The following is a 143,791-nucleotide window of genomic DNA, read 5'->3' on the forward strand; positions in this document are numbered from 1 at the left end:
TATTTAAATTATACGTGTGTGTGTGTGTGTGTGTGTGTGTGTGTGTATATCCTGATATAAAAAGGACTGTACATTACACATTATATATGCATAATACAGATTTTTAGGTGTGTCTTTATGATTTTTTTCTTTAATGGTACTGTTCAGGATGAGTACCTAATGAAGCATATTGTCATTATTAGATATGATTCATATAAAATTCATTCTTGGGGGCTGGGGTTGTGGCTCAGTGGTAGCACGCTCGACTAACACATGCGAGGCCCTGGGTTCGATCCTCAGCACCACATAAAAATAAAATGAAGATAAAAAATTCATTCTTTATATTCACAAAGTTGTTCAACCATCATTATCTAATTAATTCCAGAACATTTTCATCATCTCAAACTATATTATTAATACCTATTAATAGTCACTGCCTGCCTCCTTCCCAGTCCCTGGCAAACACTAGTCTACTATCCTATGGATTTTCCTATTCTAGTATTTTATATAAATTGAATTATATAACATGTGATCATTTGTCTGGCTTCTTTCACTTAGCATGTTTCCAAGTTTAATCCATATTGTATGACTTCATGTCTTTTCATGGTTCAATAGTATTTCATGACATGGATATACCATATTTTGTTTATACATTCATCAGTTAATGAATATTTACCTTGTTTACATTTTTGGCTGTTATAGATAATGCTGCTATGAATATTCATATATAAATTTTTGCAAGGACTACTGTTTTCCATTCTTTTAGGTGTGTACATAAGAGTCAAATTACTGGCTCAGAGAGTAAGTGTGCATGTAAATTTTGGGGGGGAGAGGAGGTAACAGGACTAAACCCAGTGGCACTTAAACACTGAGCCATTCTGTCTCCCTAAGTTGCTTAGGGCCTCGCTAATTTTCTGAGGCTGGCTTTGAACCTGCAATCCTCCTGTCTCAGCCTCCCAAGCCACAGGGATTACATGCATGTGCCACAGTGCCTGTCTACATGTAAATTTTTGAGAAACTACTAGAGGGTTTTTTTTTTAAAGAGAGAGTGAGAGAGGAGAGAGAAAGAGAGAGAGAGAGAGAGAGAGAGAGAGAGAGAGAGAATTTTTTTAATATTTATTTGTTAGCTCTCGTTGGACACAACATCTTTGTTGGTATGTGGTGCTGAGGATCGAACCCGGGCCGCACGCATGCCAGGCGAGCGCGCTACTGCTTGAGCCACATCCCCAGCCCCCTAGAGGGTTTTTAAAAGCAACCGCACGGTTTTACTTCCCTACCAGCAAAGTATGAAAGTTCTAATTTCTCCGTATCTTTGCCAATAATTTTTACCATCTTTGTTATTATAGCTATCTTAATATTTCTTTTTTTAATATTTTTTAGTTATTGAGAGACCTTTTCATTTATTTTTATGTGATACTGAGAATTGAACCCACTGCCTCACACATGCCAGGCAAGTGTGCTGCTGCTGAGCCACAGCCACAGCCCACTATCTTGGTATTAATTTGCAGCTTTGATTTTCACTTACCTGATGGCTAATGATGTTGAGCATCTTTTCATGGGCTTATTGAGCATCTATATGTCATCTTTGGGAGAATATCCATTCAAATCCTTGACACATTTTAATTGGGTTGTCAGTTTATTGTTGAGATGTAGGAGTTATTTATATATTGTGTATACTAGACCCTAAGCATGTAAATTATTTGAAAGTAGAGGAATCTTAACAGTCCTATTTGCCCCCAGGTAAAAGGGAACATCATCCACCCTTTCTTCTCCAACCCAGAAACTCTTCCCTGAATTCCTTTTGTGGATAACAGGAACCTGGGGGATATTCCAGTATAAGTAAATTCAGACAATCTATGTTGGATAACTTCAATAATCCAAGTGATGGCACCAGAATAGTGGATTTTTAAGACAGATATTACTAAAGACAGCAGGAATTTGTGGCTAGAAAGACAGAAGATGTAAACCAATGGAAATTTAAAACTCTTGAATAAACATAAGAGAAACCCATTTAAGCCTTAGAGAATCACAGTGTTTTCTACTTGGGTTTTAGTCCAGGTTCATCCTTATGATTATATTATTGAATATTATTGATCTTCTACTATGTATCAGGTACTGTGCTTTACACTGGTTGTAAGTGATAAATAACACATAGTCTTACCTGTGGCTTAGTCTAGTGCAGGGTGGGCAAACTTTTCCTGAAAAGGGACTACCCCTTGGTATGAGAGCCAAGAAACAAAATAATTTCCACAAGTGTTTTATTGACAGAATTAAAAATACAATGTTAGCGCTTGTTAACAATTTAATTAACAATGTTAATTTTTTTTTGTAATAAAGATCTACTAGTGAGAAGAGGGGAATAATCTTTCACCTACTGTTCAAAGTGAGTGTTCTCAATCATTAAATCCTTCTGATGACAGAAGCCCAGTCTGGAGTGATGCAGTCACCAGCCAAGGACATAATAGATTATGACAGTAGAAGTTGGCAGAGGCAAAAAATAGATTTTCCTCTGGAGTCAGTTGCAAATATTAATCTGTTAAAGTTTATTTGTAACAACATTTCTGTATTTCATCTTTGAATTTTTTTCACACAAATAAATACTGCCCTATACTGATATCAGTTTCCAAGTCTATGATTTCGAGCATATTCATCTCATAGAAGGCATTTATAGAATTCTATTAGAGTATTCTCTTGACCAAAATTGCCTTTTATTATGTCCTTGCATTGAAGATTAATCACTTCCAATTGAAGTTTAGGTAAAAGATCTTCAGTTGAAGTTAAATTGATTTTGAAATACAGAATTTCCTTTGCACTTGCACCAAGTCTGAAAAACACTGTTGGAACTTTAATTCGAGCTCAGGAAATATACTTACTGTAAATTTCTGTAGGAATAAAAAATCTTGATTGTTGTTTTTTAACTTTTGACAGCACAAGAATCAATAAAAGCAAATGATGTTTCTTGTGATTCAATGTTAGTTGTCATTGAATAACTTCTGCAATATAAGTGTCACATATAAGCACTGTTTTGCCTTATAATTTTAGGTTAAATCCATTAAGAAACATCATTAAGTCTATAGCAAAAGCTAATTTCAAAAAACTGTTCAATAATAGTGTCAGGGGTGGTTTTTCTCATCCTGAATTTTTTTTCACATATTTTTTAGTTGTAGATGGACACAATATCTTTATTTTATTTATTTACTTTTTATGTGGTGCTCAGGATTGAATCCTGTGCCTCATACTTGCTAGGCAAGCATTCTACCACTGAGCCACACAGCCCCAGCTCCTCATCCTGAAAATGTTTAATCTGAGGTCTTAGTTCCTATAAATCTCAATAGAACTTTACCACTATTAAGCTATTGAAATGCTATGGGGAGGGCAATTCAGAAATATTCAACGTCTAGCCAGGCACGGGCATGCATTCCAGCAATTTGGGAGGTTGAGGCAGGAGGACTGCAAGTTCAAAGCTAGCCTCAGCAATTTAGCAAGGACCTAAGCAACTTAACAAGACCCTGTCTCAGAATAAAAAATAAAAAGGGCTGGAGGTGTCGCTCAGTGTTTAAGTGGTTAGGTTCAATCCCCAGTACCAAGAAAAAGAGGGTAGGGGAGAGAAATATTCAAGTTTTCAAGTTCTAGTTGTGGGTAAATTAAGAATCAGGAGATAGGGAAAATATCCCAGATTAAGTGGGTGGGCCTGATGCAGCAACACTGATCCTTGCAAGAGGGATGAAGTTAGTCAGGGTTCACAGAAAAAGCCATGTGATGACAGAAGCCCAGTCTGGAGTGATGCAGTCACCAGCCAAGGACATAATAGATTATGATAGCAGAAGCTGGCAGAGGCAAAAAATAGATTTTCCTCTGGAGTCTCTAGAAGCAACCAGGCCAGTCAATGAGTTTGGTTTTAGACTTCTGAGGTCCAAAACTCCAAGAGAATAAATTTGTATCATCTCAAGCCACTAAATTTGTGATAATTTGTTATAGCACTATAACAAATATAAAACTATATCTACAAAAGCTACAGTGTTGTGCATTGGAATTCTATCAAACCAGCCACAGACCAGGGAACTACAACTATTATAGTCTGTTATAAGATACTGTTTTAAATTTTCTGATTCTTTTAGTCTTTTTTTCTTTTTTCCTTTTCCTTAATTTGTAGTTTTTCTAACCATTGCTCTGTTATGAATTTGGAATATTGTGACAAGTGTGTAGTCCCGTAATATCAATGCACATTGTGATATGTTTAGCAATGCTACAGTATCATTGTGTATCTAATTAACATCTAATTCCATAACCAATTAATCCACATCCCAGCGTACCTCAAAAATGTGACATTCAAGGGCTGGGGTTGTGGCTCAGTGGTAAAGTGCTTTCCTAGCATGTGTGAGGCACTGGGTTCAATTCTCAGCACCACATAAAAATAAAAAATAAAATTTCATCTACAACTAATATATGGCATTCAAAGTCCACTTTTATCTCCTTGTGTTTTATTGATTGATTGATTGATTGCAGCACTGGTGATTGAACATGATGCACTTTACCACTGAGCTACATCTCCATCCCTTTTTAGTTTGAGACAGGGTCTTGCTACATTGCTGAGGATGGTCTCAAACTTGAGATCCTTCTGCCTTAGCCTTCCAAATTGCTGGTATTAGAGGTGTGCGCCACTGCATCCAGCTTAATCTTCTCGTGTTAATGGGATATGCATGCACTTGTAACTTAAAAAAATGCAGTGATGTGACAATAAATGTGACACTCAAAATGCCCTCGAGTTTTACTACATCACTGCAGTTTGTAGTGCATTGGGCAATACATGGTCACAACTACTCAGCTCTGCTATTATAGCACAAAAGCAGCCACAGACAGAATATCAATGAACAAGCATGGCTGCATCCCAGTGAAACTTTCTTAATGTACATTGATATTTGAATTTTATGTAATTTTCATGTATCATGAAATATTATTAAATACTATTCTTCATTTGATTTGTTTCAACCATTTCTTAGCTTGCAGACCATAGTAAAAGGTGGATTTGGTTGGTTGGTTTGAATTGATTTCCAATGCACAACACTGTAGCTTTTGTAGATATAGTTTTATATTTGTTACAGTGCTATAACAAATTATCACAAATTTAGTGGCTTGAGAGAACACAAATTTATTCTCTTGGAGTTTTGGACCTCAGAAGTCTAAAACCAAACTCATTGACTGGCCTGGTTGCTTCTAGAGACTCCAGAGGAAAATCTATTTTTTGCCTCTGCCAGCTTCTACTATCATAATCTATTATGTCCTTGGCTGGTGACTGCATCACTCCAGACTGGGCTTCTGTCATCACATGGCTTTTTCTGTGAACCCTGACTAACTTCATCCCTCTTGCAAGGATCAGTGTTGCTGCATCAGGCCCACCCACTTAATCTGGGATATTTTCCCTATCTCCTGATTCTTAATTTACCCACATCTGAAAAGTCCCTTTTGCCACATAAGGTAACATATTCACAGGTTCCAGAGATTGATTAGGACATGGAGATGGGGGATCATCTCATTCAGCCTGCCACACCATATTTTTGTGCTCTTGATTCAGCAATTCAACAGCTACATTCTAAATTCTGATAATCCAAGAGGCACACTGTAATAAGTGTTGCTTCTTATAAGTGGTTCTCTGGACTTATCTTGTAATATTGGAGTCAAGAAAGAATTTTTGATTATATTTTCTTTTGTTTCATTGTTTCATTCTTTCTTTTTCTTGGTACTGGGAGTTGAAACTAGGGGTGCTTTCTACTGAGCTACATCCTCAGTCTTTTTTAAAATTTTTTATTTTGAAACAGTGCCTTGCTAAATTGCTGAGGCTGGCCTTGAACTTTTGATCATCCTGCCTCAGCCTCCTGAGTTGCTGGGATTATAGGGAATGTGCCACCATATCAGGCTCTATTGTTTCTGAGTTGCTATTTAGACTAAATATTATCATTAGAAGTGGAAGTCAGCTAGGCACAGTGGTGCACACCAATAATCTCAGTGACTCAGGAGGCTAAGGCAGGAAGATAGCAAATTTGAAGCCAGCCTCAGTAATTTAGCAACGCTCTAAGCAACTTAGTGAGACCCTGTCTCAAAATTTAAAAATAAAAAGGGCTGGGGATGTGGCTCCATGGTTAAGTTCAAAGCCAGCTTCAGGAATTTAACAAGGCCCTAAGCAACTCAGGGAGATCCTATCTCAAAAGAAAAAAATAAAGCCAGGTATGGTGGTGTATGCCTGTAATATCAGCTACTCAGGAGGCTGAGGCAGGAGGATTGCAAGTTCAGACCAGCCTCAGCAAAAAGCAAGGCACTAAGCAACTCAGTGAGACCCTGTTTCTAAATAAAAATACAAAAAAAAAAAAAAAACAGGGCTGGGGATGTGGCTCAGTGGTAGAGTGCCCCTGAGTTCAATCCCCAGTACCAAAAAAAAAAAAAAAAAAGAAAAAAGAAAAAAGGAAAGGGCTGGGGATGTGGCTTAGTGATTCAGTGCCCCTGGGTTCAATCCCTGGTACAAAAAAAAAAAAAAAGGAAGTGGCAGTCATAGGAAAATAAAAGTCTATTGCCTTCATTAAATACTAGAAATATAAACCTTAAAATATAGCCTTATAATTCAATAAGTGATTGTTATTCCATATCTTCCCTAATCCAAAATTCTGACTTCAGGAAAGTCAGAATCCTTTCTGCATGATGAAATCTTCATGAATGAAACTTCACAATTTTCCTAGGCATACAATATATTCCCACAACTCACAGTTGTCCCTTTTAGGAAAAATTTCAAATCCTTGCCTGTGGACAATCTGGAATCTCTTATCTTCCCGAGGGTTGAAAGACCTGTGAAAACCCACAGATTAATTACCAATACACTTTTTATTTAAATTAAAAGGGCTTCTCATTTCTTGGCCCAGTCTCTTGAGTGGAGGCGGGGGTGAGGCTTGGCTGTAAAGAGGGTATTTCTTCAAGATGTCAAGGTGAGAGGGGGTGGAAGGAATGCTTGGCCAACAGTGCTATAGTTAGTATGTTCTAGCCTGATAATCGTCTGTGCTGGGAAACAATCTTCTGTGTTACTGCTTGCTATGACAACCCTGCCTCTGATGAGGAATGTGGGGGCACAGTGTTCCTGTGATGTAATTCCATTCTACAGTCAGAAAAAGCTATTCCCAGGCAGATGCCATGGGGCTTCCAAACTGCTTTGGTTCATGCTCTTGAGTTGTCATGATTATACAGTCCAAGGAAGGAAGAGAAAGGGAGTTTCCAAAAAAAGGAGAAGCCCACAACAAATTCAAATACTTTTTTTTCCCCACAGTGCTTGGAATCTCACCCAGGGCCTCACGCATGCTAGGCAAGCACTTTACCACTGAGCTACATCCTCAGCCCCCAAATACATTCATGTCTTGCAATGAATCTCAAACATTTATATTTAGTATCGGAGCTTCCAAGTCCCTTTCATACTCTTCAGGACAGTGTGTGCTGCTTCTCAATAGGATTTATTCAATATATCTCTCTCATGTTCAACTCTTAGAAGTGCTGCCCATCAAACCTAAACTACTGAGCTGGGGTTGTAGCTCAGTGGTAGAGCACTTACCTAGCACATGTGAGGCACTGGGCTGCCAATCTCTCAGCAACAGAGAATTTCTCTTCCATCAAATCCTTCTCACACTTTGAATCTTTCTTCAGGGAGAACCCAGTCCACTTTGAGGGCTTACCTGATTAGGCCAGGCCCACCATGGATAATCTCCCTATCTTAAAATCATCTAATTTGGGACCTCAACACCACACAAAAATAAATAAAATAAAGGTATTTTTAAAAATTCTAAATTCCACTTTAAAAATACTAAATTACCTATCCATGCATTTGAAGGTATTTAGTCAACTTCCATCACTGTCATTTTTCCAGGCTGAAGAACCTCTCCATTAGCCATGCTAATTTGCTTGCTTTGAACTAAAGATCCTCCTGTCTGAGCCTCCTGAGCTGCTGGGATTACAGGCATGTGCCACCACGCCCAGCTTTTGCAGATTTTATTTACTTATTTGTTTGTTTTGCAGTGCTGTGATAGAACCCAGGACCTTGTCAGTGCTGGCAAGTGCTTTACCACTTAGCTATTTAGAAGATTTAATTAAGGTCCCAAATTAGATGACTTTAAGATAGGGAGATTATCCAGGGTGGGCCTGGCCTAATCAGGTAAGCCCTCAAAGTGGACTGGGTTCTCCCTGGAGAAAGATTCAAAGTGTGAGAAGGATTTGATGGAAGAGAAATTCTCTGTTGCTGAGAGATTGGCATAGCTCTAATGATTTCAATTCCTTGCTCAAGTAGTAGACCATGTGGTAAGGATTGCAAGTAGCCTCTAGGAGTTGAGAGTGGTCCCCATTTGTGAGCTGGGAAGGAAATAGGGACCTTAGTCCTATAACTGCAAGAAACTGGAGTTGACCTACAATTTGTGGTAATCTGTGATAGAAAACAAATTCCTTTGCTTTTGCACATCTTGATTTTGTTGATTTCATATGTGTGTGTTTAGTAGATTGCAAATTCCTACATGCAAGGAAAAGGATTTTTAAATTTATTTTGGCATCCACTTCCCACCACAGCTATATGATGCTATTAGAGAGACTTGCCTTAACTGATAAATTGGAGTTAATGGGAAATACAAATCCTTGACCATGAAGATACCTGGTGTTAAGCAGCAGCTACAATCATTACCATTGTCAAGTGGCTCCTTACTCCCATATTAAAATCTAATTCCTGCATGTCTGATTCCTCCTGGACATCTTCATGTAGATGTCTCATCAGTCCCATGAACTCCATAAATCCTACTCAAAATTCCCTCTTCCAAACTTGACCCCTCCCCCTCTATATGCTAATCCTGATAATGGAACCTTGGAATTCCCACTTATCTTGGGACTTAGCATATTGTTGATTTCTGCTACTCTCTTAGCCTCCACAGTCAATCTGTTGCCAAGTTCTCTCCATTCATCCCATCCACTCCTTTATTGGCATTGCCTGGTTCAGTATCTCTCACCTAAAATGCTGCGAGAGTAGGCTAGCTGCTCTCCTGGGGCCAATCTCTGATTAGCACAGCTCTAATGATGTCATTTTCCTGTTCAACCACCTTCTAAGGAATCCATTAGCTTGAAATTCAAAACTGTCCATGACTTAAGCCTACCTTTCTCATATTTTCTATAATTCTTAAATGAGCATTTCCCTACCTTCTAAATTATTTTGAATTGACCTTTAAAAACTCTTCTTTAAAAATGTTATTGCTTTTGCAGGTCCACGTACTAACTGTGACTCCTCCCTGAAACCTGCAGCTTTTCCACGCACATCTTACTGTTATTTTCACTCCAGATCCACTATCCTTCCAATTCTCTGCAGTCGGATACCTTGGACTCTTCTGAACATATACTAGCCGCTTGGTTTGTTGAACTGCCAAGGGGGAAATGTGGTTCCAGAGCCAAATTGTGAGTGCCCAGAACTAAAACAAACAAACAAAACAAACAAACAAAAAACAGATTGTACTTGCCTTAAGCTCCCATTCTGTCCCTGAGGACACAAAATGGCATTTTATTCGGCTTTGGGGTAATCACTGACCCCTAAATGTTAGGATCACAATCCTGAACATTCATTCTATATAAAAGGGACCCTGGGCCTCCTTTCATAGTCAAGGCGGATTTATTCTTTTGCTTTTCCACGATCTTAACCAATTCCCCACCCCACCCCATCTCACCCCCCCAGCACCCCCCACTGCCACCCCACCCCCCGCACCCCCGCACCCCCCACTGCCACCCCACCCCCCGCACCCCCCACTGCCACCCCACCCCCCGCACCCCCCACTGCCACCCCACCCCCCGCACCCCCCACTGCCACCCCACCCCCCGCACCCCCCACTGCCACCCCACCCCCCGCACCCCCCACTGCCACCCCACCCCCCGCACCCCCCACTGCCACCCCACCCCCCGCACCCCCCACACACATCCCCCCCCCCGCCCCCGCGCACACTCCCATCCGGGTCTCCTATGTCTGCCTGGGATTGTACCCTAGAGTTCCCGCTTTTTGAGAACCGGTTTTGCCTTCGCCCACTGCTACTTCCACTAGTTTGGGATTTGGTGATCTTCTCCTCTCCTCTACTCCTTTCCCCACCCCAGCCAGAGTGTGCACTTTAATAAATGATATGGTCTTAAAAGAAAAAGGAAGAAAAAAAGCAGAAAACTTCCCAGGGTTCGTCTTCGAATTGGCAAGTAGAGACAGACCCGTTCCACCACTAAATCCTTGTGAATTGTAGGCTTCGTTTGTCCCGAAGCTTGCCTCTCACCCTTGACCATCCGGGAACCACTCCCTGCTTCCTAGCTGGGATTTAATGACATAAGCAACTTTCGCTCTTCCCCCGCCCCCGGCTCGTGTTGGTATGGCCTGTCCGGCGTAAGGCGTTCCACCCCCCCTTTCCTTTCAGGTTGGTTCAGCCCCCGTCTACTCCGGGGTGGTGCTTAGCCGGCGCCAGACCGACCCTCGACTTCGGAGAGGCAGTGCTGTTCCTCTGGGTGCTTCCTCCACATCTTCTTCAGCTTCTTCGGTCTCCTTGGCCTCCTTACCTACCGCGGGGACCCGAGACTCTGGTGTATGCCCCACCCCTGACCCTGCTAGAGATATGTCCACCCCGGCTCGGCGGCGCCTCATGCGGGACTTCAAGAGGTAAGCCGTCGGGGACAGCGGAGGCCGGGGTCTGCCCGCCGGGGCACAGGGCGGGTCCCGAGGCGGACCGGGTGGGGTGGGGTAAAGGTAGCGGAGGGCGCGCGCGAGTGCCGCACTCGGGGGCCCCCGTCTGTGTCTCTAAAGGTTGCAGGAGGATCCTCCGGCTGGAGTCAGTGGGGCTCCGTCCGAGAACAACATAATGGTTTGGAACGCGGTCATTTTTGGGTGAGTCTGCGTTCCCGGTGCTGGCGAGGGATTGGGGAAACCAACCATCTCAGTGTGCTTTCCCGGTCAGGCCCCTTAAGAAGGCGGAGGGTGAAAGGGAAAATGTTTGGGTTTGGTCGGGCCTAGGCGCCACCCCGGAGCCTGTGCCTCGATTAGTTTGGTTCCCGCTGCTGGGGGAACCGTTTGGAGTTCTAGGGGGGCGGGGTGGGGAGTGGTGGAGGTTAGGCGCGGCGGCCTGCACTGTTTCTTAGCCCAAAATGTGTACTTGTAGTGGTTTTCAACCTAGGCAGCCGGTGGTTGACCAGAGGTAGGGATGGCAGACCTTGGATGGCCATCCCCTTAAAATGAACCGGGAGAAGGGAATCCTTTAAGCGGGAATTGACTAGTTTTCTCTGTGTTGCAGGCCTGAAGGGACCCCATTTGAGGATGGTAAGAGAGTTTCTTTACCCACCTTTCAGGAGCTTGATCAGCTGGGGAAGGGGTTTCCAGTCATCCTGCAAGTGCCTCCTACTTAGGAATCTGCTTCTGCCTACTAAAGGCTTGAGTGGAATCCAATGTGTGGCAGGTTGTTTTGGAACTTGTCTGCTTAACTAGAATTGCACCTTTTCTCTTGCTTTCTTTTAAAAACAATCTGAGTGTTAAAAGGAGTATCATAGCACTGGTACTAAGAATTTTGAGATTTGGGCTGTGATCCTGCCAAATTCAGCTCTTCATTAGAAATACTGAATTAATATGAAGCCAACCAGTTGCTGACAATCAGCAGAGACTGCCAAAGATCATCTAGTTCAGGATTCTATCCCAAGGGCAGGAATTGTATTCAGGAGGTGCTTAATATGTGTGTGTTGGATGCTGACTGGATTCAAGAATCCCTTACACATAATTATCTGTCTCTACAATCTTAGGTTGAATGCCTGCCAGCCTCACTACTCTAAGACGGCCTTAAATGCCTAATTTCAGTATAATATTGTTTCTTGATTTTAAATGAATTTGTAATGTGTGCTTTTCATCAAGACTTTATGATCACTACTCAAGGCAGCTTCAGAATTGTGGTTAGCTTTAATTGTACCCTCTTGACCAGTGTCCAACTTATTTGAAGGTACTACATATACCAATAGGCACATTTTTTTAAAAGTTATTTAGGTTTAATGTTTAAAAACACAAATGTTAATTGCTCTTTAAAAACTCTATTTTGAGGGCTGTGGATGTGGCTTAGTGGTAGATTACTTGCCTGGTATGTGTGAGGCCCTTGGTTTGATCTCCAGCACTGCAAAAAATTAAAAACTTTCTATTTTGAGATAATTTACATATGCAGTTGGAAGAACTACTAGTAGAGACCCTGTATATCTTTCACTTATCTCCCCAATAAACCCTTGTTTGGTAACATCTTGGTAACATCTTGAATGACTATACTACAATATCACAATCAGGAAATTGATAAAAAAGAAAAGAATCTTTTATTTTCTCAATGATTTATCTTCCTTTGGTCACATAGCATGCATGCACATACACACACACACACACACACACACACATACACACACACACACACACACCCTTCAGTTTGAAGATGGGAACAAAAACATTTCTGCAAACTACATAAAATAAACTTATGGAGTGGATTGCTTTTTGATGCTGCCAGTCCCCAAAATGCTGTGAGGTTAAGTCGAGATCAACCAGTTTGATAATTTGCCTCAAATACTCAGATTTCCTTAGGAAACTGGACAGTCACCTGAATACTTTTAGCTTATGTTCTACTTTACCCCCTGGGTAAATAGCACTGTTCTTCAGTGCTTTGATAAAAAGATATGATAGGAGGGAGGGAGGGAGCCTAAGGACATATTACTTTGGTGCAGTTAATCATTTGAACTGATTGGTACAAGAACTAGCTAGATTTAATTTTTCTCTACTAGATTAGTGCTAGTTTTGTTTTGCACTGAGGATTGAATCCGGGGATGCTTAACCACTGAACTACATCCCTTTTTATTTTTTGAGACAGGGTCTTGCTAGGTTGTTTAGGACCTCACTGAGTTGCTGAGGCTGGTCTTGAAGTTGTGATCCTCCTGCCCTAGCCTCTGGAGTCACTGGGATTACAGATATGTGCCACCACTCCTGACTGGTGCTAATTTTTTTACACTTAAGCTTTGCATGCAGATTAACTGTTTTTGCTTCAGGTCTAGTAGGCTGTGTTTTCATTGTCTTTTTCCCTCATTTTATTCAGACTGTTTTATGCTAGGCACAGTTTATTAATAGTACATTTGCTGGAGGTTGGCTACTTAAAATTTCAAGGGTGCTTCTCTTGTTTTAAGTGGTATGAATTGAAAAGGTACTTATGGAATCCATTATCTACCTGGACCGTCCCTTTTGACATTACTGACTCTATTTTTGATGATGTGTATCTCCATTCTGGCATTACTGAAAGGAATTACTCGGGCTAAATGACAGTAGCCTTCTTAGATTCATTCTGTCAAAGAGTCTGATCTCCACAGATGCCTAGAACTTGCTGTAAAAATATGTTTGACTATTTTATGAATACCCCTATTTATAGTTGGGGAATTTATAGTTAAGGAAAAGACTGATATGGATAAGTAAACATAGTTGACTTTATTATTTCCAATGTGTTTATACATATTAAGAACCCTCAAACTACTTTTGCTTCTTCCTGTAAACCATTCACACATGGTAGAAGTTTCTGGGACAGCCAGGCCCTAAATAGAGGAAATCTTAAGGAATTCTTAAAGGTAGTTTGACTTGACTTCATGTAATTAAAGTATGTTCTGAAGAACTTATACTACCAAAACATTGGGTTGAAATACTTCCTCATCAAATGTCTTGGTATATATTAGTGAATACAAATTATAGAATATAATATTCATTATATCATCTAAAAATTGTTAATAGACATGGTAAGGTACTGTATTTGCTTTCATAATACATGTGTTCTTAAGAAGTCAAATGTAAATCTATTTTTTTTAATGAAATCAGAGTCAACTCAGGGTGTTCTTCAAATAAATCCTGTGATGAAAGAGTTTAGGATATTATCTTAAAAATCATAATTTTCAGTCATCAAAAAAATTTTAAATTACATGTGCTTTACTTTGCCCTTGGGCAAAGTCACAGAGTACTAGCCGAATGGCAGAAAACACCTGCAGGGGGGTTTTCTTTGGCCAAACATGTATTTTCAAAAATTTGGATTTGTGTATGTTTTTATGCAAAAGATACAACCTCTAGTTCAATCCTGTTAGTCTTTATTGCCATATACTAGCCATTTAACACATTCATACAATTTTCCTGTTCTTTTTATTTTTATGTGGTGCTGAGAATCAAACCTAGTGCCTCACACATTCTAGGCGAGCGCGCTACCACTTGAGCCACATTCCCAGCCCTTTTTTTTAATATATTTTTTTTTAGTTTTAGGTTCCTGTTCTTTATGTATAGATGGATTGTTACTTTCCCTACAATGTTTTGGCTTCCTCAAAACATTGAATAATAATGAACAGAACCAGTAGAAATTGGGTACAACAGTGATGAGGCCCAAGTTTTCAGTTATTTTAAAGCCTTCTAAATACTTTGAGAGTAAGCAATAATTTCAAATTGTATACTATTAATTCTGAGAGTTTTGAATTTCATAACATTTGTCTAGGTCTTAGGAATTGCACTGAGGGTTGTACTAAAGAGGGTGTGACATTAAATAATGTGGCTAAAAGTATGAAATACCCCCTTTCTAATGTGTACATTCAATAAGAATTTGGTTTTAACTTATGTACAGGTAGACATAAACAGGTTGCTTTACTTCTCAATATTAAAAGCTGCTTTAAAAGGTGTTTGATATACTTCTTATTGAACTTCTAGGCAAGTGTTAGGCAGAAAGCTCAAGTCAAGGAATTTGTGAGCCAACAACATGTATATTCAACTTGCATTTAACCATGAGAGTTTGCTGTATGCCAGAAAGCAAGCACTATTTGATATCTGAATTCATTAACTGTATATTTCTTACTGAGATTTAAGACTTTAGAATTATAGTTAAAATAATTTCCTATGTTTATGGAGCACTTATTTTGTGGCACTATGCATATTTACCTTGTTTAAAGTAAAGCTCAATAATGCTGTGGTGAGTGGTGACTGCTACTATTAACCTCACTTTACATATGAAGACTTTCCAGTTTATTCTTATTTACTTTGGTGGTGCTGGAGATGAACCCAGGGCTTTGTACATGCTAGGCAAGCACTCTACCTCTGAGCTCCATCCCCAGCCCAAGGAACTTGAGGTTTAGTCAAGTAGAACACCGTCCCTGAGGTTTCACAGCTAGTTAGTAGCAAAGCAAGGATTTGTGCCCAGGTCTGACTACAAATTTTGTACTTTTACAAACGCTGTGCTCTTCTGATTTTGCTTATGCTTTCCTAATGTTAGGTTTTACCACCTTTAGAGATCATATTTAATGATGGTCTTGATTTAAGGTATGCTGTGAAGTCTGCCCAACTTTAGAGCAATTTCTTGGTTATCAGTCACTTACCTATACTTTAACCAGATTTCAGCATTGATCTTGATGTCTTTTTTTTTTTTTTTAAGAGAGAGTGATAGAGGGAGAGAGAGAGAGAGAGAATTTTTTAATATTTATTTTTTAGTTATCGGCAGGCACAACATCGTTGTTTGTATGTGGTGCTGAGGATCGAACCCGGGCCGCACGCATGCCAGACGAGCGCGCTACCGCTTGAGCCACATCCCCAGCCCCTGATCTTGATGTCTTTACACTTGAGATACAAAAGCTGAAAGTTTTGACTCTTTACCACTTCCACTTTTTCCTGCATGTTATATGTACTACTGAAAAGGAAGGACTGTGCTTTCTTCCTTAAAAGGAGGAAGATTTAATGACCAGGTGGTGATAAAGGTGGAGTATGTTCTGATGGACTATGGTATGTTTGTCCATTCCATAATATTTTACTTTTTGTCCTTAGTTATAATACATAGTATCCTCATATATGGCTTCCAAAATCAAATGGTTTTTGGAGTGACAATAATTTGGGGGATATAACATGTCCCTAATATGTTGCATTTATTTTGCAGCACTGAGGATGGAACTCAGGGCATTGCACAGACGGCAAGCACTGTTCCACTGAGTTTACCCATCCCCCAACACTATGTTTCAGTTTAAAGTATTCTGAATTTTGGGACACATGTTCATACCAAGGGCAACTTTGTTAGCAAATTGTTTCCTATGAGCTTTGTAATAGAAAACAAACTTTTTGGGATTGTTATGTAATAGATACAGCAGTAGAATGGCGATAGTATTCTTTTTTTCTTAAGCAGTAGAAAACTTATTAATGAGAACAAGGAGAAAATAAATTGCTGATTCTGAAGGAGCCAGTAATAAATTATGCTGTCTAAACTAGGTCCATTGTATTATAATAATTTATTAAATGGACTAGATTAACATTAGTAGAACATGTATTATACCAGATGATAACTTCAGTCTTTCGGAAGTTTACTTGGAAGAGATTTTAGTCAGGTTGTCCAATTGTGTTCTTGAAATTATTTAACAAACACAATTTAACATTTGAAGGAGATGATCTCCCTAGATCAAAATATCATACAATTCTTGAGTAAGATCCAGTTTGTCTATAACTTAGTATATTTTAGGATCTCCTTTGGGACTTTAGGGTAACACATATTCAAGACAAGTAATTTATTTTCAATAGTAGTAAACCAAACAAACATCATGAGAAAAAATAGGTTTGTAGAAGTTATGAGTGTGATATAAAGCAAATGTAATTTTTAAATGGTTTCTGCCATTAATTCCCTACATTAGTGTGAATAATTAACTTGATTTTATAGTGAAGTACTATATGAGTCATACTGAAGAGTTTTGGAGAGGGGCTATGAAGTCTGTTCTTAGATTCAATTAAATTTTCATTATATAGTCACTATTAAATGAAAAGGGACCAGTGAACACTTTTATACTTATATTCCCCTAATTTTAAAAACAACTTGATTTTAGACTTGTATTTCTAGCATTGGTTTTTGACTCTTTGTGCTTTTATTCTTCCTAGTACATTTAAAATCACTGGAGAATTAAAGATGGCAGCTGAATTTGAAGTCTTTCAGTCTTCTAAAGGAAAAAGGCAAAATTTGGGGGCCAGCTTTTTATCATTTTATTTTAAGCATATTTCCAAAATGCAGTGACCAAAGTTATCCTGCAGACAGTAATTTTGAATTCATGATGGAGGTATTTTAGTTTGGGAGAGAATAATGGTAAAACAAAACAAAAAAAATCACCTTTGGGTGGTGGTTTTTAGAATATCTGTCCTTCTTTAGAGCAATTAATAGAGATGTATTTCTTACCTGATCTGTCTTTCCTCTTTACATCTTTGCATTATTTCAATTAATACTTGAAAAAACTTACATTGTATTAAATAAAGTACTGTTTAACAAAGTGATAAATACATTTTCTTAATCCTTTCTTTTCTAACTACAGGAACATTTAAACTTACAATAGAATTCACTGAAGAATATCCGAATAAACCACCTACTGTTAGATTTGTCTCTAAGATGTTTCATCCAAATGGCAAGTATCACTTTTGATAGTGTTTTAAATGATTGCAATGTTTATTGTGGTGGTATTCAACATTTTCTGTTTATTTATCTATAGTATTTGGGTATTTGCTTAGGCATCTTGCTGTTTCCTGAAATTTGAACTCGGTCCCTTGCCATCTTGATCTGTAGTCATAGAATTGAAGCAGTGAAGGTACTTTCCCTTGGTTAGAGGTTAAGCACCTCATAATTTTAACAATTTGTCATTAACTTATTAAACAAAAATAAGGATGCTATTGAAGTTTCCTTTTAATGCTAGGCCACATTGGGATAACCATGTGTTGTAATTATCATTCCTAGCATGTAGAACAATAATTTTCAACTTTTGGATGCATGTCAGAATTACCACAAAGTATGAAAAATACAGATGCCCAAACCCACTCCAACTTACTGAATATTAGATCCTATTGTTGAAATATTGATGGAAAAGTGCTATAGTTCTGTAAGATTCCAACTTTTTTGCTTTTTTTTCCCCCTAGTAGTAAGTTTAGAATAGCTTGCCTTTTTATTTAGACTATTAAAGTATTTTTCATGGTATCAGATGTTTTTTACCTTTGAGACAAGATGAAATCTTGTGAACTCTGAGCTACCTTTTACCATTCACACAGGAGATGTAGTTTACTCTCATCGGGAAGTTAAAGATGACAGCAGATTGAAATAGGACTTTGAGGAATGAATGAATAGAATGAATTTCTCACAATTGTATGGCTATATAGAGACGCTGTTAGAAAATGTGTATGATTTTCTGGATAATAGGGCAGTCTTCAGAAGAAGGAACATGAAGTTTCTTTCCGTTTTGTACCAGTCATTTTTGATATCCCCGGATCATCCTGATTATTTCACTAGTAATGATTATGATTCATCTTTTTAGGCAGTTAGCTGGGAAGCAGCCTTGGAATATTTTTAAGCTTCAAAAGCAAACTATTGCTTTTGACTATTTCTGTCTTGACTATAACGTTAAAACTTTCATGGTCTTATGTTTAACATTCTTGTTTCTATGCTTAGTCTATGCAGATGGTAGTATATGTCTGGATATACTTCAGAACCGTTGGAGTCCAACCTATGATGTGTCTTCCATTTTAACATCCATACAGGTGAATTTTTCCTTAATGTGACTGTGACCTTTGAAGTGTTTACACTACAAGTTGTTTTTCGAAAGTCATGACTTAAGACCTTTTTATTTATATTTGGTTAAAGCTTATTTTACAGATAAAAGGTAGGCCTTTAAGACCCAAAATCAACAGAAAGCCCTGCCACATGTTTATTTGCCTAGCTACTCATGTATTTGCTTAACTACTCACAATTAATGTAACTCTAGGTTAGTACAGTTATGTTAAAAAGACAGCAAATTTAGTAGTTCCTTGGGACAATTCCATTGTTATTACCTGAAAAAATAGCTGTTTGTCCTGAACACATAACTTTTTGCAAGAAGGAACTAATATTTAATTTTTTTCTCCATAGTCTCTATTGGATGAACCCAATCCCAATAGTCCTGCAAACAGCCAAGCTGCTCAGCTGTACCAGGAGAACAAGCGGGAATATGAAAAGCGTGTTTCTGCCATAGTAGAACAGAGCTGGCGTGACTGTTGACTGAAGGTGGAACAAAGGAAGAGGCTGGGCATAAGAAAAATATATATTGATGTGTTTATCATGTTCTTATTCTTCAATGTCATTACATTTACTTTATTAAAAGCAAAATAGCTGTTCTGCTGTTTCCATCTTCCCTTGCCAAGCTTTTCCTACCCCTTCTACTCTCTTGTTGAATATCAGAAAACACGCTCTATGAAATCAAATGTACTGTACCTGGGTTACTTGCAAAAATTACTAATGCTTAACTCTTTTTTCGTTGTATCTCATCTCCAGCCTTCGGGCATTTATTTGTGTTACTGTACTTTACACTAAGCTTTTAAGATGCATTGTTATACAAATGGTTCTTATGTATAGTTTGAAGACCAGGATGTTATTTTTAACAGAATGATTACCAAAGTGTTTCATACTGGCTGGTCCTTCCCTTGTGTTGGGACTTAGATGTGAATGTGTTTAGAATACAGCCAGCCTGTTTGAGGACAGGGAAACAAATCCACTGTAAACAGTTCTTTGATGCTAATGTCTTGTAATATGAATTACAAGATGGTATTTACCGGTAGAAAATGTTGGAAGGCTTCAGCCAAGGGAGCACAGCAGGAACTGACATCTACTCCTAGCAAGATACCAACAGCTCACACATGTTAGGTTTCAGAATATTGGTCTTCTAAGGTTTCTTTTGTTTTTTTTCTTAAAGAGGTGTAGGAGCAAAGGAATGGAAACAATCAACAGTTTTTGAGCTAGGGAAAGGTGAAAATCCTTTCATATTTTTAAAGGAGAAGTGTTGCCCTAGAAAAACAAACTTACAATCCTCCATCTTGTTTTTTAGTTTTAATTCAAGGGCACATATATGTGGCAAACTATTTTCTACTGAAATCTTGAGTTATTGCTGCATGCTTTAGTTTCTTCTCATTCAGTGTTATGAGAACCTTAAAGCCTATGTCTACAATCTTTGGATATTTACACTTTTAGATATACAAAGCTTATAAGTGAGTTGTCTTATGTTTCATTGTTACCTTTTTGGATTTATTGCTGTTTGAAGTCTAATGTTGCACAAGTAACCCATGTAAAAAATGTACATTTTTCAAAACTTGTAAATAAAAATAACCTTAAAATTTTGTTGTTGAGGTGTATTTTAGCTTAATATGAACTTCTGGCATTAATTTCTTTTGGGATCTCATATATAGCCATTCCCCCTTTTAAAATAATTATTATGGTATTACAGTATACTATTTCTGGGGGTAGGTAAAAAGTAGACACTGTTGGAGAAAACCATATTAACGTTTTTTTTAAAAAAAATTTCACAGAATAGAAAATTATCAAAAAGTTCCTCCAGTGTATATTATGGCCAACCAAAGGGAAGAGAATACAAAAACCTGGGCATTTACCAAGAGACTAAGGTCTAACTTGTTGATCCTGACATTCTACCTCTTAAAAAGCCCTAGCTTAAAAAGAAATAGTACCAAACTATTATTTAAAATGGTGTTTTAAAGCTCATGTAAAGTTTGGGGGTATAGGTGTCCTCTCTCATATTTTAACATAATTGCTTTCTTCTGAGGAGCAACTCATCTCATTTTAAAGAGATGAGGACAATGACTTCCTGAAAACTACAGTGTCTTAGTATTTGTTGGGGAGGTAAATGAAATTAAGTCCTTATGTACATAGCCCATTCATCATTTTAGACAATGCATATTTAAAAAAGCTTAGTGTAGGGCAGCTCCATCTGCACTGAACACACTAATTGAATTGTCTAGGAGCAATGTCCTTAGATGTGCTTAATATTTTCCCTCAGGTTCATTTCTGAGGCCTAATCCCATTAGTCTTTTATTTGGTGGATAGTTCAACATTTAATTAATTTGGTATCCTACTGTGGCTGGGTAGCCTAAATATTACAGTTAGTCATATTAGAAAAAAAATTAGGATGAGACTGGGAATGGGCAGACTTGGTAGCATTTTATTTCGTATATCTCCTGAAAAACACTATTCTCAATCTAATTCATGGGATAATCCTTTTAAAACCTTATAACAGAGCCAACAACCTGACCTCTCAAAACATATCTGTGGTCAAAGACACCATTACTACCCATTTGAATAATGTTAATTGCCTTTTTTTCCTCTTCAATTGTTAACACCACAGGCTGCCTGCATGTGAGAATTATAACAAAGTTAACTAAAAAACAGACTTGCAAGATCCCTTTATCAAACTGCAGTCATATTTAAACTTGTATTCCATTCTGCACCTGCTGGTGTGGGGAAGTAAATATAATGAAGAACCAAAGTTGTAATTAGAGTCCTTTATTTAGGACTCATTTCAAGCTTCAGGGGTTACTCATGGTGAAGTGAATGCATTGTATATACTACTAAAAAAAGAACCCCAATGAAATGCATGATATTTCCATTCATTTTGCAATCAAAGGGGAGGGAGAAAAAAAAGTAGATGTGAGACAGTGCTAAATATATAAAATGGAAAACAGTTCTTCAGTATAACATATTTAAGCTATCCAAATAAAACTGCTCATATACTGTACAGGCTTTATCAGCAAGGTTAGTGGGTTAAAAGTGACTGCTATTTCAACTAAAGGGATAAAATGGAACAGCAAGGTTGTCAGCAGCCCATTCTTGCCAACCCCATTTCTCAACATTTTATTCTCAAGCACAATTAAGTGACTTTGTTCTAATTTTGCACCAGTACCAAGGGTGATCTCAAAGTTAGGAAATCTGGCCCCTCTAAACCAGGAATGAAATTCATATATATTTGGCCTCATTACTTGGAAGGCTTAACTGTAACTGCATTAATCTTCTGATCTGTTAAGGCTCATCTAAAGAAATTTGATATATAACATTTCCCTACCTTTTTTCTCTAAAAAAATCATTTCTAGGAAGAAAAAAAGAGAAATCAAGTTTTCACATTTTTAAATGTCTTTTAGTTGGATACAATATTGTTAATTAATTAATTTATTTTTATGCGGTGCTGAGGATAGAGCCCAGGGCCTTGCCCATGCTAAGCAAGCACTCTACCACTGAGCCACAACCCCAGTCCCAAGTTTTCACATCTTGTAATTTACAAAGCTTCTCTTACTCAGAGAATCAAATACAGGTTTTTCTAACTCACTAACTGAACTACAGCTTCCCAAGGTTGGCAAGAATCTTTTAGGTAAAAAAAAAAAAAAAAATCTACCAAGATTTTTAGCTTTTAGTTCCCTTTGCCACTGTTAAAATGTTAAATACCAAAATAAAATGCACACATCATTTCTCCTATCAACATTATGAAAGGAAGACAGTGAAGAAGCAAACATCATACACTGTTAGTTACTGTGGGTACCTACAATTTAGATCCAGGTGTAAGTCTAATTCCTTTATATTTGATAATAGTCATTTAACTGAAGTCTCTTAGTGCAAAAAGTAAAAAATGGGAAAGCAAATTACTGTTTATTGTAGGCCAAATACATGTCAAGCACAGTGCTAAGTTTTAAGACTCTGTAAACAACCTAATCATCCTCAGTATCATCTCACTGGAGGTGTTTTTAACCACCAATATTCATCTGTGTTGTTATAGGTGAGGTTATAGTTGATGTATCTGAGATGCGAACACAAAAATCTCATAAAAAAGTGAACAGCTTATAATCTGGATGAAGCCAGCATGTCAATACATAGGAACGTGATGAGTGACTGATTCCTATCAGTTCCCATCTACTAAGTCATTACTTAGTTCATCCACAGGTGCTCTGGGGTTGAAATATTTTGTGCAAACACCACCTCCCTTCTCCAAAGACCCAAGGTGTCGTATTAGGCTGCTGCCCAGAAATAAGTGCACCACCATTTCGACCAACTTTGGCTCCTTTTTATTCAGGAAGCATACACTAATTCTTTTTATACATTTTTTTTTTACATTCCAGAAATAAGCGAAAATAGCAGTTTTAAATATGTTACAAAGTTGGCTTTGGGGGCTTAATAAGCATTTTGAGAGAGGGACCAGCCAACTGACCTTTCCATCAAAGCACCACTGTATCTTCAGTCGTTTACCAAGCTCTACCACAGATGTGGCTGCTTTGGATGTGTGGTACATCCAAACCGTGTGAAAGCTACAATGGAGAGTTGCTGTGAGTCTCTCTGCAAGGCACCAAGAACAAACAGTTCAAGCTTCCTTTCTTCAGTCTGGATCAAGGTTTTTGAACCTTTTTAAACTGCTCTCTCAAGTAGGGCTCTCTCAGCATGAAGACTAGAATTTGTTAAAACCCATATATCACAAGATACAGTAAATCACTTCCAATATTTTGGAAATCACATGATAGAAGTTATAAATAAATGAACACTAAAATTACTTTAAGAAAGTTTTACATCATTTAGTTGATAAGGACATTTACACATACAGCACAATTTACTATTAAACATTCTATAACTGGCTTCACACAAAGATGAAAATAGATAATACAAAATGATCTGACATTTCCAGTGTGTCTGGAATTAAACCTGTACTTTTACTGGAGTCAATATCGACTTTACATATTGTTGCAGATTGCTATGCTATGCCCATTAAAATGTGAATTTCTTTCTCAGGGTGAAATTCCATTTGGATGTGTGTTCTTGCTTGTATAAACTACTAAAATCCAAGGGACACAGCAATATCAAAGACACAAACAGTAACTGCACAACATCATCAGCTGGATTAAGCTACTACAAGTGGACAGAATTCTTCAGATTGCAATATCTAGTAAAGCACTATATGAACGAGATGAAACGTGTTAAGAATGAATACTCTGCAACAAGAACAAGTAGCATTTCTTTAATTCATAAAGCAGCCTCATTTGGCATTTAAAAAATGAGTAAGATGTTAATTTGCCTGAGGCATAACAAGCTCATAATGCCCCACTTGGCCTTCCTGTTTGAGCTGGTCTAGTAGGTCTTCCTTCCGTCTTTTTCTACCTACCACCAGGTACCTATCATGGCCCACCCCATGAGACTTACTCTTCAGGCCATACTTCTGAGCAATCTGATGTATTTGCTTCCGCTCATCATTAGTCAGCTCCGTCGAGAAGGTCAAGTCTGTGTGGCTCTCCGATCGAGCGTAGTTTCTGATGATCTGTTCGATATCTCTCTTGGCAATTTTATTGACCCTCTCTACATCAAGACCAAGCCCTTCCCGCTTATGCTGCTCTTTGACTGAAATAGGCTCCCTGATGCCCTCACCAGATTTACCTAAACCACCACCCGTCCAGCCCATCTTTCTCAGCAGCTGATTCCCTATGTTATCTTCTCGGATTTGTTGTTTGTAAGCCTCTTCTGCTGAGCGGCCCTGAATTTCATTTCTTGAAATCACGTCTTCCACAGTTCCTTTCTTCAAGTTGTTAATGACAGTTGGCTGGGTCTTTTTGAGGATTTTCACAGCTTCCCCAGCAGCTTCATATTTGACAGTTTTCTTCACCCCAACGGCTTCTGCAATGACTTCACTCTCCAGGATCACCTTGCATTTCCAGCGGAGGCCTGTCATCCTTTCATAGACGTATTCGACTGTCATTCGGTTAAACTGCGCCGTGTCGTTCAATGTGCACACGGGATTTGAAGAATTCTCATAAACCACAAGATCCTTTATATCTTTCTTCTTTCCAGATCCTCTGGGTGAAGAGCCTGAATGGCACTGGGAACTTTTGACAGATGGGTAAGTGGGCTGTGTTTTTTGAAGAATTTTTAGAGCCTCATCAGCAGCTGCATGTTTACTTGTTTTCTTGGTTCCATAACCTTCAGCTAAGCAGTGGTCTTGCAAAAACACTCGACAACGCCATGTGCGATTTGGCATCATCTCATATTTGTACTCAATTGACATCTTGTTGAATGAGGCAGAATTGTTAAGGATGCCAATGGCATCGTTTGCATTTTCTGTAATGACAAAATTGGTCCAGTGTTTGGCAGAATTAAAAATGGGCTGCCCGGAAGCATCTTTACCTAGCACCACCAGGTCTTCTGGTGGTTTCAGAGCTGGAGGAAATTCATATGAAAGCATGCCAATCTGACACACCACAAGGTCCTCTCCAATTGTGTGCTTGAATTTCCTCCTGACAACTCTAACCTCAATACGCTTCTGCAGGAGTTTTACAGCTAGCTCAGTAGCTCGATCCCTGGACCCATTCTTGCTGCCAGCATAACCTGTGGTTAGGTAGATATTTTGGCACCTAACTTCACATGCATAACCATCTGTTAGAAGTTTTTTATTTTTGGGGATATCAGCAGGAGGGATTTCTTTTAGAGGAGCATATATATACTCAGGATTTGTCTTACATGCTTGAATACAACGAGTTAACATGTATGTATAATTAATTTTATCAGATCCAGAAGTCATCTCTGGATTAGAAAGGTTCTTCCAGATAGTTGCTGTTAATTTTTCAATAAAATACTGCTTCTCAGCTACCACTGACTCAGGATATGTCTGGGAAGGTGAAGGTGAAGGCTCGGGAGCTGACTGAGAGTTTGCCTGCTGTGGTGTGCTGCTTGGGGCAGGGTTCCCACTGTCAAAATACATGTTGGTTGTTACAGGTTGGTCTTTTGTGAAAATAAATCCTGATGAATCACAATACTGAGAATTCCCATCTTGTACACTGAAAGAGTCTTGAGTATAATCTTGGTAGCTGTTTCTTGGCATGCTGGCAAAACGTGTTTGCTCATTTGCCTCTTTTGTTTGAGGGCCATAATGATCTTCCTGTCTTTCATCTTTTGAACTACTAGCTACAAAATGGACAGGCTCAAAACGAGGTCTCGCATGGAATTTGGAAGCGGCTTGCTTTTTAGGAGGATTTTGACCTATAGAATGAGTGAAATTTACAATTCATTAAAATGGGAATATTTCAAAAGAACAAAGCAGGAATATAGTACCAACCATTAATATGGTTGCAAGCTGCATTGTTGGTACAAGATATGTCCCATTATAAAAACTTCAAGTCATTTGGGTGAAGGGACTTCTATCAATGTAAGATTCCACTGTAAGGAGGGATGCTCCCTGTCCTTCCATGTGTAAGGGAGGACTCTTGATAGGAAATATACCATTGAATCAAGTATGCAAGTCACCACCATGCATGACTGGTAGATGATTTTGCATCAAATGAGCTAAAAGTGAGATGTACTCCTCACCTCTACTAAAAAGTGAAGGGTTCTAGAAGGATGTTCTAGTACAACCTCTTACCACCCTGTGCCGAAAATCTCACTGAGGGACTGCAAATGGAACAGACAGCTCTAATGCAACAGAGATGATGACCAGAGGCATTTATAAAACCTTTCTCTTTTGTATCAGAGGTGAGTGAGTCTGTGATGGTGCCTTTTAAAATTGTAACCAAAAATCAGAGGAAAAAAATTATCAAAAATTTCCAAAGGTTTTCAACATCAAAACTTTAGTTTTGCTGGGTGCAGTGGTGCATGCCTGTAATCCCAGCAGCTCAGGAAGTTGAAGCAGGAGGATTGCAAGTTCAAAGCAAGCCTCAGCAACTTAGTGAGGCCCTAAGCAACTTTGCAAGATCCTGTCTCAAAATTAAAAAAATAAAAAGGCCTGAGGATGTGGCTCAATGGTAAAGTCCCTCTGGGTTCAATACCCAGTACAAAACAAAACAAAATTTTAGTTCTGACCTGTCTGCTCAACCATGTTTGCTGTATTTTATTTCTAGAACAAACAACAGCTAGAAACTAATGATTTATTGGGACCACCAAACTAAAAGCTATGGAAGAACTCTATTGAGGCCACATCAGACACCAGTACTTCCTCCTATAACAATGCTCAGTAGAGAGAGGGTCTCTCCTGGACCCATCCAAGAGGATTCAGTTACTGAGATGCTTAAATGATCACAGTATAAGGTTGTTCTATTTAGAGGGAGGTTCCATGGCATAGACTTCAAGGATAGCATTATAGCATAACTTTAGTATGCTTAATTTTCAGTTCTCTTTAGCATCCTTAAAAATTATACATAACTAAGTTGAAAATATTTTACCTATATGTCACAAACAATGTCATTTAAAACCTTATACCACACTTATATCATTTAAAAAAAAGCCACATTCTTTCTTCAAATCCCACCTTTCAGAAACGGTATACTCACCATCATATGTTGAGAGGTGGCGTTTCTGACCTTTGGAAGGTTTGGACAGCATCAGATCATAGGAAGGCATCTCTCCAATATCAATACCTTCGGCCATTTGGAGAATTTTTTCCATCAAGCGTGGGCTGTACCTATTTAAGTTAATATACCCTAGAGTTAAAACAGGTAAGGATGTAGTTTCTAAAACTTTTTAAAAATATTTTTACTAGTGAATTATAATTATACATAATAGTGGGATTCATTCTGATATATACACAGAATACAATTTGTTCCATTTCAGTCCCTAGTACTTCCACTTCCCTCCCCTATTTCCTCCCCCTGTGCCCTTTCCTCTACTCTACTGGTCTTCTATTTATTTGTCATTTTAAAAATTGGTGCTTTATACATATACATAAAGGTGGAATTCACTGTGGTATATGGATGTAGTTTTTTTAAAAGCTTGTAAATGAGCCAGTCTTATCATTGCTCCCACAAAATTTTACTAATGGGGTATGTTGGCTATAAAACCAAAGAATCTTGTGCACAACCAGATATATGAAAAATTGTGCTCTATATGTGTAATACGAATTGTAATGCATTCTGCTGTCATATATAACAAATTACAATATTTTTTTTTAAATCCTGATATAATGTAATTTCAGTGAAAATCAGAGAATGCTTTAAATGAAATAAAAAAAATTTACTGTTAGGAAAAAGAAAACAAAGAATCAGCTCTAAAATATTTACCTATCAAATGTAATGTTACTCATTAGGAATTAAGATTTTTCAGCATAAGACATATAAACATTAAACGGAGAAAGCTTACTCAAGATTTTTATCTGTAATTTGAATTGGACATATCAGTATAAACTCATGATTTACTTTCCATTTCTTAAATGTATTATATGTAAGTTAATTATATTTATATATTTATAGAAGTATTAGGAGTGTTAAGAGATTGTGGTCATTGTTATTTCTCACTGAAAGAATCAGGGTTCTTAGAGAAATGGCTATTTCCAAGTCTGGGGCAGGAAATATCTAAGATGAGCCTGGGAGATCTTCTTGTACTTCGAAACAAGGAAGCTATAAGAGACCACAGAGAGTTGTGTCAAATGAACCCAGAAGCCAATATGAATAGATTCCTGCTGGCAATGTGAGCCAACTTGAGTATCATAAGAACAATAACTGGGGCTGGGGATGTGGCTCAAGCGGTAGCACGCTCGCCTGGCATGCGTGGGGCGGGCACTGGGTTTGATCCTCAGCACCACATAAAAGTAAAATAAAGATGTTGTGCCCACCGAAAACAAAAATAAATAAATATTAGAAAATTCTCTCTCTTAAAAAAAAAAAAAAGAACAATAACTGACCAGGCACAGTGGGGCACACCTGTAATCCCAGCGATTCGGGAGGCTGAGGCAGGAGGATCGCAAGTTTGAGGCCAGCCTCAGCAACTTAGCAAGACCCTCAGCAACTTAGTGAGACCCTGTCTCAAAATAAAAAATTAAAAGAGCTGGGGATGAAGCTCAGTGGTAAAGTACCCTTGGGTTCAATCCTCAATTCAAGGGGAAAAAGTAACAATAATTGGAATGAATTAAAATACATCAGATACACTGGAAATCTACTAAGTTCATAATACTTACAAACCCATTATTGGTCACCTTTTGAGGATGGAAGGAATCAAGTCATTATTCTGCAAACAAGTAAATATTAAAGGAAGAAAGCAAGCATTTATCCTGCATTTTCCTATACAAACCATATCTCAAAACAACCAAAGAGTTGAGGAAAATCTCTTTTATAGAAGTATTCCAGCTAATAAACAAAGGGAATGACAAACTACTACCATTTTGCAAGTCATAATAAAATAATAAATGATCATCAATGGCTACTAAATGTATTGATGAAAAGTTGATGAGGAAGAACCCAGAAAAAGACCCACACAAACATTCTAAAACTAATGACTGACAAAGGTACCAAAGCAATTTAATGGAGGAAGGATAGCCTTAGCCACTTATGATGCTGGAACGAGTGGGTATCTGTAGGCAAAAACAAAACAAAATAAACAAACCCTCACATCTTATGCAAAGTTAACTTAAAATGCACCAAGGACTTACATGTGAACTATAAAACTTTTATAAAACATAAGAGAAAATCTTCATATCTATGGCTAGGCAAGCAGTTCTTAGAGCTGACTCTAAAAGCATTATTTATACAAAGGAAATGGTGGTAAAATGGATCTTAACAGAACTTAAAACCTTTGCTCTCTTTCTGACAGGCTCTGTAAAAAGACTAACTACAAACTGGGAGAAAATATTTGTAAACCACACACTTGACAGCAATCTGGTTTCCTCAAAACTTGACAAAAATAAATATTGAAATGAACAAAAGACATTAACAGAACATTTCAACCAAAGAGTATAGACAGATTGAAAACAAACATAGGAAACAATGTTGAACATGATTAGCCACTGGAAAAATGCAATTGAGAACCATAATATCAATTGGAATGATCAAAATGAAAGTGACAACACCAAATGCTGGCAAAGATGCAGAGAAATCAGATCCCTCAGATAACTGCCAGTAGAAATGTAAAATGGATAGTCACTCTGGAAAATAATTTAGAAGTTTCATATAAAATTAAACATCAATTACCACACCACCCAGGAATTGCACTGTTGGACATTTATTTCATAGAAATAAAAACATACATTCACACAGAAACCTGTATATGAATGTTCACAATAGCTTTATTAGTAACCAGTCTAACTGCAAGATGCAGATGTCCTTCAACAGGTAAATGGTTACACTTTAATAAAGACACGCAGTGGAACACTACTCAGCAACAACAAAAATATATATATATATATAATATATGCAACAGGGTATATATGGAGAGGGAGATGGATGTGGTTATAACAGGACAACTCTGGAGATCCTTGTGGTATTGGGAATATTCAGTATCTTGACTGTAGAGGTGGATACAAAAGCCTACACATGAGTTAGGGGTGTAGTTCAGTGGTAGAGCACTTGCCTAGTATGCACAAGACCCTGGGTTCCATCCCCAGCATCACACACACACACACACACACACACACACACACAAAATCAACAACAAAGAACACACCTAAAACTTACACATGATAAATTGAATAGAACTAAATACATGCATATACTAATAAATCTCAGGGAGTGTGAGTAGGATCAGTTAATTATGACAATGTCATTATCCTAGTTGTGATATTACACAACAATTTTGCAAAAGGTTATCACTGGGGGAAACTGGGTAAACAGTACTTGGCATTACACAGCCAGTATGATTCTACATCATGTACAACCAAAAGAATGAGAAGTCATACTCCATGTATGTATGATGTGTCAAAATGCATTCTACTGTCATGTATAACTAATTAGAACAAATTTTTAAATTTCTAAAAAAAGTACTGGGTATCTCTATATTATTTCTTATAATTGCATACAAATCTACAATTATGTCAATAAAAATTTCAATTAAAAATTTGATGTTGGAAAGTTGGAAAAAATCATTTTAATATCACTAATAGGGGGCTGGGGTTGTGGCTCAGTGGTAGAGCATTTGCCTAGTATGTGTGAGGCACTGGATTTGATTCTCAGCATTGCATACAAATAAATAAATAAAATAAAGGTCCATCAGCAACTGAAAAAAATATACATATATATCACTAATGGGACAATCAAAAATGTGCTCCCTGATATGAAACTCTGTGTGTGTGTGTAGTACTAGGGATTGAATACAGGGGCTCTCTATCAGTTTAGCTGTACCCCCAGCCCTTTTAAAAATTGTATTTGGAGACAGGATCTCATTAAGTTGTCCATGTTGGCCTCCAACTTACCATCCTCCTGCCTCAGCCACCCAAGTAAATGGAATTATAGGCATGTGTCATTACACCTGCCTCCTAGCACTATTTATAAAGTACTCTTGCCCTTCAAATAATTGAAACTAAACTTAATCAGATCCCTAACTCCCAGAAAAATGTTTACCACCACCATCAATATAACTAGCAAAATCCAGAATGAGGGAACACTTCATAACAACCTAAATTCTTCAAGTAAATAGTATAAAAATAAACTGAGGGAGGAATGATTATAGGTTAAGAAAATACATGAATCAAATACACCAGTAGTCCTTAGTTGGATCATGAATCAAACTGTAAAAGATATTTGAAATAAATGAACTGAACACAAACTAGGCATTAGATGATTTTAAAGAAATTACTGTTAATTCTGGTGAGTATGAATAATGGTACTTTGATTCTATATTTAAAAAGCTTATCTAATACAGATACATACTGAAATATTTACAGGTGAAATGATATCAGGACTTTTGAGATATACTTCAGATTATCGCCCACAAAAAAGTAGGGGGAAGATAGATGAAATAAGAAGGATAGAATGAATGACAAAGCAGTTCATCATGGCTCACTGATGGGTATGTGGGGATTCATTAAAGTCTTCTCTACTTTTATATGTGTCTCAAATTTACCATAATAAAAAAGTTTTAAATATACAATTCTAAAGACAGTTCCTTGTGAAGTAGCTTGGTTTTCTGACAATATCATTTTAGAGCAGAGAAACACAACCATGGGCTCAAGTGAAATTTTTGTTATCATGGGTACCAAAAAAGAGATTCCTGGCAGCATTTGAGAAGAAAGTTCTGAAAATTAATAACTGTCATAGCTTTAGATGGGCAAGTAACATTTGTTGAGGTAGAGGTTTTTTTTGTTTGTCTGTTGGTGCTGGGAATCTAACTCAGGGCCTTGAGAATTCTAGGCAAGAACTCTACACTGAGACACATCCCCAATCAAAGAGTGGTGTTTTTGAAAGAGTGTAACACTTTCCATTTTCAGCACAATAGTTCCAAACCCATCAGTTGTCTTTCCCCACAAAGTACAAGTCAAGATATGGTGGCCTTTGTGGACAGATTACTAGAAATTAGTTGAATTATAACTGTACTTCCTACTGATAACTGCTGCTGGTAACATCAGTATTTAATTATCAACAGCAATTTTATTTTTATTTCTTATTATCTGAACATCGTAAAGTATAGTCTAAAACACCATACATTCCCATTCAGATGTGGGAGTCCAATTGCCAAGGTATGCAATGAAAATAAGACTTTGAAAATGTGATGAAGACTGCAACTCTTAAAACCGATAATCTCATACTGCTACCAAAACTGGTAGTACATCCAAGCCACTCACCTTGAATTCCAGTTAAAATTCTCCAGGCCTTCAATTAGAACTTGAATATCCAAGTATGGTGTGTAACTGAAAATGGTATCCTTGTCATACAGTGCACATGAGCAATGCATTTGGGGATCACTCTATTCACACTTTTCTCTCAAGCTTCTTCCAGCACTGGTAATTATTCTACCTACTTATTATTCCCTATTCATTAAAATTACCACAAAATTCAACATTTCTCGTAGGCTATAAAAAAAAAAATAAGACTTCACGTAGGTTGCCAACTCAGTCAGATTCTCTGTTCTTTACTAGGAAATGATGATACCAAAGAAGCCTGGATAGCTTGAATAAGAATGAAAAGATCATACAGTATCTAACACGTGACTATTCAAAGAATAACACAAATATTAAGTTAGATTCTTTAAGACGACCACTAGGATTTCATAGTATATTAGAAATTACATCTTTATTCCAAAAATTTTAGAAAATCCTCCAAGAAAAGTACCTATGATCCCAACCCTAATACCTTTGATAACATTTGGGGGTTTATTTTTGTTTCTTTTCTGTATTTTCCATACCCTTTCCAATCACTAACTGATCATCATCTATGTTGATTTGCAATCTGGTGGGGGTTTTTTGTTCTTAATCTACTATATCATAAGCTGCTTCTTCATATCACTACCATGTGAATTTATTTTGTTTTTGCAGTGTTGGAGATTCAACTCAAGGACTTGGGCATGCTATGCAAGTGCTCCACCACGGAGATACAACCCCACCCCACTACCACACGAGTTTTAAAGGCTATAGGGTATTCTATATTATGAAATATGATGTAAATTGGGGCTGGAGTTGTAGCTCAGTGATAAAGTGCTTGCCTAGCATGTGCAAGGCACTGGGTTTGCTTCTCAGCACTGCATATAAATAAGTAAAAGAAAGGTCCATCAACAACTTAAAAAAAAAAGAAAGAAATATATAATGTAAATAATCATTAAGAAAAGTTTAATGAAAGGCTGGGGTTGTGGCTCACTGATAGAGTGCTTGCCTAGCACGTGTAAGGCCTGAGTTTGATTCTCAGCACCGCATATGAATAAATAAATAAAATAAAGGTCTATTGACAACTAAAAAAGAAAAACAATTTTAAAACAAGAAAAGTTTTAATGTAGTAATTCTAAGACTCATGCATATTGTGTATTTATATATGTTAGATTACCCATTTGGTTGTAAGAACCTCAAAAAAAATCAAAGAACCTCAATAGGTTTTATGGTTCTCACAGGAAGCTTATAATATACCAAAGTTTTGGAAGTCAGGATGCTATTTAATTGTCTAGCATACAAAAAGATGATTTCTAGTGGACAGAAACACCTGTCTTCATGAATCTTACATTCTTGTTCAAGATATATATATATATATATATATATATATATATATACACACATATATGTACACATGGCTACAAGAACTAAACCATTATAATTTATACAATGACACCTGTAATTTAATATTCAGTAACAGATACTTATAAAATATTTAAGTACATTAAACTGCTCTACTTAATCTAAACTAAAAAGATGAGGCCTGAAAATTAAGCAAAGATTAGGGTTTCAAAGTATAAAGCTATTTATTCTAAACTATTTATAAGACTCCTAATGTTATATGTTAATAACATACAATCAGATGACTGATAAATCTTTCAAGTGCTTCCATTCCCGCTTCATTTGCTGGCGATTTACGTATTCTACCTTCTATGTGCAAAGTTAGTTTTATAACATAAGTCCAGCTGATATCTACCTTCCAAAAACCAGTCTCATTCTATATCAATGATGAAAAAAAAGAAACAAATAATCAAGGGAGCAAATTTGGTTTCATTCTAAGACATATTTATTAATTAATGTTTCATCAAAGATGAACAGGCCAGGATTCTGCTTCTAGTCCTATTGATCAAGAAAGGTTGGAAAACTGAATGTTCCAGGTAACCAAGCATTCTGCTCTATTAAATATACATATATAAAGCTGAGAGTGTGGCTCAGTGGTAGAACACTTGCCTAGCATACATGAGGCCCTGGGCTGGATCCCCAGCGCTGTGAAATAAACAAACAAACAAATAAATATTATCTATAATTTATAAATAAAAATTACACAGATTTGTAGGCATTTATATGAAAATTATTCAAGGGTTGTATATGTAATTAATTAGAAGACTGTACCAATTTTTCATTAGCCACAAGACATTATCTTAAATATTGCTTGCAGAAAAAAATCTTAATGTAATATGTATAAAATTATCTTTTTACTTTGTACTTAATTCAGTTCAGTCAGTAGAAGGACTGCCATAACATTATCAATCAGTTTAATTGAAAAGTAATGTTTGCATTACCTGATAATTAAAATATAGAAGAAAGGAAAGGGCACCTACAATCTCAACTACTGATACCTTTGACACAGATTTTGAGTTTGATTTTTTAAATTCCTTTTGTGTTGTTTGCTTTCATGAAGCAGACAAACAAGAAAAGAGAAAAAATTTCAGCTATTTGAGCTTCCTGGTTGCCTAGACAACAAGGGAAAAATGTTTAAAAGCAGACTGGAAAACACTGCTTTATTTTATCCTATAAAGCAGCAGTTCTAAGTGTTGCTGGGTCTCAGCTTCACCTCTGGGGACTTGTTAGAAATGCAAATTCTTGGGTCCCCTCCTCAACCCTATTGAATCCCTGGGGTAAGCCCCAGCAACCTGTGGTTTAACCACCCTAACAGGTGATTTTGACATACTTAAATGTGAAAAGCACAATTACAGAGTCAAGAAGATATTCAAACTTATTCCATGGAAACTGCCACTATCACCAAAAGGAATGAAATATGGGCTGCCTCCCTGCACATCTGTGCTTCTCCTCTCTTGGTCTTATGATAAAGGATTTTTCAAAGATATCCTTAAATTATAATAATTTCAATCCCAATTCAAATGAACACAAATAGTTCTGCCAAAGGAGAAAAAGGGCAAAGGGTTCCTATTTTGCTACTCTTCGTCATCTCTTCTAGATGTTAAATCACGAGCCTTGAATAACAAATTAACAACTGAAGCTTAGAAAGGATTATGTCACCATGTATTCTGCAGTCAGTTCATTTGAGAGAAAAGAAGAGTATTCTGTCGCAGAAAATAGGAGCTTCACCTACATCAACAAGTACTAGAATATATATTTTACCCACCTGAAGACAAGATCTAATATAAAGCCTGGCTATTGCACTGGGTCCTTGGCTTCCAAGATTCTCTATTGGCCCTTCCCTTTCATCTATATCTAAAGTTATCAGATACAATGCAAATATTGCTTTTCAATTAAGCTATTTGATAATGCTATGGTAATTATTCTACTATAACTACAACCTAACATGAGTTTATATATATACTATATGCAGATGCACACACAAAACATCCTTGGATGTTTGAGCTTTTGATGCCAACAACCATTGGCTTGGTTTGTTAATGCCCAGGTTATGTATAAGGCTGCTGTTCTTGGAATAAAATCCTGAAATAAATGATATGGCTTATGTCAGTTACTTGGTTTCATCTCTGGTCCATCGTTCCCAAATACGACAGCTGTTTCCCAGTGGAAAGAGTATCATACTGGACATCAGAATATTACCAACTGTGGGACCTTAGAAAAGTCACTTTACTTCTTGGCCTCCATCAATTGAGCTGTAAAAATGAGACAACACCTAACTCCCAAAGTAGTTGTTAAATGAAATAAATATTTAAAATGTGTTGTACATTACAAAGCTGTATACATCCATTCACTCCTCACACAATTATTGAACACCTATTATGTAGCAGGCATTTTTCTAGGAATATTCTCATTTGTATAAGATGAAATTGTGAATAAGAAAGCAAAAGCTCTTTCCCCTCAAAAGCTTACCTTCCAGTGGGAAAGTAAGCTTTATAATTAACCCAAAGAATGATTATTCTCCTTCCCTACTTAAATTTTTTTTAAGGATCCAAATTACCCAAGTCTTCTGTGATATTGAGGATTATATAGTAATTATATGATTATAAGAAAACTTTTCAAATGCAAGAACAACACTGTTCAAGGGTTCAAGGTGAAGGTCAATTGGGTTTATCTTACTTGCTTAATTACCAAGGTTTCCCAGTAGTAACCAGTTCCTCCAGTGAATAATTATTATTTCTGGAGGTAGAAATTGAGATGGAAAACATAAATTTCTGTGATAAGAGCAAGGTATCATATGTCATGTTCAACAATCTTATTTTCAGTATATTTTATAGTCATTCCTAGAACTGAATTGGCTCTAATCATTTTCCAGAATTTCTCATCCTTCCTAATAAAAAATTGATTTTTAGGAAAGAATGTCAAAATAAGCATATTCCCAAGTCTATCAAAGGAATGGTTAGTCAAGTATAAGGCTAATTTGGGGGTTCTGAAGGACAGAGGTCGAAATAGCCTGTTTCCAAGGAAGAAAAAAAAAACTGCGTTGTAACCATACTGCAGTCTCCATTGAATGCAAAGAGCTATCAAAGAGGCCTGTTCAGAAGCCACCAGGTACTGCGCAGGGAGAAATACATAGACACGCAAACAGCCCTAAAACCTCATCCAGAAGCCAAATATTAATCCTTCTTATCATACCTAAAGTAAAAGAGGGCAATCAATTTTTACAGCAGATATATCCATTTCTTTGTTTGAGTCCAGACACATTATGCGCAAATCTACAAGCAAGGCTGACACTGCGTCTCAGAGACCTAACACATACCGCCTCCCCAGAAGACAGTAAAACCCAGGTGGGGGACTGCAAGTGGAGGGGGGTATCTAATGGAGATGGAATAAGAGAGTGGTCAGGAGGAGACCAGGATTAGAACCGCAGGGTCTCCTACCCTCCCCCCGCCCCCCCCCGCAGACCCATCGAATATTCTCTGCGGATACCGCATCCTTGGAAGGTCCTACGCAGGTCCTAGGTTCTGCTATTCATCACTTCCCACGTCCTCCAAAACCATCATCAACCAAAACGACCACTTCTCAATAATATTCCTCTAGACGCAGCATTATCTTCATGCCATCCCTGATCCTGGAGGGGTTGCTGATCTCTGCACCCCCTGTTAGGTCATTCCCTGCCACCACAGTAGCCCACCCCACCCCCAGACCAATAATTAAGCCTCTGATATCCTCCCGCACCTCTCTCCAACCTCCAAACCATCAACCGCATCCCGCCCTCGTCCCTATCTCACCATCACCGATTCTCCACCACCACCGCTGACCCTAACCCAACCTCCATCACCAATCTCACCTCGTCCTTAATCCAACCCTCATCACCCACTTCGTACTCGTTCTAGTCCCTAACCCAATCTCCCACACCTTTCTCACCTGCAGCCCAAGAAAACGTGGTTGGTCCAGGCAGCAGAAAGCGCGAGGAGCTGGTCGAGGGCAGCCCCAGGATAGCTATGCAGGTGCCGACAGATGAAGCTACGCCGCAGAGCCCACTGCCAGTCACTTTCGTGGCTATAGCGCCACTGCTCTAGCACTGGCTCAGGCGGGGGCGGCGGGAGGGGCGGCAGCGGCGGCGGCGGGAGGGGGGGCAGCGGCGGCGGCGACAGGAAGTCGCCCCCCAACAGCAGACGTCCTCCAGCCATCTTCTCCGCCTCCAAGCAGAGACCCTAGGGACGCACCCGCTCACTGTTCGCGAGCTAGCTAGCCCGCAGGAACGGGGGGTTGGTGGGAGGGGCGGGTGAGAAGGGGTGCGTTCAGGCAGGAAGACCAACTCTATGGGGACTGGAATGTGTGCGTGGGGGGTAACGTTAAAAAGAAAAGGGGAGCACGAGCTCACGTCCCGACGCCGGGCGCACGCCAGCTGCACTCCAACTCGTGGAGCAGGAGAATTACCTCCGCACTCACACGCGCACTGTGGAGGCCAAGTCAGTCCGAGTGCTCCGCACCTTCTTGGACCCCCGCACTAAGCGAGGAGTGGAAAAATAATAAAAAAGACACCAGCACGTTCTGCTCCCCCTCCTCTGAGTTCTAGCCTACCTACCCGCGTGCCGCCCCGGGGTTGTGAGGCCAGTGCGCAGGCGCTGCGGCTGTTCCCCAACTTCGAGATCTCGCCGCAGAATCTCGCGCGACGTACTTTTTTACCCTTCCTATGACGACTATGGGCCTTTGACGCACCCTGGTGACTAGAGGGCGGGGACTCCTGAATGGGAGTTAAGAAGGTTCTCTGAGGTTGGAGAATCTAGTTCCGTTAAGTCCCTGGAAGGTGCCCTCAGGTAATTGTTGGTAATAATAGCTCATCTGACGCTTTCCCCCTGGATTTCTAGCGTTAATTTAGGCTTGGAATGGATTTTACACTTTGTTTAACGTTAGCGCTCCAAAGGGCCTTTTCTTTAGGTGACAGCGTAAAAAATCTCTGTGCGTCATACATCATTAACTTTGTGAAAAGGTAGTAAAAATGAAACACTTGCAAAGAAAATCACTCATATACCACTTCTCTGGCCAATCCTTTTCTCTCTCCACTCCATTCCAATAGTTAGAGTTCTAATCATGATTAGATAATTATGTATGTGTCCATTTAAAACCTGGGAGCTGGGGAGGTAGCTTAGTGGTAGAGCACTTGCTTAGTGGGCCCAAGGCCCTGGGTTCCATCCCCAAAACCACACAAAAAAGTGTAAAATATTACAAAGGAGAAAGGTGGCTCAAAGATGAGTTTTAAAAGCTGCACAGCAGTAAATAGCTAAATCACTGTGCAGATTACAATCTTGGTGGGAAAAGTAGTTTGGCCTAAAATTAAATGTAACACCAGCAGTAGGACTAGCAGATGAGGCAGTTTTGCCCATTATCTTCTTAAACTCTTTAATGACATATTTCTTGGACTGAGAAAAGCTGAAGACTTTTCACACCATTTCATAATTATTTCCATGTCTGTTTCTCTATGGTAAACATTCATGTTTATTGATGTAATGGACAGCTCTTGAATCATCAAGTCAAGAATACCATACTAGGAAGCAAGTTTAGATATAAATTCAAGTCCTCTTGTATGAATGGGGAAAATAAAGCCAGAGAGGTAACAACAATGAGATCATAGTTCAGATCACCTGAATTCTTGTCATTGTGTTGGCCTGTTTTGTTTCTTCAGAGCAGGTGTCATCTTCTGGATTTATTTGAAAACAGTATGGCTGTCTTTCCTACAATAGAATGTCAACTCTAGGAGAGCAGGGAACTCACTTGTATTTGCTGTTATCATCTACACCTGGCTCCTGTAGGCACTCCATAGATATTTGTTGAATTGAATGAATGTTTCCTCCATTATCCCAATCTGATGAAATACATTTTCTTGGAGTACACATTTTCAAGGTGACTTGTTGTTTTATTTTATTTTATTTTAAAGAGAGAGTGAGAGAGGAGAGAGAGAGAGAATTTTCCAACATTTTTTTTCTAGTTCTCGGCGGACACAACATCTTTGTTGGTATGTGGTGCTGAGGATTGAACTCGGGCAGCACGCATGCCAGGCGAGAGCGCTACTGCTTGAGCCACATCCCCAGCCCTGACTTGTTGTTTTATAACTGGATTAATTTCATTCTGCTATGGTTATGTTCCCTGCAAAACCGAGGTGTTGAAACTTAATGGCTAAGGTAATGGCAGTAAGGGGTAGGGCCTTTAGCTAGGCATAGTGGCATATGCCTGTAATCCCAGCAACTCAGGAGGCTTGAAGGAGGAGGCTCCCAAGTTCAAGGCCAGCCTCCATAATTTAGGAAGGCCTTAAGCAATCTAGCAAGACCCTGTGTCAAAATAAAAAGGGCTGGGGACTTAGCTCAGTGGTTAAGCACTCCTGCATTCAATCCCTGGAACAAAAAAAAGAACGAGAGGTAGGGCCTTTAAGAGGTGATTAGTCTTTGAGGGCTACTCCCCCATAAATGGAATTAAGGGACTTGTAAAACATGTTTTATGCAGCATTTGGTCAATTGCCAAATGACCACATGAGGACACAATGTTCCTCTCCTCCAAAGTATGCAGCAACAAGAAATCATCTTGGGTTTAGACAGCAGTCCATACCAGATAAACCTGTTGGTGCCTTGATCTTGGACTTCCCAACCTCTAGAACTCTGAGAAATAAAATTCTGATTTGGGTTTTTCCCCCAGGGCCAAAAATTGAACTCAGGGCCTTGCACTTGCTAGGCAAGTGCTCTGCCACTGAGCTAAATCCTCAACCCCAAATTCTGTTTTTTATGTTATCTAGACTCAGGTATGCATAAAGTACAAATGGGCTGAAACACAGACTAAGCTGCCAATCTTCATCAAAGCCAGAATGGTAATTAAAACACATCTGGGCTGGGGATATAGCTCAGTGGGTAGAGCGCTTGCCCTGCATGCACAAGGCCCTGGTTCAATCCCCAGCACCACAAAAACAAAATAACATCTTTCTGCTGGGTGTGGTGACGAACACCTTTAATCCCAGCAACTTGGGAGGCTGAGGCAAGAGGATCGAGAGTTCAAAAGCCAGCCTCAGCAATTTAGCTATGCCTTAAGCAACTCAGCGATAACCTGTCTCTACATGACCTTCTCTCCCTGATAATCCTTCCGATAAAAAAAAAAAAAAATCTTCAGCTAAGTTATTTCAGCCTATTCCTTTCTCACAAGCCACTGATGATTTCTCAGTGAGCAGGAGTTAAGGACACTCCCCACACAAACAGAAATGGAGCATCTGAATAAAGATTAAAGAGATGTTGAGGACAAAGAGATGACAAAGGCAGTCACTGCAATCCTAGACCAACACAGAAAACTGTCATCATTCAACTTCCTCCCCATCCATCCTCCTCCTCTAACACAGGATCCTGCCACTGTCTTTATACTACACACACAACGCCACTGACTGCCCCCAGCTTCCTTCCCTGCCATTTCCTGTGGGGGATTCAGTAAGTAATAAAGAGAGGGAAACATGTAGCCTGACCACGCACCACTCCCACAAACTATCCCAGAAATTAGATCATCCAGAGTTCTTGACTACTCTGCACCACAAATGCTCTTGAGGAATGTTTACTTATGGATTAAAAACACTAACCAGGAGCTCCCACTGGCCAAACCTGGGTAACCTGTGTGCCCAAATAATTAAGGACAGTAATGAATTAGAAATCACTGAAAAAATAGGAAGCCTTAAGTCCACAGTGATCTCACGTAGATCAAGGTGTGAGAGTGGAGCGTTGTGACATGCTTGTAATCCCAGGGACTTGGGAGGCTAAGATAGGATCGCAAGTTCAAAGCCAACCTCAGCAACTTAGAAGACCTCTCTCAAGAGAGAAAATTTTAAAAAGAGCTAGGGATATGGTTAAGTGCCCCGGGCTTCAATCCCCAGTACAAAATAAATAAATGAGAGAGGGCTAGAGATATGGGTCAGTGGTAGTCTGCTTGTCTGGCATGCAGGAGTCCCTGAGTTCTATTCCCAGCAATGCAAAAATAAATAAATAAGTGAGAGACAGGGAGGATCTTGTGGTAGATACGGAAGGAGGGCTAGAGTTGGAAAATCATCACTTTGCAGATGAATTCAGGCAAGAATTATCAATAGATGCTAAATCCAGGGGGAAATTTTTGATGAGTAGAAAAATATTTGCATGGATTTATAATTATCCCCACAGGTTGTTCATTAGTAATAAGGAAGTAGAAGAAAGGCTAGTAACTATATAATGGAGAAACTGAGCAACAAATTGGCTCAAAATAAGAAGATTGTATTTTTAAAATAGGACTGCAAAAAGATCAACATCATAAAAGGCAAAGAAAGTGATCCTAGGCTAGATCCTGTACTGCAAGGGAAAATGCCCACATAGAATGTTATCAACACATTAAAAAATATTGTAACAATGTGAAATTTACCAAAGTTGATAACTAGCTGTGGTTATGTAAAAGAAAATCCTTTTTATCTGTATGTATGGTGGGCACAAACAAATGATAAATGAATTGGGGCCAAATGTTATCAATTGGTGAATCTGGGTGGAGAGTATGGAGTAAACTTTGTACTATTCTTGTAATTTAATTTCAAATAAATCATTTGAAAATACAAAAGTTCCCTGTGCTGGTCAAGAACATAAATCAAGCTGCCTCTTAATCACTTTTTATTCAGCCATTTACTGGGACCTCTGGAAGGCTATAAATGATGCCTTTACTCTTAGGAAGTTTAACATCTCTCAAGGAGGGAAGTCCCTCAAACAAGAAGCAGAGGAGGCTATACAAGATCAACTAGGAATTTTGAAAATGGAGAAGAAATCAGGATAGGTGGATGAGATTAAGAAAGGTTGCATGGAGAAGCAGGGCATAAGCCTCAAAGGGAGGATTTTAAATCAGTAGAGGATATTACATACAGAGACAGCAATTTGAATAATTATGGGAGAGGCTTGTGCAGAGACTATATGGCCTGGAATGGAGAATAGGGGTTAGGAACTATTGGAAAATATGATTGAGTAGACAAGAGGAGGCCAGTCTGTAATATTCCTTAAGGGCAGTGTCTAACTAGATCTCATACCAAAGATTTTATTGAGCCCCAAACCAAGGTAAAAAATTTGACTCCAGTTCTGTCATAGTTGCCATGATTTTCTGTAGGTATTGTGCCTAGGGCAAGAACTGCCCCCCCCACCCCTGTACTGGGGATTGAACCCAGGGTTGCTCAACCACTGAGCCACATCCCCAGCTCTTTTTAAAAAATTTTTGAGACAGGGTCTGGCTAAGTTTCTTAGGACCTCGATAAGTTGCTGAGGCTGGCTTTGAACTTGTGATCCTCCTGCCTCAGCCTCCCAAGCCACTGGGATTACAGGTGTGCACCAGCACACCCAAATAGGCCAAGGACTTTCTAAAGTTCAAGTCAAACAAGCATAGAGGTAGTTCAAGTCTTAGATGGATACTGATGGAAGGTGCCAAAAATCACTTGAGATACTATTGTCCTAATGTGTAACTATTTCAAGGAATGCCCACATTAAAAAACAATGGCCTTGCAAGAAAGCTGTCCTTTTAGCAAAGGCAAATCTTCCTAAGTGGGGAATTTCCAATAGGAAAGGACATTGCCTACTGGAGCATTTACTACCGGAGCCCTGATAGGCCTTTTTGAGGGTATTTGAGATTTAGTTTCTCTCCTTAGAAATGAATGATGGCATTTGCAGCTGCTCAGCAACTTTCCACCTCAGGAGCAGGCTCTGGTCACCACAACAGGCCCATGCCCCACATCTATGCTCCAGCAAAATTTTAGTAAATTCAAACCAATTTTCCCCACTACCTTGTATTAAAACTCATCATTTGTCTTTTTCTTTTTTAATATTTATTTTTTAGTTTTCGGCGGACACATCATTGTTTGTATGTGGTGCTGAGGATCGAACCCAGGATGCACGAATGACAGGTGAGCGCACTACCGCTTGAGCCACATCCCCAGCCCTCATCATTTGTCTTCATTTCCAATTTCTTTTGAGAGGCCAGTTGCTTCTAGCACTTTTAGGTTTAATGATGCACAAAATACGCCCCAAAGGTGGAATATGGCCCCATTTTCTGTATTTGTATGACTCGTATGCTTACAACGTTTTTTACATTTTTAAAGGTTGAAAAAAAATTAATTCATGCTATGTGAAAAATATATGAAATCCAAATTTCAGCATCTAAAGTAATGTTTTACTGGCACACAGCCAAATTCATCATTTTACACCGTATCTATGGCTGTTTTCCTGCTATAGTGACAGGAGAATGGTTGTGGAGATCATATGGTCTACAAAGCCCAAAGTATTTGCCAACTGGCCCTTTACAGAAAAAGTTTGCTGACCCTCAGACTAAAGTAATGATTCTCAACACGGGATGACTCTTGGAAGCATTCTTGGTTGTCACAACTGTGTGTGTGTGTGTGTGTGTGTGTGTGTGTGTATGGGTAGATGCTACCTACATCTAGTGGGTAGAGGCCAGGGATACTGCTAAATACTCTACAATGCACCGGGGAGCCCCACACAATTAACTGGTCCCAGATTTCCATAGTGCTGTGATTGAGAAACCTGGGATTAGAGGACCCTAAGGTAAATACTTTCTAGTGCAGGGAAAACTCCATCCTTAATAAGGGATCCCCTTTATTGAATAACCAAGTCTATAACTTACGTTAGCACAGGTAGTCTTCATAACGCCTGTACGAGGGAATCAATGATATACCCCATTTCTAGAGAATCTGTGAAAACAACTTGCTTCTGAGGACACAGCAAGTCCTTCTGGCTCAAGTCTGTATTTTTCCACACCTCAGAACATGCCTCTGCTCTGTGACGTCACAGGCGATTATGGCCTCACTCGGCTGCCCCCTAGTGTTCGAAAAGCGCAGAAACAGGCCAATGTTGTTTCTTAAGGTATCCTGCAGAGGCCTCCAGGCTTCCTTACAAAGGATGAGAACAGCTAGTCCAGTCTTCATTCAGCACCTGGCTATTAGGGGAAAAAAGCCTGAAGGAAATAAGCCTCACCTTTGCAACCAAATTCTGTAAAGTGATCACTCTCCCTCTTGCCCACTTTAATTCCTGGGGGAATGGGAGGCTTCCCTCTCTGGTAGACCTAAAATACAGCCTACTATCTACAGAATGCTTTCTGGGTCATAAAGAACAGTCATATTCATGAATTTGGGGGAACGTTTGTATCACGAGATTAAATGAAAGAAGACATGCAGAGTTATTTTCCTTCTAGAATTAAAACTCACCTGAATCTTGTTCCATAGGATGGGGCACTCCACTTTCTTCATCTGTTATCCCGATGATAATTAGGTCAACTGATTAGTTAAACCCATGCTAATAAAGTAGAAAACTTCCTGTTCATATCCACCCAGCCCCAGTGGGAATTTGAGGCTCAAATGGAGGAAAGATGGTGTTGTGGTAGCCCACCAAGGAAGATTTCGTGGGCTCCTGGCTCCCGAGTTTCTCAAATTATCCATTTGGGAAGCAGCCACTCACTCTTCCTAAGGCAAACTGTGGTGAGCCACATGACCTAATAATTTAGGATCAGATCACAGAGCCATTTAGCATTTCTTTGAATTTTATTGAAAATTGACATGGACATTAGAAAGGTATCAAGCTAAACAGTGCTGGTTCTGGGATGTTTCTCTTGGAAAATGAAAGCCCCCAGAGGGGTAGTGACTGGTCACACCTTTGAGCAAAAAGAACAAAGAAGAAAGGAAAAACACAGATTCTGAAAAACATGCAAAGAGGCTCTCTCAAGAGACACTGGACAGTGGACCGGTAGTGATGGTGGTAGGGATATATGGGAATGAGCACACTCACATGGTATTTTGATGCAAATTAAACCAATGAATTCAAGGCAGATTTATCCTCTCTTTCCAGATCCCAGGTTGAACAGAAACCTCTTGCAAAGCCCCCAATGGCCTTGGAAGTTTGAATGGAATAATTCTGCCCTCACTAAGCTTAAATCCCCTCTCCTCTCTCCTTTCTCCGCCTGAATATTAGATAGTGGATCCATTTTTCCCCCTTGCTGGGGTCTGCAGAAGGCCTGTGAATGCTGGAGAAGATGCAAATGTCACTCAACTCTCTCTTCCATGTTCAAAAATGTTTAATAATAGCCAGAGACAGTTAACCCATTGAACCAGAGAATTGTTGCAAAAGAAAAACATAAAAACTCGAAACCTTGTGAACAGCACTTCCGCACCCACAGCTGGGGTCTCCTACCCCAGTCACTTACACTTGGGTGAGTGGTCCTGTAGTTGTCTCTCTGAGGTTACATTTGGTCCATTTTCCAGCTCTGATGAGTCTTTTCCTGCCTTGTTAGTTTAGGACAAGACACTTCCAATTTAAAATACCATGTAAGTCAAAAGAGAGCTTCTTGCCTGGACACAGGGACACATGGACACTTGTTGAGTGGTATGTGTGTGTGTGCATGTGTGCACATGTGAGTGCACACAGTTTAGGGGAGAGGGAATTGGTCGATTTCTGGTTTGAGACAATATGGAACCCTAACTCTTCTATAATGGCAGTCTTCTCCTTTAGACTTAGTGCAGCTGCTGAAGACAAGATTAAAAAAAGCTGGAGAGGGAGAGAGAAAGAGAAAGAAAACATGAAATTAGCCAAAGAAAAAGGACATTCAAAGTAAGATGGGGAGGGGAGTGGGCAGTGTTGAGGTAGCACAGACTACACTTGGAGAAGACAGGTTAGAAATGGGGTCAGTGAGGGGCCATCACCATGGGAAAATCTGTGGAGAAGGTTTGAAGAACACCACACACCAGTTTAAAGCTTCTTGTTTTAATTAAAAACAAGCACATATTAACAGCCACATGTGAATGCTAAATGATAAAAACAAACAACAACAACAACAAAGCAAAAACCGTGATCCAACCTGCAGCTGGGGAAAGCAACCTTCTTGGCTTAAAAGAAATGAAGGGTGTGTGTGTGTGTGTGTGTGTGTGTGTGTGTGTGTGTGTGTTTCAGGAAAGCCATTCCATTCCAGTCTGGGAAAAGAAAAGCACAGGCCATTTCTAATGACTGGTTTAGTTTCACCAGAAGTAAACAGAGAACTTAGGGTATTTTTTTAAAAATAGTTACAATGGTACTAATTAACAAGCCTTTTCAGTGGAGAGGGGGAAAATGTCTACGTGAGAAAAACTACCCAAGGAAACAAGCATTTGGATGCTTTTAAAAGGCTTGACTGACTATTTTTAAGGAGCTGGCCTGGAGCTTCTTCCTTCGCAGCCCCCACCTGCCCCATCCTCATGCTTTTCTATGGAGGAAAAACACACTCTAGGGTCCTCTAACACTGACGATTTGGTTTCTCTGAACATCAAAAGACCTTGTCTCCAGGAATATATATAAACAGACTGAATCCCTTGGTGAAACAGATGACAAGAAATCTAGCCTGATTTTTGCCAAGAAACAGCAGCAGGACTTTGGGCAATTCCCTTTGCTTCTCTGTGTCTCAATTTCCTCTTTGGGTTATATCTATCTTACCCAAATTTCTCCCTTTTATATAAAATACCTGCTTACTTTCTGAAGGTCTCCCAAAGGCAATGTGGCTTTAATACTTTTGAAGTATTTTGAGATCCTCAAGCCTCAAGTGGTCAATCTGTAAACAAATGCAAATGAGGGGGCCTCCTGTTTGTAATGCCCAGAATTACCCAGAAGGATGGTGATTGCTGGTTGGTAACCTCAAAGGTGGATTTAGGAACATCAAAGCTGTAAATAAGGAGTCTTTCTCAAGGAGACCTGACAGCCCTAACTCTGAGCTACTGCTGAGGATTTCTTTGGTTTTTGTTTATGAGGGTTTTGATGGTGGTGGTTCATTTTTACCAACAAGTATTGTGTCTCCTAAAATGCTCCACTGTGACTTGAATTTTCCCAAGAAACTAGTATGTGCTTTGGCAGCATCACCATCTTGCTGGCCTCTGACCACGAACCAATCCTTGACTCACCAACCAATACATAACAGAACTGAGTTCTTGCATTATCAACAAGAGAAAAGCCTATGCATGTCTGCTTTTCAGTTTTTCTACTTTCTTCTGCTGTTTTTTTCCTTCCTACTATTTAGTAATATTTTATTGAATAAAGAAATTCCTTCCTCTTTTTTGACACTTCAAAAAGGCCTAGAAATTTGGCATAGCCTTCTTGACTCTGTGATCACAAAACAACCCCCCCCCAAAAAAAAAGAAAAAACAAGAAAAAAGTAAAAGGTCATTGTCGGTGTCAGTGGGACTGGGAGGCAGGAGCAAGTTGAAGAAATAAAAAAAAGGGGGGGGGGCTTGAAGTACACAGCAGGGGTGGAATGCCCGGTTGCCTGGCACCCCAAAGGAAAGCTGTCAATTAAAATAGGAACCTTCGCTTAAAAGGCTAAGTGGAGTCCAGTCCAGCTGTAGCAGGGGATACTATTCAGTACACAGCCATGGATTACTGCAAAGGAAGGGCAGAGAGACGGCATATTAGCCACAGATCATTGCTAGGTCGCCTCCAGCTCTCACTCTGTCACTGCCCAAACACCAAAGGTCATTGTGCCTCATGACCCTGACAAGAGAGGGCTCTCTATTTCAGAGGGATTCCCAAAGCCACTATTAGATGGGACCTATTATAAAAATTAGGGCAAATTTTTTTAAACATCAAATTATTAGACTTAAAGGTAAGGACCTTCTAAGGCACAACACCTATTTTCTTCCCTCCAACTGATAAGCTTGCATGTTCTTACTGGGGACATGCACAAAACACACATTACGATCATCCTCATATTCACCAAAGAGACTAGAAGACTTATTCAAGCTCTTGAGTCTTCGACCAGTTGGCTTTCCAGTTTATGAAATGGGATTATTATCCCTGCTACTTGCCCTGCCTTATTAGGATGGCATGGAGTTCCCTGGGAAATGACCAAGGAGATGCGAACATTCCTTAGAAGAATCTTATAAGTCTATCCTTCAAGATTCTAGTCTGGTAATAATATTCAGGTTTATTCCCCCTTCTGCATTTGTCAGGTACCCAGAGTTAGAGAGGGGAAATTTATGCTATTTATTTCAGAAATTGTGTTTTATGCTTCCGGGTTTGGTATAAATAAACTCATGGCTTTTAAGATAGTTTGACTGCAGTTACTTTGAATAAAAACTGCAAAGGGCTGGACTCCTTTTGGAGCTCTCTAAAAAGGGGCTGTGGCTTCTCAGGTTAGTGAAGGGGGCAGGGAAGACCTCGACTGGGACACAGGAGACTAAGGGGACAGCTTTGCTGACTGGTGCTTACTCAGCCATGGTGGATGCAAATACCTAAGGGAAACAAGGAGCAATGAGAGTTTGAACAGGGAAACTGTGGCAAAGAGTAGCAGATGGGACCTCTGAATGTCTGGCAAGAAGGAATGTGAAGGGGATAGTGGGAAGAATGGATGACTGGAGGTCCTAGGAGAAGGAACTGAGATGCATTTCTGAGTCACGTGACTGCTGACTTTTGGACCAGAGGCCAGAAACCATCCTCTGACTCTCAGGCTTCTATAAACTCTCACAGAAGAGAGGGAAGGGCATGGTGCATATGTCCCCCGAGACATGTTAAAGGGAAATTAGAGAAAGGGAGGCTCAGTTGTGTTGCACGGGAAAGGGTGCATCTACGGGAAGCCCAAACTAAAAATGAAAAGAGAAGCGGGGTTAATGAATGGGTGGATTAATAAACCCAAAAAGGGAGTGATCAGAAGAAAATTGTTTGCCATGATGACTAGTGGATAACTTAGAATATATAGCTATGTTACAGTGCCTTGAGCTCATACTGAACTGGCTCCTGGGAACATGCTTTCTCTCTCCTATACCGACATAACCCAGTTTGACAGCAGTAGTGGCATCAGATAGCAAAATAAAGATCAACAACCTGAAAAATATTTTTAAAAATCTCTTCTTAATTAGGTCCTAACCTAGTAATTATGAGCTCCCCACCACCCAGATACCTTCAGCCCTCAGACACTTTGCTAGGCACAAATGGGGAGTTGCTGTTTAATTCTGGTCAACTAGCATGAGCTCTGAGACTTGCCGTTAAGATAGACAGTAAATAATTTCATTGTTTTTGTTGTTGTTCCTTTTAGATATACATGACATATTTCATTGTTTTTTTAGGATCATTATGTTTGGCCCGATTTCATAGGCCTTACGTTTCAGAAGCCTCTATGATGGACTGTCTCTTTGGGATTTGCTTGAAAGTAGGATGTTTTGCCAGCTGCTTGAAGTTGCCAGTGGAATAGCTACAGCAATCAGTTTGGTGACTAACAGCAGGCTCTCCATCTAAAATCATAAACTGCATGGGTGAGCAGGGAGAAGTCTTCTCAATATTTTATATTCTCCAGTCCAAGCAGACAAAATGTAAAAAAGGCCTTTGCGAGACAACCAGGGTATTTCAAACACTAAATAGACATTTTATGTTAGCAAATTATTGTTAATTTTGTAGGTGTGATAATGGTGGGAGTGTGGCTATTATTATTATTATTTTGGAGTCATTATCTTTTAGAAATACATACTAGAGCATGTACACATAAAATGACAGAGGTTTTGCCTTACAATAATTCAGCAGGTCTGGGGTAATTGATGAAATATAATTGGCCCTATGTTGATGGTTTATTTGGTGACTAGATTGTGGGTACACAAGGCTGCAGTGAACTATTCTCTCTCTTTTTGCTCACGCTTGGAAGTTTCCATGGCAAGATTTTTTAAATAATAAGAAGCCTAATTATGTTAAATGAAAAATATTTATATTCCTGTTCCTCCATTACCTGAACCTAGCAAAGTAGATAGAAGGTGCTTAATCACTGCTTTCAGCCTCCCCGTGACCTACTTGACACCAGGGACAGCTTTATTTACTTCTCTAGATATAACACCTAGCTCTCAGGAATCCTTACCAAAGGATACCCCTTCCTTAGCAGAGGTTTTCATGAAGATGGTACTTGTAGAATTAAATGTAAGACCACCTCTATAATATCTATGTTTCTTCATTTTCTTCCTCTTTGATTACGGTTTGGGAGGAAAGCCAAAAGGAAAACGGAGAACTTGAACTCCTCAGATAAGAAACAGCCACCAGAGGGAAACAGAATCAAGTTTACATCAGCTTTTTACATTTCCAAATCTGGGATTAATGCTGACTATGCCACTGTAGGACAGTTTCTTGTATCACCAGTTAATTTTGAAAGTAATGATTATGTATCTTTAAGAAAAAAAAAAAACGGCCTGTAATCCCAGCGGCTCAGGAGGCTGAAACAAGAGGATCACAAGTTCAAAGCCAGCCTCAGCAATTTAGCGAGGCCCTGAGCAATTTAGCAAGACCCTATTTCAAAATAAAAGATAAAAAAGAAAGGGCTGGGGATATGGCTCAGTAGTTAAATGTCCCTGGTTTCAATCCCCAGTATCAAAAAAAAAAAAAAAAAAAAAAAAAAAAGAAGAAGAAGAAGAAAAAAGAAAGAAAGAAGTCCACAATTGAAACCTCAAATACTGATCACATCTATGCTACCCAGCTGTTCTATCAGCAAAAGTCTGCAAAAGCCCCCTTTTCATCAGGCAGGCAGGCAGACATTCCACTTATATGCTTGAAACCACCCCAGGCTATTTCTTCGTATCATAAGACATAAGAGGAAACCAGCTAATCTAATGAAGTAGTTTCTTTTATGATTAGATATGTGTGTTAGGGTTGTGGGGTTTGGGGAGATATGTTCTAGGAGCCACTGCCAGTTCTACTTAGAGTTAATAAAGCTTACCAGGACCCTGGGTCTCATGCAGCATGCAGCAAACAGCAGAGTTAACTGTAAAACAGTAAGAGCTAATGAAGGTGGGGTGAGCACGAAGAGAAATCAACTATTATGAGTTGACACAATGAAGAGTTAGAGATCAAAAGAGATTAGGAGTGCAGGGAGGGGCAAAGGGAAGGGTGGACTGGTAGGCACCCCTCAAACACTGGTACTCTTTCTTGATCTTTCTAATAGCAGCCAAAGGATCTCCTAAATATAAGACTCTACTAGATCCACCTGCCCACTCTTGAGAAGAAATCTACTACCACCATTTCTATCCTCAAAACTTGCCGCCACCATCATGATGGGAGCAGAGTGGCACAGGTCTAATGGTGGGTCTTCCAGAAGTTAATTAATTGTTCATGGAATTATATAAGGAGCCCAGACCTGGGTTTACTTATACATTTTGGAGTGTGGAAGAGGACTGGCTATTTTTTTAGGCCATTATTGCTCATACGAGGTACCACGTCCCAGCAAGGTTTTCACCCATCTCAGAACTGGAAATGGGTACCATTACCAACCCCAGATATTTCTGGAGACTGGAGAGGTATTTCCCTATACAGGGTCTTTTGTTTGGATTGGGGGAAAGTCAGATAATCTGAGGCAATAAGAAGAAAGCCTGGTCTGAGGAGAGTTCTCACAAAACATTTTGAAAGGGGAATATTTATTATTTATTATTATTTATTTAGTGTCAGTGTCCTCTGAGCAAAATACATTATCTGCCAATTCCTGCAAGTGGGCAACTGCCCCAGGGATACAGTTAACAAATACCACGGGATTACAAAGGCAGAAGATTAGAGCCCCAAAGGTAATTTTTCTGATCTTAAAAACTGGAAATGGGGGGGCTGGGGATGTGGCTCAAGCGGTAGCGCGCTCGCCTGGCATGCGTGCGACCCGGGTTTGATCCTCAGCACCACATACCAACAAAGATGTTGTGTCCGCCGAGAACTAAGAAATAAATATTAAAAAATTCTCTCTCTCTCTCTCTCTCTCTCTCTCCTCTCTTTAAAAAAATAAATAAAGTCTTTCTTATCCAGGAATATCCCCCCCTTTTAAAAAAAAAAAAAAAAACTGGAAATGGGGGGCTGGGGCTGTGGCCAGTGGTAGAGCACTTGTCTTGCAAGTGTGAGGCCCTGGGTTCGATCCTCAGCACCACATAAATAAAAAATAAAGGTATTATGTCTAACTACAACTAAAAAAAATATTTTAAAAAAAACTGGAAATGGGCTAGAGTTGTGGCTCAGTGGTAGAGTGCTTGCCTAGCATATGTGAGGCACTGGGTTTAATTCTCAGCACCACATATAAAAACAAAGATCCATCAACAACTAATACAAAAATTTTAAAAATACTGGAAATGCCTGTAATCCCAGCTACTCAGGAGGCTAAGGCAGGAGGAGTTCAAATTTAAGGCCAGCCTCAGCAACTTAGTAAGACCCTGTCTCAAAATAAAATTTAAAAATGGGCTGGGAGTGTAGCTCAGGGCTATAGAGCACTTTCCTAGCATGTGTGAGGCCCTGGGTTCAATCCCCAGCACCACATACACATACACACACAAAAAGAAGGCATCCATTTCTGCTGGTACAACTAATATAACCATGACAGGTAATACCAAAAAGTTCATTAATCAGTGAATTTTGACATATAGTATTAAGATTCAACAACCAGGGGCTGGAGTTGTAGCTCAGTGGCAGAGAACTTGCCTCGCACATGTGAGGCCCCGGGTTCGATCCTCAGCACCACATAAAAATAAATAAATAAAGATATTGTGTCCTTGTATAACTAAAAAATATTTTTTAAAAAAGATTCAGTAATGAAAATCTCTAGATTTCAAATGACACATTTGTTAGTCCAGTGTGAAAAAATTAGATTGCAAAAGCGAGTGCCTTCAAATATGAAATGTTTTACAATTGAACGAAGTTATTCAAAGTCACAGTTATGCAAAGTTGTACACTGTGTTATTCCTAAGTAATAAGCCAGGCACAGAGGAAAGGAAGATGTTTCTTCCTTTTGGCAAGTATCCAATAGACAAGTCCAGGAATGGGTGGCTAAAAGAAGGCAATGGGGGTTGGGATTGTGGTTCAGCAGAAGAGCACTCGCCTAGCACGGGCGGGGCCTGGGTTGGATCCTCAGCACCGCATAAAAATAAAAAAGGTATTGTGTTGTGTCCATCTACACCTAAAAAATAAATATTTTTTTAAAAAATTAAAAAAAACAAATAAAAAATAACAGAAGGCAATGACCATGGACACCTTGCAAGTCCTATTTAGTAAGGACATTGCTAAACACTCCATCTTGGAGCTCCTTGGGTTGCACTATACAAACAACCAGAGAGCATAAGAGCACTCACTGCTGGATGTTTTCTTGGTGTTATATGGTCTGACTGGAAAAGCTTTTCTCTTCTCTAGTTCTGAGATGAGGAATGGGTAACTTTAGCAAGCATTGACTATTGACCAGGACTATTAGGAAGGGGTGGGGTCAGGACTACTGACACACACTGTAACCTGGAGCACATTTGATCCTGCTTTCCCAAGTACCAGAGGAGACAGATTCGTTTTTCAGTCACTTCCCCAGCTTGAGGATGGGGCACTCAAAGGATGCCAACATCTGAAGGCTCCCCACTAAGTTCTCAGTACCCCAGGCTGGGCACAACTAAGCAGCCAGCAGGAAGGGATAGAAAAGGGTGGGAAATAGGGGCTGGGATGCAGCCTTCAGTGGAAGCAGTTAAATTCTGTTGGCTGCAGCTAGAGAGAACTGAGTCAGGTGAAAGCTGGACTATGGGCATGGAAACGTGGGCAACCTCAGATACAGGACGAGCAAGCAGGCCTGGAAACATCAGGTCCAATCTCCTTGTGGTGGGGAGCGGGGAGGAGGTGTCCAGAGGCATCTGCTAAAAGATTCTCTTTATTCCACCACCCTCTATCCGCCCTTCCTTTTTCTTCCACTCCTTACAACTTACATCTCTCCTTGTTTCCTCCCTTCTACTCTCTCACATTCCCTTTGCTTTTCCTCTCCTTTCCCTTGCTTTTTCATCTCCCTTTTGCAGAGTTTTTCTAAGTAGCCCAAACAGAGGGACTGAACCTCTGGGACCCAACCCTCCCCTACACTCAGTTCTCCAAACAGGGAAACCAAAGATTCCATGGGGACCAGTTATAGGTACTCAAATTAGTCTAAAAGCATGTGGTTCATGCCTGGTCACCAGCCCTTAGCCCCCTCAACCTCTGGGTCCTGCTCTGGGGAGATGAGCAGAAGGAAAAAGGAACCACCACCCTAGATAAGCCTGCTACTTACTTTTTCTTCTCTTTATCTCTTTTCAGAGTCTGTGAGCCTCCAGCCTGGGAACCCTGAGACTGGAGCAACTCAGCTGCCGTCTTTCTCTGTTTGAAAGCATTCACTTCATCATCCAGGGATTTCTTCTTATCCTCCAGCTTCTTCTTCTCATCTTGGTGAAGTTTCTTCAGACGGTCAAATTTCTCATGCAGCTGTCAGGGAGACAGAGATTAAAAAAAAGTCCCTCAAGGTAGCCTCCAACCCAGCAGAGTGAGGACTGGCAAGGCTGCAACTTTGTAGGACCCCTGGACCACAGGACACATTTCTGCCAGGTATTGCCATGATGGTATCAAAAGGCACACTGCTGTAAGCAGTTCTCTCCACCTGGTATTTTATCTCAAAATCTCTGCTTCTGAGATGGTCAAGGAACAGTGTGTTCTGTGTCATCCAACATTATGTTGAAAAGAATCCCCATAGCAAGCATGGTGGTGGACAGCTGCAACGGCAGTGACTCAGAAGGCTGAGGCAGAAGGATCATAAGTTCAAGGCTAGCCTTAGCAACTTAGTGAGGCACTAAGCAACTTATTTTTTTTTTCAGAGTAGAAATTAGAAGTTTATTAAAGGAGAGCAGAAAAGACTTCTCCCGGAGGAAGAAGTGGACCCAAGAGGTGGAATCCCCTAAGCAACTTATTGAGACTCTATATCAAAATAAAAAATAAAAGGCTCAGTGGTAGAGCGCCCCATCCCTTTTTATTTTTTTATTTTGAGACAAGGCCTTGCTAAGTAGTGGAGACTGGCTTTGAAACTGAAATCCTGTTCGGCCTTCCAAGTCGCTGGGAGGATAGGTGTGCACCACCACACTCAGCTAATTATTACAACAATCAGATGAGGTAGGTTCTGCTACTGTATCCAATTTTATAAGGAAACAGGAGGTCTGAGAAATGAAAGCATTTGCCCAGACAAACCAAACTTTAGAGGATTATGTAATAGGACCTCCCATATGTAAGGAGCCCCCACTTTTCTTATCCCTTGCAATCAGGGAGGATCACAGAGAAAACTGCAGCAATGATAAATATGGTCTAAGGAAATACTTGGCTTTGGTTATGAAAGGAGATAAAAAGATCTTATAAAATGGAATGAGTGTGGACACCCTAATCTTAACCAGAGGTGAGGCTCAACTAACCCTGAATAGAACCAGAGACCTAAAGAACCACAAGCATATTCTGCTATGTCACTGTGACAAACAGATCAGGTGCAAGAACCATAGGCTCTGCCTTGCATGCACAAGGCCCTGGGTTCAATCCTCAGCACCACAACAAAACAAAAGAACCATAAGCTATCACAAACTAGAATGTGGAAACTATTCTATAAAGTAAGAGCAGATCAAGCAGAATTTCACCTTATTTGGAGGATTCAGGGGAGAATTTAGGATTCTGTAGCACTTGCCACACATTAAGAAGGTCAGGGGGCTGGGGATGTGGCTCAAGCGGTAGCGCGCTCGCCTGGCATGCGTGCGGCCTGGGTTCAATCCTCAGTACCACATACAAACAAAGATGTTGTGTCCACCAATAACTAAAAAAATAAATATTAAAAATTCTCTCTCTCTCTCTCTCTCTCTCTCTCTCTCTCTCCCCCTCTCTCCCTCTCTCTTAAAAAAAAAAAAGAAGGTCAGTATTCTGGGTCCTGTGGGTATTTGGAATTGTCACTTAGTAAGGTGTGGTAAGTGACAGACTTGTTGTATAAGATGGTTTTTACTAGTCACTTGGAGTAAGGGGGTCACTTGGGCTGCCCATCAGTTTAACCTAGCTTTTGTTTGTTGCAACTTTTATTCATTTATCATTGAGATCCCCTTGCCTCTCCTCCTAAAAGGGCTGGGTGATATTTTTCTTCTTAAAAGTGAAACTGAAATAAAATCAATATCCTTTCCATGGGCTTGGTGATAACCCTTGAGAGTCATAGCAGATTAGACATGGAAGAGACTTGGGAAGTAATTAAATGTTTCTCTTCTTTATGGTAGAGGCTTTTTTATATCATTATTTTATTTATTTATTTTTACATGATGCTGGGGGTCGAACCCAGTGCCTCACGAATGTGAGGCAAGCGCTCTACCACTGAGCTACAACCCCAGCCCCATGGTAGAGGATTTTGAAGCCCAGAGACGCAAAGCAGTAGCTGACATGACCAAACGTACCTGAGGTTAGTTAATCTGTCAGGCAGAGGTGGATTGGTAGGGGAGACCTTTGAGGCCAGGTCATGGCTTAGAGAACTAACTACATGTTTAGGAAGGATTGTCAAACCTTAGTTTAAAAACTTGCTAGGCCTGGACAGATAAACTATAAAATGAAATGGAACAGAATACCCAAGTATACAGGGAAATGCCCCATCTGTCCCTGTGTTAGGTAAAACCTAGGACCACCTGAAACTACCTTTCTCCATAGCCATCAGAGAAAGTAGAATGGCACAGGTCAGCAAGAAAGCCATTAGTTGTCCCTATAGAGTTCTGAACTCCCAGGAAAGGGAAAATAATCAGCCCTAACCTCAAGGGCTGGACTTTATACCTGTATTGCTCAACAGTATTTTCTGTGATACTGAAAATGTTCTGTATCTGTGTTGTTCAATATAATAGTCACTAGCTGCCAGACATGGTGGCACATGCTTATAATCCCAGTGACTCGGGAGGCTGAGGCAGGAGGGTCACAAGTTTGAGGCTACCCTCAGCAACTTAGTGAGGTCCTTAGCAACTTAGTGAGACCCTGTTTCTAAATAAATAAATAGATAGATAGATAGATTAAGAGGGCCAGGGAAGTGGCTCAGTGGTTAAGTAACATTGGGTTGAATCCCAGATATTTTTTTTTAATATTTTTAGTTGTAGTTGGACACAAAACCTGTATTTTATTTATTTTATTTTTATGTGGTGCTGAGGATTGAACCCAGGGCCTTGCATGTGCTAGGTGAGTGCTCTACCACTGAGCCACAACCCCAGCCCTTAATCCCAGATATTTAATAATAGTAATAGCCAATAGTTGCATGAGAACCAAGCATTTGAAATATGGCTAATGAGAGTAATAAACTGAGTTTTAAGTGTTATTGTATATTTCAAATTGCTAAAAAGATTAGGTTTTGGGGCTGGGGATGTGGCTCAATTGGTAGTGCGCTCGTCTGGCATGCGTGCAGCCCGGGTTCAATCCTCAGCACCACATACAAACAATGATGTTGTGTCTGTGGAAAACTAAAAAATAAATATTAAAAAAAATTTTAAAAAAAGATTAGGTTTTAAGTGCTTTCACCACACAAAAAAATGATAAGTATAGCAAATGAGAGATTTGTTAAATAAGTCGATCCAATCATTCCACAATGTACTAAAGCATCACATTGTATCCCATAAATGTATACAATTATCATTTGTCAATTAAAAATGAAATTTCAGCCAGATGCAGTGGCATATGCCTGTAATCCCAGTGGCTTGGGAGGCTGAAGCAAGAGGATCTCAAGTTCAAAGCCAGCCTCAGCAATGTTGAGGAACTAGGCAACTTAATGAGACCCTGTCTCTAAATAAAATACAAAATAGGGCTGGGGATGTGGCTCAGTGGTTGAGTGCCTCTGAGTTCAATCCCCACTACCGTCCCCCACAAAATGAAATTTTAGAAGTTCAAGAAACTTAAGTAACCACATGTAGCTAGTGGCTACCATTATCGAATGCAAGGCTCTGGAGAATTAGGTAACAGAGAGAAAACCTCTCAGCCTCAGGTGAAAGGCAAAAAAGACACAGATCTAGCCGGGCTCAGTGGTGCATGCCTGTAATCCCAGTGGCTTGGGAGAATAAGGCAGGAAGATAGAGTTCAAAGCCCACCTCAGCAAAAAGTCAGGAGCTAAGCAACTCAGTGAGACCCTGTCTCTAAATATAAAATAGGACTGGGCATGTGGCTCAGTGGTCCAGTGTCCCTGAGTTCAATCCCTGGTACAAAAAAAAAAAAAAAAAAAAAAAAAAAGCTCTACCCAGCCAAGGTAGGGTTTCAGAAGCTGTGCTCCATTCCTGCCTAGAGGCCACAAGGCTCTTACCCAGGGTGAAGCCCGTCATGGGCTTCCACGCCCTGATGGACCTCCCTTCCCTTCCTGCTTGGCACCCAGGCTCCCATTTACCTCTTTCTCTGCCTCTTTGAGCTCCGCTTCTTTCTCTTTGACTCTCTGGACGAACATCTGTCTCATCTCCTCTTCCTTTTTCTGCAGCTCTCCTAGGAATTCATTTCTTTTGGCCTCATATGTCTCCTGTAAACTGCGAGCATGGTCAGGTTAATCCTTCTGCCTTCAGAGGGGCTCTTTGATGAAAACTGTCTCCAACCATCCTCCCTGAGTTCCTTCATCCTCCCCCAATTTTAATAGAGATGCAAAAATAGAACCACAAAGCAGCAGGCAGCTGGCTCAGCACATGACGGTGGATCGTATGGCTACTTGAGGAGAAAAAGTCGGCCTTGGCCAACTGAAGAGACTTAGAAAATCTGGTTTTATGCCTTCATATCACACATGAGGAAACTGAGGCCCAGAAAGGTGAAGTTACTCACTGAAGATCACAGGGCTAGTTGGAGACAGAGGTGGGACCAGAAGCTGTATCTCCTGTCTATTCATTTGGGCCCACCCATGGAACTATGCTGCCAAGTCCTGGCTCTAAAACTGACCATGTTAATTCAATGCTTCCACAAATACTTTCTAAGACTCCACCATGTGCTAGACATGGTACTAATTAACACTATGCTAATCACTGAGCATCTGGACACCATTCCTGCCCTCAAGGAACTTGGGGTCTAGTGGGAGATGCCTGGGCTAAGGCCTCTGCCCCTGGACTGAACTTATTTTGAGGTGAGGTTCCTGAGTCTGGTAGAAGAGGACAGGCTTTGGATGCTCCATTCAAGAACTGTACATGTATCTACTGTATGGTTTTAAACAGGAGAACTGACTGGATCCATGAGAAAGACCACTCTGGCTGTATTGTGAAGGAGAGATCTTCCAATGATCCAAGTAAAAAATGGTGGGATCTGCATGTTAAGGGGTGGTAAGGAATGGAGGGAGGTAGAGGAGCAATAAAGGAAGCAGAACTCCCAGGACTTAGGAAAGTCAAAATGATTGTGGTTTTGGGTTTGTGCACCCAGGTGGAAGGTGATTCCATGAACTGCAACAGGGAACACTGGGGAAGGAGTGTGTTTAAGAAGAAAGGAGATGAATTAGATTATGGACAACTCACATTTTTGGTAGGGCCTCTGTGGAATGTCTGAGTGGAAATGTCCAGTATGCAGTTGGATCAAAGGGTTTAGAACTCAAAAGTAAGATTTTAGTTTTTGAGTCATCCACTTTGAGGTGGTAATTAGGAATATGAAAGTAGAAGGAATCAGCCACAAAGAGAATGGAGTGAAAGAAGCAGAAGGAATCCTGGGGGAATACCAATAGTTAAAGGAATAGGCTGAAGAACATGAGCCTGCAAATGTAACTGACAAGGGAGTAGTAAGAGAAAGAGAGGAATAAAACCAGCCAGGTCATTACTGGAAGAGCCAATATCTCAAGAATGAGAAAGTGGGGAATAGCATCAAATGTTAAGCATTGAGATCAAAGAAGATGGGACTCTAAGGCCACAATGAAATTGGCTACCAGTGGGTGACTGCTGGCCTTGGAGAGAAGCACTTCCGTGGGGTGTTGGGAACCTCTTTGACTGCATTGAGTTGAGGAAGTAAATGAGAGAAGAGGAAGAGGAGCCATAAATACAGAATGACTCTCCTTCCTGTAAGAGCCACCCTTTTTTAAAAAAATATATTTTCTTAGTTGTGCATGAACATGATACCTTTATTTTATTTATTTATCTTATGTGGTACTGAGGATCAAACCCAAGGCCCCACACATGCTAGGTAAGTGATTCACCATTGAGGTACAACCCCAGCCCCAGAGCCAACTTTCTTGAGAGAGCAGGAGCTACCTAGGAAGAAGAGCAGGACTAAGAGAGAACTTCTTTAGAGTGGGAATATTTACAGGCAATGTGGAAAGGGGTCAGTGGAAGAGGAGTGAAGAGGATGAAGACACGGAAACAGAACTACTCACAATGAGGCGGGCATGGTAGTGCATGCCTGAAATCCCAGCAGTTTGGGAGGCTGAGGCAGGAGGACCACAAGTTCAAGGCCAGCCTCAGGAACTTACTGAGCCCCTGAGCAACTTAGCAAGACCCTGTTTCTAAATAAAAAGGGGTGAGGAAGTGGCTTAGTAGGTAAGCGCCATTGGGTTCAATCCCTGGTACCAAAAAGAAAAAGAAAGAAAAGCAAAAAAGAAAGAAAGGATGGAGCAAAGGTCCTTCCAGGACTGAACTGCCAAGTGGAGGCACACTTCCTACTCCACGGATGCAGAAGTAAACTGTGGGAGGCAAAGGAAAGAAGCAGTTGAGGTAGCTCTCATCAGAACAGAAAGCTAAGCTCTCCTTCCTCCACCCCAGGGACTCCAGTGACCTTTCCTAGTCTGTCCCTGTTAGGAACTAAGGCTTCTGGGCTTTGCCCCAGGCCACTTTTCTGCTGCAAACAGGTACTATAGGAACTTAGAGGCCCTTGGAAAGCTGCCTTCTCTCACAAGTATCCCCTACATTTGCTTATTGATGCCTGACATTTCCTAAAAGGAGACTGAGCCACATAAAGGGCACCACATGGTAATTTAACACACAGGGCTTTTGCATATAGATCAGATGTGCTTCTACTTGGTCTATCTCTCCCATCTGCATAAAACACTGCTTTTAGAAACATTCTCCTTCTCTGAAAGCATCTGAGATTCTGATTTAAGAAATATGCCAGTGATTATTCATATCCTGTGGCCAAAACAAAAGTTGCACTTGAATGCAAACATGAAGGAGAGTGAATAAAGAATCTGCATTCATCAATATGGGTAAAGTGACTGCTACTTAATCCTATCTGGTGTGTGTGTGTGTGTGTGTGTGTGTGTGTGTGTGTGTGTATGTTTTCAGGGCTGGGGCTGGAACCCAGGGCCTCCCACACACTAGGCAAGCATTCAATTACTGAGCAATATTCCTAGCCCTCCTATCTGGTTTTGAGAATGGCAAGGAGGGTAAAGAACAGACTGGAGGCCTGCCCAAGCAACAGAAGCCTGATGAAGAAAGTAGGGCAGAAGACAGTTACTAACTGCCACCCTGTGGAATAGGGTGGGGCCCCAGTTCAGGGATCCCTTCCCCCACAGTTGACTGGATGTGGGGGTAGGGGGCTGTGAGAGATCAGCCAGGCTGTCTCTCTGGATCCCCTCCCTTCCCTCACACCTATCAATAGGGTCACAGTGTTTCCCAAGCCTGTCCCACTGCAGCTGTCTTGGCTGGTGCACAGACGCCGAGAAGGAAGGAACAAACAGAAATGGTGAGTGAGTGACCTCTGTTCCTCCTGCAAGGAGGAACCCATGTCTGGCTTCCCATGTCAATTCTCCAGGGCAAGGTTTCCATACCACCTGGGTGGGCTGAGCTGGGCTGGCCTGGCCTGGCTTGTTGGGGGCGGTACCTGAAGGGTTTGCTGTCAGGGTCGGTGTCCTTGAAGCCCATCTCCTCCAGCTTACAGCGTCGGTACAGTTCATAGTGCCGGGTGTGGGTCTGCTCCCGCAGATCCTCCATGTTGACCCGAATCAGCATCTCCCGCAGCTTCACAAAGTCGCAGTGAGCCTCGTTTTCAACTGCATAGCAGGGATTGGGGTATTGAAAGGATATTGAAAGGAAGGCCAGCAGAAGCAGAAATGGACGAAATGAAAGGCAACATGCCCAACAGTGACATTGCCTTGCAATCTGTGTAGATAGAACCTGTGAATTTACCTCCTAATTTGCTTTTGAACTGAAAATGCAAATGGAAAGTCACAAAAATGGCAGTCATAGAAAACTGGAATGCCATAAAAATATCTAAGGATGTTCAGTAGCATCTCAACCCAAATTCACCAATCAGACTATCACAGGATTGTCTACCCTGTGCCACTTTGTGGACAACAGCATATGTACACCCATTCAATAAACATTTGTGGAATCTCTGTTCTTAGTATGGTATGGGGCCCTGGGAATTCAGAAACAAAGTAATGGAATCCTGTTTTCAGGAGCTAAAGTTTAGTGGAAGAGTAGATGTAAATAGGCAAATACTAAACAATGCAAAATTATAAAAATGGAGGTAGAGCTGAGTAAAATGGAAGCCCAGAAGGTGGTGGGGGAGGGGTCCTACAAACTCCTTGGAGAGTGTAAGCTTCACCAAAGAGACAGCTCCTAAGATGACTCTGGAAAGAAGAATAAGAGTTTATCAGGCAGATGAGGAACACTGTCCTTGCAAGGTCTCCGTGTGGCTTCACAAGGTTATATAAATAGTATGTTACAGAGTTAGGATACAAACCCAGGCAATGTAGGGGGGAGGCAAAGGCTATGACCAGATGGCCAAGTCTCCAAAGAATAAGGGGAAAGAGCCAGGGTATCAGTAGATGATGGTGACAACCAGGGGTGGACCTCAGGGGTGGCCCATTTGGATGGCAGAAGCTTTGAAGGAGTATTTGAATTAATGGCCTGATGAGCAGCAATGATGACTAGAAGAAAGTGAACCCCACTTTCTGGCCTCAGTGAAAAAGGCCCCTTCTTGAGAGAGTGTAGCAAAGGTCTGCATTTTGGATAGTGGCCAAGAATGACAGAGATGTGGACCAAATCACAGCAAAGTGGATTTCTGGCTGGAACCAAAGGTCATGAGCAGCGCTTTGTCAAGATGTCTCCAGACATGGCTCTGCTGTGTTGGACGGTGGTGTTTGGCCTAAACATGGGGTGGTTCACGCCTGTAATCCCAGCAACTCCGGAGGCTGAGGCAGGAGTATCACCAGTTCAAAGCCAGCCTCAGCAACAGCCAGGTGCTAAGCAACTCAGTGAGACCCTGTCTCTAAATAAAATACAAAATAGGACTGGGGATGTAACTCAGTGGTCAAGTGTTCTTGAGTTTAATCCCCAGTACCAAAAAAAAAAAATTGAATCAGTAAGGCAACTTCTTGGGACCATGCTAAATGCCACCTGCTTCTCCAAATCTGGACAAGGATTCCTGATAGTCAGTCAGAAGGCCCCTGTAAGTTGCTAAAGCAATATGCAACATCATCCTCATTCAAACTAATAGTCAGGGTTGGGGGTGTAACTCAGTGGCAGAGCACTTGCCTGGCATGCTCAAGGCCCTGGGCCCCATCCCCAGCACCTCAAAAAAAAAAAAAAAAAAAAAAAAAAACGAAAACTGAACAGTCTCGGACTGACAAGAAAAACATTCAAGAACCCAGTTTTGGTTATGTGTGGGGTTGTCCAAGTAGAAGGAAGTTATCAGAACCACGTCTGCTGGCTTCTCTTCTCTCACCTCAGGTTCCTATATCACAGGCCACATACCCATTCCCAGGGTAAGACTGGTAGTCCAGAAACCATTTATTAATGCTCCTAGTAGAACATTCCCAGCCCCAACTGGCAGGGAAGAGCAAAACATAGCACAATTCTGATAACCAGTCCTGTCCTACCTATTAAAAAATCCAGACTGGGGGAGTAGCTCAGTGATAGAGCATTTGCCTAGCATGCACAAAGCCCTGGGTATAGTCCCCAACTATCACTAGCGGATCTCTGCATGCTCTAAAACATGCCAGCCTTTGTATTCTATGTGGTCAACTCACCACCTACTCCTTTTTTTAAAAAAATTATTTATTTATCTATTTATTTGCCAAGCAATAGGGATGAGTTTACAGATAATCTGCCACCCTCTCATACAGTGCCCCTGCAATCTGTGGCCCAATTTATAGCTGTCAACTCTGAGGACCAGAGACACCTCTTCAGTCCATGGCAGTGCCCTAAGACCTTATCTTATTTACTGAACCAACTGGCCCTGAGGGTAACTTAACATTTGTCAGGAAGACCACAAAAAGAACTTTCCTGAGCATATATGTCTGACTGCTTTTAAATTGTGAAATAATCATGCATTGTACATGCATACCAAAGAGGACATGAAATGTGCACTGATGTCTATAACCCAATTTAAAGAGTATCCATACTTTAGAAGCCTGCATTCCCCTTTCTGATCTCATGCCCCACTCCTAATCCCCAGCTTTCCCTGGCAATGAGTCTTAACCACTATTCTGACTTTAGGGTTTATCTTGTTTGCTTTTATAGTTTTACCACTTATATACAAATTCTTAAAAATATATATCATGTTTGGGGCTGGGATTGTGGCTCAGTGGTAGAGCGCTGGTCTAGCATGTGTGAGGCCCTGGGTTCGATCCTCAGCACCACAAAAATAAAAGAAAATAAAGGTATTGTGTCCAACTACTTCTAAAATATAAATGTTTAAAATATATATATATATATATATATATATATATATATATATATATATATATATATATATCATGTTTAATTTTCTTACTTTGGAATTCAAACAAAACAGAATTCTACAGTATGTATTCTTCTGTGATTTATTTAGCTCAACATTGTTTCTGAAATTCATTCATCAAAATGTTCATTTGTTTTCCCTGCTATATGATATCCCATTATATGAATAAGTCACAATTTATCCAGTCTACTGTTTTTGTGGTGCTATGGGTTGACCCTAAGAGTGCTTTGCCTCTGAGCTACATCCCAGCCCTTTTGTTTTGAGACAGGGTCTCATTAAGTTGCCAGGCTGGCCTTGAACTTGTGATCCTCCTGCCTCAGCCTCATGCCTGGTGGGATTCTAGGCAGGCATGGTGCAGGCTATCCAGTCTACTTTTGTTTGTTTTTGGTACCAGGGATTGAACCCAGGGGCTCTTTACCACTAAGCCACAACCCCAGCCCTTTTTTTATTTTGACAGGGTAGTTACTTAGGGCCTTGTTAAGTTGCTGAGGCTGACCTTGAACTTGCCATCGTCCTGCCTTAGCCTCCCAAGTGGCTAGAATTACAGGTGTGCACCATCTCACTCATCTAGTCTATTTTTAAAAAATGTTTTTAGTTGTTGATGGACCGTTATTTTATTTATTCATTTATATGTAGTGTTGAGAATCGAACCCAGTGCCTCACAGGTGCTAGGCAAGTGCTCTACCAGTAAGCCACAATCCCAGCCCTCATCCAGTCTATTTTTAATGAATATCAGGCTGTTCCTGATTACTTGTCATTGGGCATAACAACTCTGTCAACATTCTTACACATCTCCTGGTACCTCTGGGCAAGAACATGTCCTTTCTTGTACACTTCCCCCCCTTTCTTGATCCATGTCCATTTGTTTTTCTTTTAGGGGTGCTTTCTTCATAAGAAACAAAGGGAGACTGTTCACATCAGAAAATCCAGATGTGGAGCCAGAGTTTGCCTGCTAGTGACCCCTATGATTTGAGACTCAAGTTGAATGCAGACAAGCTGGGGACAAGTTAAGGTCTTGTTATTCAGAGACTGGGGACAAGCAAAGGAACAGACAGAAGGGGTTCCCTGAGTGTAGCCTGTCTGCTAGAGACTCACCCTGTACTGTGCCCCAAGGATACTGCCGTGCCTTCATCATCTTGTTCCCTATCTTCAGTTCTTCTGTGCTGCCAATGACGGCAAAGGGAAGGTGGGCCTGAAATAGAAGGCAAAAACCACTCAGAACTCCAGAGGAAAGTCATAGAGCATCCCACAATACAACTGCTGCTCATCTCTGGGCCCTCATTCTGCAATGGCCCTCACAGCTGTCATTATCAAAAGGCATTGATTAACCCACTGAACTGTGTGGGAATAAGAGGCCTAGTCCTAGCCTTTGCTGGTCCCAAATTCACAATACAAGATAACAATGGCATGCCAAATGTCATAGGGAAAAAAAAGAGAAAATAAGCAGACTAATAAGCAGATACATGGATTAGCAAGTATATTCATCAGCTTTGAAGAGCTGTGACCAAAGTCCTGGACAAGAACAACTTAGAGGAGGGAATTGGGGTTTCAGAGAGCCATAGATAGCCAAGTTCATTGTTCTGCGCCCTAAATGAGGCAGCACATTATGGTGAAAGGGCATGGCAGAGGGAAGCCACTCCCTTCATGGCAGCCAGGAAGTGGGGGTAGCACAGGGAAATTGTGGCCTTCCAAGGCATACCCCCAGTGAACCACTTCCTCCAGCCATGCCCCACTTATCTATAGTTACCACCCAGTCTATTCAAACTAGAATGGACTGATGCGGTTATAGCTCTCACAACCCAATCATTTTACCCCTGAACATTCATGCATTAACACAGGAGCCTTTGGGGGCCATCTCATATCCAAACCATAACAATAAGCTCTTCACTTTCAGTTGCTATAGGAAAAAGAGACTTTGGAAGGTGGGTGAGCAGGAAGAGGAGGCTGGGTGTGGATAGAGAAGATAAGGGAGAACTACGGGGGCTGGTTTCACTGGTCGTCCCCACTCCCACAGAGTGAGAGCCCCCAGAAGAGATTACACCCTGAAACCACAAGGCTGACAGAGGTATACTGTCCTTCCTCTCATCCTTCCCTGGACCAAGAGCTCACACTGATCCCTTGAGCCTAGAAGGCAAGTCACCAAGTATTCACCCACATGCTCACAACTGCTGACTTCTCTTTTAAGTGTTACAAGGTAAGCAAAGAAGTAGATGGGCTGAGGCTGGGGCTCAGTGGTAACGCACTTGCCTGGCATGTGTGAGGCACTAGGTTCGATTCTCAGCACTGCATATAAATCAATAAAGGTCTATCAACAGCTAAAAAAAATATTAAAAAGAAGAAAAGGGGACAACACACTCCCTCAACCACTGGAAGCTTAAAATCTTGTGGGAGAAGGCCAAATGACATACCTAAAATCACAGAAGACTGCTGAGGTAAACACTAATCAGTGCCTAGGAAAGCTTGTAATTCCACACAGTGAGATGTGAGATAAGAAGGACTCTAAAGAATATGATAATGAAGGAAATAGAGAGAGGAAACTGGCCACTTCCCCTTGGCTCCAGTCTTTAGATGAGGATCAAAGCAGAGTGACCTTGGTTGTAAAGTAAAAGAATACACTCATAAAACATCTGAAGAAGTCCACTGCCTAGTAGGCATGCAGCCTATCCTACAAATTCCCTCTGCTTATAGGCACAGGGCAGTTTCTCCATTGTATCCTGGCCTGCCATTGTCAAGGAACATGTAATAAAATGTCCGAATCCTCTCTGTTGAGTCCACCAAGTTCTTGTCTTCAAGATTGGAAAACAGGACACTGGGATCTGTTCAGTCCCAGGGATGAGCAAAGGTAATATATGACCAAGAGCTCAAATGTATGATCTGGGCCCTTGCAAATAGTAGGTGATTTAGTGTTTCTTGAGTGGTGATGGTCAGGTTGCAGGAATAGGAGAAAGGAAAGAAGGCAAAGTAGGGTCAGGATATGAGCTCAGAGTATGCAGGGGAGATGAGGATCAGGGCTGGCTAGCAAGGAGTCTTTGTGGTCATAGAAGAGGGAGCTGTCCCAGCATAGGGCCTGGGAAACACTCAGGATGCCCCATTCCAAGGGAGCTGACCAGCTTGTAGGAGTCATCCTTAGCCAGATGGAACATCTGAATAGCTGTTGTTTACAAACTAGGTGAGACCAGGCATGGCTGTACCCAAAAGGGCTTTACACCAAAAGGTAAAGGGCCCACTGGAGCAAACTTTCTTAGGCTCCTGTCAAAAACAGGCTGTGGTCTCAGATATTTTTACCTGTTTGTTCTACAAATGTTTACTGTGCTGCTACTATGTGCTGGGCCTTACAGACAACAAAATGTTGAGCCGGCCGTGGTGGCACATGCCTATAATCCCAGCAACTTGGGAAGCTGAGGCAGGAGGATCACAAGTTTGAGGCCAGCTTCAGCAACTTACTGAGATCCTGCCTCCAAATATAAATATAAATAAAGAACTGGGGATATAACTCAGTAGTAAAGCACCCCTAGGTTCAATCCCAGTACTTAAAAAAAAGGCAGCATAGGTAGTAGTAGCAATTATTCTAACAGTGTTACCTGCTATAAAACTAGTATTAGCCAGAACAATATATTAAACTCTATGCATTATGTATCAGATGCTTGGCATTTCACAGTACAAGGTAGGTAGTCTTATTGCTCCCATCTTATGGATGAGAAAACTGAGGCCCAGAGGGCTGACTTGCTGGCAGGCACACAATATTAAGGGAACAGCTAAAGGTGGAGCCCAGATGTTATGGTTTAGATATGCAATGTCCCCAAAATCTCATGTGTAAGACAGTGCTTTTGTTCACAGATGAAATGATTAGATTATGAGATGTGGCCTGATCTGTGGACTAACTGGATGGTTACTATAGGCAGCTAGGGTGTGGCCGGAGGAAGTAGGTCACTGGGGATGTACCTTTGGAGTATACATTCTGCCTTTCTGCTTCCTGGTTGCCATATCCTGAGCTACTTTGCCCTGCCACACCCTTCCTCCATGGTGTTCTGCCTCACCTCAGGCCCAGAGCCAAGGAGTTGGCCCACCATAAACTGAACCTCTAAAACCATGAGCCAGCCAAACTAAACTTTTCCTCTACATTGTTCTTGCCAGGACTTTTGGACACAGTGATGCAAAACCTAACTGAAACATCAGGTCTCTCTAGCTTCAAAGCCTACCCCTTGTTTACTTGCTGCTTGCTCCCACTTATGAGGTAAGAGCTCTAAACCTGGAGTAAACTAGTTGTGCTAGGGCAGATTATAAGAGCCAGTTCAATTCTGGGAAACCCACAGCCAATCTATTGCTCAATTGTTTAATCTGCATGCTGATCTTATAGCCAATCCTTCATTTCCACTCTTTTCTAGCTCTTGACCCTGAGGATGTTCTTCAAAGCAGGAAAACACGGGATCTCATTAAGAGCTCAGCTCCACAACAACCACACATTCCCCAAGGTGCTCAGCCAGCTGTTGAAGCTGCTCTTCCCTCACCCTGTCCCTCTCTCAGCTGCCTATCTCAGCTACTCCCCAGCCCCTTCCCACTCCACTGACTGTTCCTGAAATAGGGACACAGGAAAGAGGGAAAGAGGAAGTCATGGATATGGAAGGTGGATGTGGGCTGGTGGTGGAAAATATTTCAGCAACAATAATGTAAGATATCAAGGAAAAAATATAACAAAAGATAGGCAAGAATGGACTAGTGGTGTTACACAAGACCCTGGGTTTGATCCCCAATGCTGCCCAGAAAAAGAAAGAAAAAGAAAAAAGATGTGCATAACATTTTACTGCAGGGGCTGGGGATGTGGCTCAAGCGGTAGCGCGCTCGCCTGGCATGCGTGCGGCCTGGGTTCGATCCTCAGCACCACATACAAACAAAGATGTTGTGTCTGCCGAAAACTAAAAAAAAAAAAAAATATTAAAATTCATTCTCTCTCTCTCTCTCTCTCTCTCTTAAAAAAAAAAATTTACTGGGAAAACCACTTAGGAGGACGGGTGCAGTGGTGCACGCCTATAATCCCAATGGCTCTGGAGGCTGAGGCAGGATGATCGCCAAGTTCAAACCCAGCCTTAGAAACTTAGTGAGGCCCTAAGAAACTCAGCGAGACCCTGTCTCTAAATAAAATATAAAAAAGGGCTGAGGATGTGGTTCAGTGGTTAAGTGCCCTCGGGTTCAATCCCCAGTATTGGGGGGAAAAAACTAATTAGGAAAACAGTGTAGCAACAGAGTAATTGGGCATGAGACACCTGGGGCATTTGGGGAGCACTATTCAGTGTGATTTCACTATTCAGTGAAAATGCTATCCAATGGTCTGAGCATCTCCAACCTGTACCAGCTGGCTTTATGGGGGAGGGGGACCAGCTGGACACAGTTCACCCCTATTCAGGGATCCAGAAATGTTAGGAGCTTCAACAACATGACAAAGTTGCCAAGGGGCAGTGATTGCAGAGGGCTAGACCAAGGGAGGAGGTGAGAAAGAGAAATCACATTGTGTCCCTCATCCTGGGCTCTCAGCTCTAAGTGATTGAGGAGGAAGGTGTGTGAAAGGAGAGGCACTTCTCTGGGCTCAAGAAGGAAGGAGGAAAAAACCCAAGAAGAAAATGCAGGCATAGAAAATGTCATCCTTCCCTTGAGCCTGTTATTTTTAATCAAGAGACATTGTCAGTCAGAATGACAGGGTCAATTATTTCCCCTCTTCCTCAAACTGCCGTCGTTTGATTCCTGTAACTCCCTGCCTGCTCGCAAACACACAGCCTCCACCAAACTGAATTCCAAGGCCTCCCAACCACCCCCACTCCTTTACAACTGGCATCAAAGACTCTTTTGAGGGACTGAGGTTGTGGCTCAGCGGTAGAGTGCTTGCCTCACACATGTGAGGCACTGGTTCGATCCTCAGCACCACATAAAAATAAATAAGTAAATAAAATAAAGATACTGTGTACACCTACAACTAAAACCAAGTATTTTTTTAAACACTGTTTTGATTAAGTATATGTGAGATAATTTCTGAATGCTGGGTCACAATTATAAACTTAATTTCTGATCAGCGGGAACTGGGATACAGAGAGGTTAAACAAGTCACCCAGGCCCCAAACTCCCATGCCCAGGTCTTCCCAGGAATCAGTGAGGCCACCACACTTTGGCTGTCAGCCTCCCCCAGACACCCAGGGTGGCCTGTGCTCTGCCTCCTGGCTACATAGCATCTGCTGGAAATCAGTTAACCATGACAGGTAGGAAATCATGGGGGACCAGACTGTGACTTTCTGCCCTGCTGCTCTTGAGAGACAGATGGCTATGATAACCAGAACGGAGTCAAGCAGGGTGGGGAGAAGATAAATCCCCCAATCAAACTCCAGATCCTACCAACGGGACCCAAATCTGTAGCTGAACTTTCTCATCCTCCTTTTTAAAAATATTTTTTAGTTGTAGATGGACACAATATCTTTATTTTTATGTGGTGCTGAGGATCGAACCCAATGCCTCACACACACGAGGCAGGCGCTCTACCACTGAGCCACAGCCCCAGCCCTCATCCTCCTTTTTTTTTTCAGGTTCCTGCAGGTGACTGACAGGTAACAGTTTTTCTGTGTGGACCCAGGAAGAGACTCCAATAGCAGCAAGGCAATGCTGCTGCTGACTCACAGACAGGCTCAGGAGCCTGTGTAACTCTGTCACCAGACCTCTGATGAGGTGCCCCCAGATGTCAGGTCTCCCAAACACAGAGCTCCAAGAGATAGCCTAAAGCCTCCCCTTTGGAGACTATTCCCAGATTCATTGTCTTAGTCTGTTTTGTGCTGCTACAACAAAATAACTGAGACTGGGTAATTTATAAAGAGCAGAAACTTGCACTGGCTGGTTTAGTTGTCTGATGAAGGCCTTATTGTTGTATCCTCGCATGGCAGAAAGTTGAAGGATACACTAGCTGAATGCCACATCGAGCACTAATGAGGGAACAGCCCCTCTAGGCTAATCACTTCTTAAAGGCCACATCTCCCTCTTCTTCTTTTCTGCAGTTTGCAGTATTGAGGATTGAACCTAGGGGTGCTTTAATACTGAGCTTTTAACACAGTCTTAAATAGAATTTTTTTTTGGTGCCAAGGACTGAACCAGGGCCTCTTGCATGCTAGGCAAACACTTTACCACTGAGCCACGCCCCCACTCCCTTTTTTAAAAAAATTTGAGATTGGATCTTGCTAAATTGCTGAGGCTGGCCTTGAACTTTGCAATCCTTCCACTTCAATTTCCTGAGTCACCCATCTCTTAAAACTATCACATGGGCAACACAAGTTTTTCAGGGGACACCATCAAACCACAGTGCTGCCCCTATAGTCACATGGCTACCTTTGGTATATTTTAAAGTGTTTAATGATCCACCTGGCATGACTTATTTCATTCTAATTCCACCACATTCATTACGTTTGAAAGAATAGATGAATGTTCTCTTTAGCCCCATGAAATAGCATCAGGCTTTTGTATAATCTCAACTGGCTTCCTCCCTGAGTGGACAGCGTTTCCTTAATGTGTAGCTGGTTATGCTTGCCCCCATTGCAGGCTGGGAGCTAAACTAGAACATTGCTTAATGTGTTCTCAAGTCAACTCTTGATGACTCCTGAAAAAGTGAATGCAAACAATGGAAATACCACCACTGTCTCAAAAGGGATGGGCTTGTGCCTGTAGATCTCCCTGTGACCCCATTGGTCAGTCATGTGCTCTTTCTGGGGCTAAATGTCAAATGCCTTTGTGGAAACCAAACCTAAGACCTCACAAATGGTCAATTAACTGAATTTAGCTCCAAAACTAGGCCCATTGCTTGGTACCTGGCCATGGTTTGAGCCATTCAAAGGACATTAAGTGGGCTGGGGCTCAGCGGCAGAGCACTTGCCTAGCACCTGTGGTACATTGGGTTTGATCCTCAGCATGATAGATAGATAGATAGATAGATAGATAGATAGATAGATAGATAGATAGATGATAGATAAAATAAAGGTATTGTGTTTATCTACAATTAAAAATATTTTTTAAAAACAAAGAACATTACATTTGGGGCTGGGGATGTAGCTCAAGCGGTAGCGTGCTCACAAGGCATGCGAGGGGCGCTGGGTTGAACCTCAGCACCACATAACAAATAAAATAAAATAAAGATGTTGTGTCCACCAAAAACTAAAAAAAAAAAAATATATATCAAAAAACTCTCTCCCCCTCTCTTTCTCTCTTAAAAAAAAAAAACAAAGAACATTAAGTTTAAACATTACAGCAATTTTTTTGGGCAGTGCTGGGGATTGAACTCAGGGCCTTATACATGCAAGGCAAGCACTCTACCAACTGAGCTATACCCTCAGCCCTACAGCAATTTTTAATATGAAAGTATCGAACCTTGAGGGAGATCAGAGCACAGGTTGAAAGTAGCATGCAATGAGATCTCTCTCTCCCTTTTTTTGCCCTCTCAATCTGAAATAAGGCTTTCTAGGGCCACCAAAAAGGCAAGGGGGAGCCAATAAAATCCCCAGTGGTAAGCAACAGAACAGCTGTAAGATATTCTCCACTTAAAGAAGAGGTTTCCTCCATTTCTTCCAATCCACTCACTCCCCAGGAGAATTGGCTGTGGTGGCTGAGACTGTGGGGCTGGAGTGAAACCCAGAATTCAAATGCCAAGCCCAGGACTGCGATGATGTAGCTTCAAACACAAATGGCTTGTCCAAAGACTCTGGGGACTTTTGACATGGTTGCTCCAGGGGCAGGCAGGCTAAGCAATCCAGTGTATGTATTTTGTAGTGGTGATTCCTTCCTGTTTCTCCCCTACCCCAGCATAGGGAGTCCCATGTAGACCCCTCCCAGAGGCATGCCCATTCCAGGCATACTAGCAAGAAGCAACCCTTCTCTTTCCCACTCAAAAAAGCATGGTGGAATGCCAGGGGGTGAATGATGAGCAGTTGTTATAGGAACAACCCTGAATCTACTCAAATTCGTTTTTCAGAGTGAAACACTGGCTAACACTAGGCTGTTATGAATACCAGGGGACCCATAACCTTTTCACAGCCATAAAAGCTTGGTTGAGGGCTGAGGGAGTAGCTCAGTGGTAGAGTGCTTGCCTAGTATGCACAAGGCCCTGGTTCCATCCACAGCATCGCCAAAAAAAAAAAAAAAGCCTGATTTAGAACTGCTGCTTCATAGCATAGGAATTTTCCAACCTTGAGGTTGAACCTGCCCTAGGCTCAAGCAGAGGGTCAGAGCTGAGCTTCAGGTCCCAGGAGGATTGTCATTCCTAATCCACTAACCTATAATGTAGTTAGATATTGTTTTGTGTGATACCTTGAGATTGGTGAGAAATTATAGGCCCTATTTGTTCTCAGCAAAGCAAACCATAAGTCTGAAGGCTCCTTGGTGACTTGGGAATCAATCAGAATTTGGAAGACACCCATGGGAGCCGTTGTCCTGAGGTGACTACATGCTTTCAGATACCAGCACCAATGACACCCAGACAATACTTCTCTCCAGGCTCCTATTTTTCTGCAGGCTAGCCACCCATTCAGGTTTTCTCATCGTAACAGAACCTACTTTCCATCAAAACGCCCTGACTGCTTGCGAGGACAAGCACTAATCTTTTCAATTTTTTCCATGCCCACATCAGGTCACAGAGGACATAGCTCCACCTACCGCAATCCACATAGCCTTATCCTTGAGCCACATTTGTCAAAGATGATGAGGGACTTCTAATAACAAACCTATCTCGGGTACACTGATGGACAGGAAGTCAGGCGAGACAATGACTCGCAGCCCTGCTATGCTAATTTGTTGGCCAATTCATAGGAGGTACAGCTGATGCTGTAATGATAACTTAGAGGGCAGTGGCAGCAGGAAAGTTTTCTAAAAATGGTTTTTATTACAAGGTTTTCCTGAATTTGGCTATCCCCAGGCATTATGTCATTAGGAAAAACTGATGCCTCTCAACAGAGAAAAAGAAATCTGTTCCCAAAGCAGAGGCTTTTGGAAAGCTATTAGCTGTCTTCTTAAAATCACAACATTGAAGCTTTCACAGCAACAGCATCAACACATTGTAAAGAAGCATGAGGAGCTGTTTGACTCTCTGCCTTTATTACTCACTCCTCTCGTAGGGGGAAGTGGGGGAGGAGAGAAAAGAGGACAGATCTTTTTTTTATTATTCATTCACACTTAATAAAGCAAAGCATAACCCCGATACTTAAAAATATCATCTTCCTAGTCACCAGCAAAATTGGAGGCTATATATCATTCTTCTTCCCAGGACAGAAGGCTTGATTATCTGAGTACAGATTATCCCTGAGTCTCTGAAGCTAGCTAACTTTTTCAGCTTTTTTTTTTTCCTGCATGCATTGTCTTGGTCAGAGACAAAGACTGCAAAGACTGCATTTCCTGCAGTCTCACAGGGGCTGCCTGGCCTAGACCAGAGTGGCATCGTGAAGATGAGCTAAGAGGTCTGAATTCCCTGCTCCACCCGGAGTCAGCCTTTTCCTTTCTCTCAGACTGGCTGTTAATCACTGAATCTCTGAGGTTTTGCAGCAGCCACCACTAGGAGAAAGAAGCTGACTCGTTTCTGGATTTTCTCATAAATATCTGAGACTCAGGTCATCAAGGGTTAACTATACTAAGATGGCTAGTGAGGGTATTTCACTGTTATTTTTTTCTGTTATTTTGTAAAGTAATAATAATAGAGCACAAAAGAAAGTTAAACCCTTGAGATCCAACTCACATTCATGGTTCCGTTGATCTCCGCCACTGATTCATCATCTGTGGGGAATTGATAGATCTGGACCCCGTTGCTGACAAGTTCACTGGTGATTTTGATTTTGAACTTTGTTAGCTCGCTCTTAGAAATGGCATCTGATTTGGCAATGATGGGGATGATGTTCACCTAGGGAAAGAAGAAACAAAGTGGAATCGTTGTTGGTAATTGCCAACTGATAGCCACATGACCTTCTACCAGCTGCTAGAGAGAGCAGATCACCCATTGGTCCAGGACAAGCCACTGCTGTAGCCATATAACAATATACTGGGCTGGGCTGGGGCTCAATGGTAGAGTGCTTGCCTAGCATGTGTGGGGCGCTGAGTTCAACCTCAGCACCACATAAAAAAAATAAATAAAATAAAGGTCCATTGACAACTAAATATATATTTTTTAAAAAACAACATATTAAATAATAATGAGTACTTACTATGTGCTGGAGACTGAACTAAGTGTTTACATGGATTAAGACAATTCATACTGACAATAACCCCCTAAGGGGTATTATTATGACTATTTTACCAGTGAGAAATTGAAGCATAGAGGTTAAGTGACCTGTCCAAAGTCACAGAGAGGTAGATAGTAGAACTGGGATTCAAATCCAAGTTTGGCCTTATTCCCAAGTCCATAAAAGTCAACCAGCTCAGGTCCAAGTTGAGCTCTGGGATATCTTGGTATCAAGGTCACTGCTGGGATAATTGGAAAGATGACAGTTGAGACTCTATGATTGACAAAGGGGGGGTGACCACACCTTGCTAATGGTAAATCGCCCCAATCCATCCAGACTAGGTTAGCCCCAGCCAGCTATGGACCCAAATGGGAACCACATGGAAGATGGCAGGTAAGGGAGGCAAGGGCAGTGCTTGGTGAGGTTGCACACCTGGCTCTCTTACTGGCAGGAGCCCAAAGCCAGCCTCAGCAACTTAACGAGACCCTAAGCAACTTAGCAAGACTTTGTCTCAAAATAAAAAATGAAAAGGGCCGGAATGTGGCTCAGTAGTTAAGTGCCCCTGGGTTCAATTCCTGGTACAAAAAAAAAAAAAAAAGAGTGCAGTCGTTCCTGCCAGCAGATATCAGTGGGGCAGCATGAGTACTGCTCAGAGCCTGGGCTCTAAATAGGGAATCTGGGAGTTCTAGATATGATATGGAAGAGAAATCCTGCCTCCTTTGCATTTTGGCTTAGGAGTAACTCAGAAGGCTAGTACCACACAGAGCTTCAGATGCTGGGCCAAAGAAAGATTGGATCATGGAGGCACCTTCTTTGAAGTTTCTGATGGAAGAAGGGTGTCAAAGCCCTTGCCAAGGTGGAACAGCAGACAGAGCATCGGCCTTGTCACTTTTTGCCAAGTCCCCATCAGAACACTATAAACATATGTCAGAAACTGCTTACTTAATGCAGCCCACCTACCAGGCTGCCAGCCACATGGTTCACTGCTGCCCTACACAGGGGCGTACCCGGCATGGTGACATTTCCAGAGCAGCCTATTATTCATGAGCAGTGAGCTCATTGCTATGAAAAATGAAAAAAAAAATTGCTCCTATTCTGATTATAGCTGAAATTCAGTTTTTTTAGTACATATGCTACCAAAAGACTATATGTAAATTAGATTTTGGTAAAATAAAATAGAGTCAGAGAACGAGGTCAAAATCCCATTACAAGTTGTCTGACTTTGAGCAAGCTACTTGCTGCCTCTATGCCTCAGTTTTCTCATTTCTAAAATGGGAATAAGTAGTACCCACCATGCTAGATTATCAGAAAGATAAAATAATACACATAAAAAACTCATCATAGTATCTGGCACACACTAAATATTAGGAAAAAACCTAGCATGCCTGAAGCCAGATGTGGTGTCATACACCTGTAATTCCAGCAGCTCAGGAGGCTCAGGCAGGAGGATCACAAGTTCAAAGCCAGTTTCAGCAACTTAGCAAAGCCCTAGGCAACTTAGTGAAACCCTGTCTCAAAATAAAATATAAAAATGGGCTGGGGATGTGATTCAGTGGTTAAGCACCCCTGAATTCAATCCCTGGTACCCTCCCCCCCACAAAAAAGAAAAGAAAAAAGAAATGAATGCCTGAAAAAGAAAAGATAAGAAAAAAGGGGATGGCCATCTTTCTTTCTTTCTTTTTTTCTATATTTTTAGTTGTAGATGGACACAATACCTTTGTTTATTTAGTTTTATGTGGTGCTGGGAATCAAAGCCAGGGCCACATACATGCTAGCAAAGCACTCTACCACTGAGCTACAACCCCAGCCCCGCCATGGCCATCTTTCTAGGCACAAAGGCAATATAAAACAGTACCACAGATCTGGATTCAAATGTAGACTCTTCCAGTAGCTAGCTATATGACAACAGGTAAGTCACTTGAACTCTGAGCCTCTTCTATGAAATGGGATGACAGGCCAGGCGTGGTGGTACATATCTAATACCAGCAACTCAGGAGGCTAAGGCAGAGAGATCAAAAGTTCCAGGCCAGCCTCGGCAATGTAGCAAGAACCTGCCTCAAAATAAAAAAAGGGGGGGTGGGCTGAGATGTAGCTCAGTGGTAACATACTTGTCTAGCATGCACCCTGGGTTTGATTCCCCAGCACTGAAAATAAAAAGTCTGCTATTACAATATTACCTTTCAAATCAAATTTACATATTTAATTCAAACATAAGCTGGTTAATTCTGGGACAATGAAAAAACACTGTTTCATGGCCAAAGCCTTTGCCTCTGGACCTGGAGAGCCATTTCCCTTGCATTGATCCTGATTTCCAAGAGGGATTAGGGCAGAAAGACAGCTCAAGACAAACTGGCCCCTGGTGATGGGAACCGGATGACAAAGCATTTGACATAGGACTTAGGCCGGTAACATCATTTTATGGAGGAACAGAGAACAAGGGAGAGGATAATGATTCCATAAAACCTCTCCTGGAATTCAACATCTACTGCATAAAGAGATGGGTATGAGTGAGTCCTTCCACCTGCCTCCATACCTTACTGTCCAGCTTCTTCATCGTCACTAGGTCCAGAGACTTCAGAGAATGACCTGTGGGGGCGATGAAGTACAAGCAGGCGTGGATTCGGGAGTCGAGGTAGGTGTGCAGCACTCTTCGGATCTTCAGCTCCTCCTGCAGGTAGGCCTCAAACTGCGCATCAATGAATTCCACGATAGGCTTGTAGCTAGAGAGAGCAAGGAAATAGCTAGACCCCTTCAAAAACTTGGATTTGATACTGTTACGGTTTGGATGTGAGGTGTCCCCTAAAAGCTCATGTGTGAGATAATGCAAGAAGGTTTGGAGGAGAAATGATTGGGTTATAGCCTTAACCTAATCAGTGAATTAATCCCTAATGGGATCAACTGAGTGGTAACTGGAAGCAGGTGGGGTGTGGCTGGAGGAAGAGGTTCATTGGGGGCATGACTATGGGGTATATATTTTGTATCTGGAGAGTGGAGACTTTCTCTCCCTCTGCTTGCTGATCATCACCGAGCCGCTTCCCTCCACTCACTCTTCTGCTATGATGTTCTGACTCACCTAGAGCCCCGAGGAATGGAGCCAGCCCTCTTGTATGGAGACTTCTGAAACCCTCTGTAAACTTTTCCTCCCCTACAATTGTTCTGGTCAGATCTTTTAGTCACAGCAGCAAAAAAGCTGACTAAACCAGACACTATCTCTTTTAGAAATGTAAAAGAACTCTGTAATCTGACTCTCCCTCATCTAGTTGGATTTCTCCATCTCTATTCAGTGGGCTTCCAATCCTGTCAGCCTGGCCACCTTCTTGGTCCCTGTAGAAGCTCAATTTATGCCCACCTGTACGCCTTCACTCTAGAAGGTTTGTTTCTCTCTCCTCATCCCAATCCTCCCATCCTACACCTCAGGGCTCAGTTTAATGCCTATCTCTGTCCTACAGACTTCCCCATTTATACTAGAAACCCCTTCTGTGACCCAATAGCTTTATAAAACCATGGTACTGCCAGGTGTGGTGGCGCACGTCTGTAATCCCAGCAGCTGGGGAGGCTGAAGCAGGAGGATCGTGAGTTCAAAGCCAGCCTCAGCAAAAGCAAGGTGCTAAGCAACTCAGTGAGACCCTGTCTCTAAATAAAATACAAAACAGGGCTGGGGATGTTGCTCAGTGGTCAAGTGCATCTGAGTTCAATCCCCATACGCAAAAAGAAAAAAAAGAAAAAACAATGGTACTGGATTGCTTGCCATTACTTCACAAGGATTTCTGTTCTTTCAACTCATCTGTGTCCTCATGAAGGGCAGGGTCTGTGCAGGACACTTCCTCTCTCTTCCGTGGTCTTGAGGCAATGGGAACCCACTGGTGGATTCCATGAGTGGGTTGCTTTTCCTCCATGCTGGGCCCATGTCTGCTTCCTGTGTCTCCCCTCACTGTGTCTATTGTGAGAGCTGAATCCACAAGGCTTCTCCTCCATCCCCTGCTGGGAAATTCTGTCAGAACATTGTGGGATTTTTGCTAGGTTAAATGGAACACCCCACTCAGCTCCCAGATCCAGTTTTCAATTCCTCCAAAGTTGTGATTTTTAAATTTAAGTATTCAGGGCTGGGGGTGTAGCTCAGTGTAGAGTGCTTGCCTAGCATGTGCCAGGCCCTGGGTTCAATACCACACACACGAATCTAAGTATTCAGACAAAATTTAGTAAAGAAACCCCCCCCCCCAATATGCACACACCATCTATGCATGGCCCAGCTCATTGATTCTCCATGCACAGCACCTCTAGGTGACCACTATGTCTCATCAAGATCCCCCTCCTCTACTCAGGATTGAACCCAGGGCATTGTGCATGCTAGGCAAGTGCTCTACTACTGAGCTGCATCCCCAGCTCCTTTTTAAATTTTGAGACAGGGTCTCGTTAAAATTTTCAGGCTGGCCTCGAACTTGCAATCCTCAGCTTCCAGAGTAGCTGGGATTACAGGCTCATCATGGGTTCTTAAACAATAGTTAGCCCTCCATTGGTCCCTGCCCCGAGCTTCCTTGGAAGCTTCCCTCTCTCCCTGCCCCAAGCCCTGCCCTGGCCATCCCTGCCATCCCAATAGCCTCTTTCTGCTCTATTTAGGTCAGCATAGTTTCAGCCATGCCCATCTTCTCAACTCCCCTGTTTGGGCACTGCCTCTTTCTCTGAGGGGCTGCTTCCCTTCAGGGAAGAAGAGGTACATTCCCTGGGCCCAGGGCAGGGAGTTTGCAGATACCATTGCCAGAAGGGAACATGATCAGAGGAGGAGCTGGGTCCAACCAATGCCTCCTACCTGCAGCAGCCTCTAACCTAAGCCTTTTTGAAACAGCCCCCTAGTAGAGAAGGGGAAAACAGTGTTTAAAAAAGAATCACAGAATCCTAGATTCTGAGAGCTACAAATAGAGAAGAGATACAGGTGCAGGGTATCTCTGAAGCGGCAAAGAAAAAAAATTAAAAATATAGTCTTTGCTTTCTTCCTTTGATCCCTCTGAGCCAACACAATTCTGAAGGGTAATAGCATCAAAGGATCTCTTGGCAGCAGAGATCTTTAGAAGATTCCAGGAGAATTTCAAGTGAGGGTGAAGGATGCATTCCCTAGGCTTATCTCATTTTTAGATGATTGGCTGGTCTGAATTATCTGATCATGCCACTGCTTCATCTTTTTCTCGATTATATAACCTTTTTTTTATTATTTCTTTTTTTTACAGCATCTTTTCCTTCACAAAAGGAAACAGAGGAAAGAAAAAGAGTAGGATTTTTTTTAGCTTTCCCCCCCATGAATCTCTAGTGATATCCTGTGCCCATCTTACAACCATTGCTTCTGGCTCTCAGATTATGGAAAGGTACATGGATCAGACCAGCCCAACCAACCAATCAACCACAGGATTTGGTTTAAAGGAATCTGACATGGGTGATTCATCTTTGTCTTAATTATCTTTGCATCCTCAATGTCTAGCCTGCTATCTGGAATATAGTAAGAATTCCACCAACTGCTCTGCACTCCCTCAAACCCACCCCCAGTGGCTCATCTTCCCAAGGTGGTCATCTCTGCCCCACACTTCCCTGTGCTCATTGCCATGGTTAACAAAATCCTTATTCCCATAGGCAAACTCCTCATCAACTACTTCCTTCCTCTAAGTGGTAGCTGACAGTCTTTCAAAGATGACACTTTTCTCATATCCTTCTCAAATGGACATTTCTACATGTCCCACACTCAAGTTTCATGGATGAACAGAGAGAGCATCTTTCTTCTAGCTCTTTATTTCCTGATCTATGATCTCTTCCACCTCCAACAAAACCCAGCTCCAACAGACTCTGCCTCTCCCCATCACTACTCTCCATATTTTCCCTTATAAAACATGAGTTCTAACAGGTGTGGTGGCTCACGCTTGTGATCCCAGAGGCTGGGGAGGCTGAGGCAGGAGGATAATGAGTTCAAAACCAGCCTCAGCAAAAAGTGAGACCCTAAGCAACTCAGTGAGAGATCCTGTCTCTAAATAAAATACAAAATAGGGCTGAGGATGTGGCTCAGTGGTTCAGTGCTCCTGAGTTCAATCCCTGGTACCAAAAAAAAAAAAAAAAATGAGTTCTTAACCTGGGGTCCCCCAGCCTCCAAGGGTCTATGGCTAGAATTCAGAGGATCCATGAACTTGGATAGGAAGAAAAATACATTTTATGGGCTGGGGTTGTGGCTCAGCAGTAGAGCACTCACCTAGCATGTGCAGGGCCCTCAGTTCAATCCTCAGCACCACATATGAATAGATAAAATAAAGGTATTGTGTCTAACTACAACTAAAAAAAATAAATAAATATAAAAAAGAAAATACATCTTATCACTAATGTCTAACTAAATGTAGGTAACAATCTACAGTAATATTTTGCAGTATCTGTGATTTCATAACCAATAGAAATCACTGTTTATAATTCCTATTCCAGTGGTTGCAAGTACCTTAAGATAGCATTTATATTCATCACAACTCCTCAATTCTGATAACCAATAAGGCTGTATATAGATATTATTTCAGAAATTAATAAAGAAACACATTACTAAATCATCATTTCAATATAGTTTGGTAACTGTTTGTTCAGTACAACTGATATACTTTAAGCATTTAAAATTGTTAGTTTGAGAATGAGCCCAAAGGCCATACCAGATTACTAAAAGGACCAAGGGTACAAAAAAAGCCTCTGATCTAGACAATACTTCTTATCCATTTCAGATAGTGAAATGCTCTACGAACATACTAAAATCTGTTATTGAAATAAAAAAACAACTGGAGGTTTGGCTATTTTAAATACAGTGACCAGGGCTGGGGTTGTGTCTCAGCAGTAGAGTGAGTACATTGTGAGGCACTGGGTTCGATCCTCAGCACTGCATAAAAAAAAATAAGTATAATAAAATAAAGGTGGGGCTGGGGTTGTGGCTCAGTGGTAGTGTGCTCACCTAGCACATGTGAGGCACTGGGTTTTATCCTCAGCACCACATAAAAATAAAGACAATAAAGTCCATTAACAACTAAAAAAATATTTAAAAAATAATAAATAAAATAAAGGTATTGTGTCCATCTACAATGAAAAATATTTATAAATAAATAAATACAGTGACCAAGAACGACTCCTCTGAAGATATGATACTTGAGCTATAAAGATGACATTTTGTTATTCCCTCTACTTGGAATGCTCTTCTTCTGGATCTCTCCATGGCTCTCTCATATAACTATTCACATAACAGGTCATCATCAGCCATACAAAAAAATCTAATAATGCTATCACATGGATGAACCTTAGAGACATTATGCTAAATGAAATAACCAGGCACAAGGACAAATACTGTAAGACTCCACTTGTATGAGGCACCTAGACTAGTCAATTTCATAAAGACAGGAAATCGAATAGTAGTTAGCAGGGGCTGAGGCAGATGGGGATGGGGAATTACTGATTAATGAGTTTCCTTTCAGGGTGCGGAAAAGGTTTTGGAACTAAATAGAGCTGGTGACTGCACAATACATAGTGATGATGGTTGTCAATGCATTAAATGGCAATGGATTGTTCACTTGAATCGTTAATTTTGTTATGTGAAATTCACCTGACAACAGCAGAAAAGAATAGTAGGAGATAAAGCCAAGAAAGGTGGCAGGAGCCACATTATGTATGGTCTTGTGGGTAGGGTATAGTAAGGAATTTTTTTCTCTGTGAATCGGGTCTTCTGTTCCATAATGCTTTCTAAGTGGTTATTGTTGATTTATAAGTCTAAAGCTTTCTGGATTGTTTATTTTGAAATTGGCTACCTATAGAACTACCATTTGTTTAAATCTTTTCAGTTGTCTGCCTAAATATTCCATTTGTTATGGTTTGAATCTTTTTCTTTTTCTATTTTTTGGAAGGGGGTACCAAGGATTCAACTCAAGGGCACTCGACCCCTGAGCCACATCCCCAGCCCTATTTTGTATTTTATTTATAGAGACCAGGGTCTCCCTGAGTTGCTTAGAACCTCCCTTTTGCTGAGGCTGGGTTTGAACTTGATATCCTCCTGCCTCAGCCTTGAGAGCTGCTGGGATTACAGGCATGCACCACCACACTTGGCTGTTTGATTCTTAAATGACCCCAAAGGCCCTTTTGCTAAAGGTATGAGTGTCAGCCTGTGACACTTTGGGGACGTAATGAAACCAGTAGGCAGTGGGGCTTAGGGGAAGGAAGTTAGGTCATGGGAGTGTGCCCTTGAAGGGGATGTTGGGAATCCCTTCCTCTCTCTCTTTGCTTCCTGGCCACCATGAGGTAATCAGCTTTTCTCCACCATGCACTTTGGGCTGTGATGTTCTGCCTCACCACAGGCCCCAAAGCAACAAAACTAACAGACAGAAATTTCTGAAACCATGAGCCAAAACAAACTTTTCCTCCTCTTTGGGTGGAGGGTAACTAGGGATTGAACCCAGGAGTGTTTAACCACTGAGCCACATCCCTAGCCCTTTTTTGTATTTTATTTTGAGACAGGGTCTCGCAGAGTTGCTTAGTGCCTTGCTGTTGCTGAGGCTGGCTTTGAACTTGAAATCCTCCTGCCTCAGCCTCCGGAGCCACTGAGATTACAGGTGTGTGCCACCACACCCAGCTCCAAACTTTTCCTCCTTTTAAGTTACCTCTCAATATTTTTCTTTCTTTCTTTCTTTCTTTTTTAGAATTTTAACTTTTTTTTTTTTTTTTTTTTTTTTTTTTTTTTTAGTTTTTGGCGGACACAACATCTTTGTTTGTATGTGGTGCTGAGGATCGAACCCGGGCCGCAAGCATGCCAGGCGAGCGCGCTACCGCTTGAGCCACATCCCCAGCCCATCAATATTTTTCAATTGTCACCTTTCTTGCCCTATTTTGTATTTTATTATGAGACAGGGTCTCACTGAGTTGCTTAGGGGCTTGCAAGTTACTAAGGCTGGCTTTGAACTCACAATCCTCCTGTCTCTTTCTTGGTAATAACGATCCTTCTTAAATGTTTTTTCTTAAAATACTGTCCCTCAACTTCACTGATATCATTGCCTCTTCTTACATCTATAACTATTCTTTTTCACTTGCCTTGGCTAAATTCTTGGCCTGTCTGAGATTTTATCTTCTGCTGTCCTCCTACATATTATTATATGCACAATGTCCCTGGGTAGTCTTACTTATTCCCATGGCCTCAATCACTACCATCTTCCTAGCATATTTCCTAAACATGGAATATTAATCTCTTCCTTCTCCCTTGTGCCCATGTCCTCTGCAGACACAACTACCAAAGTCACCCCTGATGGCCTGGTCACAGACACTGTACTCCGACACAACCATCTTAGACACGAAAGCCAAGAGACCACATGGTCTGATCTACTGGAACAGTGCCAAAAGTGACAACAGCCAATTTACCTTCTCCCCACTCTTGCACGCTTTTGTTCTTTCCTCTACATACATCCCTATTCTGCTATCTGCACTGGACTCCTTTTCCTGGAGTTCTGCTCCTTCCAGACCGACTCCACTGGGCCTTATGAAACTCCTATACCATGATTCAAAAAAAATTGTCTATACCTTTGCCACTCAGAACATGGTCTTTGGGCTAGCAACACCCACATCAATGGAGAGCTGGTTAGAAATGTAGACTCACGGGGCCTCAACCCAGACCCAAAGGATCAGAATCTGCAATTTATCCAAAGCCTCTCCAATTCCTCCCCCATGTCATCAAGTTTGTCTTCTGCACCTAGCACAGGGTCTGTCTGGCATACAATAGGTACTTAATAAATATTTAGTGGAAATTTCCTGAAAGAAAAACCAACTCAATTTTTTTGAAATGTCTCATTCACCCTTCAAGACATTGTAGAGTGTTTTCTATCCATAGCAGCATGCTAGTTAACACAGTCAATGGATATTCTCAGTTTGGGGAGTATTTTTGTTTTAGGGGTTTTTTGTTTGTTTGTTTTGGTACCAGGTGTTGAACTCAGAGGCACTCAACCACTGAGCCACATCCCCAGCCCTATTTTGTATTTTATTATGAGACAGGGTCTCACTGAGTTGCTTAGGGCCTTGCTAAATTACTAAGGCTGGCTTTGAACTCACAATCCTCCTGTCTCAGCCTCCTGGGCCACTGAGATTACAGGCGTGCGCCCGGCTAATACCTTTGGTATTCTCTTTGGTATTCTCTTTTTTCCCCCCACCAATGTATATTTCTTTCATTCATCCACTCAACAAATATGTACCAAATACCCAATGTATGCCAGTTGGTTATCTGTACTCATCCTGCAAGACTTTAAGACTTAACTCAGCCTTTCCTGATCACCTGCTCTCTCCTCCCAGCCACCTACACCAAATAATCCCACCACCAGGCTTGGCCAGTTGCTGCCCTTTCTCTTCCCACAGTCGCCTTCCACATTTTCTTTGTTACTATACAAACCACATTATGCATATTTATCCCTTCCACTGAGCCTCAAGCTCCTTGACTACAGACTGCCTTATTTCTTCCCATCTCTGGCACCTTACAGTATACCTGGCACCTTATAGTATACCTGGCAGGTAGCAAATATTTAGTAATTGATAAACTGAACTAGATCATCCACACCAACTTGGTTACTAAGTCTTGTGGATGTTTTCCCTCAAATCCTCAAAGTTTCTGTTCCTGCTTAAGCCCTCATCATCTCTTCCACTCTCAGGAGTCACCCCTCACCTCCCTGTCTCCTACACACTGCCTTATCTCCTCTTTTTTTCCAGCTCAGACAAGCTTTTTAAATGAACAGTCTACACCCACTTTATCTGCTTCCTTTTGGAAAACTTCATTCTTTTTAATTTATTTTTAATTATGCAAGCGATACATGTATATGTTCTCCCTGCCTCAGAGTAATCACTGTTTTCAGTCTGTTGATTATCCTTCCAGACCTTTTCTATGCATTTAAATATAGAAAAAGAGAGATGTAGCTAGGTGCAGTGGTGCACAACTGTAATCCCAGCAGCTCAGGAGGCTAAGCCAGGAGGATCACGAGTTCAAAATCAGTCTCAGCAACTTAGCAAGGCCCTAAGAAATTTAGTGAGATCCTGTCTCAAATAAAAATCAAAATGGCTAGGGATGTGGCTCAGTGGTTAAGAACATCTGGGTTCAATCACTGGTACAAAAAAAAAAAGAAAAAGAAAGAGCTGGGCGCACTGGCACATGCCTGTAATTCCAGAGGCTTGGGAGGCTGAGGCAGGATGATTGTGAGTTCAAAGCCAGCCTCAGCAACTTAGCAAGGCCCTAAGCAACTCAGTGAGACCCTGTCTCATAATAAATTACAAAAAAGGGCTGGGGATGTGGCTCAGTGGTCCAGTGCCCCTGAGTTCAATCCCCAGTACCTGAAAAAAAAAAAAAAAGAGATGTGTGGGTTGTTTGACCTGGAGCTCTACCCATGTGAGTACATAGGACCTACCTCATTCTTTTAAACTGCCAAATACAATCTCATAGTTTGGTTGGGCGTGGTGATTCATGCCTATAATCCCAGAGACTAGGGAGTCTCAGGCAGGAGGATCCCAGAGTTCAAAGCCAGACTCAGCAACCGGGAGGCGCTAAGCAACTCTTTAGAGATGTTGTCTCTAAATAAATTACAAAATAAGGCTGAGGTTGTGGCTCTGTGGTTGAGTGCCCCTGAGTTCAACCTCTACTACAAAAAAAGTTGACAATCCCATAATATGACTGAACTATATAGTTCATTTAATTGCACTATTGATGGAAATTATAATCTTTAAGTTTTCTTTAAACCTGGTCACCAATGCTGCAGTGAACATCCTTTTTGTATGCTTCTAATGAACATGTGCAATTGTTCTTCTGTACACTTAAAAGTGGAACTGTTGGGTCATAAATTATTCACATTTTTAATTTTAATACATACTGCCAAATTTGCCCTCCAAAAATTCTGCATCAATTTACACTCCCACAAACATGAATGAAATTACTTTTTGTTAGGGGATGTTATGCCATCTTTTATTTTTGCAAATCTGATGGATAAAAAAATGTCATTGTTTTATTTTGCATTTCCCTAAATCACTGGGGAAATTGAATGAGCATGATTTTACATGTTGATTGGTCATTTGTATTTCCCTTTGTCAATTAATAGTTTGTTTCTCATTGAATTGTAGAAGTTCCTTTTACATTTTAGAAAAATTATTTGTGTTATTATGTGGGTTGCAAATATTTTTCCCCATCTCTAGCTTGTTTTTAATTTTATTTATGATATATAAAAGTACTAGGCTGGGGATGTGGTTCACTGGTAAAGCACTTGCCTAGCATGTATGATTCCCTGAGTATAATCCCAGCAGCTCAGGAGGCTGAGGCAGAAGGAACTCAGATCAGCCTCAGGTAGCAAGGCCCTAAGCAACTTAGTGAGACCTTGTCTCAAAATAAAAATAAAAAGAACTGAGGATGGGGCTCAGTGTTTAAAAATCCCTGGGCTCAATCCCCAGTACTAAAAAAATAATAATAATTAAAAAATAACAAAAAGTATTTTTTAAATGAATTTACATTTGTCTTTTCTTCTATGACTTTTGGGTTTTGTATCATGCCTGGAAAAGATTCTCTACCCTCAAAGTTATAAAAATATTCTCTGACATTTTTTCCTTACTTTTTTTTCTCCCTACATTTTTAGAATTTGTTTTTAGTCCAACAGGAATCTATTTTTGTGGGTAGTGTTTGTGTGAGAGGGTCCCATTTTGTTTTTTTCTAAACAGATGGCCTGTTTTCCCAGCATCATTTTTTTGAATAGTCCATTCTTTGCCTGCTTACTTACATATACTAAATTTCCATGTAAATATGGATCTGATCTTGGACTCAATTTTTTTGTTCTATTCTTCTTTTTGCTATCCTGATGTCTTCATATCCTTACTTCACTTTCACTCAGCAATCATGGAAATCTAGCTTATACCTACAATTCCCCTGGAATGATTACTGCTACATGTACTAATGACCTTCATATTGCCAAAATTTTCATATTATCAAAATAAGAAAACTCTTTGGTTCTTATTTTCCTGGTTAATAATTCTCTCCCATATGCTACATAATACCCCCCTCCATTCCTCTATCAATAAAAATCATGGTCAGAACTGAGTGCAGTAGTGCACACCTATAATCCCAGCAACTTGGGAGGCTGAGAGGAGGATCACAAGTTTGAAGCCAGCTTCAGCAACTTAGGAAGACCTTATCTCCAAATAAAAAATAAAAAGGGGGGCTAGGGAAGTGGCTTAAGCAGTAGCGTGCTCACCTGGCATGCATGTGGCCTGGGTTCAATCCTCAGCACCACATACAAAGATGTTGTGTCCACTGAACACTAAAAAAATAAATATTAAAAAATTCTCTCCCTCTCTCTCTCTAAAAAAAAAAAAAAATTATAAAATAAATAAATAAATAAAAGGGCTGAGGATGTAGCTTAGTAGTAAAGCACTTCTGGAATCAATCCCCAGTACTACCAAAAAAAATCATGATCTTAACAATACCTGTGTTCTTAGGTAGTTACTCAGAGTCAGGTACTGTTTAAGTATTTTTTATGCCATACATGTCAAGCATGCTTCATCATAGCCCTCTAAGGTAAGGATTATTATCATCATCATCCCCACTTTACAGGTGATTTGAAAACTGAGACTATAAATTTAAGTACCTTGCTCCAGGTCCTTGGGTAATATGACAATAGGGGATTTGAACCCAGGTCTGTCTGACAGCAAAGCCTAGTAAGTTCCTAGGTATCCCATCTTCAGCCTATCTTTGCAGTCTCCACCATTTTGGGGGTGGGGGTACTGGGGATTAAACCCAGGGGCTCTCTACCACTGATTCTTTTATTTGGAGATAGGGTCTTGCCAAATTGCCACAATTCAGACTTGGGATCTTCCTGCCTCAACCTCCAGAGTAGCTGGAATTACAGGCGTGCACCACTGTGTGTGGTTCCAGCATTCTTTAAATGGTAGCTTTCCAAGGATCCAGTCTTAGTTGCTGCTCTTCCCATCTTAAGCATGTACCTGGATAAAGCAGGGCATTCTGATGCACTGTTTCAATGCAGCTGCACTGACATATCTGTGCTAAAATGGCCCTGGCAGCATGTACAAAACACTGCTTTTTATTACAAATCCCTGTAACTCTTTCCACCCTGCTTCCCCAAATTCAGGGAAGCTTTTCATTTCTACATATTTGATTTTGTTTAGTTTGATTTTTATGAGTATGTATCATATTTATAATCAGGGAAAATAAGAATTTTTTAAAAATATAATGAAAGGATATTAGCCTCTAAGGGGCAGTATCCATTCAGCCCTTTTAAGCCATCATTATTAAAGCATTGTCCACTGTTAGATACACATGTAACTGAAAGAACTGTGAGAAATTTAATTGAGCTGGGTGACATTGTGCATGACTGTAATCACAGCAACTCAGAAGGCTGAGGCAGGAGGATTGCAAGTCTAAGGCTAGCCTCAGCAACTTAATGAGGACCTGTCTCAAAATAAAAAAATAAAATGGGCTGAGTATGTAGCTCAGTAGCTGAGCATCCTTAATGCCCCCCCCCCCAAAAAAAAAGAAGGAAGGAAGGAAAGAGTTTAATTAAGGAGTTCCTGAAAAATCTGCCCTGAGATTAAGCACTCAGGATTGTGACCCAAATATCCCCTTTCCCTCTGGGTCTAATTTATTCTCAACCAAAGAAGATTAGCACAATAAACAAGCCTGTAAAAAAACAGATGTGTCCTTCTTTTAGAATTTTAAATGCAAAACAGAATTCACTCCAAGTTTTAAGAAGCTATGTCTATTTATTCAGTGTAAGGACAGGAGTATGGCTGTTGTAGCTTTAAGGGAGAAACAGGAGAATTTAAGATACAGTTCACCTAAGAAGCAAGAGAATCCTCAAAAGATGAGCAGATGTGATAGCCACATGACTTCTGGTTAAAACCAGATGGTGCCCAACCCACACCCTCTACCAGACCCTAGCCCTCATCACTAAGTGTCACCCCACCCCTCACTCACACACATTCTCGAATCATTCATTCTCACCAAGCTCTCCTCCTACCTCTCCTGTTTTGCCCCCTTTCAGGGTCTTTTCCTTTATCTGTAAAAACTGAAACTCCTAGCCCAGCATCCTTCTAGCTCCACTCTGATTCCCGGGCAATCTTACACATGTCCACTGTTGGAACGTAACACATACACCCTGATAAGCCAAATCTATATTTCCAGCCTAGACTCTCTTTGGACCTCCAACTCTGTATACTGCTTAACACTGAAGGCTATAATGTATCTGGATATTCCACAGAAAGGTCAAACTGAACATGTCTAAACTGAATATATAGCTAATTATCTTAAAACCTGGCTCTCTAATCTTCTCTATCTTATGAATACCACCACCATTTATCTAGTCTCCATAGCCAGAAATTCAAGCCTCATTCTAAATTCTTCTTTTTCCCTTCACAACCCCACATCAAAGTTCTATCAAGTTCCTTTAATTTTACCTATTCAATGTTTATCAAATCTTTCTCCTGTTCCCTACCTCAGCAACTATTTCCCCTTTGCCTCAAACTCATTGGTACAACAATCCCCTAATATTTCTTCATATTATCCCAAGGGACTTGTTTCAAAGGCCAATCAGACTACATCATTCTACTTCTCTTTTTTTTTTTTGGTACTGGGGATTAAACCCAGGGGCACTTAACCACTGGACCACTGAGCCATATCCCCAGCCCTATTTTGTATTTTATTTAGAGACAGGGTCTCACTGAGTTGCTTAGCTCCTTGCTGTTGCTAAGGCTGACTTTGAACTCATGATCCTTCTGAGCCACTAGGATTACTAGTGTGTGCCACCACACCCAGCTCAATCTACTTCTTAAAAGCTTGCAACAGGGGCTGTGGCTGTAGCTCAGTGGCAGAGTGCTTGCTTAGCACATGTGAGGCACTGGGTTCAATCCTCAGCCCCACATAAAAATAAATAAAAGGTATTGTGTACATCTACAAATAAAAATATACTTTAAGAAATCTTTCTATGGCACCATATTTGTACTTTCTATAACTCCCTTTGGGATCTGGCACCCACTTTCTTCTTCAGGCTCATTTCCCCTATTTTTCTCTAGTTCATTCCAAACTGGTAGCCCAAGGGCAGACCCAGGGTTTGAAGGGCCCTATGTTTACACAATTTAAAGGGCCCTCCAAGAATAATAATACAACCCTATGAGTAAAAATTAGTCACAGGGCCTTGGAAGGGGCCTGTGATGTGAGGGCTCTGAAGCTTAAGCTTCATCAGCTTCACAGTTACTTTGCCTCTGTCTAGCCAAACAGAGCAAGCTGCAGTTCCCTAGAATATATAAGAATCCTCTGCATCACTTTACCTTTGCACAAAGTTACCTGGGCCTGGAATGCCCTTCTCCCCCAATCCTTGCTTGTCTGGCAAAGCAGTTTTTCCTTCAAGAGACAGAAGAGGGAGCGCATGCTCTGTTGCCTGACCTTCCCACATGGAACTGTTCTCACCTTTGTGGTCTCACTGAAACTTGTCCTTTACCTCTCTGTACCCTGTCCTTTACAGAACATACCATTCTGCATAGAAATTATTTGCTTAAAACCGGTCTTGCCCATGTGCACCTCAAGGGCAGAGACAAAGTTATTCCTTTTCAGATTGTCAGAGCACAGCAGTACCTGGCACAAGGTAGGAGCTCCATAAATGTTTGCTAAATGGCATCGAGACCTCCACCCCATACACTGGGAAAACATTCTTCCTTTGGCAAAGCATATGGAGTGGAACAGTTACTATAGATAAGGACCATGGGCAGGGGCAGTGCTTGTGAGGGGCCTGCCATCTGCCCACTCCATTCTGAAAGAGGCTGGGCCCCAGCATGTATGCTTTCTCCAAGACGCCCATGGAAAGTTCCTCCTTGTGCCTCACCCCCACCAACCTTCCCACCCCACTCACTGCCTTCCTTACCTGTCTTCCTTGTTGATCTGGTCCCCAAAGCCTACTGTGCTAACAATTGTGAGCTTCAGCCCCACGTTGCTCTCTTGGAGGTCATAGGTATTGGACCGGAGCTGGACACCAGGCTGCGTGTGGGTGGCTGGCTCCCCCTCAAACTTGGTATTAAACAGGGTATCCATGAGGGTGGACTTGCCCAAACCGGTCTCTCCTGAAAATTGAAAGAATAAATTAGGGTCCATTCACACAGTGATTATGCAGATATCTACTTATTAACATGGGAAATAAACATGACAAAGTAGTAAGTGAACAATAAATAGAAGTACATAGACTGTATGAGCTCAGTTACATCAAAAAGACCTAAAGGAATGTGCCCCATAACAAGAATAGTCATTTCACAATAGTGGAATTGGGGGAATTTTCATTTTATTCTTTTTTCCTGTTATTTGAAATTTTTATCTTGAGTATGTATTGCTTTTATAATCAGAAAAAGTAAATGGAGAGAGATTGTTATCCCTAGAAAAGGGCTGGAAAGAAATACAATAGACTCTTACCTATGGTTTTCTCCAGGTGGTGGGATTATGTGTGGTTTTCATTTCTTTATGCTTTTCTGTATTTTCCAAGTTGTCTAAGTGGAACATGTGTAAATTTTTTTTCTTTTGGCACTGGAGATTGAACCCAGGGCATTCTACCAGAGAACTATTCCCCCAGCCCTTTTGTTTTTAATTTTGAGACAGAGTCTTGCTAAACTGTCCAGGCTGGCCTCAAACTGGCAATCCTCCTGTCTCGGCCTCCCAAATTGTTGGGATGACAGGCATGCACCACAGCTCCCAGCTATTGTTTTTATAATAAAAACTAAAAGATTATTTTAATTTTTTTAAAGGAACACAATCCCTTGTCAAACAAATATCATCCCCACCCAGACTCTGTCTGCCTCATCTCCCAGAGAGGCCCAGAGCTCTGTGGGTGTCCTGGATGTGTCTCCCGGTGGGGTGGGGAGACTGTGGATCTTTCCTTGGTTTTACCATCCTCCCAGCCAGGTTGAGCTTTCAGTAAGACAATTTTTAGCTAATGGAGAGGGAACTTCACAGGCCACAAATTATTATTCTCCTTAAATATAAAATAAACCAGCCACTTATTTCTTTAACTAACAGTCTGTGGGATACTAACAAATTAAGCCATTGGAATTCCAAAAGTCTTGAATTTCACACTAGGGAGATGAAGGGGGAAGGGCTATGGCAGACTGGTAAAGGTGCAGAAAGGTTACTCCTGGGAGACTGGGGGATATCAAGCTGCTACCTCAAGCCAAGACATCTTTAGGGAATGAGACATCACAAGAAGCCATAAGCTGTGGGGGAAGTTGGTAAAATGGGGTTTAGGCAGGAATCTGATATGAAGCCACAAGCAGGGTTAGGCACTAAAACCACTTATAATCTCCATGGATCCAGACTGTATTTTGTTCCCCCACCTCACCCCAAACAATTCAGGAATCCCACGAATAAAAGCCAGTATTTAATTACTGGAAGTGCCCTTTGAACACCTAAGACCACCCTATTACTTTGCTAGCATCATCCCACTTCTTTCCATCTACCTCCCCAACCTGGGGGCGGGCGAGCTCTGACTTCTCCTCACAGTCTGAAGCAAGTTTATACTGGGCACATTCTGGCCTGGCAGATCTCCCCTTGGGACCAACAGCACACATTTGCAAGATGTCCTAGGCTTGGGTTAGAGCTGCATGATTGGAAACCAAAAATGCTCCATCTCCTCTCCACCCTCTGGGTGTGTCTAGCTTTGTATCTTCCAAGCCTTTTTATGCTGAATAATGAGCTATGAAATGCAGGAGGTACTTTTAAAAGTGTCTATGATGCAAGCTTTCAATGGGGATGGCGGAGAGAAAGATAGAACAAGAACATTCAATTCAGCCTAGTTATCAGATCCCCAGCCCAATTTCATAGCCAGGTCTGACTAATATGGTGGATTGCCAGGGGTGCAGAAAAAGTTGCTCACACTGATCATGTTTCCAGGCAGGGTCTCTGCTATACCCATTAGCATCAAAGACTCTCCAAAAAGAGGCCCCTTTGTTTTCCTCCCCTAAAGGAACAGGTTAGTTTTGAGGCCCCAAGGAAAATTGGGAAGGTGGGGTCTTTGCCATGGGAGGCAGTAGAATTGGGCAAGCAGCAGAAAATATCACTCCCACGCTATCCAATGTATGGATGTAGCTCAACTGGAAATGAGGCCAGCACCTCTGAGGTGGGAACGAAAGGGTGGCTGCCTCATTCTAACTTCCCTCCCCTCTGGGGACTGAGGTTTGAGGTACATTTTAGCCTATCTTTGTACCTGCCTAATGAATTTTCCATGTCCACCCCTCTCCTACCCCCTCTTCTGTCCCACCAGCTCCTTGCTGAATGCTCTGCAGCTCCTAGACAATGATAGGTCCCATGTCTCCATAGCACCCATGGTGGGCTGGCTGGCTCCCACATCCCAAGAATTCTCAAAGAGAAATCTTCCTGTACTCACAAGAGTACCTACTCCTGGCCTCTGCAGCGCAAGGGACCCACCCTGTTTACACAGCTGGAGAGATGGGGGCCAGGCAGGGCAGGGCAGGGCAGGCAGCAGGGAGGATCAGCAGGGAGATGACCACCCAGATGCCTGCCAGCACAGAAGCGTTGTGAAAATTAGATACCAAATAATGAAGGTCTGGAAGAAAAGAACTCACGGGTGTCTAGGGAATCACAATAAATGCAGATTAAAAGAGGGCAGAAAATCAAGCCAGCTCTCTTTGTGACTATCAAGTACTCTCTTCCAGGTCACCATCAGAGCCTGGGGGTGGAGGGAGGCTCTCCCTCAGTGGCTGGCACAGACCCAGGCTGAGCCTAGGATATAGTCCCCTCCCATGGAAGCCCTAGGCCCAGTATTGGGAAGGTTGCTAACTGGGATCAGGCAGCAGATTCCAAGCCCCTGCAGGAAGATGAGATTTTGGCAGTTAGATTCCAGAAGGAAACCTGAGGAGTCCTGAGGGGTCCATTGCCCCCTCCTTTCCCTAGCCCTCCCAGAGCATCTCACAGTAGATAGTAGGGTTTATTAATATTTTTATTATTTTTATTTTTTAGTTTTTAGTTTTATGTTGACACAATATCTTCATTTTATATTTATGTGGTACTGAGGATCAAATCCAATGCCTCATGCATACTAGGCAAGCACTCTATCACTGAGCCACAACCCCAGCCTCTATTAACCCTTTTTAACTCGTGTTCCATCATTCAAGAAGATTTTGTCTCATGTTGCTTAATGTAGATAGTATTCTAGAAACAACAGTTTTTTTTAAATAAATTAATTTGATAAATTAATTTAAGGCATGTAGTATGAAACATGCTTTTTCAAATTATATTCCCTGAGACAATCTGATGTTGATCTCCCCACCCTGGGTTAAAAGCCACTGTGATAAAGAAAAGTTTAGCCCCTTTCCTCAGTTGCTGTCAATATCTGCACCCTCTGGCACCTTGTGCAATTAAGTCCTGCATGTTATGAAATGAAAAGTCCCATCCAGGTTATCACTAAATTACCATGTGACCTGAGCTGGCTCAGCCCTTTCCTCTCTCTGAGTCCCAGTGTCTTTTCCTATAAAAGGAGAAGTTTGGAGTGACAATAATAGCTATTGTTTATGGTGCACTTACTCTGTGCCAAGCACTGCTGTAAATAAACACATATATTTTCTTTTCTTTTTTGCATTGCTCAGGATAGAATCCTAAGTCTTGCACATGCCAGGCAAGAGCTCTGCCACTAAGCTATGTCCCCAGCTTCCATATATTTTCTTATTTATTCCTCCCAACAAGTCTTTAAGGTAGATTATATATTTTTTTCTTTTCTTTTTTTTTTCAGTGCTGGAGATCAAACTCAGGACTTCTTGCATGCTAGGCAAGTGCTCTACCATTGAGCTACACCTCCAGCCCCAAGCTACTACAATTTATCCTCATTTAACAGATGGATTAGCCAAGCCACTCACCAGCTACAGGTTCTCAGCCACCCCTCCACATCTTATTTTCCTATACAATGCGGAGGAATTAACAGTCCAAGGTCACAAACTAATAAGTAGCAGTGCCAGAATTTGCATCTAGGCAGACTGACGCTGGAGCCTATGCTTTTAACCAATATATTCTAGTGAGGCCCACAGGCATAATATGTTTGTTCATTTAGTCATTCGACAAGTATTTTAAAAGCCTCTAATAGGAGCCAGGCACAGTTATACAGCAATGAACAAGATAGCCTCGATCCCTGCTGTAATGGAGCTGCAGTTACTTCCAGCTCTGAATGTTGGACTAAACCAAGAGAAATGTCTCTGGGCTCAATAGGGAGGTGTCCAAAAGGAAATGCTTCAGGAACTCCAGTTGGCCAGAGGAGCCTATGGACAGGGACAAGGCCATGCCTGGCTTTATGACCTTGCCCTTTTCTCCTTCCTGATCTTGTAGAGTCCTGGCAGACTGTGGTGTGTTAAAGCCAGCTCTTCTGGCTTCCTGCATCTTTTCCCAAACTCACATGCAGTGATATCGTGTTGGTAGCTTAAAATCAGGTATGGTGGGAGTAATAACACCAAGAACATCAACAGATGCTATAAATCACATCATGTTTTCCCCTGCAATAGCCTGTTAGAAATTGATCATTGCCAGGCACAGTGGCACACACCTGTAATTCCAGCAACTTGGGAGGCTGAGGCAGGTGGATGGCAAATTCAAAGCCAGTCTCAGTGACTTAGCAACTGAAGCAACTCAGAGAGGCCCTGACTCTAAATAAAATATTAAAAAGGGTTGGAGATGTGGCTCAGTGGTTCAATTCTCAGTACAAAAATTTAAAAAAAGAAGTTGATCATTGCTGGGCTAGAGATATAGCTCACTAGGTTTAATCCCCAGCATTGCAAAAAGAAAAAATAAAAGTTGACCACTGCAGCCAGTCTGTTAGGTGAGCAACTGTCTTTCCAGAGACACAGGAATGAAACAATTGGCCCCTGACTTAGGTAGAATGCTAGCTGCCCTTTCCCTCCTCCTGTAGCAAGCTGGAATTCTGCTTCTCTTGTGTATGTTTTTTCCAAGTCCGACAGAACCCAGTTGAGCCTGGAATCCTGAGCAGCTTCAAAGTAAATATTATCATTATGACCCTTTGTATTCCTCACAGCCATTACGGTTGCTCATTTAGATGGATGAATCTCTTTGGGGCCCTTTGCCAGCAGTGCAAAGCAATGGGCCCCAGAACATTTGTTTTGCTGGCTCTAGTGGTTCTTCTAAGGCCCTTGTACTCTATCTACAATCATGGGATCCTCAAGATTTCCAAAGCCAAGGGATTTGTATATAATTTTGGTAGGGAGAGGGGACCTTCACCCCACTAAGTAATTATTGTCAACCCTAGCAAATCTATTGGAGGAGTCATATTATGCTCATGTCCATGTTTCTAACCCAAAATAATAATTGTGGGAGCCATTAATTGGTACCCTGACATAAAAATTAGGCTCTGGATTCATAAAAATACTCGCCCTCTCAATCTCAACATATACACATGTATATGCACACATATATGCACATATGTACGTAGGATGTCTACTCTGCTGGATATAGGGCTACAATCAGAGCTCAACACCAAAGTAAATGATAATGTGAACAATATCCTAGATCTCAGTTAATAATCAAAGGTAGCACTACCATAATTTTATAGTGAGAATGCTCTATCAGAAAAGAAAGGAAAATAGTTTAGGGGACCATATTCTATGAATCATTTTATAGCAGTCGTTAAGGAAGTAAACCCAACAGTCACCCCAAGCAAGAGGAAAGATCACCTTCAACAGCCAAGCTATGGACTCTTCGCCAAGTCAGTGGCAGGACTCAGCACTATAGCTGGCTGAGACTGCAACCTCAGAGCCACTCTAAGCCACTTATGACCTTGGTCCAAATTGTGGGTTCTCTGAGCAATGACAGGGTTACAAGCACAGCAAGAGAGTAAGATGCATGAGTCGTAGGCTTTTTTGGGTCAGGGATAAAGAATGAAATTAACCCAGTCCAAGCTGTTCTATCCAATGGTTGCACCTGCAGGTCCTAACAGGAACTACTGGGGCAGCCATATCCTGAGACTCCTTGCAGGTGATAGGGTCCTCTTTCCTACCCTTCCCCTCTTGAAGGGACCATCCCAGCACTTGAGCGATTCCATCCCAGCAGGTACATACTGAAGCAGTTGTAGCTGTACAATGTCTAGGTAGGAAACAGAAAACGGGGGGGGGGGGGATACTATTTCTCCCACTCACTTTGTCTTGAGCTTGGCTGCCTCTTCCTCTGAGCCCCAGGGGAGCTGTGATCCACATGTCAAATTTCCCTACACTTCTGCCACCAAAGAACCATTCTGATTCACATGGCCTCCCTCCCAAGGCTTTACTAGACCACCCAACTGCTTAGTTGAAAGGTTGCTTATGGTGGGTCTGTCATTTCACTTCTCATCTCTCAGCACAGGTCATATGGAGCTCTGGGAGAAATGCCAAGGGAATCTGATACGTCTGTGCTGAAATATTTTGATAATCCAATATTATGTGAAGTAAGTTGTCCATCATCTGCTAAAGATTGGAGCTCTTGTTAGTTAAATAAAGATTTGGCAGTGCTAATATTGAATGTGATAGCATTTGCTCTTGATGCCAATCACTGTGACTTTTATTTATTTTGTATCCCTCTCCTGACCTCACCTAAACATACCCATAAGTTAGACTTTCAGCATTTAAAGAGTTAATAACCTCGGTCTGGACCCTAAGTCCTGATATGTAATTCCATGAAGCACATATTTTCATCTCATAGGTTCCAAAGCTGATATGTGGTAATGAGTCATTCAGCAAGTGAGTGAGCCTAGCTAACTGCCTGTCATTCAGATCCAGAAGTGGCTTTGCTATTCTCTATTTGTCCTTGAGTATGCAGCAATTCTTACAGAAAGTGACCTGAAAAAAGAGTGCTGGGGCTGGGCACAGTGGTGCACACCTGTAATCCCAGCAGCTTGGGAGGCTGAGGCAGGAGGAACACAAGTTCAAAGCCAGCCTCAGCAAAAGTGAGGTGCTAAGCAACTCAGTGAGCCCCTGTCTCTAAATAAAATACAAAAAAAAAAAAATAGGGCTGGGGATGTGGCTCAGTGGTCTAGTGCCCCTGAGCTCAATCCCCAGTACCCAAAAAAAAAAAAAAAAAAGATGGCTGGGCCCAGATTGGAAGTAAAAATAAAGAGCCCAAGGAAAAAGAATGAACTTAGTGAGAAAAAAAAAAATTTTAATACATTAAAGAGTAAAATATCCAGTTTGGTGTTGGTTCAGATCTACAACATGAACGAGTTCCCTAGACACTCCATACAAAACTAAGAAAAGGCAATTAACAAAATTGTTTGAGTGTTCCAGCCAGTGTGAAAACTGACTTTATTATGGTGTTTATACAATCATTAAGGAGGTCACTGAAAATATGCAGGTATACTTTCCTGCACTGTGGGGTGAAAATTATAGTCTACGATTGTGTTTGCAAATTTGGGATTTTTTAAAGAATATCAAGAAACTATTGTCCCTTTTGTTTGTTTGATTGGTGTTCTCAAGAGATGTGGCTGGCAACAGTTAGAGGAGCAATGGGAGGGATAAGGGATGGATCCATATTATGGCTCAGCCACTTTTTCTCTGTTGTCGCAGATAAACACTTTATCCTCCCCAAGTTTCTGGGTCTCCATGTGTTCTATGAAAATACAAACACTACTTGCTTTGCTCACTTTGCAGAGTAAGGTCCAAAAGAACTAATCTGAGAAACTATTTGAGAACTATAATGAATGGCTGCTATGGAGTTAACTCATCCATCCATTCATTTCACAAACATTACTGAATTCCCTTTGTGCCTTGATTAGCATATGGAGGGGACACTAAGATGCAGCTCCCACAGTTGAGATTAAAGGTCTAGACAGAGATACAGATAAGGGAAACAGAAGACCTGAGGGCAGCTGTGCGAGCCTGCACTTGAGCTCAGATTGTACTGAGCACAGAGAAGCTGCAGAAGGAACCAACAGACTCAACCCACTGCCCGCAGCTAGTAGGCAGGTGGCCTCTTTCTTTCCTCAGCCATCACCTCCCTCCCCATTCTGTCCTGGTTCTTGTCTTCTGCAGTCAAAATGAACTTGACAGCAGGAATGGAGCCAGCCAGCCCCCTTACAAAATTTCCACTGGGTCTCACGCAGCTCCGTTTCCCCCAAAGTATGGCCCCAGATTCTGGTCCAGCCAAGGAAAAACATAGTAATTACAGTTGGCTGCTTACAAAAATAAGCAGATGGATAAGAGAAGAAGGCCGGATGGAGGGAGAGGAACGCTCTTGCAACTAGATCTGAATGACACATTATTTAACCTAATTACCTGCAAAGCCACATCCAGCCATTAAGGATCCATATTCTGTAATAGAATTTCCTGCAATGGAAATACTCACCCACGCACAGGATGTTGAAGCAGAAGCCCTGGCTGACTGACTTATTCACCAGCTGGTCAGGCAAGCTGTCAAACCCCACATGTCCAGCCAGGGGGACGGTTCGGCAACCTTCACCCTAATTTGGGAGGGGAAGGAGGGAGAAAAATCAAAATGTGCTTAAAATTAATCTGGGTCTCAGTTCTCCATCCAAATGCTCTCCATGATAGGAAGTAATAACCATCCAGGTCCCTGGTTTCAGTCCTTTCAGGTACTCCCTGCCTCAAAGCAAAATGGCCTGTCATGTATTCAAGAACCCAGGCATCTTCTAGGCTTAACACTGAATGTCACCATAGTTCCGCAACCCCTTTTGTAGAGCAAACTACAGAGGGGGCTTTTCAGGAGTGGGAAGGCAGGGTCAGGGGAAGAGAACACTGGCACCCAAAGTTCTCAGACTTGGGTTAAATCTGCAATTAATTGCTTATGAGCTGGGTAACCTCAATGAGACTTGGTTTCCTTCAACAACTGTCATATGAGACAATATGTTCTATCTTAAAGGTGACTGGGAGATGCAGATATGCTAATTAATACATGCAATAAGCTTAGTACATGCATAAGTAGTCAGTAAATATCCCCAAAACCTTAGATAGCAATTAATCCTCTCTCCAGAACCTATAAAAGCAGCATAGCATAGAGGTTAAGGGGCATAGACTTTGAAATCAGGCAGGTTTGAGTTAGAGCCCTATGTCGGCCACCTTCTGGCTATGAGGCCTCTGACAAGTTATTTAACTTCCCAAAGTTTCCCCATGATAAAATCAGAAACTAGAGCCAGGCACAGTGGCACATGCCTGTAATCCCAGCAGCTCAGGAGGCCAAGGCAGGAAGATCGCAAGTTCAAAGCCAGCCTCAGGAAAAGCAAGGTGCTGAGCAACTCAGGAATACCCTATCTCTAAATAAAATACACAATATGGCTGGGGATGTGGCTCAGTGGTAAAGTGCCGAGTTCATTCCCCAGTACACCAAAATAAAATAAAATCAGAAACTAGTAGCTGATGTGCAGGTTATATAGGAAAATGCTCTTCGAGCACTTAGTATGGTCCCTGGCACATGGTAATCGCTCAGTCAACAGCAGTTATCCAAGGATAACCTCACAGTGCAATGACCAGGGCATCCTTGGATCCTGGGCTGACCAATACTGCCATAAAACACCCTGGCTCCCTCTAGCTAGAGGAAGCTGCCTCCAGGTTCCCTCTCGTTCCCTTGACTCCACAAGAGTCAGCCAAGCCACTCCCAGCCCTGGAAAGCAGAGGGCCTTTGCTTCGCCTGCAAGGCCCAAAGCTGCTTACAGTTAGTTAATGGCTTTACCAAACAGGAAGTGCCTCAAACTAAGGCAGGTTTCCAAAGAGCCTGAGTGAAGGACAGAAAGGGCCTGAATGGAGTGCCAACTGCCAATGGCCATAGTGGAGAGGAGGGAAAGAAAGGGGAAGAAAGGAGGAGAAGGGAAGCTGGAGACAGCAAGCTCCAAAAATGATGGGCTATGGGAAGAGTCAGCATTTGTGTTGGGTGGGGCTGCACCAGGCTTTCCGTAACCAGAAAGATGCCAAGAGCAATCCCAAAGGGCATGGTTAGTGCCAAGAGGCCTGCCCCAGCATTCCAGTCTTCACTAAGCTCTTACACTGGCTGGATCTGCTATCATACTAGGTCCATAATAAGCACATGCTTCACACTGAAAGGAATGGGCTGTGATGGTGGAGGAGCCTCTCAGTCGTCATCAGAACTGGCTCCCAGACAGCCCTTCACCCAGCTCGGGATCCCACTTCCACTGGTGTCATCAGATCCTTCAAGAGCTAGTGCCGGTTACTGCCATCTGGTGAGTTCATTATCCTCACACAACTCACCCCACACACTCCCAGTGGAGCATTCTTGACAGACGACCATATGCCATCATTCAGTCAGGTTGGTGTATTCTGTGCCCCAGAAAGGCACCTGAAGACAGCTGAGTTTCATGAAGGACCCACATCACGCAGGGCTTTGTTCTACATTCACCTCTTTCTGTTTCCCCTTCTCCATTTTAATTAAAGCCAACAGTAGATGTAAGATCCCCAGACTTAGTTCTTAGTCCTCAACACTGCAGGGAAGAAGGGATTTAAGAAGCAATATGCTTCCTCCATGGAGCCTCCTACATAGCAGGCCTTGGAAATTGGGATGGACTCAAGAGTTGAGGTTTCCTGAGCCATATTTTATCGTCTCTGGCTGCCTCTTCCTGTCTCCAAATTCAGCACCATGAAATGTCAAGTGCTCCAAAACCCTGGATCCAAGTGCCAAAAGAGAAAAGGGATTCTCAAACAAAAGACAGTGGAGAGCAGTGGGGAAAGCTCCCCACCTTATTCTTTGATATATTTTATTGTCAAAAACTTACCAAGGGGCTGGGATTGTGGCTCAGTGGTAGAGCGCTTGCCTAGCATGTGTGAAGCACTGGGTTCGATCCTCAGTACCACATATAAATAAATAAATAATAAAGGTATTAAAAAAAAACTTGCCAAGCTCCTCCCGTGTGCCCACCATTATCTCCCACCCAGCACAGTGCTGTAAATAAAGAGTCCCGAATAGCAAAATAAAAAGTATGAGCTGTATTCCCTAGGCAAAGGGACTTGGGGAATTTTGAGTATGTTTAAGCAGGGAGGGCCATGATACAAGTAGGGCTTATGAAAGATCACTCCAGCTACAGGGTGCTTTGACTAATTGGAGGAACAGGAGACTAGGGCCGGGATACACATTGGAAGAGGGCTCCAATAATGTTGAACTGACAGAGTGACATCCAAGTACTGTGATAATAAATGCTGGTTGAAGTGAACTGATTTGACTTAGGACTCAAGAAAGAGGCCGGGGGTATAGGTCAGTGGTAGAATGTGTGCTTAGCATGTATGAGGCCCTGGTTCCATCCCCAGCACCACATCCACAAAAAAGGAACAAATTTGAGAGATGCCCTAAAGGAGGGATGAGACTCAATAAGTGGCTGGGCAGAAGGAATGGGAAAACAATCAAAGCTGACTTCAAGATCTAAACCTTGATTGATACCAGCAAGGACAGAGAGAGGCCAGGAAAGAGAACTTGGTTAGTGGGAATGTCTAACATTCTGTTTTCAAAAAGCTTTTACTGAAAAAAAAAAAAATTTACTTACAGGTTTTTTGTTGTGGTTGTTGTTATTGTTGTTGTTGTTGCTGCTGTTGTTTAGGGCCCAAGGATTGAACTCAGGGGTACTGGACCACAGAGCCACATCCCCAGCCCTATTTTGTATTTTATTTAGAGACAAGGTCTTATTGAGTTGCTTATTAGCACCTTGATTATGCCAAGGCTGGCTTTGAACTCATGATCCTCCTACCTCAGCCTCCCGAGCTGCTGGGATCACAGGTACGTGCCACTATGCTCAGCTACTTACAGGTTTTATGTTTGATAATAGTAATCAATGTTCATTGCAGAAATCATAAAGAAAATAAAAATCACTCTCCAGAGATCATCATTTAATATTTATTATGTATTTTCCTCCAATCTGTATGCCTTTTGGGGGGGGAGGGGAGTACCAGGGATTAAACCCAGGGGCACTTAACCACTGAGCCACATCCCCAACCCTTTCTGTTTTTTATCTTGACACATGATCTTGCTAAGTTGTTTAAGGTCTCCCTAAGTTGCTGAGGCTGACTCTGAACTTGTGATCCTCCTACCTCAGCTTCCCAAAATGCTGGGATTATGGGTGTGCACCACTATGCTTGCCTTTTGTATGCCTTTGTTTTTTTTAATAAAATAGGAATACTGCTGTATATTCCTTTTCATTACCTGAACTCATACCCTTTTTATTACCTTGCTTAATATAGTATGGATTTTTTTTAGTAATTAAACATGCTTCTAAAAAATTGTTTTTATTGGTCATATAGCATTCCAGTGCAGGAATTTTTCATATTTTCTTAACCAATCTTCTATTGCTGGACACTTAGTATATACTCAAGTTTTCAATATAATAACACTGGTTCTTCCAGGTTTGCATATATCTCTGATCATGTCCTAGAATCAAAGCCTACTAGATCAAAAGGTTCACACGTTTTAAAGACTTTGGTACATGTTGATACATTATTGAATAGAGAATAGTACAAAATTTATATTTCTACCTCTAATATGTGAGTGTTTACCCACAAGCACCAAGTTTCATAGGCTTTTTAACCATTGTGAATTGAATCACTGAAAAATAGCATTGTGTTGTTTTATTTGTGTTGTATTAGTGAGGGTGAACATGTTTTCATTGTTCAACTGTGTATGTGAATTTGTGTATGTGAATTACCTAGTCATTTCTTTGCCCATTTAAAAAAATGGGGTGTTTGTCTTTTCTTTTGGATTTGGAAAAACATTTTATGTGTTAAGGAAAATAAGATCGTTTTGATTTTTATGGTAAGATATCCATGAAAAGCAATCCAATAAGTAGTTAGCAATATGGGATTGTAGGCTCAGAGAGCATTCAGTACTGAGTCATAAATTTAGGAGTGAGAGGTATAATACTGGATGTGCTCTCTGAGAGAAGTACAGGAATCAAAGAGCTAAAAACTGAGTACAAGAAATGTTCATGAGTAAGAAATGGAAAGATGAAGAGGATTCTGCAACGAGAAGAAAATGATCAGAAAAGTAAGATGACCCAATAGTTCTCTGTTGCCAGAAGCCAAAGAGAAAGTCAAGAAGAATTACTTCATTGATTCGGATTTTGCAAAGGTCACTGGTGACTTTTAGAATCCTTATTTCTTCTGTATCTTTTGTCCAGTGTCCATTACTCCTAAATTAACTGAAGAGCCTGGGGACTAGGGGACATGGGACCTGGTTAATGTGGTTTTTTGGTCCTCAAGCAGAAAAGTTTTTTTCTTTTCTCAAACCCTGTAGTTAAGCTTCAAAAATGTATTTGTGTAGTTCCTATTTTAGGAAATCCTGTCTAATGAGCACCATGCACTCTTGCTTTGATGAATCTTAAACTATATCAAGGTCATCATTATGAATATTTGTCTTCATTGTTCATACCTAAATATGTGGAGGTAAAAAAGACAGGACATTGAACTGGAATGTACATTTACCCCTGGAAAGCCCCTGGAAGTTTCTTTCCTCCTCTCTCACTAAACCTGATATCTCTTTCCTCTTTCTCCTTAAGGTGGCCTAATTAATTGAGGTCCTGATTACTTTGATTGCAGTTAATTGAATGTTCCCTTGACTACAATGTACACTAGAGGAGATGAAACTAGCAACTTGGCCCAGCACGTCTGATACTAAACCCTCAAGTTGTCATCTTGAATAGCAGGTGATGCCATGTTCAAGGCTTGAACCGAGATGCCAAAAAGGCCATAATCACCAAACTGTAAACTGCACATCTCCCTAACCTTAAAACCTCCTCTTAGATTCTAATCTGCAGAAACTCACATATCTGTGCAAAGATCTCTGCACAAGAAAACTCATTACAGCCCTGCATATAATACTAAAAAAAAAAATAATAGAAAAAAACCCTAAATGACAATGGGAAAATATTTAACTAAATTATGATACATGCATATTCTGGAACATTCTGCAGCCAGTAAGAGGAATGCAATATATGGAAATGTCACAGTGAAGCCCATTAATTTGTACAATAAATATTCATTGATAATTTGTACAATAAATATTCATTTTAAAAGTTAAAAAAGAGGAATGTGGTAGTTCATATGTACTGATGTGAATATCTCCAAGATAGACAGATAGGTAGGTAGGTAGGTAGATAGATACATAGATAGATAGATAGATACCAGGGATTGAATTCAGGGGCACTCAACCACTGAGCCACATGCCCAGCCCTATTTTGTATTTTATTTAGAGACACGGTCTCAGTGAGTTGCTCAGAGCCTTGCTTTTGCTGAAACTGGCTTTGAACTCGTGATCCTCCTGCCTCAACCTCCTAAGCCTCTGGGATCACAGGCGTGTGCCACCACACCCAGCTTCCAAGACATATTTTGAGATATAAACAGAACAAGAAGCACAGGATGAACCTCTATATTCACAAGAAGCCTGTACATGTGTCTTTTCACATAAATATATAGGAGCACATTTACAGAAACTGAAAAAAACAACTGCCAAACCAAAAACACAGTGGCTAGCTCAGGGGAGGAAAATGGAAGCAGGGGCCTAGTCAGGGGGGTCGTCAGCATGCTTTTGCAGTGTTTGATTCTTTTATACCACAAATTTATTCACACATTACCTGTATAATTTAAAAGCATTTTTAATAAAAGAAAGGAGAGTTCTTGCTCACTGGGCTTAGCAGCAGAGGTAATTAGGATGCAGAGAGTCTGAGAGGAAGTAAAAGGAAGGCAAAATAAAAGAGTGCTCATGAGAATAGGGGGAGCCCCCACTCCCCTCCCCAATTACATTTCCTGTTTTCTCTTCATCTGCAGTCACCTGCGGTTTTGAAATACGTTATACCACATTTCATATCACAGACAGAAACGCTGCTCTTGTTCCCTTCTACCTCCTCCCCTGAGGGCACACCAATTTCGTTTTTTAATTGAATATTCGTAAGATTCATATTAAGAAGAACAAGCTATGGTGCTTCCAGCTGTGCATCTTTCTCCCTTTGCTGTTATTCTGAAAATAAAGAGTCCCAAAAGTACCCAAGTAGGCAATTGCTGTCCCCCACTCCCCACTGCCTCTCTTCCAACATTAGTGGTAGAGTAAGCAAGCAGTATTTGAGGCTTCTGGGAAGGAAGGATCCATCTGTGTCCATAGAGAATTTCCTGTCTCAACGTTTAAGTTAGTAGCTGTCCTCCTGAAGGACGAATGAGAGTGAAATGTTTGGAACTCATTACCCATGATGGGGTTTTTCCTTAAACTTTTTCCTCTGGCCTTGTCCATCCAAATGCTAGTGAGGGGCAGAAATATGGAGGTGGATTTTCTTCAGTAGCCTCAACAGTTGCTTAGTGGTGGATCCAATCTCTCACACCTTCCTTTTTTTCCATCACCATCTCTGGCCTTGAATACTAACCTACAGTGCAAATCTCCAAACCCTTCAAAATCAATTCATCCCAGTAGCTCAGGAAGCTGAGGCAGGAGGTTTGCAAGTTTGAGTACAGCCTCGGTAATTTAGCCAGGCCCTAAGCAATTTAGTGAGACCCTATCACAAAAAAATAAAAATGGGCCAGGCGTGGTGACACACACTGGTAATCCCAGTCTCTCAGGAGGCTGAGGCAGGAGGATCATGAATTCAAAGCCAGCCTCAGCAACTAAGAGAGGCCCTAAGTAACTCAGTGAGACTCTTGTCTTTAAATAAAATGCAAAAAAGAGCTGGGGATGAGGCTCAGTAGTTAAGCGTCCCTGGGTTCAAATCCCTGGTACCAAAACAAACAAACAAAAAAAAAATCATCAATTCAATGACATGATGAAACATTAAACAATTGAAAAAATGTTTTCTAAAGATAGTTAATAACACAAAGAAATCCTCACCAAATGCTGTTTATCAAAGTAAAGCAAAACAAAACACCAACACACACAGGAGAATCCCAATGGTCAAGGGAAACTGCGATGACACTGGTTACTTCTGAGTAGAAGGCTTATATGTGATGTTGTTGTTTGATCTTTTCCAAATTTTCTATAAAATGCATGCTTTAGGGGCTGGGGATGTGGCTCAAGCGGTAGCGAGCTCGCCTGGCATGCGTGCGACCCGGGTTCGATCCTCAGCACCACACACAAAGATGTTGTGTCCGCCAAAAACTAAAAGATAAATATTAAAAAAAAACATATATCCTAAAATGTGTAGTGAAATGTCCTGATAAAACAATCAGGTGGGGCTGGAGATGTGGCTCAAGCGGTAGTGCGCTCGCCTGGCATGCGCGGGGTGCTGGGTTCGATCCTCAGCACCACATAAAATAAAATAAAGATGTTGTGTCCACCGTAAACTGAAAAAAAATATTAAAAAATTCTCATTCTAAAACAAAACAAAACAATCAGGTGGCTCTCAGCCCCATCTGCTGCCTCCAATGTTATCATAAGAACCACAAAAGCATCAATAAATTCTCAGAAAAAAAAAATTATTTTTGTGGTGCTGGGGATTGAACCCAGGGCCTTGTGCATATGAGGCAAGCACTCTACCAACTGAGCTATATCCCCAGCCCCAGAATTTTTTTAAGAAGTAAAAATTTCCAATACACTCAATACTTCAAATACTAGGATGTCCCTTATGGTGATTAAGCCAGGTTAAGAAGAAACAGAATAGTTTCAATGCCCTGTACTGGGAGACGGAATTTGGGGGACATAGCAAGAAGAAACAAGGCCTGCAAAAGCTGGCAGCTGGCCCTAAGGGGCCTCAGAAATGCCCTTCAGTTGGGGAGCAGCTTATGGGATGCTGGGGAAGCATAAGGAGAGTCCATCCTTACCACATAGGGGGGAAGGCCCATTTTTGGCAAAGCCAATAGATGAAACCGATTTAATACACAAGATAAATTCCAGAGTGGCTTTTCATTCTATAAAAGGATCCACAGCAGGATTCCATTAAATAGCCAGCTCTTCTAGTGCATTTAAAGTGGGATTCCACAGACAAACATTCAGCTGTCATGTACCTTTATTGGAAGACAATAGCTATATATATACCTACATGGACAGACAATATCCAAAGAGTTGTTTCTATTCTACTTACAGAGACCCTGCTGAGCTAAAAGCATAGACTCACCTTCTGCACAATTCAATTCTCTCCCCCACCCAGCTCAAGGAGTCAAAGCAGGGAAGGGGTGGAGTTCATTTCTGCCACCTCATTCGGAAGCAGAAGGAAGCAAAAACCTAAAAGAAATTAGGCTTGAGAACTAGGAAGCATAAGAACCAAACCGTACATACAACATCAGGACTGGAAACGCCCTTAAAGATCACCTACTCCAACCCACTCTTTTTATGAAAGGGGAAACAGAGACTCAGAGAGAGGAAATGACTGGTCCCGAGTCACAGAGTGATTTAGTGGCAGCAAGTGGTGCTAGGATCCAGACCCCTGTCAAGCAGACTGCCACTCTCAAATGGAAAAGCTGACTTGAGTGGCAGATGTATTTCTTTCTGCTGCTAAAATTCCAGGACTTGGGGGTTTGTGGTTTGGTATTTGTCAAGAGTGAGAAAGGTCAAGGAACATGACCCAGGTGGTCCTGGCCCACAGAAGACAACTGAGGCAGTCCCTGCCATGAAGAGCCTATTCCCCTCCTCTCTGCTGTCTCCCGGACTTTTCTCTGTTTCCTCTCTTCTGACTCCAGTCTAACATTCAACCTGGCCAGCTGCCCAGCTCCACTCAAGAGCCCCAGGACTAAGGAGCCTACCTAACTCAACAAGCCATTGTCTAGGTAAAATATCTCCACCTCAGGCCAGAGGTAACCCCTGCCCATGGCAGTCAACTGTCTCACAAAAACTAGACAGATTCCTTTCAAGCCAGGCAGTTTCCAGTTTTCTAGGTGTTCTGGATATTGTTACCTCCAACCCATTAAAAAAAGAAAGAAAGAAAGAAATGAAAAGATTTACCCATAGGCCTCTGGGTGAATGCCCAACTACCCTCGGGGGAGTCTGAATTGCCTCTGCCTCCATCTGGTCTAGTTTAATGGGGATCTGAAAAAAAAAAAAAAAAAAAACAGTTCCTGCTTCAGCATCAGTGTTCAGAGGGGGGCCTCTGCTGTGAAAGGAAACCAAACACCTCAAACACTACCTCACACCTCATCAGGGCCGTGAAAGCAGAGTTCTGCTCCTGTTACCCCAAGGCCTTCTTTAGGGGTCAGAGAGGGCCCTGGCAGGGGAAATCGGAACCCTGAGGCCTGTCCCTGAGAAGGCCTGCAAATCTTTTCCTGGTCGAAGGGATGTCCCAACTCCAGGGCCAGCTGAGAGAATAGTGCACAATTCAGCAGATGGTTGTCTCTAATGAGAAGACACTGGAGGAGAGGATAACATTATTTCTCACCCTCCTGAGCATGTGGCCTCCTTCCTCTGTGCAGGCAGTTGAGAAACCCACGATTTCAAATCCTGGCAGCAGAAGCCTCCTCCTGCCAAACCGAGGAGGAAGGGTCTGTGTTTCTAATTTATTCTGCTCCCCCCCTCCGGTTGTTACTTAAAATAATCCATCATTACATGGCTGGTGGCTCCAAGATTTTTATTTAAAGCAATATGGAGAGAGGGGGGAAAAAAAAGAAAACCCACACAACCCGTGACTGTGCTATCTTGGATTTAAGCTGAGAATCTTTAACATCAGTCTTCAGGTCACTCAAGTATACTCTTCTCTGACCCCTGTGAGGGTACTGAGGGGTACAGGGAGAACAGGGGGAAGAGAAGGCCTGGCAGGATTTTAATTTCTTAGAAACATCTGGAAAAGGCGAGCATTTTTTAAAAGGGAATCTGTGTCATCTAGCATTGTTTCATCCATTGACCAGCATTAACACTTTGGACTAAGTCACTTGATCTCCCTACATGCATAAAATGAAGAAAACAGTAATACTTTTCTAGAAAGCTGTTGGAGAAAATGATATCATACAGATGGAAGCATTTTGAGACAGTTAAAAGAAACATGTTACTTCTATCCATGGTGTATCTTCTCTTTCTTCCTTCCTTCCTTCTCTTTCTTTTTCTTCCTTTCTTTCTTTTCTTCTTTCTTTCTTCCCATCTATCTTTAATGTACTTTTAAAGTACATGCAACTAAAAGCCCTTCTCAATTGTTCATGCTAATATTAAACCATGGCTTTGCTAATCCAGCAATGCAGGCAAGTCCAGAAATCAGTTCTATTTAGTTTTGGAATACCTTTTTCCAGGGGACTTATCTCCCTAATTAGTTTTGCTCAGGCTAATACAATGGGTTTGTTTCCTTATACCACATAAAGGGAGGGGCCGTGCTGGGTAACAAAGCCAGCAATTAATAGAAAATGTACAGCAGAAACTCCACAAAGTAAATGCTATGCATATGACTGCAGATCAAAATCTCATTACACTATACAGACAAATCACTCTACTGTAATGCTGTTTTGTAATAAGCACGCTGCTAACACTCACATTTCCAGGATTTAGAATGTGAAGAGGAAACCGGGCTTCTTCCTACCTCTCCTCTGGAAGCTCTGGAGGGCAGAGTTTCTGCTTGCTTTGGCCACCACTCTATCCCAGCATCTGGCACAGGGCCTGACAGAGTCAGTGCCCAATAAATAAATGTTGAAAGAATGAATGAAAATAACAGTGGGTGAATTAACAAATGAAATGTTCCCAACCTAGTGGCAGAAGTGTGATCTCACCCATCTTCGCACCTGCCCATTTCCTATTTGAAGCCTTTCTTGTCACCCACCGCTTCCATCCATACTGCTGGATTAAGACTACTTGTAATGAATCCTCATGGCAGGAAGTAGCTCTGGGCAGCACTTAGCACAATGATAATTATATAGAGATTTGTGTCTACCTCTACCACTAGATGTGAACTCTCGAGGGAAAGAGGCCATGTGCATTTGGGGGGCACTATAATGGTCCCCCAATTTTTTATTTTGGAAAATTTCAAACACACAGAAAAGTTGGAAAATGGTATAGTGATTTCCCATTGGCCTTCAACTTAGATTGGACAATTTTTAATATTTGGAGCCATGTGAACTTTCTTCACTGCTATATCCCTAGTAGAGCTATAGGTGAATGTTGGGGTCCTGTTTTTCCTGCTCGAAGAACAATATTACCTTTGGTGAGTAGGGATGGCTGAGGCAGGAAGCTTCAAGGAGAATCAAAAGGTAACTGCCACCTGATAGCAAAACCAGAATGCAGCAGCAACCTCTTCCTCATTGGTGGGCAGTTGTTCTGGGACAGTTGCCCTAGGCCAACCGAGGTAATTTTGTAGGGCAAAGTTAGGCCCTACAAATTCTTTCATTGGGGAGAAAGACCTTTACCCAGATTGTCACTGGGAAAAGCAACATTGTTCACATTGTGGGATTGGTTCCAGTGAGAATCAACCAGACTGTTCTTCCTATGGTCAGTACCTACAGCGCCCACCCCTAATGCAATCCTGAAAGAAATAACTCAGTATACGAGGTAGGAGATGCTGCTTTTGGAACCTGCACTGTATCTTGTTAGATTACCCTGGACACGTCATGTGACCTCTCAGAGTGTATATTAATAGCAGCCCAAGCCACCTCAGGCAGGAGGTGGAGGTGGAGCACCTCAAGGATCTTTTATAATGCTCTCATTATCTCAGTATCTACAATTTGTCTCTCTAATTAGACAGGAAGCTACCTTTTTTGGTAGCCTACCACCTTTTTTTGAGGGGGTATAGTTGACAAGGGCCACCCATCATATTAGACACATTAGTCATACAAATAAATATTCATGGACACAGCAGAGAAATAGCGCTGTCATACAGAATCCTTTGTGGTGTTCATTCAAATGGGATGGAATTGAATTATGCACACAAGAATTGAACTTCCAAGTTGCATGCTTGGCCAAATAAAGGTACTATCCAACAACAACTCTCCAGCCTGTTTAATCACAATGACCCTCAACTGACCCTGGAAAGAACACCCAAACACATACACACACACACACACACACACACACACACACACACACATATGCACATACACCAGGACACTACTCACATGGTATCATGTCTCAAGGCTATTAAAAAAGAACTCCTAAGCTAACCACACTTAGGCTTAGGCTTATTCTCTAGTCTTTTCATCCTAGACACATATGGAAGAAACCAGCAACAACCAGTAGCCTAAGGTCTCTTGAGTTAATTCCATCTTCCCTTGTGAATTTCAACTTCTTGCAAACACAAAAGGAAGCAGAGAGACAAATGACACATAAATAAGAGCTTCACTGGCTTGGGGGGAGGGAGGTATGAAGAGTGACGTCAGTTTTCCCAGAAACCCATTTATCACGATAACAAGGTCTCAAGTGCTTGGGCTTCTCTTTCAGCTTCAGAAGCTGGCATACAATTATGTCCTCCAGCTTACAGTATGGCAAGACCAGCCAGAGCAAAGTGGAGCCATGCAAACCAAAGCAAAGCAAAGCAAGGGACCTGTAAACTACCCCCTACCCACTTCATCTGCAAAACAAAGAGGATCTCTGGAGTGCCTGAGTTGTGCCTGAGGTGAAACAACCTTCTGGAATGTTCCCCTTTGCAGGTAAGGGAGACTGGTAAGAATGTATGGAAGGGTCGATGCAAATTCATTATCTGACAAGAAAAAAAATCATTAGTGTCATTTTTGGTCACTATGGATGGAGCAAGCATAATCCAGGAAGCTACTTCCTCTACTTAAACTATGCCATCTCTAAAATGCATGTAACAAGGGGCAGAAAAGCACTCTAGAAGCCTTCAAAACACTAAAGCAATAAATATTACAGTGCCAGTTTTGTGGAAAAGAGAATTACATCAAATCCAATCATCATAGAGCACTGTCTTCTATCTACTCCTCAATCTTCCACACCATGACTGCATAAAGAGCTCTATTCTGGGGGTATTCAGGGGGTAAGGGAGGTTCCAAAGAAATGATCCTGACCTTCCAAACTGGGACAGAGGTGGAATAAATTTATTCCATCACATTCTAGATTCAGATTTTAAAAACAAATCAATTTCAATTACACCACACACCTAGAGGCTGGTGGTTTCTTTTGTTTTTTGTTTTGTTTTGTACTAGAACTGCATTGTGTGGAATATTTCCGTAAATAAGTAAACTACAAGGTTTAACAACATTTTATGTGGCTCAGATATTTTCATCATGTGATATTTAGTGTCATGGGATTTGACCTACCTCTACATCATTGCCCTGCCCCAACTCAGGGTGCTGATGGGCTTCTTAAAATCCTAGATACCCATGGATGAATAGAAAAACTAGGTTGTTCCTCTCAAATGGAAACATCTCCTTGCACAACCAAACTTCTGGTCTAAAACAAACATGGAGCCTCAGGTCACTTCAATGATTTCTCTGCACATCCCAGGATGGAAAACTTCAGTTTTTTAAATGAAGACTTTTTTTTTTCTTTTCCCAGAGTTGGTTGCCAACAAAAAGAGAGCCGATACTGCTTTTGCAAGTCTCACACTTATTTTCCTGAGTCCCCACAGAAAGAAGCCAGCTCCACGGGTTTTGGCACACAAGCCCAGTTACACTGAACAGGCACCCGAGACAGACCCCCAGAGGCCCGCTGAGAAACATGCCAAAATACGCAGCCAGCCACCTACAGGCCAGCGAACTGCACCCCACACAGACGCAGAAGTGGGACCCAGAGGCACAGAGCAAGCAGGCACTGAGGCATTCTGCACGCAGGGACGCACACCATAGAGGTGAGCACACTCACAGAAACAGGCAGACTCATATGGGGTCACAGACAGAACCCCGGGCGCCACTGCCGCCTGCCCAGAGAAGGCACGAGGGCGCGCGCGTGCACACACACGCGCACACACCGATACACACACACAGACGCAGTCACATATGTAATGCATATGGAGAAACCCTACTCCAGCCAGTCACCTCCCCGCCCCCCTCTCACTCCGCCTAGTGCCCCAGGCTAACCCCAGCCCGGCGCCCCTCTTCCAGAGCTAGCCGGAGTCCCAGCAGGCGGCTGAGTGCTGGGGCGCCGTAAGGCCAGGGGGCCAGGGACCCCGAGGGCTCTGTGGCTGGTGCGGCCATTCATTCGGCAACGCCCCAGCCGCGGGGCCGCAGCTGCCGCGAGGGAGGCAGCGGTGCTTACCGCAGCTCTCCGGACAAGCAAGTTCAGGGGCCCGCCCGCAAGCTTTGCCAGCCCCCCGCCCCCCGCCCCTCTCCCGCCACCAGCGTTCTCCAGGACAGGGTAGGGAACTGAGCCGCTGACCTCGGGAGCAAAAGTCCCGCCATGCCTCGGCTCCTGGATGCTGCCCATTGCCCTCCTCGAGGTGGAGGTGGCGGCGGCCAAGTCTCCTCGGCCCTCCCCAGACCCTCGGTCCCCGGCCCCAACGCTGGCACCCAAGTCCGGCACTCACCACCTGGCGAGCTATATCGGTAGCTGCCATCGCTCCTTCGTCTGCCAGGGCTGCCACGGGCGCCGCCGCAACGGGAGCTACTGCACAGGAAACAGAAGAGCTACTCCGACAAAGAGAAAGTGTTACACTTCGGGCGCGACCAAGTCCGGTGGGGGGGAGGCGCAAGGGAGGGGCCCCCTCGCTGCTGCTCCAACCCCAACCTCCCCTCTATCGCCCACCCCTTCGGAAGTAGGGTATGGGGAGGGGGCAGATTTAACGCGCCGCTTCCCCCTACCGCTAGCCCAGTTCCAGCTCTCCCTGCAACCCTAGCCATAGGCCTCTGCGAAGGGGGGCGGGGGCTCCCCTCGGTGACCACGTCCTCTGCCCCCCCCCGCCACTGGGCTCCGTGGTACGTCCCGACCTCTGCTGAATTGTCACACCCCCCTGCTCTCCCCTACATCCCCTAGTCCCCAGACCCTGGAGACTGAAGGGAGCCCCCGCCCCTCCCCCCCTCCTGTGCTCAGCACAGCAGCTGAGCTCCGCAGTCCTCCTCTCCCTCCTCCCCGCCCCCTGTTTCCCCTCTTGCTCTGCACAGAGATCCCAGGGTGCTTGGATGGGAGCGCCAGCCGCTCGAGTCTCAACGCTCCACTGTCGTCCACCCCCCTCCACGACCCACGACCTTTGCTGAGGCTGAGGGAAGGGTGGCTGCGGCACCTGCAGCTCCACATTGGAGCCCAGAGAGAGGGCGGTTAGGGGCAGCCGCACTGCGGCCCGGCAACTGAGCTGTGACTTGTGGAGTCTGAGCCCAGGGTCCTGAGGCACCCCTCCTCCCCTGGGGTTCCCAAGCCTCGGGGGTTGTAGTTTCGTGGAGCCGAGCTCACCACCTGGGTGCTTAATACCAATGGACCTCACGCCTCTCTTTCCCACCCAGCTCTATCCAGACGCTTAAGAAGAGGCTTATTAAACTACCCAAGCTTCTTGTGTCAGGGGCCACAAAGGAGTCTCACAGGAGGAGCAGAAGGCCCCTAACTCTGTGGCGTGGGCTGGAGGGGCAGGTGAAGGGGAGATTTCCCTAGTCGCTCTGTCCCGCCCCTGATTCCCCCTTTAATTCTAATTTATCCTGGGACAATGTGCCCGACGTTGTGTAGGGGGTAAAATCCCCGAAGGCGGGGACTTTGCCTGCCTTCACTCCTTTTCCTCCTGGCCAGCTGCCGCTACGGGTTCCTCTCCCTTGATTCTGCATCTCTCCAGCCATGAAGTCCTTCCGTCTCTCCTGTGATTGGCCCCTTGGTAGCTCCCTGTGACCCGAGAACCGGGGCAAATTTGGCATGCCCAAAGCCCGGGAAGGCAGGACACTGTACTTCACTCCTCAAAAAGATAGGATCCCTGATCTCAAAGAGTGACCCGGGATGGGGGGCAGGCCTAGTGGAGGAAACCCTGGATACAGGGGGCCCTGTGCAGTGCGGAGATAACCCTGAAGACACTCAAGGCTCATGCAGCTGAGAGGTAGGAGAAAGAAGAGTCGATGGATTCAGGGAGAGGAAGAAGGGAACCGACTCAGAAGTGGAGATCTAGGAGAAGGAGGGGAGGCAAGGAAATGGAGTGGCCACAGGAAGAGCTTTCCTGACACTTGATTCCACTGGGTAGTGCTCTCACACTCTCTCAGAGCTCTTTATGTACCTCCTATACCTCTGCAACAACAAATCTGCAAAATGCATCCCCAGTGCTTAGTGCAGGGCCTGACATCCATAAGATACTGGATTAAGTGTTTTCTGAACAGTCGGAAGAACATTCAGAAGTGAAGCAAAGGGGATGGAAGAAAGAAGAGACACATAAGGAGGTGGCAGCAGGGATAGTATATATAAGCCAAGTATCCAGGAGATGCCCACTGTGCTCCATCATTGTTCTGGAGACCCGAGAGTGGCCTAAAGAGAAGAGCTTGGCACTATCAGGGACTAGTACAGGGAAGTTCTGTGAGACAGATGGCACAGGCCCACAGATGGTGGTGACAAGGAAAAGGGGCAGATGGAGTATCAGAGACCCTCTGGAGCACAGAGGTAGGGCCTGGGGGATGGGGCTTGGCCCTAGATTGGGATGCCTGTGATACCAGGGAGCAGAGCGAAATTTGAGGAACTGCTGTAAGGCTTGCGCTCCAACCAGATGGGGGTGGGAAGTCAGAGGTGACTGGCTGCTTCCAAGCTGGGCAACTATTAGGGAGAGGAGTCTTCCCTGGCAAAAGCTGGTGTGTAAGTAAATGGGAAAGGATCGCAGGCCACTAGTTCTGATCTGGACCTGGGGTTTGGTTGGGGGTGGGAGGAGAGCTACTACTGGGAGGGCAGAGCTGGAAGTGGCCACTGAGCTGTGGCACTTCCTTGGTATTCTGCCTGCCCTGCCTCCCAACAGTGCTGCACACTGTGCCCTGAGCTCCTTTGCACTCCCAGCCTACTGAAGCCTGGTATTTTCCCTCCTAGAACTGGAGACACCAAAACACAGAAACCTAGGTGCCCCACTCAATCCACGTGTCACTAGAGATGATCAGAACCTTGCCAAAGTCTGGATCTGGCAGACTGAATCCAAATGTATTTGTTTTTTAATTTTTTTAAATTTATTTTTAGTTGTAGATGGACACAATAACTTTATTTTATTTATTCATTTTTATGTAGTGCTGAGGATTGAACCTAGTGCTTGCTAGGCAAGCACTCTACCACTGAGCCACAACCCCAGCCCCCAAATGTAATATTGAAGTCTCCTTCAAAACTGGGGGTTGGGGTTGTGGCTCAGTGGTAGAGCACTTGCTTAGCACGTGTGAAACACTGGATTTGATTCTCAGCACTACATATAAATAAATAAATGAATAAATAAATAAAAATAAAGGTCAATCAATAACACACACACACACATATATTTATATATATATATATTTGGTTCCTCCAAGACTGGCTATCTGCTATGCAAGGGCTTCCTGGGCCTCCCAGTTTCCATGGGGTGTGGAATAATATGTGTGTTGGTGTTGATGTGTGAGTAGGTGTGCATTTGTATATGTCAGTGTATGTATTGGTGTGTTTTGTCAGTGTCAGCTGTGTCTGTGTTCATCTGTGTATCAATGTGTGTGTGTTGGCATGTGCTTATTCATATATGTGTGTATTTGTTGGTGTAGGTCTACCATGTGAGAGGGTAGGTGTGGGCATATGCAAATGTGTATGTAAGTTGGTACATTTGTGTATTTCAATTGTGTCAGTGTGTATTTTTGATTTGTGCTGGTATGTATATGAAGGCTTGTGTGAACCAGGCATCGCGGCACATGCCTGTAATTCCAGTGGCTCAGGATGTTGAGGAAGGAGGATCACGAGTTCAAAGCCAGCCTCAGCAAGTTAGTGAGGCCCTAAGCAACTTAACAAGACCCTGTCTCTAAATAAAATGGGCCAGGGATGTTGCTCAGTGTTTAAGTACCTCTGGGTTCAATCCCTGGTGCAAAATAAATAAATAAAAGCTTGTGCGGGTTTTGGGGCTGTGGCTCAGCGGTAGAGTGCTTGCCTAGCATGTGTGAGGCACTAGATTCAATCCTCAGAACCATATAAATAAAATAAAGGTATTGTGTCCATCTACAACCATATATGTGTGTGTGTGTGTGTATTTGTGTGGCAGTAGTATATCCTGTATGTGTCAGTGTGTAGAGAGGCTTTAGCTCTTTGTGTTCTGGGCTGTGCATACCTTACCTCACCCAATGCAGTAGACCAATGACTGAGAGGTATGAATTATAACACTCATTTCCACAAAGAGATTTGGGAACTCTTTGGGTCCATGCTTCCCAATCTTTGGTCGAGGGTCACCTCCCCAGCTTCAAGGGAGAAAGAAAGACTAAGGGGACAAGAGTTCTCATGAGTGGTTAGTTGGTGGATTTTCTTCCTTGACTATCTGTCCCAGTTGATGAGTGGGGCAAAAACTTCCCTTTGTGAAAAGGTAATTTTAGACTCTCTGGCACTGCCATAAACAAGTGTACATCTTTGAGGTGTTTTTGTGGGGCCCAGTACATTGTCTGGCAGGTGCTCAATCAATATTTGTTGAGTGAGGAATGGACGGACGGAAGCATGTAAATCAGACACTTTCAATATTTTCACTGTCCCTAAGGAAATCGGAGCAAGCGGCAACTTCCTCAGAGCCAGCAGGTGACTGCCATTAGCAAGCTAAAGTTGTTTGTGGAGCCAGAATCCCCCGCCTGGGAGGGGAAATGGCTACCCCTGCTAGACAGGTCTGAGGCCTAATTGGAGCCAAGCTTTAGAAAGGTCACACTAACTGTTGAGGTGGTGGGGTACTAACAGCGGATAGGATGAGGGGGACAGGGAGGGAGAAGAGGGCAGTGAAAGGAAGCTAAGAGCTCAGGAAAAGCCTCCGTCCTGAAACTGTGACTTTATAAAAGGAGAAAGACGTGTGGGACAGTAGAGTTGGCCTGAAACGGAGAAGCCCAGAGAACAATGAAAAGATCAGAAAGTTGGAGGAGGAAGAAAAAGCAAAGCTGAGAAGGAAATGATCTGGGAATAACTAAATCTGGATATCACTGATTGGCTGTGGTTTCCATTCCCAGCACCAGTGGGGGTGGGGGATGAAACTCAGTGAGCTGAGCCAAAATAAACTAAGGATTCCTTTGTGCATTATCACCTGCTGCCCTTGGTTTGTTAGTTTATCCCAGCAGTTCTCAAACTGTGGTCTATGCCTAGCAGCATAACAGCATCTAGAAAATTATAAGAAATGCATATTCTCGCCAGGTACAGTGGTGCATGCCTGTAATCCCAGCAGCTCAGGAGGCTGAGACAGGAGGATCACAAAGTCAAAGCCAGCCTCAGCAATTTAGCAAGACCCTAAGCAATTTAGTGAGATCCTGTCTCTAAATAAAATATTAAAAAGGGCTGGGGATGTGGCTCAGTGGTTAAGCGCCCCTGGGTTCAATCCTGGTTAACCATAGCCCCCCCCAATAGAAAAGAAAAAGAAATGCAAATTCTCAGTATTTCCTCCACCCCAACCCTCACCCCCCCCACACCACCAGACTTACTGAATCAATCAGAATTTCAATGACTGGGACCCAGAGATCTGTGTTTTAGTAAGACCTCCAGGAAATTCTGGTTTATTCTAAAGTTTCAGTATCACTGGTTTGTCTGAAAATCTAGCCCCAGTTGGATAGGACACAGGACTGGTAAGGTTTGGTAGATCAAGGGGAAAGTTGGAAGTCTGGGTCATTGCCTGCAATGGCAGATCCTGATGGATTGCTGCTATGGGCGGCATGAGAATATGGAGTGCTTAGGATCGGGGAAGGAGTGCCAAACAGGAGTAGAGGGGACCTCTGTTGGGAGCTAGAAGGAGTCTGAAGATAAACTTTGCCTCCTTTCCAATTTTATATTCATTCCACAAATATTCACTGAATCTCAACTACACATTAGTGACTGTGCTAAATACCAAGAAAGAATGGGTGATGAGAACCCTGACTTCGACCTTAAGGAGCTCCCAAGCCAGTTGCCAGATAGCTCCATAAAAAACTAGTAGTGTGATAAGTGATAATCAGTCAGGAGCAAAACCCTGGGGAGGAAGAAACCGTCAGAGGTAAGGGAAGAGCCATTCTGACTGAGTCTCAAAGGAGGAGTGGTTTATTCCACAGTCTAGAGAGAGTGGAGAAAACAGCATGTGTAAGGTCACAGAAAGCAAGGGCAAGGCTGGGGATGTGGCTCAGTGATAGAACGCTTGCCTAGCAGGCAATGAGGCACTGGGTCCCACCCCCAGTATAGCAGAGGGGGAAAAAAGGCAGAGAACATTTAGGGAATTCTGAGTCTCAGACATAGGGAATGGTAAGAGGAGGAGATAATGGTTATAAATGAGACTGAAAGATAAGATGGAGCCAGATCTAGAAGGGTCATGTTGGTCATGGTAACTTGCTTAGGCTTTTTGCTTCAGAGTAGGGGTTTTCAAGCTGTGCTCTCCAGGCACAATGCCTACTCAGTCAGTGCCTGGATCTGTGCCCGGTGCAAATGGGATGCTCACAGTGAAAAAAAAAATACTTAATGGGTGGAAATTTCTCAATTTTAACTTTTTTTAACCATAATTTTTTCCTAAATCTTTGACAGATGCTCCTGCTTATCTGCTAGCAAGCAACAAAACGAATGAACAAGTAGCAAATGAATATTAAACAGACAATTCCAGTACTGATCATGCTTAATTCAACAGTTTAGTTTTTCATGGACATCTGTGCTTGTGGCTATGATTTTATATTGCACACACATAATGTAGACATATTATTCTGCTAGCAGAAGTGTTCTTTTGAAAAGTGTTTTATTTCATATGGAGAAATTTAATATATCAATTATTTCATAGCATTCAGGAAAGAGCACCATGATATCCAGATGCTGTGCCACCTGAAACAGTCAGAGAAACTGTCCCTTAGATGGTGAAGAGCTGCTAAAGAGTTTTGAGCAGGGGAGTGACATGAACATATTTGCAATTTTGAAAGGTCACCCTGGGGCTGAGTTGTACCTGGGTGGTAGAGTTCTTGCTTGCCTGACACATGTGAGGCACTAGGTTTGATCCTCAGCACCACATAAAAATAAATAAAATAAAATAAAATAAAAGTATTGTGTCCATCTACAACTAAAATAAATATTTTTTTAAAAAAAAAAGGTCACTCTGACTCCTACTTGGAAAAAGACTGGAGCAGAGGGTGATTAAAGCAGTTAGGACTTGGGACTCAGGACACTATTTGTTGTGGTTTGTCCCCTCCAAAAACTCACGTTGAAATATAGTTGCCATTGTAAGGTATTGACAGGGTATAAATGTAATCCAACTATGGTGTTTAAGATGGGGCCTTTGAAAGGTGATTATTCTTAGGTAAAGCCCCCCCCCTCCCCATTGGATTACAGTGGCTTTAGAAGGAGAGAAGCCAGGTATGATGGTACATAATGTAATCCCAGCAACTCAGGAGGCTGAGTCAGGAAGATCAAAAGTTTGAGGCCAGCCTTAATGACTTAGGTCCCAAGCAATTTAGTTAGACCCTGTCTCAAAAAAAGAATTTACAAAGGCCAGGAATATAGCTCAGTGGTAAAGTACCCCAGGATTAGATCCCCAGTACAAAAAAAGAAAAAAAAGAAAAAGAAAAAGACGAAAGGATTTTGAATGTTTTCACCATAATGAAATGATAAATGTTTGAGGAGTTAGATATGTTTCCCTGGATATGAATGTTATACAGTGTATACATGGATCAAAATATCACATGGGCCAGATACAGTGGTGCAGGCCTGAACTTCCAGCTACTTGGGAGGTTGAGGCAGGAGAAAGGCAAGTTTGAGGACAGTCTAGACAACATGGTGAGACTCCATCTAAAAAAATCACATGGCATCCATTGCTATAGTTGGAATCTTTTTCCTTTTTTTCTTTTTTTAGGTACCAGGGATTGAACTGAGGGGCACTCGACCACTGAGCCACATCCCCAGCCCTATTTTGTATTTCATTTAGAGACAGTCTCACTGAGTTGCTTAGAGCCTCACTTTTGCTGAGACTGCTTTGAACTCAAGATCCTCCTGCCTCAGCCTCAGAAGCTGCTGGGATTACAAGCGTGTGCCACTGCACCCAACTCTACTTTGGATCTTAAGTGTCCCACAAAATTCAATGTGTTACAAGCTTGGTTCCCAGTTTGATGCTGTTAGGAGGTGGTGGAAACTTTAAGAGGCGTGTCCTAGTGGGAGGTCTTTATGTCATTGGGGAAATGCTCTGAAAGGGGATTGTGGGACCCTGGTCTCTTCCTCTTTCTCTCTGCTTCCTGGCTCACCATGAGGTGAACAATTTTGATCTACCACACATTCTGACTATAATGTGCTGCCTCATCACAGGCCCAAAAGAAAGAGAATGATTGATCATGGACTGAAACCTCCCAAACTGTGAGCCAAAATAAACCTTTCCTATTTATAACTTGATTATCTTAAATATCTGCTATAGTAACAGAAAATTGTCTAACATCCACTAATATATATATATACTTTTCATATTTTCACTTTAATTTTTTTTAAATTTTAATATTTATTTATTTATTTTAGCTTTCAGCGGACACAACTTTGTTTGTATGTGGTGCTGAGGATCGAACCCGGGCCGCACGCATGCCAGGTGAGTGCGCTACCGCTTGAGCCACATCCCCAGCCCACTTTAAATTTTCTTAAATATTTTATTTTTTTTAGTTTTAGGTGGACACAATATCTTTATTTTATTTTTTTATGTGGTGCTTAGAATAGAACCCAGTGCCTCATACATGCTAGGTGAGCGCACTACCACTGAGCTACATCCCCAGCACATATATATGCACACATATATACATATATACATACATATTTTAGTTGTATATGAACACATACCTTTATTTATTTATTTATTTATTTATGGTGCTGAGGATCGAACCCAGTACCTCACACATGCCAGGCAAGTGCTCTATCACTGAGCCACAACCTGGCCCTCTCACCTGGATCTTTTCCAAGTACACTTAAACATACTCATGTCTTCTCTGCATCATTAAATAGCCCCAATACCTACATCCTTCTCCAGTAACCATACATACCCCTTTTGTTTTCCTTCATAGACAAACTTCTTCAAAGAACTGGCTATACTTGCTGAATCCAATGATGGATTTCTCAATCATTCTTTAACACATTTAAACAATTTTTGGCCACTGTCACTTTCCTAAAACAGCTTTTGCTGAGCTGAATGACCTCTACAAACCTTAAATTCTATGAACACTTTTATTTCCTCAACCTCTTTTTTTTTCAGTGCAGGGAAGGAACCCAGGGCTTTACACACACTAGCAAGTGCTCTACCACTGAGCTGCACTGCCAGCCTTCCTTGACCTCTTGACAATGCTCAGTTCTGTTGAGCATTGCCATGTTTTTTTTGGGGGGGGAACTGGGGACTGAACTCAGGGGCACTCAACCACTGAGCCAAATCCCCAGCCCTATTTTGTATTTTATTTAGAGACAGGGTCTCACTCAGTTGCCTAGTGCCTCGCTTTTGCTGAGGCTGGTTTTGAACTCACAATCTTCCTGTCTCAGCCTCCCCAGCTGCTGGGATTACAGGCATGGGCCACCACGCCCAGCTGTTGACCATTATCATCTTGAAATCTTCTCGTCCTTGAGCTTCAAAATGCATGAATCTGCTTGTTCTCCAGTTTCCCTGGCTTTTCCCATTTTCCACCTCCAAATGTTTGTATTTTATTGATTTTTTAAAATGTGGTGCTGGGCTGGGGATATAGCTCAGTTGGTAGAGTGCTTGCCTTGTATGTACAAGGCACTGGGTTCAATCCCCAGCACCATACAAAAAAGAGCAGAATCAATATTTGCAAAGCAAGCACCCATGTAACTACCTCCAAGTCAAGAAAGAGAACATTAGTATTTACTGTGTATACCAGACTTTGGATACTTCCTAATGACATATTTGTATTTGGCTTTTATTTATTTATTTATTTTTATGTGGTGCTGAGGATCGAACTCAGGGCCTCACACGTGCTAGATGAGCACTCTACCACTGAGCCACAACCCCAGCCCCTGTATTTGACTTTTTGTATGTATATAAACCATACTTTATTTTTCTATACACACACATATGCAGAAACCATACTTTATATCTCTTTATGCATCCCATAGTGTCTAGTGCAGTGTCCTAGATATGATAGTTGATCAGTACACTTTACATGATTGTACTAAATGACTCTTGGGAAGATTGCTGTGGGCCAATTTTGGCAAACAAGAAGTATTTGAGGAAATACAAAACTATATTGTCTAAATCAATGTGTACAACCCAGGTATAAGAATAACTAGTAGATCATGATGTGGGTGGGAAGTCAAACCTTCTCTTGAGTTCTGGCTCTTGCCCAGAATTATTTTGGTGTCCTCCTAACTAGTCTGCCTGCCTCCTTGCCTTTATTCAATAAGTTCTTCATGGGGCGCCTCAATGATCTGCATAAATCTCTCTGTGTGATGCCACCACTCAATAACCATTCATGTAATGGTTTTCCAGTTTGCTTTTTAAATATTTTTAGATGTTGATGGACCTTTATTTTATTTATTTATTTTTATGTGGTGCTGGGGATCAAACCCAGGGCCTCACGCATGCTAGGCGAGCACTCTACCACTGAGCTACAGTGCCAGCCTCTGGCTTTCCAGTTTTGAGGTACCTCAGCACCAACTGGAGAGCTTGTTACAAACCCATATTTATTCTGCTCTGTAGAGATCCTGATTCAGCAGTTCCGAGGTTAGTTCCAGGTCTCTATATCTGTAAGAAGAACCATAGATGATTCTGTTTTTTTTTAAAAATTTTCTTATACCTTTATTTTATTTATTTATTTTTATGTGGTGCTGAGGATTGAACCCAGGGCCTCGCACGTGTTAGGCGAGCACTCTGCTGCATATGTATACATGTACATATGTACATACATATGTACATGTATGTATACATGTGTACATATGTACATATGTACACATGTATATGTATATGTATATATGTATACTAGGGATTGAACAAGTATACATATATACGTATACATGTGTATACGTATATATGTATACTGGCGATTGAACCAGTATACATATATACATATACATATACATGTGTACATATGTATACATATACATATTTTTTAAAAGGATCCAGGTGAGAGGCAGTGATTGAGCACATGGAGTAGTATGCCAGTGAATGTTTAAGTTTCTGAAGCTGCCTTTAACTTGTGATCCTCTTGCCTCAGCCTCCTGAGTTACTGGGGTTACAGTAGTATGCCATCACACAGGGTTATGGTAAATGTTTAATAACCAGGTCTCCAAGAAGAGAAAAACAAATAATAACCCTGCTATACATCATGTTCTGATTTCTATAGCATAAATACTGTCACCACAACTGATTTGAGCTATCAATATGACATTTGAAGCCCTGAAAGCAGGCTCTAGCACACCACTGACAGCAGAAAAAAGGACTGACATGTTCAGTTTTTGGCCAATTTGTTTTTCCTTTTATGAATTTCCTGTACATTTCCTTTGCCCCCTTTTATATTGAAACACTTACCTTTCTCTTGTTCATTCATATGAGATCTTTACATATGGATGTCAATCTTTTCTCATTAATTTTATTTATGGTGAATTTTGTGTAAAGAGATTTAAAATATTTATACACTCAAATCTATCAATATTTCTCTTTATGATTTTTGTCCTTGGTATTCTGTATTTTATTGCAAATTAACTAAATTGGCACTCTGATTAATGTCAATTTGGCTAGCATGTATTAGCTTTCTGAGGCCAAGGGGTTTTAAATTGCAAAGATGAAGAATTGAATGTAGATCTTAGTAAACGCACTGTGAGGTCTCTTGGTGAGCAGCTAATACCCCTAACCTCATTTTTTCACTAATATCACAGTATAACAGAAAGCACTTACAAAGGGCTTGTCTCCTTTTCAAACTTCTATTCCAATGATTCGAATCCATGTTTCAATCAGCTGCACAGATATCCTCCCTGTCTTGGCAAAACAATTCAGGCACCATTAGTAAGATGGTGACATGGCTTTATCATTACCTGCCAGGGAGGGCCTACAAAACATAATAAGTCATGGTATTTTGCTCTTGTTAGAAATAATTAAGATAAAATTGTAACCGTTGACTTTGACACATATTTTCTGTAATTCAATTGGTCAATATTAAATAACTTTATAAAGTAGGTTCCATCACCTGGGGGCGTATTGACTTGCAGCTGCTAATTCAACCAAGCAGACTCACGGGGAAGTCATGTTTCTTAAAATCAGCCATTCTATAGTGTCAATCTCCAGCTGAGGGAATAAGTCAAGGATGCAGCCACAGCTTGGAGGGGTAGATAAGTAAGGAGGATTAATTCACTTGTTCATTTACTTTTTTGTGTGTGTTGCTAGGGAATCAAACCTAGGGCCTCACACATGCTAGGCAAATGCTTTACCACTGAGCTACAGCCCCAGCCTCTCATTTACCTGATAAAGTTTTACAGAGCACCTTCTATATGCTGAACACTGCACATGGCATTGGAGATGGAGCAGTGAATAAGTATTGTTATGGAACTTAGAGTTGGGGCGAGAGTCGGAGTCAGAAAGACTCACAGGCTATTAGAGTACTGAGTGATAAAGAGAAGATGCAGCCTGGCTCAGTGGTGCATTTCTGTAATCCCATCGACATGGGAGGCTGATAGGAGGATCACAAGTTCGAGGCCAATTTAGCAAGATCCTGTCTCAAAATTTAAATAAATAAATAAATAAACAAACAAAAAGGGCTGGGAAGCTGGGGTTGTGGCTCAGTGGAAGAGCACTTGCCTAGCATGTGTGAGGTACTGGGTTCAATCCTTGGCACTGCATGTAAATAAATAAATGAATAAAATAAAGGTCTATCAACATTTAAAAAATCTTAAAAAAAAAAGGCTGGGGATGGGGCTGGGGTTGTGTCTCAGCGGTAGAGCGCTCACCTAGCAAGTTCGAGGCCCTGGGTTCGATCCTCAGCACCACATAAAAACAAATAAACAAAATAAAGGTATTGTGGATAACTAAGGGATAAATATTTTTTAAAAAAGGCTGGGATGTGACTCAGAGGTAAAGTACCACTGGGTTCAATCCCCAGGATAAATAAATGAATGAATGAATGAATAAATAAATAAATAAGCGTGCTTTGGGACCCTTGGGAATGGATACCTACTTCAGACTCAGGTAATTAAGTAAGGCTTTACAGATGTGATGATAGCTAAGTTGAGACCTGAATGACAATAGGAGGCACTGGTAAAATAGGCAAAAGAAATTGATGAATTATCTGAATGAAGTCTAAGAATAAAGCACTAGTAACCCTAATTGGGTTTGGAAATGGCACACAATAAAAAAAGACAGGGGTGTGTTCCAGTGCTGTGAATCCATTAACTTGAGTTGGAGACAAATACTGAGGGTGGGCATGGATGTGAAGGTGGGGTGAGAGGGGCAGGTTTGCAAATTAAGAACACTTACTTTCCCCTACAGCATGGGCGCAGGGGGACTTTTTAAGAGATCTCTAAAAATTAAGCAAGGCAGAAATGCCTTGCCTCAAGTGCAGATGGGATGTTGTTAGTTAAGATAAACACCCTTCATCTAAGTTTGCTTTTGTACAGGAAGCACCACTCAACTCCTTTAAGGGATCCTTACGTGGCCTTTATGGTGCTGGAATAGTAGTGAGGTTTTTCTATGACCTTTCAAATGCCTGGTTAATGTTATGCTCTGTATTGTGGAACCTGGGGACACAAGGGACTCACTTTTGTTGGGGTGGAGGTACCTGGGATTGAACTCAGGGCACTCGACCACTGAGCCACATCCCCAGCCCTATAGTTGCTTAGCACCTCGCTTTTGCTGAGGCTGGCTTTGAACTCTCAATCCTCCTAGGATTACAGGCATATTCCACCTCGACCGACTGCAACTCACTTTTTGACAAGCTGGTAAAATGTCAAATCTGCTTCTTAAAAAAGATTTGAACTTTACTCTGAGTAGTCTCATGGCCCACCTCCATGAGAGGTCCTATGACTTTCCATTCAGTTGAGGGCAGAGGTCAAGATTCTCAGTATTTATAATAGAATAGCTGCAAACTATCCAGGCACAGTAATCCCAGCAGCTCAGGAGGCTGAGGCAGGAGGATTTCAAGTTCAAAGCCCTCCTCAGCAACTTAGTGAGGTCCTAAGCAACTTAGGAAGAACCTGTCTCTAAATAAAAACAAAAAGGGCTGGGGATGTGGCTCAGTGATTAAGTGCCTCTGGGTTCAATCTCTGGTACAAAAAGAAAAAAAAAAAAAGAACACTGGTATTTACCAAAATGAACAGGGACAGCAGGAGCTATTCAGTCTGGTTCTGTATCATGAGAATTCCAGAGACAGACTTGTGATGGCAGTTTGAATTTTACCAGTTTGAAGAAAGACCAGGCACTTTCACCTGCATCAGGAAGTCCCTAACCTTGTCTAGAACTTGGCCATCCAGCCAGAGAGGTTTGGATAATGTTCATCTGTAAAACTCTAGGGATGGTATACCTCTTGGTAGATCCAGTTCATGGAGCAGAATGTTGCCAGACAGATACAGGGTTTCAGACAGATACAGGGTTTGATCATTTCATATAAGAAAGGACAGAAATAAGTGAAAGGTTTACACTCTCAAGGCAATCATAAAAATGTCTTTATAAAAATGAAATATTGTTTATACTCATTGGAACCTATCATAGTGGCGCACACCTGTAATCCCATCAACTCAGGAGACTGAGGCAGGAGGATCCCAAGTTCAAGGCCAGCCTCAGCAATTTAGTAAGGCCCTAAACAACTTGAGACCCTGTATCAAAATAAAACATAAAGAGGACCGAAATTATAGCTCAGCGGTAAAATGCCCCTGGATTCAACCCCCAGTCCCAAAAAAGAAAAAAAACGAGGACTGGGAGTGTAGTTCACACTTGCCTAGTACATGTGACACCCTAGGTTCAATCTTCAGTACCACAAAAAAACAAAAAAGCAACAGCAACAAAACTATGAACAAGGTGGATTGCATGACATGTGAATTATATCTCAATAAAACAGTTGTATTAAAAGAAAAAAAGGTCCAGGCACAGTGGTGTAATCCCAGCAGCTTGGGAGACTGAGGCAAGAGGACCATGAGTTCAAGGTCAGCCTCAGCAATTTAGTGAGGCCCAAACAACTCAGTGAGACCCTGTCATAAAATATAAAAATGGGCTGAGGACATTGCTTAGAGGTTAGGCACCCCTGGATTCAATCTCTGGTACAAAAAAAAAAGTGAAAATGGCAAGCTTCATGTTATGCATATTTTATTACAATAAAAATTATGTATACCATTAAAAAAACCTATGCACCTCTTCAGATCATGCCATCACTGTACCTTATACTCAGCAGGGCCTTCTGCACTCTACCATTTTCTACAGGACTTTCAGGGTACCCGGTCTCTGCCAATAATGGCCCCCCAGACCAAAGCTCACTGTTATTGCTCTGGGCTTTTTGGCTTAAAGGTTCCTGGCTCTACATGTCTAACCTAAGTTGAGAAACTCTTTCCTCTGTCCCTGGGTTCTCAGGACCCTGTGGTGTAAACCTTCCTCTGCACTCCTCTCCCCCTGCATCTAGGGAAAGGAATCCTGCAATTCTGCCTTATTTTCTATCAAATACAGTTCAGGATTCTTCAAAAATCCATGCATGCATTGAACTCAGCAATGGAAAATGGTAGGTTTGCAGTCACCATCTGTCCAATCCACGTGTCCAGTTGGAGCCTGCATTTCCTCGAATGAATAAAGAGCTTTTGTTTGCCCCCTGCAGTTTTGAATTCAATGTATTCAAATGTATTGTCACATCTATAAGAAAATACAATCTTGTGAATCATTGGAGTTCTAACAAATTGTCTTTAGGGACTGTTTTATTTCAAAATGTCTTTGATTGGAGATGGCAACTCAGTCTATTTCCATACCTGGTATCAATCTCCTATAAATAGCTCATAAACTGGTCATGGTTAAAGCATGAATGCAGAGAAAATTCATAACCATCATTGCTTTCTACATCACACCATGTGATAAATCAGACTTGTAAAGTTCATGGTATGAGGTATAAGATATGAGGCAATGACAGCTCAGCTCACCAAAATCCTCTTAGCTTGAATACATTATTTAAATAGAGCCAGGAGTGGTGGCACATACCTGTAATGTCAGCAATTTGGGGAGGCTGAGGTAGGAGGATCTCAAGTTCAAGGTCAGCCTCAGCAACTTAGCAAGACCCTGTCTCAAAAAAAAAAAAAAAAAAAAAAGGATAAAGGACTAGGGATGTAGCTCAATGGTAGACTGCCCTGGTTTCAATTCCTAGTACTGAAAAGAAATACACAAAGAGCTGCTCAACTCCACTTGTAATCAAATAAATAAATAAACAAACAAATCTTGTTTCCCTTTCCATGCAGATGTCCCATGCAGAGCAAGGGAACTTTTCCATGTTTAGCATTTTTTTTTTTTTTTTTGTACCAGGGATTGAACCCAGGGGCACTTGATTACTGAGCCACATCCCCAGTCCTTTTTATTTTTTTTATTTTGAGACAGGGTCCTGCTAAATTGCTTAGGGCCTCACTAAGTTGAGGCTGGCTTTTGAACTTTCAATCCTCCTGCCTCAGCCCCCAAAGCCTCTGGGATTATGGTGGATGCCACTATGCTCAGCTTCATGTTTAGAACTTTTTAAAGTTCTTATCTTGAGGAGACCTTTAATTGCCAGTAGCCAGATCATTACCTTGAATATCATATTGAGGAGACTTTTCCAGCCTGTGAAACATGAGAATCTGATATATCCAGATGAAGGACACAATCAAACATGGATGCTGAAAATATCTCTGTGTGCGCCTAACAATAAACCCTCCAAAGAGAATAGATGAGTAGGTAAAAGGTTTTTATGCAGGAAACATAAAGCAAAGTTATGAACTAATTAGACCTAACAGACATCTATAGAACACTTCATCTAACAATAGGAGAAAACACATTTTTCTCAAGTGCTCATGGGACATTCTACAAGATAGGCCATATGGTAGGCCACAAAACAAACCTCAATAAATATAAAAGAATTAAAATCATACAAAGTATGACTCCAACTATAATGAAGTGAAATTAGAGATAGATAAGGGAAAATTCTTGAGAAATTCACAAATATGTAAAAATTAAACAATATACACATATAACGGGCCAAAGAAGAAATCACAAGATAAATTAGAAAAAGGTCTTATGATGAATGAAAATGATGTCGCAACATACCAAAATCTTAAGGAATAAAGCTAAAGCAGTGTTTAGAGGAAAATATGTAGCTGAAGCAGTTGTTAGAAATACCAAAGTGCCACAAGAAATCGAACACGTGGTGAAAGGTGGGTGGGCAAGGCATTTATTTCTGACAGAAGGGCATGCTACAGAACTTGGCTAGCAAGTGAACATAGGCAGGCACTCTGACAGTTTATATACCCAACGCATTGTAGCCCTTCTCCCTGATTGGAGGATGCAGGGATACAATCTATGTGACTGACTAATTTTAAAATTAGGGCAGGCAACAGAGAAGGGCTATAATTAAAATGGATACAATTGGATCTCATTAAGGCTGAATACTATATTCTGAAAATTCCTCAACGGACTTTCTATTTCTCACATAGAGAACAGAAAGACAATAGAGAAAATCAATCAAACCAAAAGTCGATCCTTTGAAATAATCAACTAAATTGATATTTAGCTAGGCTGACTATGAAAAAAAGAGAAATCACTCAAATTACTAAAATCAAGAATGAAAGGGGCTGGGGATGTGGCTCAGTGGTAGAGTGCTATGCCTAGCATGCATGAGGCCCAGGGTTGGATCCCCCTGCACCACAAACAAACAAGAAGAATGAAAGAGGAGAAACTACTACAAACTTTACAGAAATAAAAGAGATGACAAGAAAGTAGTATAGGGGCTGGGGGAATAGCTCAGTTGGTAGAGTGCTTGTCTTGAAAGCACAAGACCCTGGGTTCAATCCCCAACACCAAAAAAAGAAAGAAAGAAAGTAGTATAAACAACTGTATTATGAAACACTGTATGTTAACAAATTAGATAATTTTAATGACATGGAAAAATTCCTAGAGAAACACAAAACTATAGAAATTTACTTAAGAAAAAATAGGAATCTGAAGAGATGTATAATAAGATTTTGAGTTAGTAATCCAAAAATTTCCAACTACAAAAAAAGCTGAGGACAAGATGGTATCACTGTTGATTTATACCAAACATTTAAAGAGGAATTAGTCCAGTCACAGTGGTACACACCTGTAATCACAGCAATTCTGGAGGCTGAGGCAGAAGGATCACAAGTTCAAAGTCAGCCTCAGCAACGTAGTGAGGTCCCAAGCAACTGAGCAAGACCATTTCAAAATAAAAAGGGCTGGGGAATGTTGCTAAGTGGTTAGGGACCACTGGGTTCAATCTCTGGTACCAAAAAAAAAAAAAAAAAAAAAAAGCAATTAACACCAATATTTCTAAAATTCTTCCAAAAGACAGAGAAGGAGGAAATACTTCCAGACTCATTCTGTGAGGCCAGAATTATCCTAATACCAAAGCCAGAAAAAGACACTACAAGAAAAGTGCAGACAAATATTCTTTATAGATATTGATGCAAAAATCTTCCATAAAACAGTGTACTAACAACTGAATTCAACAGCATATTAAAAGGATTATACATTATGACCAAGTGAGATTTGTTCCTGAGGTATAAAGATAGTTCAACACATGAAAGTCAATTAATGTAATATACTACATTAATAAAGTATTTGATCCCAAAACCAAAGATATAATAAGAAGAGAAAAACAACATCTCTCATGAATACAGACATAAAAATCCTTAGCAAAATACTAGCAAATTTAATATGGCAAGATATTATATTCTCTTTGACAAAGTGGAATTTATCTTGGGAATGTAAGGTTGGTTTAATACTTGAAAGTCAATAATAATGTAATACACCATATTAACAGAATTTTAAAAAAAAACAAATGATCATTTTAATAGATGCAGAAAAAGTATTTGACAAAATTCAACATCTCTTCCTGATTAAAAAAAAAACACCCATTGAGGGGCATCTAGGTTGGTTCCACAGTCTAGCTATTGTGAATTGTGCCGCTATAATCATTGATGCAGCCGTATCCCTATAGAGCGCTCTTTTAAGGTCCTCAGGGAATAGTCCGAGAAGGGCGATAGCTGGGTCAAATGGTGGATCCATTCCCAGCTTTCCCAGGAATCTCCATACTGCTTTCCAAATTGGCCTCACCATTTTGCAGTCCCACCAGCAGTGTACAAGTATACCCTTTTCCCCACATCCCCGCCAACACTTATTGTTGTTTGACTTCATAATGGCTGCCAATCTTACTGGAGTGAGATGGTATCTTAGGGTGGTTTTGATTTGCATTTCTCTGATTGCTAGAGATGGTGAGCATTTTTTCATGTACTTGTTGATTGATTGTATGTCCTCCTCTGAGAAGTGTCTGTTCAGGTCCTTGGCCCATTTGTTGATTGGGTTATTTGTTATCTTATTGTTTAATTTTTTGAGTTCTTTGTACATTCTGGATATTAGGGCTCTATCTGAGGTGTGTGGGGTAAAAATTTGTTCCCAGGATGTAGGCTCTCTATTTACCTCTTTTAATGGATAAAAAAAAATGTGGCATCTATACACAATGGAGTATTATGCAGCACTAAGAAATGACAAAATCATAGAATTTGCAGGGAAATGGATGGCATTAGAGCAGATTATGCTAAGCGAAGCTAGCCAAGCCCTAAAAAACAAATGCCAAATGTCTGCTTTGATATAAAGAGAGCAACTAAGAACAGAACAGGAAGGAAGAGCATGAGGAAAAGACTACAGTAAACAAAGATGAATGCGGGGAGAGAAATGGAGAGAGAAGGGAAAGCATACGGAAATGGTAGGAGACCTTCAATGATACATAAAATTATAAGAGGTCATGAGGGGCAAGGGGGAGGGGAAAAAAGGGGAGAGAATTGAAGAACAGCAGGGGAGGTAGAGAGGGAAGATGGGAGGGGAGGGGAGGGGAGGGGGGATAGTAGGGGATAGGAAAGGTAGCAGAATACAACAGTCACTAATATGGCATTATGTAAAAATGTGAATATGTAACAGATGTGATTCTGCAATCTGTATTTGGGGTGAAAATGGGAGTTCAAAACACAATTTGAGTCAAATGTATGAAAGATGATATATCATGAGCTATGTAATGCTTTAAATAGTCAATAAAAAAAAATCCAAAAAAAAAAACCACCCAATAAACTAGGAATAGAAAAGAATATCCTCATCCTAACAAAGCTTAATTTTTTTTCTGTGAGTGTGGTTCTTGAAATTAAACCCAGGGAGGATCAGTTGAGGTTAGGAGTTCAAGACTATCCTGGAAAATGTAGTGAGACCCTGCCTCAGACAAAACCTCACCAATTTAAAAAGAAGAAGATAGGCAAAGAGCCAATAAGCTTATGAAAAGATGTTCAATATCTGTAGCCATCAGGGAAATGCAAATCAAAACCATAATGAAATACCACTTCACATCTAATAAGATGGCTTGGATAAAGAAAGGCACAAGTATTGGTAAGAAGGCAGAGATATTTGAACACTCATTCATAGCTAATGGTGCAGTATATATATTCGTACATACAGTAACTTGTACATTTATGCTCACAGCAGCATTAAGCATAACAACCAAAAGGAAGAAGCACCTAAATGATCATCAGTGGATGAATGGATAAATAAATATGATATATACATAAAATGAAGTATTATTCTTTTTTTTTTTTTTTTTTAGTACCAGGGATTGAACCCAGGGGTGCTTACCACTGAGCCACATTCCCAGCCCTTTTTTATATTTTATAGAGAGACAGGGTCTCACTGAGTTGCTTAGGTCCTTGCTAAATTGCCAAGGCTGGCTTTGAATTAGCGATCCTTCTGCTTCAGCCTCCTGAGCTACTGGGATTACAGGTGCGCACCACCATGACTTGCTGGAATATTATTCTTCAAAAACAAAACAAAACAAAAAAGAATGGGGCTGAAGGTGTGACTCAGTAGTAGAAATGTTTGCCTAGTATGCACAAGACTCTGGGTTCCATCCCCACCACTGAAAGAAAAATATAAGAAGGGCTGGGGATGTGGCTCAAACAGTACGCGCTTGCCTGGCATGCGTGCGGCCCAGGTTCGATCCTCAGCACCACATACAAACAAAGATGTTGTGTCTGCCAAAAACTAATATATATATATATATATATATACATATATATATATGTATATATATATATACGTATATATATATATACGTATATATATATATATTAAAAAATTCTCTAAAAAAAGAAAAATATAAGAAGATATAAAATGTAAAAGAAAAAAAATTTCTGTGGTATCAGGTCCAGAAAAGAAACTGAAGGAGGAAAATCTGGAGGCCACAGAAGTGACCAATATCCAGGTAGGAGAGGAGAGCCTGAGATGGAATAGGATTTATGGAATCCATTCAAGAAAGATTCAGGTGGTGCACACCTGTAATCCAGAGACTCTGGAGGCTGAGGCAGGAGGATAGTAAATTCAAGGCCAGCCTTAGCAATTTAGCAAGACCTGTCTCAAAATAAGAATTTTAAAAAGGGCAGGTTGGGGGTGTAGATCAGTGGTAGAGTGTCCCTGAGTTAAATCTCCAGTAGGGAGAAAGAGGGACAGAGGAAAAAAAAGGAGAGAGTAAGGGAGAGGAAGAGAGAGAATCAGAATGGAGATAGGCAGAACTTGGTGATAACTAGTCAATTATTTTTAATTGATTCCTCGTTCCACAGTATCTGTTCTGGTTCTATCAGCATCTATATCAGTCTCCAACTACAAGAATACCACAGTGCTCCAAGCCCCCATCACCACTCACCTCAACTAGTGCCCTCTTGGATGATCGCTTTGCATCCACTCATCCCTTTCCAATCTGCTTTCTACATTGTTACAACAGTGATTTTTTACATACTTCAAGTCAGATCATTTAATTTCCCTGCTTTAAAAACTCTTTAAGAATTTTCTTTGGCACTTAAGACCAAAATCCTTAAGCCATATGGCCAGCCCTGAGTGTCCTGGCCCCTGTCTACCTCTCTGAACTTTCTACCTCACTCTCCATTTTCTGCGTATACTGGCCTGCTTTCAAATGCCTCACCATGCTTCCTCCTACCACAGGGTCTTTGCACATGCTGCTCCTCCAACAGAATGTTTCCTTCCCTGCTTCACCTGATGGCACCAACTCTCCGTTTGGTTACCAGCTTAATCATTACTTCCCTAGGGAAACCTTCCTTGATGGCCCAAGGTCCCCCCATTTTATGCTCTCAGAGCTCTTTACACTTCTCCTTCATGGTCTTTAATCACAGTTAAAGTTTTACTTTCATTTATGGTATCATTCCATTACTGTCTATCTCTTTCATAAGATCAACATCTGTAATATTTTTGTTCACCATTATGTGTCTATGCCTAATACAATGTTTGGCACACAGAAGGTTCTGAATTATATTTGTTAAATAAATGAATAAACATCAGGAGCAATCTAAATGCTAATTAAAGCAGCAATGACCTATCATTGTACCTATAGATTGGCAAAGATTAAAAAGACTGAAAATATCCAGCATGGGCAAAGATTGAAGAAAATGAGCACTCTCATATTCCAGGTGGTGGGTATGTAGATTGATATGTCCTTTGTGGAGGCCAATTGGATCTTCAAATGTTCACACTGTTTGATCCCACAATTCTACCCCTGAGAATTTATTCCAAGAAAATAATCACTCATGTGCATAATGGTATACCCAGGAGGATGTTTATGGAAGCACTATTTGTAATTGGAGAGGGTCAGAAACAACTTAAATGTTCAACAATAAGGTATTATTTAAATAAATCATAGTGCAGTCACACAATAGAACACTGTGTGTCCATTAAAAATGATAATGTAAATTATATTTATTGACATGATAATCCACTCATGATAGAAGCTTGAGTAAAAATAGTTACTAAAATGTACAATGGGGGACTGGGGTTGTGGCTCAGTGGTAGAGTGCTTGCCTGACATGTATGAGGTCCTGGGTTTGATCCCCAACACCACACACATAAAAAAAAAGTATGATGATAGGATTCTGGGTTACCTATTTTAATAGTGTATAATATAGATACCTGAATTTTTAGAAGTATAAGGATAAATATGAAACTCTTTTTGTGGGCTGGGGTTGTGGCTCAGTGGTAGAGCACCTGCCTAGCACGTGTGAGGCACTGGGTTCAATTCTCAGCATTGCATATAAATAAAATAAAGATCCATTGACAATTAAATATGTGTGTGTGTGTGTGTGTGTGTGTGTGTGTGTGTGTATATATATATATATATATATATATATCCCTCTTCCTGTGAGTTACTTTTGGGTCTTTCACATTTTATTCTATATCATGCTATCTGGTATTAAAATACCTCATGAAAAAGTACTCACAGCTGGGCACAGTGGCACATGCCTGTAATCCCAGCAGCTTGGAGGCTCAGGCAAGAGGATCCTGAGTTCAAAGCCAGCCTCAGCAACTTAATGAGGCCCTGAGAAACTTAGTTAGACTCTGTCTCAAAATAAAAAATAAAAGGAGCTGGAGATGTGGCTCAGTGGTTAGGTACCTCTGGGTTCAATCCCCAGTACCAAAAAAAAAAAATAATAATAATAATACAAATAAATATATTAATAAAAAGGGCTGGGGATATGTCTCAGTAGTTAAGCACCCCTGGGTTCAATGTAAACTCATGTATCACTTGATTAATTAAATAAGTTTTAAACCAAACTCAGAAAAATATAGAATATTAAAGGCAAATATGCTTATGATCATATGTGTGTGTTGCAGATAAGTATACATATAAAAAGGATCTGAACCAATGTTCTGGGTTGTGGAATTATGAGTAATCTTTATGTCTCTTTTTTGCTTGTCTATAGTTTCTGTAATTAGCATATATTACTTTTCTAATAGGAGAGAATAATCAAATATATTTCATTTTGAAAAAAAAGGCATTACAATCCGAAAAGATTGAAGAGAGAGAAGGACTCTTATAATTGCTGGTCAGCCAGCCCATCCATGCCCCAGTAGGCCAAATGTGGGTAGCCATGTTTAATCAAGAGGTTGCTTAGTGACCATAGAACCAGAGCAAAGGGCTTAGCTGGATGACTCTAATATCTGAAGACAGCAAAGCAAGAAAAGTGATACATCATCTCCACTGCAGTGATAAACTTCTGGCCTTGAATACAGTCTTTATCTTTACTATTGATTTATTTGCAGTGCTGGGGATTGGACCCAGGACTTTGAGTCTGTTAGGCAGGTGCTCTACCACTGACCTACAGCCCAGACCAAACACAACCTTTGAAAAAGCCCAACTCACTTAGTACCCTAGGAATCTACCCCAATATTGCTAGATGCCATAGCCCCGGACCTCCTTGCTTATATACAATTTACCCTCACCTGACTGTGTCTCTGGCTAACAATAAACTCTCAGATCCATGACCCAGTTATGTACCCATTTATGGTCTGGTGTCTTTTGGGTTTGTGTGTGAGTGTGTATGGTACTGGAGATTGAACCCAGGGGTGCTTTACCACTGAACTACATCCTCAGCCCTTTTTTATTTAGCATTTGCCCTCAGTCTCCTTGAGGCTTAATTTACAGCCTTTCCCTGACGCATTTCAGTTTGAACTTGCTCTTGACTCATCTTGCTAAGCTTCTCTAGCTATAGAACTGCTGGTAAGGGTCCGACTTTTCTTTGTTCCACTCCTGGGATGGGAGCAGGATATGAGATTCAGACATATGCCTGGAAAGGGTAATTTCAGACATTTCAAAAAACTGAGGGAGACCCCCAGACTCCACCGCACTGGGTGGGCCATGACAACTGTTTTTCTCCCAATTTCCTATATGTCTGGGTCTCATGTTGTGTGGTGCTGGGGATTGAACCCAGGGCCTTGTGCATGTGAGGCAAGCACTTTACCAACTGAGCTATATTCCCAGCCTGTATGTTTTCTCTTTTTGGTACCAAAGATTGAACTCAGGGGCACTCGACCACTGAGCCACATCCCTAGCCCTATGTTGTATTTTTTTATTTAGAGACAGGGTCTCACTGAGTTGCTTAGTGCCTCACTTTTGCTGAGGCTGGCTTTGAACTCACAAGCCTCCTGCCTCAGCCTCCCACAGCTGGATGCATTCTTAGAGCTTATAACTTTCAGTTATGGTATAATTGATTTCTTATTCTTTCTGCTTTGGGCCTGGGAAATATTTTCCTCTTAAAGTATTTTTTAGTGTCTGATCTTATACATCATATGGTAATTGTGTTACTTGAAAGGATTGCCATGTCATTCTTCTATAAATATAAAGATGGTATCAAACCACACCATATTTTTAGTGTCTCATATACCCTTAACATACAACACAATGCCATGCATGTAGTAAGTGCTCAATAATAACAGAATGAAAGAATAAATTGAATGATGCAAAGGGTACTTACATGATAGGGTGGGAACATTGAATAAATCAGTATTAAAGTTTAAGTTTTAAAATATAAATTTGTTACTAACTGCACAAATAATACATGAATCCATTCTTTTGTGTTTGTGTGTGAGTGTGTACGGTACTGGAGATTGAACCCAGGGGTGCTTTACCACCGAACTACATCCTCAGCCCTTTTTTATTTTTATTTTGAGACAGGGTCTTACTAAATTGCTGAGACTGGCCTCAAACTTGTGATCATCCTGCCTCAGCCTCTGAGTCACTGGGATTATAGGTATGCACCCAGCTAATGCATGAATAATTCCATTTGTTGTATGTCGGGGGTACTGGGGATGAACCCAGAGCCTTGTGTATGTTGGCAGTTGCTCTACCACTGAGCTATATCCACAGCCCTGTATCCATTCTTATAAAAAGCAGAAAAAAAGGAAAATTTTCCCTTTTATTAGCCACACCTCCAAATTTAATCCCTTCCCTAGAGGTAACCTCTACTTGGCATACATACGTACATACATCTTTCTAAAGCACTTTCTCTACATGTAGATTTATGTGTACACTGACATGGAGTAAACTCAAATTGCTAAATTAAAAATATTATAAAGGAATATATATAAGTATATGTGTGTGTGTGTGTGTGTGTGTGTGTGTGTGTGTGTGTGTATATATATATATATATATATGGCTTGAACTCAGGAGTATTTTATCACTGAGCCACATCCTCAGCCCTTTTTTATATTTTATTTTGAGACAGGGTCTCACTAAATTGCTTAGAGCCTTGCAAATTTGCAGAGGCTGGCCTAAACTTGCTACCCCCCTGCCTAAGCCTCCTGAGTTGCTGAGATTATAGTCATGTGCCACCACACCTGGCTGCAAACCTGTATTTATAATCTGAGACACATTTTTTAAAAACCTCATTAACTATGGATTCTAGATGTCCCAAATGACATCTTTGAAATTGAGCTTTCCATTCTTGAACATAGTATGTCTCTCCAAAGAGTCAGATCTTCACTTATGGCCCTCAATAACAGTAGAAATGTTCACCATGCTTAACTGTGTCTTGTAAATAATTGTCATATTACAAAGGGTTGTTGTTCATTATTTGATAAGGATTTACTGGGGAATTGGATATCAAGGAAGACAGGGCCTGCCGTATGTAAGAGTATGCCCTATTTAAGTTTTTTTTTTTATTCAAGACTTAGGTGTTTCACTTCTAAATTTTTATCCTTAACTCAATGTCCCACATATACCCACACTCTCTTGTCTGCAACCCCCAAGCATAGGGCAGAAGTGAGAGGATAAATGTGCTAAATAAACACTTGCCAGTAGATTTCAAGTGGCCACGGAGTTCTGGAAAGAGCAGTTTTCTATTGAATCCACTTGAGGACCACTTACTGGGGATGCTATGTCACTAAACTTTATGGCTTGTTCTGCAAGGAGAGTGATTGCCAGAGACCCTACTCTACAAGGGGCTTGCTGAGCATAATGGTCATTTTTTTGGTGTTTGCCTGTTCTGAACAATCCCTTTCCTTTGAACCATCCACTAGGACGGGCCCAGCATTAGGTTCCTAGGGCTCCCATAGGAAAGTACTACACACTAGAGACTGAAAACAACAGAAATTTATTGTCTCCCAGGGCTGGGGTTGTGGCTCAGTGGTAGAGTGCTCACCTAGCACGTGCGAGGCCCTGAGTTTGTTCCTCAGCACCACATAAAAATAAATAAATAAAATGAAGGTATTCTGTCCAACTTAAAAAAGAGAGAGAGAAAAGAGGAAGGTTTTGCAGGCTACACAATTCTAGTTACAGAGGTACAAGGTGCTGAGCAGTTGTTTTAAATCATTGGTGCTTTGCATCATGTTTTTGTACTGGGGATTGAACTCAGCTGCACTCAACCACTGAGCCACATCCTCAGCCCTATCTTGTATATAATTAAGAGACAGGGTCTCACTGAGTTGCTTAGCGCCTCGCTAATTTGCTGAGACTGGCTTTGAACTCAGGATCCTCCTGCCTCAGTCTCCCAAGCTGCTGGGA

At 41.5% G+C, this 143,791-nt stretch overlaps 3 protein-coding genes across 8 annotated transcripts; 1 reads left to right on the plus strand and 2 right to left on the minus strand.

The window, feature by feature from the left end:
- The first annotated feature begins 10,418 nt into the window (after nt 1-10,418).
- UBE2A (ubiquitin conjugating enzyme E2 A) lies at nt 10,419-20,177 on the plus strand. The gene is made up of 6 exons (XM_081278391.1): nt 10,419-10,663; nt 10,808-10,888; nt 11,292-11,317; nt 17,359-17,448; nt 18,480-18,568; nt 18,936-20,177. Exons 1-6 carry the CDS (start codon nt 10,620-10,622, stop codon nt 19,062-19,064), a joined length of 459 nt encoding a protein of 152 aa, XP_081134517.1. The 5' UTR covers nt 10,419-10,619; the 3' UTR covers nt 19,065-20,177.
- Nucleotides 20,178-22,884: 2,707 nt separating this feature from the next.
- NKRF (NFKB repressing factor) lies at nt 22,885-38,386 on the minus strand. Its single transcript, XM_081276429.1, has 3 exons — nt 37,687-38,386; nt 27,134-27,264; nt 22,885-25,850 (listed from the first exon to the last, which is right to left on the minus strand). The coding sequence occupies exons 1-3, from the start codon at nt 37,950-37,952 to the stop codon at nt 23,890-23,892; spliced, it is 2,358 nt and encodes a 785-aa protein (XP_081132555.1). The 5' UTR covers nt 37,953-38,386; the 3' UTR covers nt 22,885-23,889.
- A 6,949-nt stretch (nt 38,387-45,335) lies between these two features.
- Nucleotides 45,336-117,033, minus strand: SEPTIN6 (septin 6). Of its 6 annotated transcripts, none has more exons than XM_081277438.1 (12): nt 116,731-117,033; nt 111,288-111,371; nt 101,772-101,886; nt 93,328-93,523; nt 78,939-79,125; nt 75,925-76,086; nt 66,279-66,375; nt 62,319-62,487; nt 58,936-59,068; nt 54,817-55,007; nt 51,499-51,543; nt 46,224-46,337 (listed from the first exon to the last, which is right to left on the minus strand). In XM_081277438.1, exons 1-11 carry the CDS (start codon nt 116,758-116,760, stop codon nt 51,540-51,542), a joined length of 1,368 nt encoding a protein of 455 aa, XP_081133564.1. In that variant the 5' UTR covers nt 116,761-117,033; the 3' UTR covers nt 46,224-46,337; nt 51,499-51,539. The 6 variants fall into 6 exon arrangements, with proteins under 6 accessions (XP_081133566.1, XP_081133562.1, XP_081133564.1 ...); XM_081277437.1 differs by lacking the exon at nt 46,224-46,337 and adding an exon at nt 46,394-48,191; XM_081277440.1 differs by lacking the exon at nt 111,288-111,371 and having other exon boundaries at nt 45,336-46,337; nt 51,499-51,560.
- Nucleotides 117,034-143,791: the final 26,758 nt, after the last annotated feature.

The sequence above is a fragment of the Spermophilus citellus genome, assembly GCF_964194105.1.
Source record: "Spermophilus citellus genome assembly, chromosome: X".
Lineage (NCBI taxonomy): Eukaryota > Metazoa > Chordata > Mammalia > Rodentia > Sciuridae > Spermophilus > Spermophilus citellus.

Excerpts from the sequence above, each read along its gene's own strand:
- NKRF (XM_081276429.1), bottom strand. The coding sequence starts at position 37,952 with ATGGCTGGAGGACGTCTGCTGTTGGGGGGCGACTTCCTGTCGCCGCCG. Across the intron at positions 27,265-37,686 it reads CACGTTTTCTTGGGCTGCAG|GTACAGCCCACGCTTGATGG; the intron begins GTGAGAAAGGTG and ends TAACTTAAATAG. Across the intron at positions 25,851-27,133 it reads CCACCTCTCAACATATGATG|GTCAAAATCCTCCTAAAAAG; the intron begins GTGAGTATACCG and ends CTCATTCTATAG.
- SEPTIN6 (XM_081277440.1), bottom strand. The coding sequence starts at position 116,760 with ATGGCAGCTACCGATATAGCTCGCCAGGTG. Across the intron at positions 55,008-58,935 it reads TCAAAGAGGCAGAGAAAGAG|CTGCATGAGAAATTTGACCG; the intron begins GTAAATGGGAGC and ends TCTCCCTGACAG. Across the intron at positions 51,561-54,816 it reads AGAGATAAAGAGAAGAAAAA|CTCTTACTGTTTTACAGTTA; the intron begins GTAAGTAGCAGG and ends CACCTTCATTAG.
- UBE2A (XM_081278391.1), top strand. The coding sequence starts at position 10,620 with ATGTCCACCCCGGCTCGGCGGCGCCTCATGCGGGACTTCAAGAG. Across the intron at positions 10,664-10,807 it reads CTCATGCGGGACTTCAAGAG|GTTGCAGGAGGATCCTCCGG; the intron begins GTAAGCCGTCGG and ends GTGTCTCTAAAG. Across the intron at positions 11,318-17,358 it reads AGGGACCCCATTTGAGGATG|GAACATTTAAACTTACAATA; the intron begins GTAAGAGAGTTT and ends TTCTAACTACAG.